We start from the raw sequence: 144,179 nt of genomic DNA on the forward strand, positions 1-144,179 counted from the left end.
AATACGTATGCCTATGCGAATGCATTGTATATTTAAAGCATGTATTCCATACGTGTGCCATGTCTGCATCAGATATTGTTATGTGGTAACAGGGGCAATATTGTGGTTGTCCTTATGCGGGCACTATGTGTGGTGCTAATGTAAAGAGTATGTAAGTGACCCCACTTTAATGTACAGAATTTTTGTCACACGTTTTATTGCTTTAAACTTATTGGTATTGTAAAATGCATGTAGAGTATTTTAACATGGTTTCAGGTTGTGTGTCTTGTTTGCACTTGAGTGCTGTGCCTGGCATGGACCACCATGTTTGGAGGTGCCACTGTCCGTTTCCTTACAAAGATTGTGGGGACTTTGGCAGTCACTTAGGGTTATACAGTCTTTATAAGTAAAAAGCTTGTTGATCGGGAGCCCTTCTCATGTCACTTTTAATGTAATGTCACAGTGTTAGTACTGGACAATATACCAGCCTCTAAAGAAAATATAATGCCTAAAAGCAGAGCAGTAGCGAGGTACGGCTGCAACATTTTGGGGGAGATTTATCAAAACCTGTCCAGAGGAAAAGTTGCCCAGTTGCCCATAGCAACCAGATTGCTTCTTTCCTTTTTAACAAGGTCTCTGCAAAAGGAAGGAAGCAATCAGATTGATTGCTATGGGCAACTCAGCAACTTTTCCTTTTCACAGGTTTTGATAAATATCCCCCTTAGTGCCCTCATAAAAGCCCAGGGAGAAGCAACAAAGTTATAATTGGGAATCTTTTTTTTTTTTTTTTGAGAATTCCATTTGTTTTTTCCTCTACTTGATCTGGTGAAACATATAGCATTAACTAAAATAATTCATTTTCATGTGATTAAGGTTAGTTTCAGAAAGCCAGAATATTTACCTATTAAATTAACATTATTTGCCCCATATAGTACCTGTTATTTGTGTTAGTGCGTAAAAAACTGGGTAATATTCCTCTAGGTTTGGGGATTTTATACACTCCATATACTGTACAAGCAAAGTAATAATTTACTGACATCTACTGGTGATTTGTAAAATAACAACATTTGTTGTAGCCTGTCTACCTTGTTTAGTTCACAATTGTTCTCCACAGCTCAATGAACATAATATGGGGTATACAAAATCATAGTTGTCAACTCTCCTGGAACAGCCAGGAGGCTCCCAGATAAAGGGGACCTAATGGACTTCTGGACAAGAAATAAAGAAAATGTCAAAAGTCAAAACCTATTCTCTTCCTTGGGACCAGATACTGTATTATCAGGCTCACTCACAGTGGTGGTGGTGGTAACATTTTCTCTGGCTTTTTCATACACCTGCTTAACACAGAACAATGTAAGTTGGAGATGTACATTTATGTAGTGACATATATGTGCATTTATAAAATTAGTATGCATATTCAGTAAAAAACAAAACAAAACAGGGGTATGAATTACATAGGCTTTGTCATTATGATTTCAGACATACTTTTTTTAAATTACAATAGTCCTCTTCATTGGTGAGATATACAACAGAGCCCAGAGGGTGTTTCTTCATGACTGTAAGGGTCATGGCAGGTGGTGGATCCTCTGGGCCTGTGTGGATGATGACGTGAGCCGTGCCAGGGAGCGGAGTCTAAAGTGCCACTGGTTTTCACCAGAGCCTGCCGCAAAGTGGCATTGTTTTTCTGTGGCAGGCGGCACCCAGGTCGCTACCCCTGGCACGAATCATCCACACAGGTAGCTGGGATGAAGCGTGGTACAAAGGATAAAGACAAGACGAGGTCAGGATAGCTGAAGGTAAGGACAGGTGGCACAGTAGCAGGGTCAGGTCACGGAACAAGGGTCAAGTACACGGATAGACAGGAACATAGGAAACACAGTCATTTTCTCTCAGGCACTAGGGCAATAAAGATCCGGCACAGGGCAGGGGGAGGTGCAGATACTTATAGACAGGGTGCAGGTGATGACACTAATTAGGGTGTACTGGCCCTTTAAATCACAGAGCTCTGGTGTGCGAGTGCCCTAGGGGGGGGCACGTGTGATGGGACTGAGAACACGGAAGACCAGGGAGGTGAGTGATGGGCTGGGACTCGCATTCGGGTGTGTCCCGCGATGTGAATCCCAACCCCGCCAACAGCGGGGACATGAGAGGAGAGCGCTCATGGCCAGCGAGTCTGGCCGGAGCGCTGACGTTATAATGACAAGAACGCAGGTAAGCCCAGCTATGTTCTCTTTATCTATCTAGTGGATGTCAGTCAAACAGGGTAGGTGGTTACTAGTGGACTGGGGTGTTGTGAAATAGAGGACATGGGCTGGACTTACCAGGGCTCTTGCAATGTTGGGGAACTCCCCCTGGGTAATTTAACATATTAACCAAAAGGCTTATATCTCAGCTCTGGAAAGGACTCAAAATGCACCCCGGGAATACCGTAGACTAGACCTATCTAGCCATGGGTTTAGTTACACCCCTGTTGTCCTACTGACAGGTCTACTTTAAAAATCAACTGTGTGTACAGTATGCTCAACTTGAAAAAGATCTGGACTAGAACATGAACTGTTACTGGAGGCATTAGTAAAATAAATTAACTATTAGGTTAACACACTAAACCAATGTCTTCTTATTGCAGAGCAAGAGCCCAGGTAAGTCCAGCCCATGTCCTCTTTGTTTAGTGGATGACAGTCAAACAAGGTAGGCAGATGCAAGAAGGTGCAAAGGTGACATGGTCTGGACTTACCTGGGCTCTGGCCATGCTGGGGAATGCCCCTTGGGCACTTGAACCTCATTTGCATATTTTGCGACTTTTACAGCCGTCTTTTTTCATTTTATTTCTTCTTTTTAATTATTGCAGTCTGGATAGCTTTCACTTTTGGTAAAACTGGTAACTGATTTATCAAATGAGACAATTAAAAATTGTGGCCTATTTTTGCACCATCACTTAACTTTTTGCGAAATCTCACTCCAGCCCCGACTGCATGTTGAAACGTGCTTAAAGGAAATATCCAGTGGTGAAAAACGTATCCCCTATCCTAAGGATAGGGGATAAGTTTCAGATCGCGGGGGGTCCGACCGCTGGGGCCGCCCGCGATCTCCTGTATGGGGCGACTGACACACCCCCTCAATACAACTCTATGGCAGAGGCAAAGCGCTGCCTTCGGCAATCTCCGGCTCTGCCATGGAGTTGTATTGAGGGGGCGTATCAGCCACATCTGCGTACGGTGGTCAACACGCGCTATCTGGCCAGAGAGCGGGGCACCGTTGATAGAGATCGCGGGGGGCCCCAGCGGTCGGGGCCCCAGCGGTCGGACCCCCAGCGATCTGAAACTTATCCCCTATCCTTAGGATAGGGGATACGTTTATCACCACTGGACTACCCCTTTAAAGGGGTAATCCACTGCCCCAGCATTCAGAACATTTAGTTCTGAACGCTGGGTGTGGGCTGCAGGGATCGTGACGTCATGCCACGCCCCCTCAATGTAAGTCTATAGGAGGGGGCATGGTGGCTGCCACGCCCCCTCCCATAGACTTACATTGAGGGGGCGTGGCATAACATCATGAGAAGTGTGACGCCCGTGACGTCACAACCCCCGCAGCCCACACCCAGCGTTCAGAACTAAATGTTCCAAATGCTGTCGCAGTGGAGTACCCCTTTAAACTTCAGCTATTTATGAAGAGCACTCTCCTTTTTGATACATTTGTAGAACACATGATGTACGCCCGGGGTGAAAAATTACCTGATGTGCACATAAAATGATATAATCCCTCCAGGCATAAGGTGGGCTAAGAATCCTACAACTAAAAGTCTAGTTTTCTTAAACAAGTCATATCTAAGGAAAAATATCTACAAATAAATGAACACATTTGTCATGACGGAGTCTTAAAGCTAAAGTTGGAAAGTGAAGAAAGTTTTCTAGGGTCACAAGTGGTGTCAATGAGTAGGTCCAGTCCACATGCTGGAGACGTCATTGCTCAAGCACCTGAGACAAATCTGGCAGTGGGACGGCTCTAAGCTGATTCCTTTTAGTGCCAGTTGTAGCTATTTCAAGGCTCTCTTCTTCTGCTGAGAGCACAGAGTACAACTAGATTAGAAGAACTTCCCTTTTACTTGTTACAACATGTGTTAGGTTGGAAATGGCTTTGCAAAGCTCCCATATGAAAATGCTTTATCCAACATAATGTTTGATGTTCTTTTCTTATAAAGGAGAAACATATTTTATCAGGGGAGTGATACTATAACCAGACTGATATTGTTTGCGATGCCTCACACACGTACAAGGAACCCCAGCCCTATCCCTGATGTTAACTGGGATGTTGGACTCAAGGAAATGAACGAAACATGGAAAGGAGCTGTCGCCTGTATCGGGGTCGCGATATTCTTCATTATGACTATTGGCATTATCTATTGGCAGGTGATGGACCAACCTAACAAAAACTGGATCCTGAAAGGAACAGTCAGTGGACTGATATGGGAAAGGAATACTCACACTCTCATACTGCAGACGTTGAGTGAAAACAAAACCTACGTGGAAATCGATGTTGGAAATTTTCCCGACATGGAACAAAATTTTGTTAAAAACTTATGCTGGCTTAATAAGACTGACTTTTGTTATACATGGGATTCTATAACCAACCTTAAGATTACACTAGACCGAAAATCCTCAGCTGGGACTGAGTGCTACAATATTACGTGGACCCCAATACATTGTGATGTTAAATTAAAGGTATGTTTATATGTATAAGAGAGAGAAAATATTTAGGTTTAAGGGAAAGAAAATATTTAGGTTTAAAATTTCTTTTAGGTTGGTGCAAATTGATGACTGAATGCCCCTAATATTTGAATATATGAGACTGTAGGAAGAAGGTACATGAGTGGTTTGTTTAGATAAGGCATCAATGAGTTCTAATGTAAATATTGTTAGAGCATTAAGGCTAAGTTTCCACTTGTTTTTGTTTTTTTCTGGCAGTTTTTGGATATCTGCCACTGCAGTTTTTGAGCCAAAGCCAGAAATGTAGTCAAAAGGAATAGGACATATAAAGGAAGGACTTATACTTCTCCTCACTTATGGATCCATTTCTGACTTTGGCTCAAAAACTGCCAGAAAAAAAACCAAGTGGAAACTTAGCCTAAATCTGACCTGACTATCCAATGTACATTTTGAGTAGATGTGACCCTAAAATGTGGGGGTTATGTTTAATATTGTATCTATAATAAAAAAAGAAAGAAGAGGGACCGTGCCTCATGTATTACCCAAGACACAGGGCACCAGCCTTACAGTTGGCCGCTCACCTTATAGTGGATAAATTCCGCTTATCACCCCTAGATAGGGGTGCAGTCAGAAGCTTGATCGGAATGAACTAATAAGCCTATTGGGTCACAGGGGTGGGGAACCCAATCCTGTTCAGTGAAGTAAATATAGAGAGCAAAATACGACTCATACGTCAGGCGCTGTTCCAATTTCCAAGGAAAAATAAAGTAGCCAAAGCAATATGGTGGTTAAAGTGCCAGCAGGCACTATATTTATTAGAGTAAGAACCAATGGCGTGTTTTGGAGGCAGAACCCTCCTTCCTCAGATTGGCATGATGCCAAAGTGAGGAAGGAGGGTTCTACCTCCGAAACACGACATTGGTTCTTACTCTAAAATATATATAGTGCCTGCTTGCACTTTAACCGCCTTATTGCTTTGGCTATGTTATTTTACCTTGGAAATTTGAACAGCGCCTGACGTATGGGTTATATTTTGCTCTCTATATTTACTATGTTTAATATTGTATCATTCAAAGCAAGAGAGATACTTAAAGTGGTACTCCGCCCCTAGACATCTTATCCCCTATCCAAATGTCTAGGGGCGGAGTACCCCTTTTTGCACTTTTTGCACTTTCTTTTTTTCCTCCTTACCTTGAAGAAAAAATCATAATTCTTTCAATTTTGCACCTAAAAATCCATATCATGGCTTATTTTTTGTGCCACCATTTCTATCACAAAATCATTGTGCGACAAATTTGAAGAAAAAACACAATTTTGTAGCTTTTGTGGGCTTCCGTTTCTACGCAGTAAATTTTTTGGTAAACATGACACATTGTCTTTATTCTGTAGGTCCATATGATTAAAATGATACCCTACTTATATAGGTTTGATTTTGTCGTACTTCTGGAAAAAATCATAACTACATGTAGGAAAATGTATACGTTTAAAATCCTCATCTTCTGACCCCTATAACTTTTTTATTTTTCCGCGTTTGGGGTGGTATGAGGGCTAATTTTTTGCGCCGTGATCTGTAGTACAATTTTTGTATTTATCTGACTTTTTGATCGTGACCAAAAAGTGACCAAAAATACGCTATTTTGGACTTTGGATTTTTTTTGCGAGTACGCTATTGACTGTGCAGGTTTAATTGATGATATAATTTTATAATTCGGACATTTCCACACACGGCAATATCACATATGTTTATATTCATTTTTATTTACACATTTTTTTTTAAATGGGAAAAGGGGGGTGATTCAAACTTTTATTAGGTAAGGGGTTAAATGATCCTTATTAACTTTTTTTCCCACTTTTTTATGCAGTGTTATAGTTCACATAGGGGGCTATAACACTGCACACACTGATCTTTTACATTGATCATTGTTATCCCATAGAATAACATTGATCAATGATTCTGCTGCTTGACTGCTCATGTCTGGATCTCAGGAACTGAGCAGTCATTCAGCGATCAGACATGCAAGAGCAAGGTAGGCACCCTCCTTGTGTGTTCCAGCTGTTCAGGACACCGCAGCGGTCCCGAACAGCCAACTGAGCTAGCCGGGAGTAGTTTAGTTTCACCTTAGAGGGGGTGATCAACTTTGAACGCCGTGTCTAAAGGGTTAATAGCGCACGGCACTGCGATCAGTGCCACACGCTATTAGCCACGGGTCCCAGCTGTTGTCAGGGGCCGGGCCCGACCCGTTATAGAAAGGGAGCCGACTCAGGGCGTACAGGTACGCCCTGAGTCCTTAAGTGGTTAAGCACAATCTACCTGCTGCACCCGGCATTCGTTTAGAGCGTCGGGTGCAGCATCGGAGGCTCGTGTCGTCACGGCCATGCCCCCTCAATGCAAGTCTACAGGAGGGAGCGTGATGGCCGTCACCTCCCCTCCCATAGGCTTGCATTGAGGGGGCGTGGTCATGACATCATGAGCAGGACATGACCGTGATGTCATGAGCCTCTGCCCTGCATCGCCAGTCGTCCGGCACAAAGCGAAGTTTGCTCTGTGCACCGGATGTCTGGGGTGCCGCAGCCGAGATTGCTGGGGTCCCCAGCGGTGGGACCCCTGCGATCAGACATCTTATCCCCTATCCTTTGGATAGGGAATGAGATGTCTAAGGGCGGAATACCCCTTTAAGTATCTATGTATACATGCCATGTCCATTGATGACATGGAACACTTTTTGTAAAGAGATAGTTACAGTCCATATATCAATACCTTGAGCTGTGTCACATGCACTTGCATACACAACAAAGTATCAATTGAAAAAAGTCACATATAAATCTTTCAACAATTATTAAAGCTTTACTATTACTGCATGATATTAATGCATCTGAATAGGAAAAAAAAAGTATATTATAAAGTGAGAAACAAAGAAACAGGAAGAAAAAAACCATAAGGCCCATTTAGTCTGTCCTTTTATTTCCTTTTTTACGAATAGATATGTTTATCAAAAGCAGGTGTCATTTCGGCTAGGTTCACACTGCAAAATTTCTGAGCAAAATTCTGCTTAGAAATTTCAATGCAGCAGAATCCCATTGTGGTCAATAGGATTCCACTGCAGATTTCAATATTTCAGCAGATCATTCTTTTAGGGCAATCCAGGCAGAGTACACTACTGCACTTTTTCTGGCCGCAGATTCCATACTGTGAACCTAGACTAACTGTTCATTTTCCAACCACATCTGCTGGAGGGTTGTTCCAGGTATCTACTACTTTCTCAGAAAAATTATGTTTTACAATATTGCTTCTGATCTTTCCCCCAAGGAACCTTTTTTTGCTCCTTCTTACATATTTAAAGAATTTGATCATGTCTCCCCCTTTCCATTCTTTCCTCCATGAAATGCAAATTAAGGTATTCCTGATGGAATGGTGGAATTTCTGTATTTCCGCTCAGATTCCTTTCCGCCAAACTGGCAGCAGATTTTTCACGGTTTTGCAGATTCTGTGCGGAATGTGCGAAACCAATTTGTGCTGAATTTATGCAGATATTCTTGCGCTCAACACACAGATTCTGGACAGAATTCAGAGTCCCATTGACTCAAATGGACTCTGCCGAGGAAATGGACTCTGCCGAGGAAATGGACTCTGCCGAGGAAATGGACTCTGCCGAGGAAATGGACTCTGCTGAGGAAATTTGCAGAATCCGGAATGTAGAATGCATTGTCAAGAAAAAGCAATGGCAATATTTTTCAATTAAGTCATTGTCAAGAGGAAACAATGGCAAAACTAATTTTGGGATGGCATGACAATTATGTTTTAATGTAAATTTGTGCTGGAGCTATATTAGGTGAACTGCAGCACCGAATACCCTTAAGAGGTTATACAGTCATACAGTCTCCATCATTTTTCAGAGTTTAATTTCTTAAATTTATATTAAAAGTTATACTTTAGAGGTAGGTTGGAAAAGGGGTGTTAGTGACTCTGGGCTTCAGCCTTGGAGTTTATTGTATTAGGAGTCTCCTTGAACTGCCAAAACAGCATCAACCTGTTGAGGCTCAAACTACACAAGACCTGGGCTGGTGCAAGGATTTTTGCCACCCTAGGCGAAAGCTAGTTTTGCCGCCCCTTGACCCCGCCCATTGGCTCCTCCCTTTGTCACCCCCACCTTACTAACGGGGTGAAACACTATAACAAACCTCATTCTCATGTCATTACCTTACTACGGGGGTGAAACACTGTAACAAATCTCCTTCTCATGTAATCTCCTTACTATTGGGTGGACACACTGTAACAAACCTCCTCCTCATGTAATTACCTTACTACGGTTATGATACATTGTAACAAAACTCCTCCTCATGTAATCTCCTTACTACTGGGGTGACACACTGTAACAAACCTCCTCCTTATTTAATCTACTTACTACGGGGGTGACACACTGTAACGATCCTCCTCCCCATGTAATCATCTTACTACTGAGATAACACACTGTAACAAACCTCTTCCTTATGTAATTACCTTACTACTGGGGTGACACACTGTAACAAACATCCTCCTCATGTAATTACCTTACTACTGGGGTGACACACTGTAACAAACCTCCTCCTCATATAATTACCTTTACTACTAGGGTGACACGGTTGTTTGGAGCGGGCAATATTTGAATCAATGTGCATTGCATTTGGTGGCTGTTGGGGGCGCAGTGTCAGTCTGGGGCACGAGTCACCACCCCCTGCATGGACCAGGTAACAAGGTGCCGGCTGGCTGACTGGACGCAGCTTCAGTTCTGCACTATTCTACATGCAGACAGACACAAACTGCTTTCTGCTTTGTGCAGAAGCGCTCAGTATGGGGGGCATTGCTGCTGCGTACCTGTGAGTGACAGTGTGAACGCACGGGGGGGGGGGGGGGAAGCTCTCCAGGCACATACTGAACAGAGCGCAGGGGGGTCCGCCCCCCATCAAAAGTGCACTATAGGCGGGTGCCTACTTAGCCTATAGGGTGAACCCAGGATAGGGAATAAGGGTCTGATTGTGGGGGTCCAATCACTGGGGCCAATGCCCCACCCCCGTCCCACGGCGATCTCCAGCCAAGCGCCCCGACTCTCCCCAGACACAGAGCGACTACCTCTCCGTGCACATATCAGTGTTGACTATTTCACAGAGCGGTGGCTGACACGCCTCCTCCATGCATCTCTATAGGAGTGCCGGAGATATTCAAGTACAGCGCTTGTGTATCTATGAGCCATGAGTGCATGAAAGGGGCATGTTGACCACCATTGCTACATACACAAGGAGAGCCATTGTTTTGAAAACAAATCTTTTGAACAACGAAGCACTATGCAGGAGATCGAGGTGGGCCCCAGCTGTTGGACCCCCTGTGATCAGACACCTATCCTGTGGATAGGGAATAACAAGTTGAGTACCAGAGTTCCCCTTTCAGGCCTATATGTCATGAGGCATGGCCTTCATTTAAGGGACTTGTCTTTGCATCACATCCCTGATTTGATTGAGAACTGGGGTTTTACATCTAGCACTCCAGCCAGACACGCTGGCATTGAGCACATCCCCCCTCTCACTTCCCCAGCCGACGGGGCTGGGATTAGCATCGCGGGACGTGCCCATTTGTGAGTCCCAGCCCGTCTCTCACCTCCGTACCCATCTCCTTCCTCTGTCTTCCCTCAGCACCGGCGCATGTGCCCCCGCCTCCTAGGGCGCACACATGCCAGAGCTCTCTGATTTAAAGGGCCAGCATGCTGTAATTATGGTTTGCACCTGCACTGTTTTTTTTTAAATAAATATCTGCACCTCCTATCACTCCCTGCCGGATCTTTGTTTCCCCAGTGCCTTAGAGAAAGCATTTGTTGTTTAGCCTTGCCGTGTTCCAGACCCTTGCATTCCGTGACCTGACCTTGCTCCTTGCCGCCTGCCTATTGACCTCCTGCTACATTCCTGTTTACGCACCTGTGCCACCAGCCGTGACCTCCTGCTCCCTATCCTTGCTCTCCTTGCCTATCACTCCTGTGCCTTGCATCACCTCAGCCGCCTGTGTGGTCGAGTTGTGCCAGGGGTAGCGACCTGGGTGCCTCCTGCTGCAGCAAGACCATCCCGCTTTGCAGCGAGCTCTGGTAAAAACCAGCAGCACCTTAGACTCTGCTCCCTGGCACGGCCCACATCATCTGCCACACAGGTCCAGCGGATCCACTACCTCCTGAGAATCCTGCCTACTGCTGTGAGTCTTTACAGTAAGATCCGGCCATGGACCCCGCTGAGGTACCTCTGGCTGAAGTTACGGATCTTCCCTCCATCGTAGTTCTACAGTCGCAGCAGTTAGCAGTCAGTCACAACAACTGAGCCAATTGTCTCCCATGAGGCAACAGCTTCTAGCCATGCAGCAACAGCAGCGGCAACGTGCTCCAGTCTTTTCCCCTGTTCCTGCTGCTCCTTCCAGATCCAAGCTTCGTCTACCCTTACCCACGAAGTATGATGATGATCCAAAGATGTGTAGAGGCTTTGTGACTCAGTGTTCCATGCATCTGGAGCTCATGGCGGATCAGTTCCTGACGGAACAAGCTAAGGTGGTGTTTGTGGTCAGTCTTTTCTCTGGCTTGGGCTATACCTCTCTGGGATTGAAATGATCCCGTTTCCTCTAACTTGTCGAACTTCCTTGCTGCATTCTGCAGTGTATTTGAAGAACCCACACGAGCCTCCTCTGCCAAGATGGCTTTTCTAAACCTCTGCCAAGGGAACTCCTCCGTTGGCGACTATGCTGTTCAATTCTGCACTCTTGCCTCAGAACTGGCTTGGAACGATGAGGCCTTGTGTGCTACAATCAAAAAAGGACTGTCTAGCACAATTAAGGATGCTAGATCCTCCGTCTAGCCTCTGTGAACTAATCCATTTAGCCACTCGAATTGATGTGCGTTTTGCCAAGAGGCAGGAAGAACTTTGCATGGAGAGAAACTGCCCGAAAAAACAGCGACTTACTCACTTGGCACCCGTGTTCCAACATCCACCTCTACAGTATTCTTTGCCTCTTGCCAAAGAGGCTATGCAAGTGGACCGTTCTTACTTAATGCAGCTGGAAAGATCCCAACAACGCAATGAGAATTTTTGCCTATATTGTGCAGTCCGGAGCCCTTTCCCAAAGACTGTGCTATACGTCCACAGCGTTTGAGAAACGCTCGCACCTAGGACAGGTGGGAGAGGCGTCCCTAGGTGTGAATACTACCTCTCCTCGATTGACCATCCCTGTTCAAGTCAATACTTCTGCCAAGTCTTCATTCTTTGTTTCTGCATTTTTGGACTCAAGTTCCGCTGGCGACTTCATTGACGCTTCCTTGGTCCATAAACATCAACTTCCTTTGACTCAGCTGGCTAAGCCCTTGTATATTTCTTCTGTTAATGGACAAAATCTGAACTGTAAGGTGCTATTCCGCACAGAGTCTCTCGTCATGCAAGTAGGAGTATTGCACAAGGAAAAAATTGGGTTCTATATACTACCACATTGTACTCCAGAGCTTCTTCTCGGTCTTCCATGGCTTAAACATCATTCTCCTCAACTTGACTGGAAAACAGGAGAAATCCCACACTGGGGACAGTTTTGCCTAAATAGCTGTCTTGTGCCAGTCCAGTCAAAAGCCGTCTCTTCTCTTCTTCCTATGCCTGGCCTGCCCCTCCCATATCAAGATTTTTCAGATGTATTCTGCAAAAAGCAGGCCGAGACACTACCACCATATCGTCCTTACGACTGCCCCATTGATTTACAGCCTGGAGCTATACCCCCTCTAGGAAGAATCTATCCTTTATCTGTTGCTGAGACATAAGGCATAGCAAAATATTGCCAAGAGAACCTCCAAAAGGGAATTATCCAAAAGTCCTCCTCTCCTGCCGGAGCAGGATTATTCTTTGTGGGGAAGAAGGATGGTTCTCTCCGTCCATGTATTGACTACAGGGGACGTAACAAGGTCACAATCAAAAATCATTATCCATTTCCTCTGATCTCTGAACTTTATGATCGCCTACGGGGAGCCAAGGTTAAGATGAATTTGCAGGGAGCATATATTCTTAGTCGTATCTGCGAAGGAGACAAATGGAAAGAGGCCTTCATTGCCAGTGATGGACATTTTGAGTATCTCGTGATGCCTTTTGGCCTCTGCAATGCTCCAGCTGTCTTTCAAGAATTTGTCAACGATATCTTCCGAGATCTTTTTTTACACCTGTATAGTTGTATATCTTGATGACATCTTTATCTTCTCATCCAACTTAGAGGAGCATCGATCACATGTTTTTCTGGTTCTTCAGCGCCTCCGGAAGAGTCATCTTTACGTCAAACTGGAGAAATGCCTATTCAAGAGGTCTAGACTCCTGTTTCTCGGTTACATTGTTTCTCATCAAGGCCTTTAGATGGACCCTGATAAACTGACTGCAGTATTAGATTGGCCTCGCCCTACTGGACTACGGGCTATTCAACACTTCTTGGGCTTTGCCAATTATTATCGTCAGTTCATCCCACATTTCTTGTCCTTGGTCACTCCGATAGTGGCTCTTACTAAGAAGAGCTCTAACCCTAAGTCATCGCCTCCTGAGGCCTAAGAGGCCTTCACTCCCTTTAAAGACAGATTTGCCTCTGCCCACGTGCTCACAAGACCTGATCCGGAGAAACCCTTTGCTTTGGAAGTAGATGCTTCATCTGTAGGAGCCGGTGCCGTTCTTACCCAGAAGAATTCCAAGGGCAAGACTGTGACCTTTGGTTTCTTTTCTAAGACTTTCTCGCCTGCTGAAAGGAACTACTCCTTTGGTGATCGAGAACTCTTTGCTATTAAACTTGCCTTGGAGGAGTGGCAACATTTGTTAGAAGGTTCTCCTCATCCGGTCAGCATCTACTCAGACCATAAGAATCTTCTATACCTCCAGTCTGCTCAGCGATTGAATCCCCGCCAAGCAAGGTGGTCTCTTTTCTTTTCCAGAATTAATTCCTTCATTCATTTTCGTCCCGCTAACAAAAACGTCAGAGCCAATGCTCTTTCCAGATCCTCCGATGTCATTGGAATGGATTCCACACCTAGGCACATTATTCCTCCAGAACGATTGATCTCAGCAGTTCCTGCCGATCTTCAGAAAGTTCCCTCTGGGAAATCCTTTGTGCCTGTCAAACTGAGATGTAAAGTCCTGAATTGGGGTCATTCTTCTTTGCTGGCTGGTCACCCTGCAATACGAAAGACCCTTCAACTTATTTCCCTGCATTACTGGTGGCCGCATATTGAATGCAATGTGACCGATTTTGTCCGTTCATGTGTCACCTGTGCCCGTGACAAAACTACTCTGCAGAGGCCTTCGGGACTCTTACAGCCTTTTCCCATTCCGGAGACTCCTGGTCCCACATAACTATGGACTTTATTTCTGATCTGCCTCCTTCTCGTAATAACATGGTCATCTGGGTGGTGGTTGATCGATTTTCCAAGATGGCTCATTTCATTCCGCTCCCAGGTCTTCCATCTGCCCCACAGCTGGCAAAGCACTTTCTTCAACATATTTTTCGTCTTTGTGTGCCAACTGTTGATGATCTCGTCCGAGACTTCTTGTCCATTTGGCAACAAACTCGGCATTCTTTGTCTCTTGCCTCCTCACACATGAAAGCCCAGGCAGATAAGAAAAGACCTCCTTTGTCCTTCTCTTCCGGTGATAAAGTTGGGTTATCCTCCAGATACATTCATTTCAAGATTCCCAGCTACAAGCTGAGTCCTTGTTTCCTGGGTCCGTTCGAGGTCTTACAAAGAATCAGTCCAGTCTCATATAAACTCTGTTTGCCCTCTTCTCTACGTATTCCCAATTATTTTCATGTCTCTCTCCTTAAACCTCTGGTAGTCAACCATTACTCACAAAAGAACACTGTTCCCATGCCCGTCTCTGGTTCTTTGGATGTTTACCAGGTCAAAGAAATTTTAGCCTCTAAAACAGTTTTGAGGAAGAAAATTTTTCTTGGTGGGCTGGAGGGGATTTGGTCCTGAGGAGAGATCCTGGGAGCCAGAGGAAAACATCCTGGACCGTAATCTCCTCAAGCATTTTTTGAGCCTCAAAAAGAGGGGGAGACCAAAGGGGTGGGGTACTGTGTTACAGTTATCACTCCGGCCAGACACGCTGGCCATGAGCACATACCCCTCTCACTTCCCTAGCCAACGGGGCTGGGATTCACATCGTGGGACGTGCCCGTATGTGAATCCCAGCCCATCTCTCACCTCCGTGCCCGTCTCCTTCCTCTGTCTTCACTCAGTGCTGGCGCATGTGCCCCCACCTCCCAGGGCGTGCGCGCTGGAGCTCTCTGATGAAGGGACAGCGTGCCTGTAATTATGGTTTGCACCTGCACTGTTTTTTTTTTATAAATATCTGCACCTCCCATCACTCCCTGTTGGATCTTTGTTGCCCCAGTGCCTTACAGCATTTGTTATTAAGCCTTGCCATGTTCCAGACCCTTGCATTCCGTGACCTTGCTCCTTGCCGCCTGCCTATTGACCCCCAGCTATATTCCCGTTTACGCATCTGTGCCAACAGCCCTGACCTTCTGCTATCCCGACCATGTCTTGCCTATCCCTCCTGTGCCTCGCATCACCTCAGCCGCCTGTGTGGTCGAGTTATGCCAGGGGTAGCGACCTGTGTGCCATGGCGGGCTCTGGTGAAAACCAGTGGCACCTTCGACTCCGCTCCTCGGCACGGCCCACGTCATCTGCCACACAGGTCCAGCGGATCCACTACCTCCTGAGAATCCTGCCTACTGCCGTGAGTCTTTACATGGGGTATCTGAAGCCTAAGTCAACACCTTGATCTAATTGCTTTGTTCTTCAAACCATTCCTAAGCACTTTTTGCAGTGTGACAGGGGAATAATGTGTCAAAGGAGTAGCTATAGGGGGTGCAAAGGTAGCAGATGAACCAGAGCCCTGGTGCCTAAGGGGCCCCAAAGCACATGTGCCCCATAAGAGACCAGATTTTGCATCAGGGCCCAGAAGCTAAAAGTTATGCTTCTGCACACAGAGGTACTTGGTCTGTTTAGGTAGGTGGTACATGTCAAAGTAGTGACTCAAGTAAGTCTCCAGCAGGACCATGCTCAGGGTATAATATTCCAGAGAAGGCAGTGTGTGTTCCTTTCTCTGGCTTTCCTAGGTTAGTTACACATGAGCTAACAAAAAGAAAACATATTTTATCAGACCATCACTCATTGCTTCATTGTCCAGCTCTGATTCCCACTTGCTCATCATAAGCACTTTCACCAGCCCACAGAGGTCAGCATGGGTACTCTGACTAGTTCATGGCTACACTGTTTCATACACAGCAAACTGTGATGGCCTGTGTGTATTGACACCTTCCTATTAAAACCATCAATAACATTTTTAAGTTTGTGGTACATTAGAACGTCTGTGTGATAAGACTAGATGGGCTAGCCATCACTTCCTGCATGTATCAATGAGCCTAGGACATCTATGACCCTATGACAGTGATGGCATTAGTGTAAGGCTCCATGGTGGTATACAGCAGCAAGGGGTCTGGGACAGTGAGGGGTTCATTTCAAAATCCCTGGTGGTCTAGAGAAGTGAAAGGCTTAATTTAAGGATCTGTCATGGTCTAGGGCAGTAGAGGGTTTAATATAAGTATATCTGGTGGTCAGGAGCAGTGAAGTGGGTGAATTCCAGTATGCCTGCTGGTCTAAGGCAGTAAAGAGGTTAATCTAAGTAGTCTATAAAGCGTTAATATGGGCTTTTTAACTGCAGCAATTGTAATATATGATATTATGGATGGAATTTTTGCACCTACTGGCACCAGACTTCCCCCCTCTATATCCTTCTTAAAAGATTTACAATGTACTTATTCCAATTACAGGACCTTGAAAGAGTCCTGTAATTGGATTTATGTCACTACACTACAAGTTATGGAGGCCAACTTATGGTGACATGGGAAATTTCATTTGCCTATTAGATTTGTATTCAAGTGGTCATAAATGTCTTGGCTTAAGACTCCTAAGGATACCAATGGCCTTGATTTACTAAGATTGTTAGGTTTTTTATTAGTGTGAAATGTTGTCTTAGACTTGCATGATTGCTCTCTCTATAACTATAAGGACACCATCTTTTTTCTGTGTGAGGCCTTTGATGTATTGTAGATCCTAAGGTTACTGTTCTGTACTCTTTACTGCCACCAACCAAATGGACCACCAGCACTGCGGCAAATAGAGATTTAACAGCCAGCTAGCTATTTTTTTTTACCAGCTGCCAGAATATGTATTTATATATTATTAATTTATGTATGTATTTTTATTTATTTATCTTGTTAAAGCTTAGGCTTTAGGCTTGTATTTTAGAAAATGATATGTACCGAAATACTGTAATAATGTAAATAGACTTGCTGTAAATGAATTACCAAATTTACATGTCTGGAGCCTGTGGGCACAGGTTGACTGACGCCTTAGACTTAGCACATCAAGTAAACTACATCTTAAGTGGCTGTAAAAAAAAGTCTGACCACTCTTAAAATAAAGCAGGACATCTAGCACCCACTGCATCCTTCTCTGAGTGTCACATTCTCCCATCTACACTGCTGGGAGTGCATAACTAACATATAAATACCTAGTGTATAATGTGTATACATATATAGATATATATATATATACATACACACACAGTGGGGCAAAAAAGTATTTAGTCTGCCACGTATTGTGCAAGTTCTCCCACTTAAAAAGATGAGAGAGGGCTGTAATTTTCATTATAGGTATACCTCAACTATGAGAGACATAATGAGAAAAAAAATCCATTAAATCACATTGTCTGATTTTTAAAGAATTTATTTGCAAATGATGGTGTAAAATAAGTACCGTATATACTCGAGTATAAGCCGAGTTTTTCAGCACGATTTTTCGTGCTGAAAACACCCCCCTCGGCTTATACTCGAGTTAACTCTCCACCCGCAGTGGTCTTCAACCTACGGACCTCCAGAGGTTTCAAAACTACAACTCCCAGCAAGCCCGGGCAACCATCGGCTGTCCAGGCTTGCTGGGAGTTGTAGTTTTGAAACCTCTGGAGGTCTGCAGGTTGAAGACCACTGCGGCCTTCGACATCATCCAGCCCCCTCTCACCCCCTTTAGTTCTGTACAGTACTTACCTCCACTCGGCGCTGGTCCGGTGCTGCAGGACTGTCCGGTGAGGAGGTCGTCCGGTGGGATAGTGGTTCCGGGCTGCTATCTTCACCGGGGAGGCCTCTTCTAAGCGCTTCGGGCCCGGCCCCAGAATAGTCACGTTGCCTTGACGACGACGCAGAGGTGCGTTCATTACCAACGTACTTCTGCGTCATCGTCAAGGCAACACCTCTATTCTGGGCCCGAAGCGCGGAGAAGAGGCGCCCCCGGTGAAGATAGCATCCCGGAACCACTATCCCACCGGACGACCTCCTCACCGGACAGTCCTGCAGCACCGGACCAGCGCCGAGCGGAGGCGAGTACTGTACAGAACTAAAGGGGGTGAGAGGGGGCTGGATGATGTCGAAGGCCGCAGTGGTCTTCAACCTGCGGACCGCCAGAGGTTACAAAACTACAACTCCCAGCAAGCCCGGACAGCCGATGGCTGCCCGGGCTTGCTGGGAGTTGTAGTTTTGAAACCTCTGGAGGTCCGCAGGTTGAAGACCACTGAGATCAGATGATGACAAGAGGATGATGAAGGGGGGGGTGTGGGACGATGACAAGAGGATGATGAAGGGGGGTGGGGATGATGACAAGGGGATGATGAAGGGGGGGTGTGGGATGATGACAAGGGGGTGATGAAGGGGGGTGGGGATGATGACAAGGGGATGATGAAGGGGGGTGGGGATGATGACAAGGGGATGATGAAGGGGGGGTGTGGAATGATGACAAGGGGATGATGACGTGATGATGATGAGGGTCTGGATGATGACAGGCGGTGATGATGATGAGGATGTTAATGACGGGGGTCTGGATGAAGACAGGGGGGGGGGGGGGATGATGTATTTCCCACCCTAGGTTTATACTCGAGTCAATAACTTTTCCTGGGATTTTGGAGTGAAATTAGGGGCCTCGGCTTATACTCGGGTCGGCTTATACTCGAGTATATACGGTATTTGGTCACCTATAAACAAGCAAGATTTCTGTCTCTTACAGACCTGTAACTTCTTCTTTAAGAGTCTCCTCTGTCCTCCACTCATTACCTGTATTAATGGCACCTGTGTGAACTTGTTATCAGTATAAAAGACACCTGTCCACTCAAACAGTCACACTCCTAACTCCACTCTGACCAAAACCAAAGAGCTGTCTGGGGACACCAGAAACAAAATTGTAGACCTGCCCCAGGCTGAGAAGACTGAATCTGCAATAGGCAAGTAGCTTGGTGTGAAGAAATCAACTGTGGGAGCAATTATTAGAAAATGGAATACCTACATGACCACTGATAATCTCCCTCAATCTGGTGCTCCATGCAAGATCTCACCCCGTGGTGTCAAAATAATCACAATAACGGTGAGCAAAAATCCCAGAACCACACGGGGGTACCTAGTGAATGACCTGCGGAGAGCTGGGACCAAAGTAACAAAGGCTACCATCAGTAACACACTACGCCACCAGGGACTCAAATCATGCAGTGTCATACGTGTCCCCCTGCTTAAGCCGGTACATGTTGGGGCCTGTCTGAAGTTTGATAGAGAGCATTTGGATGATCCAGAAGAGGATTGGGAGAATGTCATATGGTCAGATGAAACCAAAGTAGAACTTTTTGGTAAAAAACAACTCGTTGTGTTTGGAAGAGAAAGAATGCTGAGTTGCATCCAAAGAACACCGTACCTACTGTGAAGCATGAGGTTGGAAACATCATGCTTTGGGGCTGTTTTTCTGCTAAGGAACCAGGACAACTGATCCGTGTAAAGGAAAGAATGAATGGGGCCATGTATTGTGAGATTTTGAGTGAAAACCTCCTTCCATCAGCAAGGGCATTGAAGATGATCCCAAACACACCGCCCGGGCAACGAAGGAGTGGTGTTGTAAGAAGCATTTCAAGGCCCTGGAGTGGCATAGCCAGTCTCCGGATCTCAATCTCATAGAAAACCTTTGGATGGAGTTGAAAGTCTGTGTTGCCCAGCAACAGCCCCAAAACATCACAGAGGAGATCTAGAGGAGATCTAGAGGAGATCTGCATGGGGGAATGGCCCATAATACCAGCAACAGTGTGTGAAAACTTTCTGAAGACTTACAGAAAATGTTTCACCTCTGTCATTGTCATCAAAGGGTATATAAAAAGTATTGAGATGAACTTTTGTTATTGACCAAATACTCATTTGCCACCATAATTTGCAAATAAATTCTTTAAAAATAAGACAATGTGATTTTATGGATTTTTTTTTTACTCATTCTGTCTCTCATAGTTGAGGTATACCTATGATGAAAAGTACAGGCCTCTCATCTTGGGAGAACTTGCACAATTGGTGGCTGACTAAATACTTTTTTTTCCCCCACTGTATATATATATATATATATATATATATATATATATATATATATATATTAGTATTTCCCAACAAGGGTGTCTCCAGCCAAAGGCAGTCTGGGCATACTGGGAGTTATAGTTTTGCAACAGCTGGAGGCAACTTGGTTAAGAAAAACAGACACACAGACACACAGACACACACACATATACCGTATTTATCGGCGTATAACACGCACTTTTTAGGCTAAAATTTTTAGCCTAAAGTCTGTGTGCGTGTTATACGCCGATACACCCCCAGGAAAGGCAGGGGGAGAGAGGCCGTCGCTGCCCGCTTCTCTCCCCTTGCCTTTCCTGGGGTCTAGAGCGCTGCTGTCGGCCCTTTTCACCCCCTGGTTATCGGCGCCGCTGCCAGTTCTGTCCCCCTGACTATCGGTGCCGGCGCCGATAGCCAGGGGGAGAGAAGCGGCGCCGACAGCCAGGGGGAGAGAAGAGGCAGCGGCACCCATTGCCGGCGCCGCTGCCCCGTGGCCTCCCCCCATCCCCGGTGGCATAATTACCTGAGTCTGGTCCGCGCTGCTCCAGGCCTCCGTCGTGCATCCCCGGCGTCATTGCTATGCGCTGAACGACGCGGCGCATGACGTCAGAGCGCAGCGCCGTGCATAGCAACGACGCTGGGGACGCACGACGGAGGCCTGGAGCAGCGCGGACCCGACTCAGGTAATTATGCCACCGGGGATGGGGGGAGGCAACGGGGCAGCGGCGCCGGCAATGGGTGCCGCTGCCCCTTCTCTCCCCCTGGCTATCGGCGCCGGCACCGATAGTCAGGGAGACAGAACGGGCAGCGGCGCCGATAACCAGGGGGTGAAAAGGGCCGACAGCAGCGCTCTAGACCCCAGGAAAGGCAGGGGGAGAGAAGCGGGCAGCGACGGCCTCTCTCCCCCTGCCTTTCCTGGGGGTATATCGGGGTATACACGCACACACACGCACCCTCATTTTTTCATGGATATTTGGGTAAAAAACTTTTTTTACCCAAATATCCTTGGTAAAATGAGGGTGCGTGTTATAGGACGGTGCGTGGTATACCCCGATAAATACGGTATATATCATTTTTTTAATGTGTGTCTCTAGATAAATCATCGCATCTGCTGTATTCAGATTTTGGAAGCTGGCAGAACTCAATTTTAGATCATTACCTCTAAAAAAGGGGTAATTCCAAATATAATGGTCTACAGTTCACCCATCTCCCACATAATAAATGCTATGTCTCTGAAATAGTTTGTGGGAATTACAGAGCTTTGGTTTGTTAATGTGATTTTCACCACATCATGTGAATTGCTAAACCTTGCTAATCTTCTTTTAGGTATTATGACGAAAAAAAAGCAAAAAACTTTTAATGGCTATATAAGATTTGTATTGAGACTAATAGGTTACCTGACCAAAAGTTCACACGACTGGTTCCAAAACAGTATTTCTTTTTCTTTTTTATTGTCGTTCTGTCAGTGAGGACTATTGAGCTGCGGTAATATCCAGCCAGTCATCCCCTCTCGTGGTGAAGTACTTAGTGAACAGCTGACAGTCCTGTAATGAGTGGCAATGAATGGAGGCCAGGCACAAGTTTACTCTAAATGGTATTCACTGATATATAGCTATTGGTATTTGCTGTAAACCCCAATATAAAGCCTGAGTGTCTTATACATCTTCCGCAACATCTGAATATATTGGGTTAGTGATAGCTTGGTAGATAGCAAGTCTCTATTGTGTACCCTTTGCCAGCAAATCCTATGCCTATCCTGCCAAGCCATAGCATGAAAACCCCTGACAGGGGAAGAGGATTTCACTATTGATAATCTTGTGACAATGGCCCCTGTCAAGAGGTGAAATATATTAGTTAGCAAGTGAGCAGTCAGATAAAGTGGTTATCCAGGAATCAAAAAACAGAGAGAGAATTTATTTCAAAGACCTCTCCCTGTCTGTCCCAAGGTTTGGTGTGGTTCTGCATCTCAGTTCCATACAAGTGAATGGAGCTAAGTTGTAATACCACACACAACCTGGAGACAGACAGGGAGCGGTCTTTGAAAGAAAATAGGTCTGTTTTTCGATTCCTGGATTAACCCCTTTAATGATGTTTTGGAAGGAGGTAAGGCTGTGTTCACACACTGCAATTGAATTAAAGTGTACATGTCAGATCACAAACAAAAGTATATAAAAAAAAAAGTATTAAAATAAAGTAAAAAAAATGTACATCTAATTTTTATGCCTATAATTGTTATCACCTATGTTTATTATAAAGATCCTTCTTTTCATTAGCTCAGTGTTAGAAATCCTCTCAGGAGAAGGGGCGTATCCCTCCCTTGTGGTGGTGGGAGGTGATTGGTGTGTGGTGGGAAGGGGCGTGCCCCTCCCTTGTGGTGGTGGGAGGTGATTGGTGTGTGGTGGGAGGGGGCGTGTCCCTCCCTTGTGGTGGTGGTGGGAGGTGATTGCTGTGTGGTCAGAGGGGGCGTGTCCCTACCTTGTGGTGGTGGTGGGAGGTGATTGTTGTGTGGTGGGAGGGGGCGTGTCCCTCCCTTGTGGTGGTGGGAGGTCATTGGTGTGTGGTGGGAGGGGGCGTGTCCCTCCCTTGTGGTGGTGGGAGGTGATTGGTATGTGGTGGGAAGGGGCGTGTCTCTCCCTTGTGGTGGTGGGAGGTGATTGGTATGTGGTGGGAAGGGGCGTGTCTCTCCCTTGTGGTGGTGGTAGGTAATTGTTGTGTCTGCTCATGCAGCGTTGTCCATGATCTTGTTATCTCTTGTCATTAACTCACGGACAAGCCTGATGCTGCTGCAGAACTAGTTAGTGTTCCAGTAGGTATGGGGGCCCCTTGTGGTGGGATTTTCAGGAGCTGTTTTCTCTATTAAATATAAACAAAAATGTAAACAATCATATTACAAAAGGTCTTTAATTTTCATCAGTAACAACATAAAACGTTTTTGCAACTGCAAGGTGTGAACACAGTCTAAAATCAGCAGAGTAAGGATCGTAGTGAATTTGAAAAAGGACACATTTAAAGTAATTCAAGAAAGTCTGTAAACTGGCAACAGGCTTAGAAAGCAAAGGTTCATCCATCTGGCCATGTTCCACAGAACAGTTACTGTGCAATAATACAAAGGGCTGAAAAAATTAGTTACTGACTAGTTAATGGCTGTGTAGCCACAGACTGATGCCCCCTGTGCCTAGAATGGAAACAAAGCAATGGAAAAAGGCAGCCTGATAAATTTATATCACGTAGAATGCCAGGTGTGCAAGTGTGGAACAACAGAATTTATCAGTGGATAAATTCTGCACAGAAATTCCGGTGCAGCAGCATCCCATTGTTTTCAATGGGATTCTGTTGCACCGACACACTGCCGAATTTCTGTACTCTGCCAAATTTATTAACACGTTCATTATTTCGGACATTCACACAGACTACATTGCTGAGAAGGGAGAAGGGGCATATCTACACGGACTAATGTCGAAGGATTCCTGTGGAGCCTGCAGCTGCCAGAATTTCCACCCAGAATATCTACGAGTGTCAATGTAGCCTAATTCCTCCTCTTCTAATAGTCAGAACTCTTCTCTTTCCACATACAGAGACCAATGAGGCATTTTCTTTTGTACCCCTTTAAAAAAAAATTATTTGTAGTCTGAAACTGAAAATAATCAGCAATTCAGCAAATTTCGAGTGTTTTTTTTACATCATTAACTTTGCAGTAAAACTTATATGTTATCTTTAATCTGCAGATCAGTACGATTACAAAAATCCCCAATTTATATAATTTTTGTTATATTTTAGTATTGAAAAAAAAATCTAATAGAAATGCTTTGGATCACCATGTTCTGATTCCTATAACTTTTTTACTTTGTCATCTATGGAGCTGTAGGATGGCTCTCTTTTTGCACTGTGACTTGTACTTTTTATTGGTATCCATGGGACTTTGCTTTTTATTAAATGTTTTTGGGGATATGATGTGACCAAAAACGAGTTATTCTTGCATTTGTTTTCTAAGTTTTCTTTTCTAATCACACTAGTCATCATGCCGGATCAATAAAGGTATAGTTTCATAGAAAATAAAAGTAACTTTCAAACCATTTCACCCGCCAACAAATGCTATTCCTAAGTGCTTTGAGAAAATGAGAAACCATTACACCCATCTCTCCAGTAGCACTAAAATAAGGGTATACATTAAAATGACAATACATCATGGCAGCATATATATTATATACATGGTGGGAACAAGTGATTAATGCATTTCTGCCCCTTATGGCCTTACAGTCGTACTCTATTTAACTGAGTGGGAAAGATTAATACCAAAACCTCCCCCACCCATCGGAGAGGACATCACATCACAGTCTCTAAAAGCAGTGGTGGAATAAAAAGATATGCAAATAGACCCAGAAAAACAAAAAATACCAAGCACTTAAAGGAGTAGTCCAGTATAACAAAACGTATCCCCTATTAGCATATACAGAACGCTGTATCTCCGGGTCTCCCAAAGAGATGTATGGAGCGGGTGTGATAGCCATAGCTCTGTGCCCTAGTCAACACACTTCATTCATGTAGAAAGCCAGGGCGCTGGGCGGCAGATCGAAGGGGGTCCCAGTGAATAGGGCATATGTTTTACTGCATAACTTCTTTAATAATGAAGAATGTGATCAGCTATGGTATTTAAACTATACTGAAGTATTTAACATTAAAATCTATTGAGTTTCTTGATTTAAAGGAGCCTGACACCAATCTCATCCTTTTCGAGGTCTGTTAAACCTCTCAATGGCACAGAACTTAAAGGGGTACTCCAGTGGAAAACTATTTTTTTCAAATCAACTGGTGCCAGAAAGTTAAACAGATTTGTAAATTACTTATATTAAAAAATCTTAATCCTTCCAGTACTTATCAGCTGCTGTATACTAGAGAGGAAGTTGAGTAGTTCTTTTCAGTCTGACCACAGTGCTCTCTGCTGACACCTCTGTCCATGTCAGGAACTGTACAGAGCAGAAGAGGTTTACTATGGGGATTTTCTCCTACTCTGAACAGTTCCTGACAGACAGAGGTGTCAGCAGAGAGCACTGTGGTCAGATAGCTAATCAACTTATACTGGAACATACAGCAAATGATAAGTACTGGGAGGGTTATGATTTTTTTATAGTAATTTACATATCTGTTTAACTTTTTAGCATCAGTTAAAGGGGTACTCTGGTGCTTAGACATCTTATCCCCTATCCAAAGGATGGGGGATAAGATGCCTGATCGCGGGGGTCCCGCAGCTGGGGACCCCTGTGATCTTGCACGCCGCACCCCGTTTATAATCGGTCCGCGGAGCGTGTTCGCTCCAGGTCTGATTACTGTCGATCACGGGGCCGGAGCGTTGTGACGTCAAGGCTCCGCCCCGTGTGATGTCAAGCTCTGCTCCCTCAATGCAAGCCTATGGGAGGGGTTGCACTGAGACTTGCATTGAGGGGTGGAGCGTGACGACACATGGGGGCGGCGGCGTGACATCACACCCTGCCGGCCCTGTGGTCGCCGGTAATCAGACCGGAGCGAACTTGCTCTGGGACTGATTATAAACGGGGTGCGGCGTGCAAGATCACGGGGGTCCCCAGTGGCGGGACCCCCGCGATCAGGCATCTTAGGGGATAAGATGTCTAAGCGCTGGAGTACTCCTTTAATAAAAAAAAAATGTTTTCCAACAGAGTACCCCTTTAAAACAGGTCAAATCACCCTCATGCACATTTGAAATGCAGCTCAGCATTTTCATGGCAGAAGACTGTGGAACACTTCAGCCCATTTTAAGTTTGCCACATATTGAAAAAGTAATTCCATGCATCTCTATGGGAGAGCTGGAGATACACGAGTGCTGTATCTCTAGCTCTCCCATAGAGATGCATAGAGGGTGTGTGTCTAACACAGCTTTGTCTGGGCACTAAAGGGGCAATTTTACTATATTAGGAGTAACATAGTAACATAGTTCATAAGGTTGAAAAAAGACCAGAGTCCAAGTTCAACCTATAACCCTAATGAGTCCCTACTGAGTTGATCAAGAGGAAGGCAAAAAAAAACTCATACTAGGGGTAAACATTCCTTCCCAACTCCAGAGGTTACTGAATAGAGACACTAACAGGACTCTATGACTGTGCAGATGCAACTACAAGAGCACTATAACTGTGTGGAACACAAAAGGAGGCACTTCTATACTGCATAGATAAGGAGCTTATTAGAAAAACATGTAAGTAGCAAACTCTGCAGTGAAAGGTTGTAGTTAGAAAAATATATAATGGTGGTCCAGGCCTGACAGATAATTAATGGGAGGATGAACGACTGTGATCAGAGATGACGTCACCTGTAGTCAATGGATGTAACAGCACTGTAATCACTTATACCTTGTGCATAAAGCTGGTATCTGTTACTTTATAATCACTCTATGGGGGTATTATTGGTCTTAAAGGGGTTATCCAGGAAAAAAAAATTTTAATATCAACTGGCTCCAGAAAGTTAAATAGATTTGTAAATTACATCTATTAAAAATTCTTAAACCTTTCAGTACTTATGAGCTGCTGAAGTTGAGTTGTTCCTTTCTGATGACACCTGTCTCGGGAACTGTTCAGAGTAGAAACAAATCCCCATAAAAAACCTATTCTGCTCTGTGCAGTTCCTGAGACAAGCAGAGATGTCAGAAGAGAGCACTGTTGGCAGACAGAAAATAACAACTCAACTTCAGCAGCTGATAATTATCAGAAGGATTAAGATTTCTTAATAGAAGTAATTTACAAATCTGTTTAACTTTCTGGAGCCAGTTGATATATAAAAAATTTTTTTTTTCCTGGAATACCCCTTTAACTACCTATAGACATCATGCTCATTCCCCCTATACATGTAACAGTGGCTGCTCAATCAAAATTTGCAGGTGACAGAACACGATTCAAGTAAATTAAATGCTGTCACCCAATTTAGACTTCCTAGGTTCCTAGTACAGGAGGTCAGCAATCTGACCTAGGAATTGGGAGACTGTGTAAACAAATAATTCTCCAGAGGTACAGGAGATGGTGCATGTAAGCTACAGCAATGAAAGAGCTGCACACATGGTGACGAGGACATGTAGCTGTGGTGAAAGGAGAAGAGGACAGAAAAGTGCTCTCACTGCTAAAAAAGCAAATTGCTGACATTACTCATAAGCGTGCCTCCCATGGTGCTTACCCCTCCCCGAAATGTCCAGTCATTCACATTGACGAGTGCTTATTAGATTAGTTGCAATGTGAAAACACATAGATTTGGTTACCAGACTTACATAGTTACATAGTGTCACATCAGGAATTGCTGAACGCCTGCAGAATATGAATCTACCGCAACACATGATAAGCGTGACAGCTTATAAAGTACACATGCAGCAGAGTTGGGTTTGTTAAGGCGTCACAAATCAGTTTGTCAGGATGTGCCAAGCTATGTCAGGTTTTAAATAGGAAGGCAGATAAACTTACTGAATTATTTTTCAGCATTTACAGCAAACAAATAACTCGCGAGGACAGCTGGGACAGGATCCATCAAGATTCTGCCTTCCTAAACCCATCAGGATCTTGTAGGAGACAAAGTAGTTTATTCACAGGAGAGCATCCAGGTTGTGCAGAAAGTAATACAGGGTGGGCCGTTTATATGGATACACCTTAATAAAATGGGAATGGTTGGTGATATTAAAGGGGTATTCCAGGCCAAAACTTTTTTTTATATATCAACTGGCTCCAGAAAGTTAAACAGATTTGTAAATTACTTCTATTAAAAAATCTTAATCCTTCCAATAGTTATTAGCTTCTGAAGTTGAGTTGCTGTTTTCTGTCTAACTGCTTTCTGATGACTCACGTCCAGGGGTATTTTCCCATCATGCACAGCTCCCGGGACGTGACATCATCACTGAGCAGTTAGACAGAAAACTTCAGAAGCTATTAACTATTGGAAGGATTAAGATTTTTTAATAGAAGTAATTTACAAATCTGTTTAGCTTTCCGGAGCCAGTTGATCTATATATATATATATATATATATATATATATATATATATATATATATAAAGTTTTGGCCTGGAATACCCCTTTAACTTCCTCTTTGTGGTGCATTAGTATATGTGAGGGGGTAAACTTTTGAAGATGGGTGGTGACCATGGTAGCACATGCTTCCAGTATCCGTAGTTTCAGGTGCTGCACATCTCGTATCTTCACAGCATAGACAATTGCCTTCAGATGACCCCAAAGATAAAAGTCTAAGGGGGTCAGTTCGGGAGACCTTGGGGGCCATTCAACTGGCCCACGAAGACCAATCCACTTTCCAGGAAACTGTTCATCTAGGAATGCTCGGACCTGACACCCATAATGTGGTGGTGCACCATCTTGCTGGAAAAACTCAGGGAATGTGCCAGCTTCAGTGCATAAAGAGGGAAACACATCAAGTGGATTGGTCATCGTGGGCCAGTTGAATGGCCCCCAAGGTCTCTCGATCTGACCCCCTTAGACTTTTATCTTTGGGGTCATCTGAAGGCAATTGTCTATGCTGTGAAGATACGAGATGTGCAGCAAATGAAACTACGGATACTGGTAGCCTGTGCTAGCATTTCTCCTGCGTTGTTGCTATCAGAGTGTGAAGAGTGGGAGAAGAGGGTTGCATTGACAATCCAACACAATGGGCAGCACATTCAACACATTTTATAAGTGGTCAGAAACTTGTAAATAACTCTTGAAAGAATAAAGTTACGTTAAAACCAAGCACATCATTGTTTTTCTTGTGAAATTCCCAATAAGTTTGATGTGTCACATGACCCTCTTCCTATTAAAAAAACAAAAGTTGGATTCAAAATGGCCGACTTCAAAATGGCCACCATGGTCACCACCCATCTTGAAAAGTTTCCCTCCTCACATATACTAATGTGCCACAAACAGGAAGTTAATATCACCAACCATTCCCATTTTATTAAGGTGTATCCATATAAATGGCCCACCCTGTAGAATAAGTAATAGGATAAACACCCAGGGCATGACATACCTAATGTAATTTTCACCTCTGCACTCTAAAAAAAAAAAATTATAAATTGTGACACTCACCTAACGTCTCAAAACTTATTTTTTTTTACATATTTATAGAAGATCCTTGTAACACAGGGCAGGGGAATTCCAGGATCTTGATAAAATAAAAAAGGATTAATAGCTGATCAGAGAGTGCCACAAATTTTTTCTCTTCAACGTGGTTCATTTATTCTTGAGCGCCCCAACTGGAGTTTTTATATCCTCCTCATGACCATTTCATTGCAAGTACACTTCAGTGTGTAGCGCCAAACTCTTTCTCTGTGTGGGGATTGTATAAAGAATAGTATATGTAAGCATATATGTCAACATGGTACAACATTTGCCTTGCCTATGGGAACAACTGAAGGTAATAAAAAATTGTGAATTATATGACACGTGAAGTACCTAGAAATTATGCCAGGTGGCCAACATGCCAGGTGGCACAGATACATAGCAGCAATCTACAGGTATGCTTAGCTGGTGGTGTTGTAGAATCAACCAGCTCTTTTTGCTCCCTTCTCTTAGTGTTAGGGTCTATTCACACAGCAGAATTTTGCCTCAAATTAAAGCCCATAGACTTCTGTGGGATTCCGCACTCCCATTCACACTTCTGAATTTCCACTTGCGGAATTCCGCTAACGGAATTCCGCAAGCTGAAATTCAGAAGTGTGAATGGGAGTGCGAAATCCCATAGAAGTCTATGGCCTTTAATATGAGGCGGAATTCCACAAGCGAAAATTCTGCTGTGTGAATAGACCCTAAGGCTAGGTTCAGAATACGGAATTTCCGCCGGAATTTTTGCTTTGAAATTTCAGGCAGAAATTCCGCTTACTATAATGCATAGTGTAGTGAATGGTTTTCCGTTCACAAATTCACACTTCGGAATTTGTGAAGCGGAAAACCGGATGAAAAATCCGCTAGAAAATTTCCGCCTGAAGAAAGGGGTTGCTCTTTCTTCAGGCGGAAATCCTAGCGGAACACATAGCAGTCTATAGGAGACTGCAGTGTCCACGCGGTCCTAGCGCCGAATAATTCAGTCGGCGCAGGCGGAACTCAGAATCTCCGGGCGGAAATTTTCTGCCCGGAGATTCCGTAGTCTGAACCTAGCCTAAGATAGCAGCAGGAATTTGTACACAGCAGAAGAGAGTATAACATGGGGGAATAGAGAAAATCTGGCACTGGCTGTAGATAGGTAGTAAAGTGCACACAAGGTGTTCTGTAGGAAGAGGTAAATTTAATGTATTAAAGGGGAACTCTGGTGGAAATTTTTTTTCAAATCAACTGGTGCAAGAAAGTTAAACAGATTTTAAATCCCTTCTATTTAAAAATCTTAACCCTTCTAGTACTTATCAGCTGATGTATACTACAGAGGAATTTGTGAAGTTTTTTTCTGTCTGACCACAGTGCTCTATGCTGACACTTCTGTCCATGTCAGGAACTGTCCAGAGCAGGAGAGGTTTTCTATGGGGATATGATTCTAATCTGGACTGTTCCTGACACGGACAGATAATTCACAGATTTCTCTGTTTTATACAGCAGCTAATAAGTAGTGTTGCTCGCGAATATTCGCAATGCAAATTTTATTCGCGAATATCGCATATTCGCGAATTCACGAATATTCACGAATATAGCACTATATATTTTTTTTTTTTTCACAGTACACATCACAGTGATCATCCCTCTCTGCGTCCAGCTTGTGTGGCGTAAAGAAGGCTTCAATACTACTGTGTGAGAGTGCCGTGCGAAGTTTCGCATATGCGAAAATTTGCATATGCAAATTTTCGCGAATGCAAATTTAGGTATATGCAGTTTTGCATATGCTAATTTTCGCATATGCTAATTTTCGCATATGCGAAAATAAAACGCGAATATTACGCATATGCGAATTTAGTGAATATTCGTCTATATATTCGCGAATTCGAATATGGCATATGCCGCTCAACACTACTAATAAGTACTGGAAGGATTAATATTTTTTAATAGAAGTCATTTCAGGCACCAGTTGATTTGAAAACATTTGTTTTCTACTTATTTCCGCTGGAGTTCCCATTTAAAGTGACATGAGAAAGCACTACACTCCTTGAATACTCTTGGATGACAGACCTCAAATCCGGTATGTATTACTGTTTGGGGCCCACCTACAAGAGAAAGGTCAGAAACTAGGAGCAGGTTGGAAACTAAATATCAGGGGGGTCTGAAAAATGAACGAAGGAATGAAGATTACAGGCACTAACATTTGTAAAAATATTTTTTTCCATGTCAAAGGTATCCATAACCTTTATCGATCAAATAAAAAAAATACAATTTATCAAGTTTAGACCAAATCATTTCCCTTCTCTTTTTAGGATTGCTTTTCAATGACAAATATATCATGGTACGGAGGAGCGAGCCTTAGCGCTCAACACTGGCCTATAAACGGTGTAAATGTGGCTCTACAACCATTTGTGATCACCAACCTTAAATCCAATCATGGTGCCTATGGATCTGTATTAGAAAGATACTTCTTAGGATCAACTGGTAAGTTTGCATACCTTGCATTATATTTTTCGAGACCTTTTGCTGTAGCGTATGAGTGGACCCTGCAATACAAAGTAAAAGTTTTCAGGCTGAAAGTAAAGTTTCCAGGCTATAACCTACAGCCTGCCTCCAGTCCTTTTTTGTAATATATGCATAAAAGACTGGTGCCTAATGCCTATAACTTCAAAAAATGTCCAGATCAACAGTGACCGGCGGGAAGCCAGCAATAGACATTGGGCGTCTTATGTCTATATTTCTTCTGGAGTCTAAATTCATATGTCTATTCCTGTTTGCCCTCCAATGTTCCTCTGTTCTCACAGGTCAAGTCGGGGATTCTCCTCCATACATTTGTGGAATTACATATTTAAGATGTTTCCGTGCTGGTAAAGTGTTATACAGTTAATAAGGTTAATGAAAACATACTTGAAGCCCATAAAGTTATATAACAAAAAAAAAAAAAAAAAAAAAATATCCTTGGATCAGTTGCTGTTATTGAAGCCAGAAATGTATTATTTTTTTCCAGCGAAGGATCCAAACCCTTTGATATTAAATAATTGATGGTCGCTACTGTAAATAGTTAATAAATCTTTCTAGCGGATAGGAAGAAATAAGAAACCTTCAGTTTCATGCTCGACCAGAGAGTGGGAAGACTGAGATCTTCATAGAGCCACATAGTGGAGGTTCAGTAACACCTGGATGAGCAGTAGATTGTCGATTCTTTAGTCTCAGTAAAAACCTTTTATGGCCAACCTTACTCTATGTAAGGGCATCTATGCTACCATATGTACTGGGTCTTAGATAGTTGGCACACCAGAAATTTCAGTCTAAAGGTACATTTACACATACAAGATCTGCTGCATATTTTGTGCAGCTAATTTTGCTACCCATTAACTTCATGTTTTACCATGTTAAGTGTTATAAAATGTAATGTTGCTTTAAGAGTTATACCAGGTGATCCCAGGGGTGACCTATGGGCTCAGTGCTAGTCTCCCCTATATACGCCCTGGGTGGAGCTAGCCTCTCTCTCTTTGAGCTCTGCTCTTCTGCTAAGCTAAGATCCAGTACAGTCGTGCCTAGTGTGTGTGTCCAAAGTGTTGGAGACCTCAAAGTCAAGTCCTGCAGCCACCATCAAGTCAAGTAAACTAAAGTCACAGCTTTATGAGTCAAGTCAAGTCAGTCCCTGTCATCTGTGAAGTCAGCGTGGTCTGCATTCAATTGTCTAGTCGTACTACAAGTCCCAGCAAGTCCTTAAGGTCTCTGTGTCACTAGTCACCTCCTTACCATTGTACGTAACTTGGCGTCGGAGTCCTTATTGCCCCCGTGCCTAGCCCAGGATATAGTGGTATACCTAGGGGTCAAGTTCTGGAAAAAAAAAGTGTGGGAACTCACCCAAGATTTCTAATACACCCCCCCAGTTTGCGCAAAAAAGAAAAAGCAACGAAAATGTCCAAGCTAAAATTTGACATCCTGCACAGTTCCAGGATTCTTACAGGCCACAGGCATACAGCTGCCTACGGAGTATAAGAGTGACACAGTGTAACAAACCTTCTCCTTATGTAATCTCCTTACTACTGGGGTGACACACTGTAACAAACCTACTCCTCATGTAATCTCCTTACTACTGGGGTGACACACTGTAACAAACCCCCTCCTCATGTAATCACCTTACTACTGGTGTGACACACTGTAACAAACCTCCTCCTCATGTAATTACCTTACTACTGGGGTGACACACTGTAACAATCCTCCTTCTCATGTAATCTCGTTACTACTGGGGTGACACACTGTAACAAACCTCCTCCACATGCAATCTCCTTACTATTGGGGTGACACACTGTAACAAACCTCCTCCGCATGTAATCTCCTTACTACTGGGGTGACACACTGTAACAAACCTCCTCCTCAAGTAATCTCCTTACTACTGGGGTGACACACTGTAACAAACCCCCTCCTCATATAATTACCTTATTACTGGGGTGACACACTGTAACAAACCTCCTCATGTAATTACCTTACTGGGGTGACATGTGACATGTCTCCTCCAGCTTAGCCCCGCCTCCTCCACAGCAACACACAGGTCCCTCAGATCTTCCCTCTCCTCCACAGCTAAGCTCCGCCCCCAACATGTGATGGTGACATCATCACAGGTCCTACATCTCCAGCATCTAGCAGTCTGGGCCAGGGGAGGAGACGGAGGGAGGGTAAGAATAATTCAGAGGTCGGTCCTGCAGGACTAGTGTTACAGGGACGGCGTTCCTCCTCTGGAAAAAGCAAAGGAACGCTGTTCCTGTGCGTTCCTGCAGGACTGGAGCCTTGGGTATACCTTCGGGTGGTTATAGGCTAAACCACACCCTGGTCTCACAAGTACAAGGGGTTAATGCCATCTGCCCCTAGGGTAACAACATCTGCCACACACCCCGCCACCACACAAATATACATATAATGGTATTATCTACATTATATAAAAAGTTTTTGTTGACGACAGGTACACTTTAATCATCTTTGTCACCCCCCTCAGCACCCTCTCCAGTTCAGCCATGTCCTTCTTATATACAGGTTCCCAAAATTGAAAACAATACTCTATGTGTAGTTTGACTAATGTTTTATACAGAGGCAAGACAGGACAGATCCCGCATAAACACGTTAGCTCTGTGTTATTAGGTTATTTTCACTGAGATATTCCAGAATAGTGTCTCTCAGAAACCCTCAAAAATCTTACCCGCAACTATTCTTAAACTTACAGGCCTATAATTTCCAGGATCCTTTTTGACCCCTTTTTGAATATTAGTGCCACATTTGCTTTATAAGAAATAAGGGTCTGTCTAGCATTATACTTAAAGGGGTACTCCGGTGCTTAGACATCTTATCCCCTCCCATAGGTTTGCATTGAGGGGCGGAGCGTGACATCACACGGGGGGCGCAGGTGTGACGTCACACACCGTCGGCCCTGTGGTCGCCGGTAATCAGACTTTGGATAGGGGATAAGATGTCTAAGCACCGGAGTACCCCTTTAATTTCTGCAAAACTCAGAGATGGACTTGTGGGCAACCTGAATCCCAAAGAGCAGCTCCAAACAATTATCCCGGTAGCAAAAGTGTAAAGAAAATGGGCGAACACCTTACTGACTTCTTCAATCTCACTATTACTATCAGAAAAGAAGTAGATACTTGACATATAGTCTTTGGACAGGTTATTACCATCCGTGAAAATGATAGTAGAAAATATTGCAATCCCTCAACGGGATTTATCCGTGCCCCAAAGCAATTTTCTCCACCAACAACCCATGGCCACTGATTTCTTCTCAGTCCCAAAGTTTGAGGTCATCTTGGCCTTATGGATACCTTTACTGTGTACATAACAAAACCCTGATAAAATGGTGTCAATAAGAAAAGACAGGTTAAAACTGTAGTTTCCAAGTAAGAGACATACTTTTCTTTCCTTTTAGCGGTTTGACACTGTATACATTCCATTCTTTTCCAAAATTACTATTTAACTAAGTTTCCCTTATATCCTATAAAAATTCAGTAAATGTAACAAGTCATATACAGATTGTGATTATTCTGTAGTGTCACCTTTCTAAGACCTATTCCTGATTTATTTGTCTATTGATTTGTCTCTGTGTCAATTGTTAAATGATCAGATACCTGGACTACAATGTATCTAATTAAAATTAGGAAGGCGCTTTAGCTCATTTACTGTATAAAATATCGGTGGCTACAATAAGAACTTTCCTTTGGCTATTTTATCTTAGAAGTAGTCTCATGGGCCAATTCCCAGGCTCCTTCCTAAAATATTCATAGTTTTATCATGGAGCATTGCAAATTTGAAACAAAACTAAGCAATCATAAGTAATGACCAGCTATTGTCATCGCGGGATGGTTGTGTCTTGTACAGTATCATTAGTATATTCTATTTCTATAAAAGATGATGCAAGCAATCTACAGAAGACAGTCAGGTTTTATCATTTTTGATTTTGTAATGCCTCATATGTACTTGGCCAGTGGAACTTTTTTTGTGTCGAATGAGTCATGTGCAAGAATTTACTACAAAAAATATATAAACAGTTCAGGCCAAAAGTTTGGACACACCTTCTCATTCAGAGTTTTCTTTATTTTCATGACTATGAAAATTGTAGATTCACACTGAAGGCATCAAAACTATGAATTAACACATGTGGACTTATAGAGATAACAAAAAAGTGTGAAACAACTGAAAATATGTCATATTCTAGGTTCTTCAAAGTAGCCACCTTTTGCTTTGATTACTGCTTTGCACACTCTTGGCATTCTCTTGATGAGCTTCAAGAGGTAGTCACCTGAAATGGTCTTCCAACAGTCTTGAAGGAGTTCCCAGAGATGCCTTGCACTTGTTGGCCCTTTTGCCTTCATTGGGTTCAGGTCCGGTGACTGTGGAGGCCAGGTCATCTGGCGCAGCACCCCATCACTCTCCTTCTTGGTCAAATAGCCCTTTCACAGCTTGGAGGTGTGTTTGGGATCATTGTCCTGTTGAAAAATAAATGATGGTCCAACTAAACGCAAACCGGATGGATTAGCATGCTGCTGCAAGATGCTGTGGTAGCCATGCTGGTTCAGTATGCCTTCAATTTTGAATAAATCCCCAATAGTGTCACCAGCAAAGCACCTCCACACCATCACACCTCCTCCTCCATGCTTCACGGTGGGAACCAGGCATGTAGAGTCCATTCTTTCACCTTTTCTGCATTGCACAAAGACACGGTGTTTGGAACCAAAGATCTCAAATTTGGACTCATCAGACCAAAGCACAGATTTCCACTGGTCTTATGTCCATTCCTTGTGTTCTTTAGCCCAAACAAGTCTCTTCTGCTTGTTGCCTGTCCTTAGCAGTGGTTTCCTAGCAGTTATTCTACCTTGAAGGCCTAATTCACACAGTCTCCTCTTTACAGTTGTTCTAGAGATGTGTCTGCTGCTAGAACTCTGTGTGGCAAAATGTAGGAAAAAGTGCAAAATCTTAGGGAAAAATGTGTAAATACCGTAAGAAAATACCTGTCATGGAAAAAAACTAGACTCCACTCTTAGTAAATGAGGGCCAGTGTCTTTATATTACTAGTTTACCAAGTAAAGCTTAACAGACATGAGGTTGTACAGTATCGGTCAAAGTACAGCAGGACAAGTAGGCATTACTAATAAAAGTAAAACACACATTTTGCCTTAAAATGCTACAGATGTTATACCCTATGCAAAGAAACAAAGCTATTACAGCTATGTGAATAAAAGTGACAACTAGAGTGGAAAGAAAGGTACATTTTGGTGCACGTTGGGGTGCACAACATTAATAAATAGAGTAAAATGCATTTCACCAAAAATTACACAATACTTCAATAGTACATGAGGACCAATACATCATTAGACAATTCTGCAAGACAGCAATCATTTATAACAATATATTTTCATCATCAGACCAGGACTATATAATGAAGGGTATAAAGGATAATGGGGGCAATTTATAATTTGCCTATTTTGTACAGCCTTTATGCTTGTAAGTCATGTTCATTAAAGAGGTATTCCAGGATTTTTTTTTTTTATTTCACTATGCTGCAGGGGCTGTAACGTTAGTGTAGTTCATAATATAGTGTCTATATGGGATTTGTAGGCAAAAAAGAAAAACTCAAACCGGAAATACCGGTTCACAAAAGCCTAGCCACAGTGTTATGGTAATCTTACAACATAGTCATTTAGCCCCAACACAAGCGCAGATCCTTCCTAAGCATGTTCATTACTGTCTGCCAGGTATGTACTAAAATCACCTTTAGTGGATAACCCCTTTAAATGCATTAAAAAGTTGCATTATGGTAAGTACATGCCTTTGGTGCCAGAGCAACAAGAGCTTGAATTGCCCTATTGGTTGTAAGTGTGCTCTGAGTTGGTCACATTGCAAAAAAAAAAAGGGGGGGGGGGGGGGCTAACATCTAAATGATATTTACTGGTGAAAGAATACTTAATGTGAGTCACTGACTTCAGCAGTCCATGGGATCTGTAAATAAATAAATAAATAAATACATTTACATAAAATCCCATTCATAAACCCTGGATAAAATTCCCTTATATTTGTAATTGTCCAATGTTTTCTGTATTGGTATTTTTTTTTTTTTAAACAGGAGTTTCAGTGCTGATCAATCCAAATACTCCAATTTCCATGACAGTCGAGAAGAATAAAAACTTTTGTGTGGAGACACCAGCAAGCACCGAGAGGTTTCCATTGCAATATACCATATGCATTGGACAGACTATTCAGACTGTTCATCAAGAGATCGGAAACCAGCTGTATAACCACCAGAGGACACTTCCAAACCTCAGTATTGTCAGGTAACAGAAAAACATAATGGACAAGGGGGTCGAACATGTTACCATTTTCTTCAGCTGGGGCATGTTTAGCAAGTGTGGTTTGCCCATCTTCACCTAGCCTCTCTTATTGTGGGTATACTTTTGAATCAGGGACCTCGAGACAGTATTTCTTTTGTTTATACAATGCAAACTTTATGTCTTGGCCTTGTACTAAATAAAAAAACTACTACGTTTTCCCCTATCATTCTGCACTCAATACCCCATAATAATAAAATAAAGACAAATTCTTAGAATTATTTGCTCATTTAAAATAAATAAAGAAAGAAAGAAAGAATACTAAAATATTGCATGGACATGAGTATTCAGACCCTTTACTCAGTACTAAGTTGAGGCACATTTGGCAGTGATTACAGCTTCCGTTCTTCTTGGATATAATGCCACAAGGTTTGCTCCTGGATTTGGGGCTATTCTATCATTCTTCTCTGCAGAATCTCTCAAACTCTGTCAGGTTGGATGAGACCATCGATGGAAGCCATTTTTAGTTCTCTACAGAGATGTTTCATTGTGTTCAAGCCAGGACTCTGGCTAGGCCACTCAAGAACATTTATAGAGTTTCTAAGCCACTGCTACATTGTCTTGGCTGTGTGTTTAGCATCATTGTCCTATTGGAAGGTGAACCTTCAGCTCAGTCTAAGGTCCAGAGCCCTCTGGATCAGGTTTTCATTAAGAATATCTCTGTACTTTGCTCCATTTAGCTTTCCCTCAACCTTCAACAGTTTTCCCGAGCTGAGACACAGAGGAGGAGGTGGCAGCGGAGCATGGTGAGTGACGGGCTGGGACTGGCATGCGGGCGGGTTACCGCAATGCGAATCCCAGCCCCACCGGCAGGGGATTTAGGGGCCATGCGCTCATGGCCGGTACTTGTGGCCGGAGTGCAGTGTATGATAGTACCCCCCCTTTGGTCTCCCCCTCTTTTTTGAGGACAAGAACTTGTGGATAAGGTTACAGTCTACAATGTTGTCTTGCGGCTCCTAAGACCTTTCCTCTGGACCAAATCCTTCCCAATCCACAAGGAAAAAACATTTCCCTCTGACAAACTTGGAATCCAGAATTTCTGTGATGATATAGACATCGAAGGTACCAGAGATGGGAGTAGGAGTGATGTATTTTTTTGAGAAGTGGTTATGGATAACAGGTTTTAAGAGAGATACATGAAAATAATTCTTGATCTGGAGAGAAGAGGGCAGATGGAGAGAATAAGCCACAGGGTTTAAACATTTTTTGATCTGTCCAAAGGATGTAGTTAACCAGCAGGCTTGGAATGGGGGGGGGGGGGGGGGGGGGGGTCTTGTCCCGGGCACAAACTGAACAAGATCAGACAAAATCAACAACATTCCATTTTAGAGTGGGCCACCAATACTGTCGGGCGATAAGCTGTATGGACTTACGAATTCCAGCATGTCCAGCCAATAGAGAGGAATGACCCCATTTCAGGATTCGGAGTCTTAAGCTGGTCGGTACATAAGTCTTCCCTGGTGGCAAGTGCTGAAGACATGCTGGCGCTGCTGAGATGAGACAATCAGGGGAAATAATATGTTGAGAATGGGATTCCAGGCCTTGAACATCGAAGGATCTGGACAGAGGGTCAGCACGAAGATTCTTCTCTGCAGGACGGAAGTGGATTAAGAAGTTAAATCTGGAGAAAAACAGAGACCAACGAGCCTGTCGGGGGTTGAGACGATGGGCAGACTGGAGATACAGCAAGTTCTTGTGGTCGGAATAGACAATAAACGGGTGTACAGAGCCTTCCAAGAGGTGACTCCATTCTTCTAATGCCAACTTAATGGCCAAGAGCTTGCGATCTCCGATGGTATAATTTCTCTCTGCAGGGGAGAAGGTTTTGGAGAAATAGGTTAAAGTTCTCCCCTTTAGAAGACTTTTGCGTTAACACTGCACCTGCTTCAACTGAAGAAGCATTCACTTCTAAGATGAATGGCTTGCTAGGATCGGGTCTAGATAAAACAGGAGCCGAAGTGAAGGCAGACTTTAACTGTTGGACAGCTTCTTCAGCATCAGGAGTCCAAACTCTTGGATTAGAGCAGTCTTCTTGGTGAGGGAGACGATGGGGGCTACTAGAGTGGAATAGTGAGCAATAAATTGACGATAGTAATTGGCAAAGCCGAGGAAGCGCTGAATTGCTTTCAAGCTCGAAGGTTGAGGCCAGTCCAGTACTGCGGACAGTTTGTTGGAATCCATTTGTAGACCTTGACTGGTAATAATATACCCCAGAAATGGAAGGCTGTTTTTTTCGTAGAAATGATTTTCACAGAGACCTGTAACACTTGTCGGAGGATAGAGCGATGAGACTGGATATTGGGCGAGTAGATGAGTATGTCATCCAAATAAACAACAACACAGGAGTATAGGAGGTCACAAAAAAATATCATTGACAAACTCCTGGAAGACTGCTGGAGCATTGCAGAGTCCGAATGGCATCACTAGATACTCGAAATGACCGTCACGGGTATTAAATGCAGTCTTCCATTCATCCCCTTCTCGTATACGAATCAAATTATAGGCCCCACGAAGATCCAATTTAGAGAAGATTTTGGCACCTCGCAGACAATCAAACAATGCTGAGATTAAAGGAAGTGGTTAGTGGTTCTTTACTGTAATTTTATTCAGACCTTGGTAGTCGATGCAAGGTAGCAAAGACCCGTCATTTTTTTTCCACGAAGAAGAAACCGGCTCCAGCAGGGGAAGAGGACTTTTTGATAAATCCCTTCTGAAGGTTCTCCTGGATGTAATTAGACATGGCCAGAGTTTCTGGAACAGACAAAGGGTAGATTCTGCCTCTGGGAGGTGTGGTGCCGGGTAGCAAGTCAATTGGACAATCGTAGGGACAATGCGGTGGTAACACTTTGGCTTGCTTTTCACTGAAACTGAAGACATCAGCATAGTCCTGAAGAAAGGAAGGCAAACCGGGCAGTGGACGAGAAGATGGTTCCAATTTGAAGACATGTATGTTAATACAATGAATGCTGCAATGCGGACCCCAGCAAAGAACTTCTCCAGTTTTCCAACCCAGCTGCGGAGCATGGAGTTGCAACCAAGGTAGGCCAAGCAAGAGAGGAAGGACACGAAGGACAAGTTCTCCTCTGACCTACATAGTCAATGGTTCTGTGCAATATAGCCGGTACAGTCCAGTCTTTCACCATTGACCGTAGAGATGTACAGAGGCTTTAACAGGTGGGACACCGGCAGGCGATGCCTATGTACTAGGGAAGCATCAATAAAATTTCCCGCAGAGCCAGAGTCCAAAAAGGCAAGAACAGAGATTATCTCTTTGAAGGGTAGGAGGAGCTGGTCCGTCATATTTAAGCGTGGAGAGGTGATATTCACACCTAGGGAGGCCTCTCCCACAAACCCTAGGTGCGAACATTTCCCTGTGACTGGGGACGTAGAGGACGATCATTCAGGAAGTGATCCGCACTGGGGCAGTATAGGCATAGGTTCTCAGTTCGTCGGCGAGTCCTTTCCTGCGGGGTCAGGCTATATCGATCCACCTGCATAGCCTCCACTGCGGGAGGCAAGGGAGGAGGTTGCAGTGGTTGCTGGAAGACAGGTAATAGACGAGGAAAGCGCCGAGGTCGTGCAGACTCCCTTTCTTGGCGTAGTTCTTCACATCGCTCAGAGTAACGAATATCAATCTGGGATGCCAACTGTATAAGCTCATTAAGATTAGATGGCAATTACCGGACAGCGAGGACATCCTTAATTTGACTTGATAATTCTCTCTTGAAGGTGGCACAAAGAGCTTCATCATTCCATGCTAACTCCGATGCCAGGGTACAAAACCGAATGGCTAGGAAGCTCGAGCAGGAGGAAGCAAGAGGGAAGTGAGAGGCAGACGTTTGAACCATTGATGACTGCAGGAACGGGAGGTGCCACTGGAGCAGGAGGAGGCTGTGGTTGTAGCGGTTGTTGCTGAGCAGTTAACAACTGCTGCATCATGGCGGATAACTGGCTCAACTGCTGGGCCAACTGCTGTGACTGGAGCACCACAATGGAAGTGAGATCTGGGCTATCAGGCAGGGGAACCCCAACGGGATCCATGGCCGGATCTTGCTGTAACAAAGCAGGATGTGGGTCCTCTAACCTGTGTGGCTGATGACTCGGACCGTATCGCGGAGCGGAGTTTAAGGTGCCGCTGGTCTTCACCCGAGCCCGCCGCAAGGCAGGATGGGCTTGCTGCGGCAGGCGACTCCCAGGTCGCTACTCCCAACCCCGCTCGACCACACAGGTAGCTGGGCTAGGCGAGGTACAGAAGGATAAGGCAGTAGCGTAGTCAAACATAGCAGATGGTCAAGGCAGGCAGCAAAGGTGCGAAGTCAAATAACGTAGCGGAAGGTCTGGATACACGGGTAAGGCCAACAGGTTATAAGGGTCGCTTAATCTCAGGCTAGGGGCACTGAAGATCCGGCAGGGAAGTGTGGGAGGTGCAACAACTAATTATGGGCGTACTGGCTCTTAAAATTTCAGAGCTCCGGCGCGCGCCCTAGGAGACGGGGACGCGCGCCAGAGCTGAGACACAGAGGAGGCAGCAGCGGAGCATGGTGAGTGACGGGCTTGGACTCGCATGCGGGCATGTCCCGCGATGCCAATAACAGCCCCGCTTGCAGGGGATTCAGGGACCATGTGCTCACGGACGGTAATGCGGCCGGAGCGCAGTGTATGACAGGTATTGCCTCTAAGTTTCATCAAACAGAATGGAGCCAAGTTGTCGCACACAACCTGAGTATAAGTATTGAGCTTTGTTTGGAAGAAAGCAAGTCTGTTTTTTTTTTAAATCCAGGATAAACCTCTTAAGAAACACTGACCTAGACCATCAGGGATATTACAATTTACCCAGTCTGGGATATCCTAAACTGCCAGTGAACATGCTAATATGTCACCATTCTAGTGAATCAGGAGTATCTCCATTAAAGGACAAGTATCATGCAAAAAACTTATCTCCTATCCAAAGGATAGGGCATAAGTTTTAAATCACGGGGGGGGGGGGGGGGGGTCCGAGCGCTGAGGCCCCCCACTATCTCCTGTTTTGGAGCCCTGGCTCTCCTATACAGCTGCGTGTCACCACCCCCACCTGAAGTGCCGCATGCCCCCCTCTATATAGTTCTATGGGAAAGCCAAAGATTGCCAAATGGCTCTCCCATAGGCTTTAGTCGGGGGTAAAGACGGGCCGTTGTATAGGAGAGCCGGGGCTCTAAACAGGAGATCACGGGGGTCCACAGTGCTCGGACCCCCTGCAATCTAAAACCTATGTGTTTTTTTTACATGATACCTGTCCTTTAACTTCTTTACCATTCAAGACCACCATAAATATCTCTTTTAACTTCTTCACTTCTCTAGACCACCATAAATGTTAACACTAAAACCTTCACTACCTTGATTCTTTGAATCCATGTTTCATGCACCATAATAAATATTACTAGGACAGATCGATGATTTTAGAGATGTTTGTCTTTAGTTCTAATTTATGTTTATTACAATATAAAGTACTTCATCATTCTTTGACAGTACACAGTAATAATTATTATTATGTCACTAATACAGGATGCCAGTCTGGAAGCACTATGGGGTATCTGATTCTGCAGCAAAACTTGAAAGAGAAGTAAGATCTTTTCATAATAAATTGAAGAGGCATGGTTTAGGAGAATGCCTTATATCACTCAATGAACATTCCACAACCCTAATTTCTATGAGGGTAAGCTTACTTGTTGTGTATACTTTGCAATAAATAAAAACAACATGTTAATATTTTTTTTTAAACTTCACATAAAAAATGTATTTAGAATTTCTATTTAAAAAAGATTATTTGTAATTACTAAAAATATTATTTTTATCTTACTATTTTTTAAAGGACCACATACCAAACACAGACCAAGGTGGAGCGACTCAAAGACACCGCAGGGATCCAAATACTATTAAGAACCTCAATATTTCAATAACCTCATCTCTGTACCAAAATGTTAATTCAGAACAACTGCAGAAGTACTTGAATGAAGGACAAGACAACTACTGGCTCAGCCTCCGCTCAAGTTTAGATGGCTCTCTGGTGAATATACATTCTTTACATTTTTTTTAACATAAACTATACAGATATAAGATAATTACGAAACATTGTCTAGTTACATAGTAACATGGTTTGTAAATTTGAAAAAATTTCGTAGTTTGGAAGTTTGAAAAAAAGACAAAAGTCCATCAAGGTCAACCTAAAACCCTACTATGTTGATCCAGAAGAAGGATCCCCCCCCCCATGGGGTGATGCATAGGGTCCCATGAGAGAGGAGAAATTCCTTCCTGACTCCAAAATGGCATCAGAATAAATCTAGTATACATAACCTATAATGTTATTACTCTCTTGAAAAACATCTAGGCCCCCCTTGAACTTGTTTATTGACTCAGACATCACAACATCACGTGGCAGAGGGTTCCATTTTACATATAGTTTATAAGGTTGAGAAAAGACCAGAGTCCATCAAGTTCAACCTATATCCCTATTGAGTCCCTGCTAAAATGATCCAGAGGAAGGCAAAAAAAAAACTCATACTAGAGGTAAAAATTCCTTCCCGACTTCAAATTTGGCATCAGAATAAATCCCTTGATCAACATTCTGTCCCAAAAAATCTAGTATCCATAACCTGTAATGTTATTATTCTCCAAAAATGCATCCAGGCCTCTTTTTAACTCTCTTATAGAGTTCATCATGACCACCTCCTCTGGAAGAGAACCGCCATCTGTGCTGGTGTAGAAACCTTCTTTCCTCTAGATGTAGAGGATGCCCCCTTGTTATAGATACAGTCCTGGGTATAAATAGATCATGGGATAGATCTCTGTACAGCCCCCTGATATATTTATACATAGTTATTAGGTCTCCCCTAAGCCTTCTTTTTTCTAAACTAAATAACCCTAATTTTTATAATCTTTCTGGATACTGTAGTCCTCCCATTCCCCATATTACTCTGGTTGCCCGTCTTTGAACCCTCTCCAGGTCCACGATATCTTTCTTGTACACTGGTGCCCAGTACTGTACACAGTATTCTATGTGTGGTCTGACTAGTGATTTGTACAGCGGTAGAATTATTTCCTTGTCGTGGGCATCTATGCCCTATTGATGCACCCCATGATTTTATTTGCCTTGGCAGCAGCTGCCCGACACTGGTCACTACAGCTAAATTTACTGTTAACTAAAACTCCCAAGTCCTTTTCCACGTCAGTCGTCCCAAGTGTTCTCCCATTTAATGCATAATCCCAGCCCGGATTTTTCTTCCCCATGTGCATTACCTTACATTTATCAGTGTTGAACTTCATCTGCCACTTCCCAGCCCAAACCTCCAACCTATCCAGATCCATTTGTAACAGTGCACTGTCCTCTATAGTGTTTACAGCTTTACAGAGTATAGTATCATCTGCAAAGGAGGCTACTTTACTATACAACCTCTCTACAAGGTCATTATTGAATATATTAAATAGAATCGGACCCAAGACTGACCCCTGTGGTACCCCACTAGTAACAGTCACCCAATCAGAATAAGTACCATTAATAACCACCCTCTGTTTCCTATCACTGAGCCAGTTACTTACCCACTTACACAAATTCTCGCCCAGCCCAATCCTTCTCATTTTATGCACCAACCGTTTATGTGGCACTGTATCAAATGCTTTGGAAAAATCCAGATATATGACATCCAGCGATTGCCCCTGGTCCAGTCTGGAACTCACCTCCTCATATAAAATTGCATCTCTTAGAAAACCCTCAAACAATTTACATACAACTGAGGTTAAACTGACAATCCTGTAATTCCCGGGGTCACTTTTTGACCCCTTTTTAAATATTGGCACCACATTTGCCATGCACCAGTCCTAGGGAACTGTCCCTGAAACTAAAGAATCCTTGAATATTAGAACTAGGGTTCTGTCTATTACAAAATAGACAAACCTGGCGATTTGTCTATTTAGATTTTTTGTAGGTGGCACTGTACTTCTTCCTGGGTTAGACAGGTGACCTGTACTGGGGAGTTTACCTTATCTCGCTGTATTTCACCTGGCATTTCATTTTCCTTGGTGAATACAGTGGAAAAGAATGTGTTTTATGAACTTTTTCTAGAATTTCTTTCCCATCACTTTTTAACCCCTTCCCGCAGAATGATGTATATATATACAGCAGATGATGCAATACATTCGCACATTCCGCCGTATACATATGGCATTCATTAAAAATACGCTCCCCCAGCGCTGCGCGGGTTAATCAGTAGTGTTGCTCGCAAATATTCGCAATGTAAATTTTATTCGCGAATATCGCATATTCGTGAATCTTCGCGAATATAGCACTATATATTCGTAATTACGAATATTTGTTATTTTTTTTTTTTCACAGTACACATCACAGTGATCACCCCTCTCTGCTTCCAGCTTGTGTGGTGTAAGAAGGCTCTAATACTACTGTGTGAGACTGGTGTGCGAATTTTCGCATGATCGGAAATTTGCTTATGCTAATTTTCGCATATGCAAATTTTCGCATATACGAAAAAAAACCCGAATATTACGAATATGCGAATTTAGCGAATATATGATGAAAATTCGTCCATATATTCGAGAAATATCGCGAATCCGAATATGGCTTATGCCGCTCAACACTATAAAATAATCAGCTGGATTCCCGGTGTGTCCGGCGGGAGACTACTTCCTCCTGACACCCCGGGACCCCATCTGATTATCCCGCGCAGCGATCGGGTGTGCGGGATCAGCGGGCGTCCGGTTGGTCGGTGGGCATGCGTCGGGATCGCCTGTGAATGGAGGTCCCGGCGGGTGCGTGGAAGTCCCGGCGGTGGCAGCAGCGACGGAGCAGGTGATTTCTCGCCCTCTAGTAGTTGCAAAACTACAACTCCCAGCATGCCCTGACATGCTGGGCATGCTGAGAGTTGTAGTTTGGCAACATCTGGAGGACAACATTTTGGAGACCACTGTGTAATGGTCTCTAAACTGTGGTCCTCCAGATGTTGGAAAACTACAACTCCCAGCATTCCCAGACAACCAACAGGTTTTGCAACATCTTGAGGGCCACACTTTGGCGACCACTGGTCTGCTGCCTGCCTGCGGTCTGTGCCACCAGTGACTGTTCTGCGTTTTGTTCCCAGACCGTACCCCCTGATTGCTGATCAGGGATTTATTACTGATCAGCACTTTTTTGGGGTACAAGGATTTTTTTTTAGGGGGGCAGGGGGAGTTTGAGGTCCAGCCTCACAGCGCAAAACAGACGCTGGTGGCTCGGACCACAAACACCCACAAAAAAAGTGCAAAAAAAAAAAAACCCCTGCACCCAAAAAAAAGTGCTGATCGGTAACAATTCATTGATCAGCAAACAGCGCAGTCTGCCCATGATGTACGGTCTGGCCACACAGCACAGAACAGTCGCAGGTGGCATTGACCTGGTGGTAAAAAAGACCAAAACCTGCACCGCAAATAAAGCCTACAGTAAACATAAAAAGCTATGCACTACACCTAGACTACACATTGAAATAAAGTGAAAACACTATATTTACACATGTACACCCCCCCCCCATGAAATATAAATACCCCAAAGTTGTTTTGGTGTCAGAGGCATACGCCATGTGCTTGCCTCCGATACAGAGACCACCAATGAGGGAGAGGAGAAAGAGCCCACATTTCTTCCTCCTCCCCAGTGTCATCATCCAGTGATGATGAGCCCCCAGAAGGCGGCGCCACAGGACAATGCCATTATAGGTCCCTCGTACTACTGACCCTGTCCCCTATACAATTAGTTCCCTGTCTCCCATATAGGTGACCCTACCTCGACCCCAATTCGGGATGACTGAGCCCCTGATTTGTTGTTTGTTGGCTGCCCAGGAATCCAAATTGACCCCACAGTCCTCACTGAAATGGACTTTGTCAATTTGATGGCGGCTCAAACAAACTTTTGCGGCCCAGCACCCAGATGCTTTCTTGTGCACACAGCAGAATTTCTGCTGTAGATATTTCTGTGGTGAAAATCCCAATCCTGGAGATCGCAGTAAGCATAGAAATGTCCATTCTTTCTGTGGAGTCCACACAGAAATGCATTGGTGTTAATGAGACAGGGCACTTCCGAGCACTCATAGCGCCGGCATGTTCTGCCAGCACTCTGCTGTCGTTGGAATGTCTACACTTTTTCATGCGGACATTCCACCTTCTGAACATGGCTTCAGCCGCCCTTATGCAAATCACTAATTTAGGCCTCAAATGTGCATGGCGCTCCCTCACTCCAGAGCCCTCTAGAATTTTAAGGCAACAGTTTAGGGTCACATATGGGGTATTTCTGTACTTGGGAGAAATTGTATTACAAATTTAGGGGGGCCTTTTCTCCTTTTACCAATTGGGGCTACACCAGCATGTTTGTTTAAAAAATTTTTTTACACTAACATGCTGGGTTTTTCCTTAATTTTTCATTTTTACAAGAGGTAAAAGTATGGAAATACTCCATATGGGGGTGTAAATTGCTCTGAGGGTAGACAACATGGCTCAGGAGTGAGAGAGCCCCATGTACATTTGAGGCCCAAATTGAGGATTTGCACAGGGGTGGCTGATCATACCAGAAGTATTGACATGAATGCTAAAAAATAAAACACCCACATGTGACCCCATTTTGGAAACTACACCCCTCAAGGAATGTAACAAGGGGTACAGTGCGCATTTACCCCCACAGGTGTCTGGCAGATTTTTTGAACAGTGGTCCGTGAAAATGAAAAATGTAATATTTCATTTGCATAGCCCACTGTTCCAAAAATCTGTCAAATGCCAGTGGAGTGTAAATACCCACCCCAAAATGGGGTCACATGTGGGGGAGTACACTGTTCTAGCAGCCCAGGGCCTTGTAAGCGCACATGGCCCCGACTTGAATTCCAGCCAAATTCTCTCTCCAAAAGCCCAATGGCGCTCCTTCTCTTATGGTGCCCTGTTGTGCGTCCAAAGAGAACTTTACATCCACATATGGGGTATTTCCATAACATTTTAATAAAATGAAAAATTTGGGGTAACACCAGCATTTTAGTGACAAAAATCAAATCATTAATTTTCACATCCAACTTTAATGAAAATATGTCAAACACCTGTGGGGTGTAAAGGCTCACTATACCCCTTGTTACGTTCCTTGAGGGGTGTATTTTCCCAAATAGTATGCCATGTGAGGTGTTTTTTGCTGTTCTGCCACCATGGGGGCTTCCTAAATGCAACATGCCCCCTGAGAACCATTTCAGCAAATTCTCTCTTCAAAAGCCAAATTTTCCACCATCTTTTCTGAGCATTGTAGTTCGCTGGTAGAGCACTTTACGTCCACATATGAGGTATTTCCATACTCAGAACAGGTGGAGTTACAAATTTTGGGGGGCTTTTTCTCCTACTACCCCTTCTAAAAATGTAAAATTTGGGGTTACACTAGCATTTTAGTGAAAAAATCTAATTTTTCATTTTCACGCCCAACTTCAATGAAAATTCATCAATACCTGTGGGGCGTTAGGGCTCACTGTACCCCTTGTTACATTCTTTGTGTGATATAGTTTCCAAAGTAGTGTGCCATGTGTTTTTTTTTTTTTTTGCTGTTCTGGCACCATGGGGGCCTCCTAAATGCGACATTCCCCCCAAAAACCATTTCAGCTAAATTCTCTCTCGAAAATCCCAAAGTTGCTCCTTCCCTTCTGAGCCCTGTAGTGCACCCGCAGAACACTTTACATCCACACATGAGCTATTTCCTTACTCGAGAGAAATTGGGTTGCAAATTTTGGTGGGCTTTTTCTCCTTATACCCCTTGTAAAAATAAAAAAGATTGGGGCTACAAGAACATGTTACTGCAAATTGTGAGTTTTAGAGGGGTTGAATAGTAAAGTAGAAAATCTTTGCTCTGTAAAGCGGTAAACACAATAGAGGACATGGCACTGTTACAAATGGATCTGGATAGGTTGGAGGCTTGGGCTGAGAAGTGGCAGATGAGGTTCAACAATGATAAATGTAAGGTAATGCACATGGGGAGGAAAAATCCGGCCTGGGATTATGTATTAAATGGGAGCACACTAGGGACGACTGATGTGGAAAAGGACTTGGGAGTTTTAGTTAACAGTAAATTTAGCTGTAGTGACCAGTGTCGGGCAGCTGCTGCCAAGGCAAATAAAATCATGGGGTGCATCAATAGGGGCATAGATGCCCACGACAAGGACATTATTCTACCGCTGTACAAATCACTAGTCAGACCACATATAGAATACTGTGTACAGTACTGGGCACCAGTGTACAAGAAAGATATAGTGGAGCTGGAGAGGGTTCAAAGACGGGCAACCAGGGTAATACGGGGAATGGGAGGACTACAGTACCCAGAAAGATTATCAGAATTATTGTTATTTAGTTTAGAAAAAAGAAGGCTTAAGGGAGACCTAATAACTATGTATAAATATATCAGGGGACAGTACATAGATCTTTCCCATGACCTATTTATACTCAGTACTGTATCTATAACAAGGGGGCATCCTCTCCATTTAGAGGAAAGAAGGTTTCTACACCAGCACAGATGGGAGTTCTTTACTGTAAGAGCAGTGAGACTGTCGAATTCTCTCCCGGAGGAGGTGGTCATGGGGAACTCTGTAAAATAATTTAAAATGTCTAAAAATTATGTCCTTGTCACATGCCTCTATGCCTCTCTTGATACAACCCATGACTTTGTTAGCCTTGGCAGCAACTGCCTGGCATTGATCACTAAAGTAGAGCTTACTGTCCACCATTTTTGGAGAGTAAGAACATTGCTGGTTATGTATATTAGAATTATAGGGACAGAACGTTGATCCAGGGATTTATTCTGACTGCCATTTGGAGTCGGGAAGGAATTTTTTACCTCTAGTATGAGTTTTTTTTTGCCTTCCTCTGGATGAACTCAGTAGGGACTCATTGGGATATAGGTTGAACGTGATGAACTCTGGTCTTTTTTCAACCTTATGAACTATGTTACTATGTTCTCTTCCACTTTGCTGCTATTCCTGTGAAACACCTAAAGGGTTAACACACTTTCTGAATGTCATTTTGAATACTTTGAGGGGTGCAGTATCTATAATGTGGTCATTTATGGGGGATTTCTCACAGAAAGGCCCCTCAAATCCACTTCAAACTGAACCGGCCCCTGAAAAATTAAGATTTAGAATTTTTGGAGAGAATTGGGAATATTGCTGCTGAACTTTGAAGCCCTCTGATGTCCAAACTTGTTGGGTTGTGCCAATTCAGGACCAGCCTCTCTGAAACTTTTCCCTCTACCTCGTATTCTTACTGCTCTTACAGTTAAGAATCTCTGTCTGTGATGATGGTGAAGCCTTCTTTCCTCTAGACGTAGAGGATGCCCCCTTGTCATGGTTACCGGCCTAGGTATAAGATCACTAAAAGATCTCTATACAGTACTGTCCATTCATATATTTGTACATTGTGATCAAATTGACCCTAATACATATTTTCTCTAAACTAAGTAACCCCAAGCTTGGTAACCTTTCTTGGTTCTGTAATCCTCCCATTCCATTATTTATCTTTGTCACCCTCCTCTGCACCCCCTCCAGTTCAGACGTGTCCTTCTTATATACAGGTGCCCAAAATTGGACACAATACTCCACATGTGGTCTGACTAATAATTTATACAGAGGCAAAATTATTAGACATGTGCAATTCGTTTCATAACGAACACGGAACGAAACGAATTTTCCCATTTTCGGATGTTCATTACGAAAAGAATGCACGAAAAAAAAAAATCACAAAATCCCGAAAAAGCATACAAATACGAATATACATTTAACAAATGCATTCGTTAACTAACTCATAACGAATATGCATGTTAACGAACAACTAATGCATTCGTTATAAGTATACCGAATGTCGGGGCCATGCATCAACAGCTATCCGGCAGCGCATAATGCTTAAGCTGCTGCCGGATAGTAGTGTAAGCAGCCCGGGCAGGTTCACTCACCTTTCCGTGCTGCTCCAGGCCTTCCTCCGGTGGGTCCTGGGCTGGTCCGGGCCTTCATACGGGTCTTCCTCTGACGTCGTCATGACGCCGTCGCACACGCCGTCCCGTCATCCAATAGGAACGGCGTGCGGCAGCGACGTGATGACGTCGCTACGGAGGCCCAGTAAGGCCTTGCGGCAGACAACGGAGGACCGTAGAAGACCAGGAGAGCCCAGCAGAGCCCAGCGGAGTACAGAAGAGGACTAGGAGAGCCCAGCGGAGGCCCGGGGACACCATCGGGAGCAGTGGAGACAGGTGAGTAGGACTTTACTTTTTTACATTGCACGAATCCCTCAACATATGAATTACCATCGTATGTTGAGGGATCACTAGACATGTGCAGAACAAAAAATCTGAATTAACAAATGCAATCGTTGTTTTTAACAAATGGATCCGTTTTTTAAATGAATGCATCCAAAAACAAAAAAAAATTGCGCGGATGCATCCGAAAACCGAATATGACGAATGCACAGCATTCCGAATATTCACAGAACCGAAAAATGTTTCAAAACCAAAACGAACTAAAGGAAAAAAAAAGAAATTTTTGGTTCTGCACATGTCTAAAAATTATGTCCTTGTCACATGCCTCTATGACTCTCTTGATACAACCCATGACTTTGTTAGCCTTGGCAGCAGCTGCCTGGCACTGATCACTAAAGTAGAGCTTACTGTCCACCAGTACCCCAAAGTCCTTTTCTTTAGTACTTTTACTTATGTTTTGCACATAATTGTACATTTTGTTTTAACAGGACAAGCGCATAACTTTACATTAAGCCACATTCAATTTCATTTGCCATGTCTGTGCCCAATCCCCCAGCTTCCCCAGATCCCTCTGTAATATTATCTTATCCTCCTCTGTGATGATCACCTTACCCAGTTTAGTGTCATCTTCAAATATAGAAATTCTACTCTGTAATCGCAGCAGAATTTGCTAATTTTGTTGGACCAGCCGAATATCTAATGTGTATCAGCTTAGCATTCATGTGTATGGTGGGATTAAATCGACAGCTACCTATAATGAAACAGTTAAGATGGACAGGATTGGAAGACCTCTGTTCCAGACATGCATATAGGTACAAATCCCAAAGGCAGGACCTGCATCTTTCAGATGTGTATGTGATGTTTTGTGTATATGTTACATATGTTTGTTGTTATTATTATTATTATGATTATTATTAATAATATAGAGCCAATAAGTCATAATAAGCAGTTACTATATGTGGATGCTGACAACCTAGGAAGAGAAAACTCTTCCTGAAGCCGTTAACACAGATACAGATTATGTAATACAGATTGTTTGGCTACGGCTGTCAAAACTGACAGCAGCATTAAAACATTGTGGTCATGCAACATTGGTGGTATAGGGATTCGATGAGCTCCCTGCAATAAGATCTCAGAGATCTGAACTGTTGTCATAGCAGCTGAGGTCTCCTGAAGGCTTCAGTGCATGCTGTGACAGATTTGCTTCTACAGGCAGGTTGTACTAGAAAAAAAAAGTTACAGAAAAATCAATTCAATGCTTTGCAAAAGTAATGTATTGAATTGAATAAGTGAATAATTGCTTATAGTTGTCCCCTAGGGTGAGTTTCAAAAAGGGAAAAAAAAGGGAACAAAAAGTATTTAACCACTTAGGGACCAAGGGCATACAGGTACGCCCTGATGCCCTGGTACGCCTTGACGCCCTGGTACTTAAGGACCAAGGGCGTACCTGTACGCCGTGGGCATTCCGGTCCCCGCCGCTCACCGGGAGGGACGGGGAACCGGATCGGGATGCCTGCTGAAATCATTCATCAGGCACCCCGTGCAAACCCCTGAGGGGGTCCTGAGACCCCCCGAATCTGCGTGATTCTGGGTCATACAGGTCTCCGGTGACCCAGAAAATAAGGGGGATTGAGGCTTTCCAAGACACCTACGATCCCCCTGAAAGGATAGGAGTGCAGTGTCATCGGTGCCACCCCTCTTATCCCTGCTATTGGTCAGTCAGAAGCGAATGACCAATAGCAGATCGGGGGCAGGGGGATAAAGTTCGGTTCCCCCGCTCTGCTCACCCCTGGTAGTCCGGGCAGAACGGGGAAACTGTGCTGTGACCGGTGGTCACTTACCGGCGGCAGGCGGCGATGAGGTGCGGCACCCTGGTGCGTATGGAAGCCGGTGAGTTGTTGCCTAGCAACATCTGGAGGGCTACAGTTTGGAGATCACTATACAGTCTCTAAACTGGAGCCCTCCAGATGTTGCAAAACTACAACTCCCAGCATGCCCAGACAGCTGTTTGGGCATGCTGGGATTTGTAGTTTTTCAATATTTGGAGGGCTACCATTTGGAGATCACTGTGCAGTGGTCTCTAAACTGTGGCCCTCGAGATTTTGCAAAACTACAACTTCCAGCATGCCCACACAGCAGTTTGCTGTTTGGGCATGCTGGGATTAGTAGTTTTGCAACATCTGGTGGGCCACAGTTTGTAGATCCCTGTGCGGTGGTTTCTAAACTGTGGCCCTCTAAATCATGCAAAACTACAACTCCCAGCATGCACAAACAGCAAACGACTGTCTTGCCTTGCTGGGAGGAGTAGTTGTGTGCCTCCAGTTGTTGCATACCTACATCTCCCAGCATGCCCTTCTGCGATCAGTACATGCTGGGAGTTGTAGTTTTGCAACAGCTGGAGGCACACTGGTTGGAAAATGTTGAGTTTGGTAACAGAACCTCACTCAAGGTTTTCCAACCAGTGTGCCTCCAGCTGTTGCAAAAGTACAACTCCCAGCATGCACAGTCTGTCACTCAAGGTTTTCCAACCAGTGTGCCTCCAGCTGTTGCAAAAGTACAACTCCCAGCATGCACAGTCTGTCAGTGCATGCTGGGAGTTGTAGTTTTGCAACATCTGGAGGTTCCCCCCCCCCCCCCCTGTGAATGTACAGGGTACATTCACATGGGCGAGTTTACAGTGAGTTTCCTGCTACAAGTTTGAGCTGCGGCAAACTTTTCCTCCGCAGCGCAAACTCCTAGCGGGAAACTCACTGTAAACCCCCGCCAGTGCGAATGTCACGATGCCGGCTGGCAGGTAGTGGACCCTCTGTGCCAGAGAGGGATTGGCGTGGACCGTGCTAGTGGACCGGTTCTAAGCCACTACTGGTTTTCACCAGAGCCCGCCGCAAAGCGGGATGGTCTTGCTGCGGCGGTAGTGACCAGGTCGTATCCACTAGCAACGGCTCACCTCTCTGGCTGCTGAAGATAGGCGCGGTACAAGGGAGTAGGCAGAAGCAAGGTCGGACGTAGCAGAAGGTCGGGGCAGGCAGCAAGGATCGTAGTCAGGGGCAACGGCAGAAGGTCTGGAAACACTGGCAAGGAACACACAAGGAACGCTTTCACTGGCACTAAGGCAACAAGATCCGGCAAGGGAGTGCAAGGGAAGTGAGGTAATATAGGGAAGTGCACAGGTGAAAACCCTAATTGGAACCACTGCGCCAATCAGCGGCGCAGTGGCCCTTTAAATCGCAGAGACCCGGCGCGCGCGCGCCCTAGGGAGCGGGGCCGCGCGCGCCGGGACAGAACAGACGGGGAGCGGGTCAGGTAGGGGAGCCGGGGTGCGCATCGCGAGCGGGCGCTACCCGCATCGCGAATCGCATCCCGGCTGGCAGCAGGATCGCAGCGCCCCGGGTCAGAGGACGTGACCGGAGCGCTGCAGCGAAGGGGGTGAAGCGAGCGCTCCGGGGAGGAGCGGGGACCCGGAGCGCTCGGCGTAACAGTACCCCCCCCCTTGGGTCTCCCCCTCTTTTTGGAGCCTGAGAACCTGAGGAGCAGACTTTTGTCAAGGATGTTGTCCTCAGGTTCCCAGGATCTCTCTTCAGGACCACAACCCTCCCAGTCTACTAAAAAAAAATTCTTTCCTCTGACCTTTTTGGCAGCCAAAATTTCCTTGACCGAGAAGACGTCCGAGGAGCCGGAAACAGGAGTGAGAGGAACAGATTTGGGAGAAAAACGGTTGAGGATGAGTGGTTTGAGAAGAGAGACGTGAAAGGCATTAGGGATACGAAGAGAAGGAGGAAGAAGAAGTTTATAAGAGACAGGATTAATTTGACACAAAATTTTGAAAGGACCAAGATAGCGTGGTCCCAACTTGTAGCTAGGGACACGGAAGCGGACATATTTAGCGGAGAGCCATACCTTGTCTCCAGGGGAAAAAACGGGAGGAGCTCTTCTTTTCTTATCCGCGAACCTCTTCATGCGTGAAGAAGCCTGTAAGAGAGAATTTTGGGTCTCTCTCCATATAATGGAAAGGTCACGAGAAATTTCATCCACAGCGGGCAGACCAGAGGGCAAGGGGGTAGGGAGGGGGGGAAGAGGGTGACGGCCGTACACCACGAAAAATGGGGATTTGGAGGAAGATTCAGAGACCCTGAAGTTATACGAAAATTCGGCCCATGGAAGGAGATCTGCCCAGTCATCCTGGCGGGAGGAAACAAAATGTCGCAAATAATCACCCAGGATCTGGTTAATTCTTTCTACTTGTCCATTGGACTGGGGATGATATGCAGAGGAAAAATTTAATTTAATCTTGAGTTGTTTACAAAGAGCCCTCCAGAATTTAGACACGAATTGGACCCCTCTATCCGAGACAATCTGCGTAGGCAACCCGTGAAGACGAAAAATGTGTAGAAAAAATTGTTTAGCCAACTGAGGCGCAGAAGGAAGACCAGGAAGAGGGATGAAATGTGCCATTTTGGAGAATCGATCAACGACCACCCAAATAACGGTGTTGCCACGGGAAGGGGGTAAATCAGTAATAAAATCCATACCAATCAGGGACCAAGGCTGTTCGGGGACAGGCAGAGGATGAAGAAAACCAGCGGGCTTCTGGCGAGGAGTCTTATCCCGGGCACAGATAGTGCAGGCTCGCACAAAGTCCCCAACATCCGTCTCCAGAGTCGGCCACCAATAGAAGCGGGAGATGAGTTGCACAGATTTCTTGATGCCCGCATGACCTGCGAGATGGGAGGAGTGACCCCATTTGAGGATTCCGAGGCGTTGGCGTGGAGAAACAAAGGTCTTTCCTGGAGGAGTCTGCCTGATGGAGGCAGGAGAAGTGGAGATCAGGCAGTCAGGTGGAATGATGTGTTGCGGAGGGAGATCAACTTCTGAGGCATCCGAGGAACGAGAGAGAGCATCGGCCCTAATGTTCTTATCGGCAGGACGAAAGTGAATCTCAAAATTAAATCGGGCAAAGAACAGAGACCACCGGGCCTGGCGAGGATTCAGCCGTTGGGCCGACTGGAGGTAGGAGAGGTTCTTGTGGTCGGTGTAGATAATAACAGGAAATCTTGATCCCTCCAGCAGATGCCTCCATTCCTCAAGTGCTAATTTAATGGCTAGAAGCTCTCGATCCCCGATGGAGTAGTTCCTCTCCGCTGGAGAGAAGGTCCTAGAGAAAAAACCACAAGTGACAGCATGCCCGGAAGGATTTTTTTGTAGAAGGACAGCTCCAGCTCCTACTGAGGAGACATCAACCTCCAATAGGAAGGGTTTGGAAGGGTCAGGTCTGGAGAGCACGGGAGCCGAAGAAAAGGCAGACTTGAGTCGTTTAAAGGAGTCTTCTGCTTGAGGAGGCCAGGACTTGGGATCAGCATTTTTCTTGGTTAAAGCCACGATAGGAGCCACAATGGTAGAAAAATGTGGAATAAATTGCCTGTAATAATTGGCGAACCCCAAAAAGCGTTGGATAGCACGGAGTCCGGAGGGGCGTGGCCAATTTAAGACGGCAGAGAGTTTGTCTGGATCCATCTGTAGTCCCTGGCCAGAGACCAAATATCCTAGAAAAGGAAGAGATTGGCATTCAAACAGACATTTCTCAATTTTGGCATAGAGTTGGTTGTCACGAAGTCTCTGAAGAACCATACGGACATGCTGGCGGTGTTCTTCTAGATTGGCAGAAAAAATTAGGATATCGTCCAGATATACCACAACACAGGAGTATAATAGATCACGAAAAATTTCATTGACAAAGTCTTGGAAGACGGCAGGGGCATTGCACAGTCCAAAGGGCATGACCAGATACTCAAAGTGTCCATCTCTGGTGTTAAATGCCGTTTTCCACTCGTCCCCCTCTCTGATGCGGATGAGGTTATAGGCGCCTCTTAAGTCCAATTTAGTGAAGATGTGGGCACCTTGGAGGCGATCAAAGAGTTCAGAGATGAGGGGTAAGGGGTAGCGGTTCTTAACCGTGATTTTATTAAGACCGCGGTAGTCAATGCAAGGACGAAGGGAGCCATCTTTTTTGGACACAAAGAAAAATCCGGCTCCGGCAGGAGAGGAGGATTTACGGATAAAGCCCTTTTTTAGATTCTCCTGGACGTATTCGGACATGGCAAGAGTCTCTGGGGCAGAGAGAGGATAAATTCTGCCCCGGGGTGGAGTAGTACCCGGGAGGAGGTCGATAGGGCAATCATAAGGCCTGTGAGGAGGTAGAGTCTCAGCTTGTTTTTTGCAGAAAACATCCGCGAAGTCCATATAGGCCTTAGGGAGACCGGTTACTGGAGGAACCACAGAGTCACGGCAAGGGTTACTGGGAACCGGTTTTAGACAGTTCCTGGAACAAGAGGACCCCCAACTCTTGATCTCCCCAGTGGACCAATCCAGGGTTGGGGAATGAAGTTGAAGCCAGGGAAGTCCAAGGAGAATCTCCGAGGTGCAATTAGGGAGGACCAAAAGTTCAATCCTCTCATGATGAGATCCGATGCTCATAAGAAGGGGCTCCGTGCGGAAACGTATGGTACAGTCCAATCTTTCATTATTTACGCAATTGATGTAGAGGGGTCTGGCGAGACTGGTCACTGGGATGTTGAACCTGTTGACGAGAGAGGCCAAAATAAAATTTCCTGCAGAACCAGAGTCCAAGAAGGCCACTGTAGAGAAGGAGAAGGCAGAGGCAGACATCCGCACAGGCACAGTAAGACGTGGAGAGGCAGAGTAGACATCAAGGACTGTCTCACCTTTGTGCGGAGTCAGCGTACGTCTTTCCAGGCGGGGAGGACGGATAGGACAATCCCTCAGGAAGTGTTCGGTACTAGCACAGTACAGGCAGAGGTTCTCCATACGGCGTCGTGTCCTCTCTTGAGGTGTCAGGCGAGACCGGTCGACCTGCATAGCCTCCACGGCGGGAGGCACAGGAACAGCTTGCAGGGGACCAGAGGAGAGAGGAGCCGAGGAGACGAAACGCCTCGTGCGAACAGAGTCCATATCTTGGCGGAGTTCCTGACGCCTTTCAGAAAAACGCATGTCAATGCGAGTGGCTAGGTGAATAAGTTCATGTAGATTAGCAGGAATTTCTCGTGCGGCCAGAACATCTTTAATGTTGCTGGATAGGCCTTTTTTGAAGGTCGCGCAGAGGGCCTCATTATTCCAGGACAATTCTGAAGCAAGTGTACGGAATTGTACGGCATACTCGCCAACGGAAGAATTACCCTGGACCAGGTTCAACAGGGCAGTCTCAGCAGAAGAGGCTCGGGCAGGTTCCTCAAAGACACTTCGGATTTCCGAGAAGAAGGAGTGTACAGAGGCAGTGACGGGGTCATTGCGGTCCCAGAGCGGTGTGGCCCATGACAGGGCTTTTCCGGACAGAAGACTGACTACGAAAGCCACCTTAGACCTTTCAGTGGGAAACAGGTCCGACATCATCTCCAGATGCAGGGAACATTGGGAAAGGAAGCCACGGCAAAACTTAGAGTCCCCATCAAATTTATCCGGCAAGGATAAGCGTATCCCAGGAGCGGCCACTCGCTGCGGAGGAGGTGCAGGAGCTGGCGGAGGAGATGACTGCTGAAGCTGTGGTAGCAACTGTTGTAGCATAACGGTCAGTTGAGACAGCTGTTGGCCTTGTTGCGCAATCTGTTGTGACTGCTGGGCGACCACCGTGGTGAGGTCGGCGACAACTGGCAGAGGAACTTCAGCGGGATCCATGGCCGGATCTACTGTCACGATGCCGGCTGGCAGGTAGTGGACCCTCTGTGCCAGAGAGGGATTGGCGTGGACCGTGCTAGTGGACCGGTTCTAAGCCACTACTGGTTTTCACCAGAGCCCGCCGCAAAGCGGGATGGTCTTGCTGCGGCGGTAGTGACCAGGTCGTATCCACTAGCAACGGCTCACCTCTCTGGCTGCTGAAGATAGGCGCGGTACAAGGGAGTAGGCAGAAGCAAGGTCGGACGTAGCAGAAGGTCGGGGCAGGCAGCAAGGATCGTAGTCAGGGGCAACGGCAGAAGGTCTGGAAACACTGGCAAGGAACACACAAGGAACGCTTTCACTGGCACTAAGGCAACAAGATCCGGCAAGGGAGTGCAAGGGAAGTGAGGTAATATAGGGAAGTGCACAGGTGAAAACCCTAATTGGAACCACTGCGCCAATCAGCGGCGCAGTGGCCCTTTAAATCGCAGAGACCCGGCGCGCGCGCGCCCTAGGGAGCGGGGCCGCGCGCGCCGGGACAGAACAGACGGGGAGCGGGTCAGGTAGGGGAGCCGGGGTGCGCATCGCGAGCGGGCGCTACCCGCATCGCGAATCGCATCCCGGCTGGCAGCAGGATCGCAGCGCCCCGGGTCAGAGGACGTGACCGGAGCGCTGCAGCGAAGGGGGTGAAGCGAGCGCTCCGGGGAGGAGCGGGGACCCGGAGCGCTCGGCGTAACAGCGAATATACCCTAAAAACACTACACTAACACATAATAAAGGGTAAAACACACCCTCTTACACTGTCCCCCCCCCCCCCCCCCCAATAAAAAGGAAAAACTTATCTTACGGCAGTGTTTCCAAAATGGAGCCTCCAGCTGTTGCAAAACGACAATTCCCAGCATTTCCAGACAGCCTCTGACTGTCCAGGCATGCTGGGAGTTTAGCAACAGCTAAAGACACCCTGTTTGGGAATCACTGGTGTAGAATACCACTATGTCCACCTAAATGCAATCCCTAATTTACCGTATATACTCGAGTATAAGCCGACCCAAATATAAGCCGAGGCCCCTAATTTCCCCCCAAAATCCCAGGAAAAGTTATTGACGCGAGTATAAGCCTAGGGTGGAATATACCCCCGTCATTAACACCCTCATCATCATCACCCTGTCATCATCCCCCTTCATCATCACCGCCTGTCAGCATCCCCCCTTCATCATCACCGCCTGTCATCATCCCCTTATCATCATCCCACCCCCCCCTTTATCATCCCCTTGTCATCATCCCAAACCCCCCTTCATCATCCCCTTGTCATCATCCCACACCCCCCCTTCATCATCCCCTTGTCATCATCCCCTTATCATCATCCCACACCCCCCCTTCATCATCCCCCTGTCATCATCCCCTTGTCATCATCCCAGAACCCCCCCCTTCATCATCCCCTTGTCATCATCACCACATGTCATCATCACACCCCCCCCCTTCATCATCCCCTTGTCATCATCACCACATGTCTTCAGACCCCCCCCCCCTTCATCATCACCGCTTGTCAATGTCTGATACAGGGGTCTTCAACCTGCAGACCTCCAGATGTTTCAAAACTACAACTCCAAGCAAGCCCGGGCAGCCATCGGCTGTCCGGGCTTGCTGGGAGTTGTAGTTTTGAAACATCTGGAGGTCTGCAGGTTGAAGACAACTGCGGCCTTCGACATCCTCCAGCCCCCCCCACTCTGTCACCCCCTTTAGTTTTGTACTCACCTCCGCTCGGTGGGACGTTAGGGTGTGCTGGTCCGGGCCATCTGTGCTGCAGGACCGTCCGGTGGGATATTCGTTCCGGGCTGTCCATCTTCACCGGGGGGCCTCTTCTCCGCACTTCGGGCACGGAATAGAGGCGTTGCCTTGATGACGACGCAGAGGGACGTTGCTAATGAACGTCCCTGTGCGTCGTCGTCAAGGCAACGTGACTATTCCGGGGCCGGGCCCGAAGCGCGGAGAAGTGGCCCCCCGGCGAAGATGGACAGCCCGGAACGACTATCCCACCGGACGACCTCCCCACCGGACAGTCCTGCAACACCGGCCCAGCGCACCCTAACGTCCCGCCGAGCGGAGGTGAGTACAAAACTAAAGGGGGGTGGGGAGTCTGGATGATGTCGAAGGTTTTATACCTACAACTCCCAGCAAGCCCGGACAGCCGATGGCTGCCCGGGCTTGCTGGGAGTTGTAGTTTTGAAACATCTGGAGGTCCGCAGGTTGAAGACCACTGAGGGCGGAGGTGGGTGTTTTCAGCACGAAAAATCGTGCTGAAAAACTCGGCTTATACTCGAGTATATACGGTAGTCCTCAAATGCATATGGCGCTCTCTCAATTTGAAGCCCTGTCATATTTCAAGGCAACAGTTTAGTGCCACATATGGGGTATTTCCGTACTGGCACTAAACTGTAAAATGTTAAAAAGTTAAAAAATTTACACTAACATGCTGGTGTTGCCCCATACTTTTTATTTTCACAAGAGGTAAAAGAAAAAAGACCCCCAAAATTTGTAACACAATTTCTCCTGAGTACGGAAATACCCCATATGTGGGCGTAAAATGCTCTGCAGACGCACAACAGGGCTCAGGAGGGAGAGCCTTGTTGTACATTTGAGGGATGTACATTTGAGGCCTAAATTGGTGATTTGCACAGGGGTGGCTGATTTTATAGCAGTTCTGACATAAATGCAAAAAAATAAATACCCACGTGTGACCCCATTTTGAAAACTACACCCCTCACGGAATGTAACAGGGGGTATAGTGAGCCTTAACACCCCACAGGTGTTTGACAATTTTACATAAAAGTTGGATGGGAAAATGGAAAAAATAAATATTTTTACTAAAATGATGGTGTTACCCTAAATTTTTCATTTTTACAAGGTAAAATAGTTAAAAAGAAAAGCACCAAAAAAATTTAAACCCCATATGTGCATGTAAAGTGCTTGTCACGATGCCGGCTGGCAGGTAGTGGATCCTCTGTGCCAGAGAGGGATTGGCGTGGACCGTGCTAGAGGATCGGTTCTAAGTCACTACTGGTTTTCACCAGAGCCCGCCGCAAAGCGGGATGGTCTTGCTGCGGCGGTAGTGACCAGGTCGTATCCCCTAGCAACGGCTCAACCTCTCTGGCTGCTGAAGATAGGCGCGGTACAAGGGAGTAGACAGAAGCAAGGTCGGACGTAGCAGAAGGTCGGGGCAGGCAGCAAGGATCGTAGTCAGGGGCAACGGCAGGAGGTCTGGAACACAGGCTAGGAACACACAAGGAAACGCTTTCACTGGCACTAAGGCAACAAGATCCGGCGAGGGAGTGAAGGGGAAGTGAGGTGATATAGGGAAGTGCACAGGTGTAAAGACTAATTGGAACCACTGCGCCAATCAGCGGCGCAGTGGCCCTTTAAATCGCAAAGACCCGGCGCGCGCGCGCCCTAGGGAGCGGGGCCGCGCGCGCCGGGACAGAACTGACGGAGAGCGAGTCAGGTACGGGAGCCGGGGTGCGCATCGCGAGCGGGCGCTACCCGCATCGCGAATCGCATCCCGGCCAGAGGCGGTATCGCAGCGCCCCGGGTCCGTGGAACCGACCGGAGCGCTGCAGTGAGAGGAGTGTAGCGAGCGCTCCGGGGAGGAGCGGGGACCCGGAGCGCTCGGCGTAACAGTACCCCCCCCCTTGGGTCTCCCCCTCTTCTTGGAGCCTGAGAACCTGAGGATCAGACTTTTGTCCAGGATATTGTCCTCAGGTTCCCAGGACCTCTCTTCTGGACCACAACCCTCCCAATCCACTAAAAAGAAGGTTTTCCCTCTGACCTTTTTAGATGCCAAAATTTCTTTGACGGAGAAGACGTCCGAGGAGCCGGAGACAGGAGTGGGGGGAACAGATTTGGGAGAGAAACGGTTAATGATAAGTGGTTTAAGAAGAGAAACATGAAAGGCATTAGGAATACGAAGAGAAGGAGGAAGAAGAAGTTTGTAAGAGACAGGATTAATCTGGCGCAAAATCTTGAAAGGACCAAGATAGCGTGGTCCCAACTTATAGCTAGGGACACGGAAGCGGACATATTTGGCGGAGAGCCATACCTTGTCTCCAGGGGAAAAAATGGGAGGAGCTCTTCTTTTCTTATCCGCGAATCTCTTCATGCGTGAAGAAGCCTGTAAGAGAGAATTTTGGGTCTCTCTCCATATGATGGAAAGATCACGAGAAATTTCATCCACAGCGGGCAGACCAGAGGGCAAGGGGGTAGGGAGGGGGGGAAGAGGGTGACGGCCGTACACCACGAAAAACGGGGATTTGGAGGAAGATTCAGAGATTCTGAAATTATACGAGAATTCGGCCCAAGGTAGAAGATCTGCCCAGTCATCCTGGCGGGAGGAAACAAAATGTCGTAAATAGTCACCCAAGATCTGGTTAATTCTTTCTACTTGTCCATTGGATTGAGGATGGTATGCAGAAGAAAAATTTAATTTAATCTTGAGTTGTTTACAGAGAGCCCTCCAGAATTTAGACACAAATTGGACGCCTCTATCCGAGACGATCTGCGTAGGCAACCCGTGAAGACGAAAAATGTGTACAAAAAATTGTTTAGCCAACTGAGGCGCTGAAGGAAGACCAGGAAGAGGGATGAAATGTGCCATTTTGGAGAATCGATCAACGACCACCCAAATAACAGTGTTGCCATGGGATGGGGGTAAGTCAGTAATAAAATCCATACCAATCAGAGACCAAGGTTGTTCGGGGACAGGCAGAGGAAGAAGAAAACCAGCGGGCTTCTGGCGAGGAGTCTTATCCCGGGCACAGATAGTGCAGGCTCGCACAAAGTCCACCACATCAGTCTCTAGAGTCGGCCACCAATAGAAGCGAGAGATGAGTTGCACAGATTTCTTGATGCCCGCATGACCTGCGAGATGGGAGGAGTGACCCCATTTGAGGATTCCGAGGCGTTGGCGTGGAGAAACAAAGGTCTTTCCTGGAGGAGTTTGCCTGATGGAGGCTAGAGAAGTGGAAATCAGGCAGTCAGGAGGAATGATGTGTTGAGGAGAGAGTTCAATTTCAGAAGCATCTGAGGAACGAGAGAGAGCATCGGCCCTAATGTTCTTATCAGCAGGCCGAAAGTGAATTTCAAAATTAAATCGGGCAAAGAACAGAGACCACCTGGCCTGACGAGGATTCAGCCGTTGGGCAGACTGGAGGTAGGAGAGGTTCTTGTGATCGGTGTAAATAATAACTGGGAATCTTGATCCCTCCAGCAGATGCCTCCATTCCTCAAGTGCTAATTTAATGGCTAGAAGCTCTCGATCCCCAATGGAGTAGTTCCTCTCCGCCGGAGAGAAGGTCCTAGAAAAAAAACCACAAGTAACAGCATGCCCGGAAGAGTTTTTTTGCAGAAGGACAGCTCCAGCTCCCACTGAGGAGGCATCAACCTCCAATAGGAAGGGTTTAGATGGGTCAGGTCTGGAGAGCACGGGAGCCGAAGAGAAGGCAGACTTGAGTCGTTTAAAGGCGTCTTCCGCTTGAGGAGGCCAAGACTTGGGATCGGCATTTTTTTTGGTTAAAGCCACAATAGGAGCCACAATGGTAGAAAAATGTGGAATAAATTGCCTGTAATAATTGGCGAACCCCAAAAAACGTTGGATGGCACGGAGTCCGGAGGGGCGTGGCCAATCTAAGACGGCAGAGAGTTTATCTGGGTCCATTTGTAGTCCCTGGCCAGAGACCAAGTATCCTAGAAAAGGAAGAGATTGGCATTCAAACAGACATTTCTCAATTTTAGCATAGAGTTGATTGTCACGAAGTCTCTGAAGAACCATACGGACATGCTGGCGGTGTTCTTCTAGATTGGCCGAAAAAATTAGGATATCATCAAGATATACAACAACACAGGAGTATAACAGATCACGAAAAATTTCATTAACAAAGTCTTGGAAGACAGCAGGGGCGTTGCACAGGCCAAAGGGCATGACCAGATACTCAAAGTGTCCATCTCTGGTGTTAAATGCTGTTTTCCACTCATCCCCCTCTCTGATGCGGATGAGGTTATAGGCGCCTCTTAAGTCCAATTTAGTAAAGATGTGGGCACCTTGGAGGCGATCAAAGAGTTCAGAGATGAGGGGTAAGGGGTAGCGGTTCTTAACCGTGATTTTATTAAGTCCGCGGTAGTCAATGCAAGGACGTAGAGAGCCATCTTTTTTGGACACAAAGAAAAATCCGGCTCCGGCAGGAGAGGAGGATTTACGGATAAAGCCCTTTTTTAGATTCTCCTGGACGTATTCAGACATGGCAAGAGTCTCTGGGGCAGAGAGAAGATAAATTCTGCCCCGGGGTGGAGTAGTGCCCGGGAGGAGGTCGATAGGACAATCATAAGGCCTGTGAGGAGGTAGAGTCTCCGCTTGTTTTTTGCAGAAAACATCCGCGAAGTCCATATAGGCCTTAGGGAGACCGGTTACTGGAGAAAGCACAGAGTTACGGCAAGGGTTACTGGGAACCGGTTTTAGACAGTCCTTGGAACAAGAGGGCCCCCAACTCTTGATCTCCCCAGTGGACCAATCCAGGGTTGGGGAATGAAGTTGAAGCCAGGGAAGTCCAAGGAGAATTTCCGAGGTGCAATTGGGGAGGACCAAAAGTTCAATCCTCTCGTGATGAGATCCGATGCTCATTAGAAGGGGCTCCGTGCGGAAACGTATGGAACAGTCCAATCTTTCATTGTTTATACAATTGATGTAAAGGGGTCTGGTGAGACTGGTCACTGGGATGTTGAACCTGTTGACGAGAGAGGCCAAAATAAAATTTCCTGCAGATCCAGAGTCCAAGAAGGCCACAGAAGAGAAGGAGAAGGCAGAGGCAGACATCCGCACAGGCACAGTAAGACGTGGAGAAGCAGAGTAGACATCAAGGATTGTCTCACCTTTGTGCGGAGTCAGCGTACGTCTTTCCAGGCGGGGAGGGCGGATAGGACAATCCCTCAGGAAGTGTTCGGTACTAGCACAGTACAGGCAGAGGTTCTCCATGCGGCGTCGTGTCCTCTCTTGAGATGTCAGGCGAGACCGGTCGACCTGCATAGCCTCCACGGCGGGAGGCACAGGAACAGATTGCAGGGAACCAGAGGAGAGAGGAGCCGAGGAGAAGAAACGCCTCGTGCGAACAGAGTCCATATCTTGGCGGAGCTCCTGACGCCTTTCGGAAAAACGCATGTCAATGCGAGTGGCTAGGTGAATAAGTTCATGAAGATTAGCAGGCATTTCTCGTGCGGCCAGAACATCTTTAATGTTGCTGGATAGGCCTTTTTTAAAGGTCGCGCAGAGGGCCTCATTGTTCCAGGATAATTCAGAAGCAAGAGTACGGAATTGTACGGCATACTCGCCAACGGAAGAATTACCCTGGACCAGGTTCAACAGGGCAGTCTCAGCAGAAGAGGCTCGGGCAGGTTCCTCAAAGACACTTCGAATTTCCGAGAAGAAGGAGTGTACAGAGGCAGTGACGGGGTCATTGCGGTCCCAGAGTGGTGTGGCCCAAGCCAGGGCTTTTCCAGACAGCAGGCTGACTACGAAAGCCACCTTAGACCTTTCAGTGGGGAACTGGTCCGACATCATCTCCAAGTGTAATGAACATTGGGAAAGAAAGCCACGGCAAAACTTAGAGTCCCCATCAAATTTATCCGGCAAGGATAGGCGTAGTCCAGAAGCGGCCACTCGCTGCGGAGGCGGTGCAGGAGCTGGCGGAGGAGATGATTGCTGGAGCTGTGGTAGTAACTGTTGTAGCATAACAGTCAGTTGAGACAGCTGTTGGCCTTGTTGCGCTATCTGTTGTGACTGCTGGGCGACCACCGTGGTGAGGTCAGCGACAACTGGCAGAGGAACTTCAGCGGGATCCATGGCCGGATCTACTGTCACGATGCCGGCTGGCAGGTAGTGGATCCTCTGTGCCAGAGAGGGATTGGCGTGGACCGTGCTAGAGGATCGGTTCTAAGTCACTACTGGTTTTCACCAGAGCCCGCCGCAAAGCGGGATGGTCTTGCTGCGGCGGTAGTGACCAGGTCGTATCCCCTAGCAACGGCTCAACCTCTCTGGCTGCTGAAGATAGGCGCGGTACAAGGGAGTAGACAGAAGCAAGGTCGGACGTAGCAGAAGGTCGGGGCAGGCAGCAAGGATCGTAGTCAGGGGCAACGGCAGGAGGTCTGGAACACAGGCTAGGAACACACAAGGAAACGCTTTCACTGGCACTAAGGCAACAAGATCCGGCGAGGGAGTGAAGGGGAAGTGAGGTGATATAGGGAAGTGCACAGGTGTAAAGACTAATTGGAACCACTGCGCCAATCAGCGGCGCAGTGGCCCTTTAAATCGCAAAGACCCGGCGCGCGCGCGCCCTAGGGAGCGGGGCCGCGCGCGCCGGGACAGAACTGACGGAGAGCGAGTCAGGTACGGGAGCCGGGGTGCGCATCGCGAGCGGGCGCTACCCGCATCGCGAATCGCATCCCGGCCAGAGGCGGTATCGCAGCGCCCCGGGTCCGTGGAACCGACCGGAGCGCTGCAGTGAGAGGAGTGTAGCGAGCGCTCCGGGGAGGAGCGGGGACCCGGAGCGCTCGGCGTAACAGTGCTCTGTGGGTGCACTACAATGCTCAGAAGAGAAGGAACGACATTGGGCTTTTGGAGAGAAAATTTGTCCGTAATACAAAGCCCCCATGGTGTTTGACGACTTTTCTGTCGGATGTGTAAATGAAATTTTAGTTTTTTTCACAAAAATGCTGTTTTTTCCCCAAATTTTACATTTTTACAAGGGATAATAGGAGAAAATTCTCCCCAAAATGACATGTAAATACCCCATGTGTGGACGTCAAGTGCTCTGCTGGCGAACTACAATGCTCAGAAGAGAAGGAGCGCCATTGAGCTTTTGGAGAGAGAATTTGTTTGGAATGGAAGTGGGGGGTCATGTGCGTTTACAAAGCCCCCATGGTGCCAGAACAGCACCCCCCCCCCCCCGACATGTGACCACATTTTGGAAACTACATCATTCACGTAATGTAATAAGGGGTACAGTGAGCATTTACGCCCCACAGGTGTCTGACAGATTTTTTAAACAGTGGTCCGTGAAAATAAAAAAATAATTATTTTTCATTAGCACAGCCCAAACTTTACGTTCACATATGAGGTAATACTCAAGAGAAATTGGGTTACAAATTTTGGGGGGCTTTTTGTCCTATTATCCCTGGGAAAAACTGGGTCTACAAGAACATGCGAGTGTAAAAAATTAAGATTTAGAATTTTCTCCTTTCACCTAAATGGTTAACAAACTTTCTGAATGTCATTTTGAATATTTTGAGGGGTGCAGTTTCTATAATGGGGTAATTTATGGGGTATTTCTAATATGAAGGACCTTCAAATCCACTTCAAAACTGAACTGTTCCCTGAAAAATTCCCATTTTGAGAATTTCATGAAACTGGAATTAGAATTAGAAAATTGCTGCTGATGTCTTCCAAAAGTAAAAACATGTCAACTTTATGATGCCAACATAAGGTAGACATAATGTATATATGAATCAATATAAAATGTATTTGGAATGTCTATTTTCCTTACAAGGGGTAATGGGAGAAATTAATGCTTAAAGATAAAGTATATATGAAAAAATATATATGAAAAAATATATATGAAAAAATAGGACATAGGTATCATTTTTATTTTTCCTAATCTAAATACAGATAGCATATCAATTTTATTTTATTAATTGCGTTTTAATGTTTGTTATTTCACAAATATTTTTTTGCAGTGTTTTTATGGTAACACGTATGTCATTACAAAGTATAATTAATCCTGCAAAAAACAAGCCCTCATATGTCCCTGTAGATGACTAAATGTGTTATGATTCTAAGAAGGAGAGGAGATAAAAATGAAAACCCAAAATAAAAGGTGTTAAAGAGGACTGGTCGGGAAAACAGGGGTGTGAATAAGCAAGTAGCTAGATAGGGCTAAGCATCAGGATTCCAGGCACATCTTTATTTCAATAGTCCTTTTCGTTAGAGAGATCTCACAAGCCTTTTTGTTATTATGCAAATATGGCTTAAGTGCCCAGTGGAGAGTGCACATCAAGAGCCCAGAGTTAGACAGTCCATCTCCCTATTATCTGGGGACTGTCAGGGAAATAGGCATATGCAAGTGTGCTATAGGGCAGTGAAAAAAAGGACATGGGCTGAAATTACCTGGGCTCCTGCCATGCTATTGGAGACCCATTTGAGCTTCATTTGTATATTAACAAACAGGCTTATATCTTGTCAATAGAGGGGACTATTCAAATAATAAAAAAAAGTATGCCCAGAATCATGATGCCTATCTCGTCAGCCATGGGCTTATTTACTCTTCTGTTTTTCTGCTGACAGGTCAGCTTTGAGCATCAACCTTAGTCTTCTCCCAACAATCATGGCCTACAAATGTCAAGCAACATGTGAACAACCCAATCTGCTAGATGGACAACATACGATCATTTCTTGTTTCACTCCCCTTAGACACCAATCCTGACAAAATGGAAGGGCCAGTTTTCTGTGAGACTGAATATATCCAATGAAGCCGCTATACACTGGTACTTTGCAAATGTGAATCATTTAGTAAAGAGGCTGGGAGCTGAATATGTCATCTTTGAAGGAGCAGAAGGGAATACATTTCTAGAGCATTCAATACAAGCTCCCAAAGGATTGGAGGGGGACTCTTACACTGAACATCTAGCAGCAGAAGCAGTGGCAAAGCTTGGGAATACCGCAGTTATCACTGCAAGTACACGGTAAGACAACTACTGTAAGGGCAGGGTCACACAGGGCACATCCGCAGCATTTTTCGCACTGCGGATGTGCCAATGGCAGACACAGAGGGACTGCAGAGCAAGCTCCCGGCTGCAGCCGGGAGCTTGCTCTGCAGTCCCTCTGTGACTGCCGTCGGCGCATCCGCAGCATGTAATACACTGCAGATTAGCCCCGTGTGACCCTGCCCTAAATTCTGATTATATTGTGCTTTTTTTCAGCAACTCTATTGAACCTCATTTAGTTTATCATGGATTACAATTGGCTTATTAAATGATATGGTATATTTTCATCTTGTACTTTACAATCATCCCTCAAGGATTGTCTTCAATAATGCCTACTGGCATCCATTCTAAAGTCCTTTTTCATATGTTCTAAGCAAATAAACACGTACAAGTAAATGCAGGTTTAGAATAGAGAACACAGGGGGTAGAATATATGTTCATTCTGAAGACAAGACATACAAAGAAATTGTGCTGTTTATGGCAAGGTATTTTGCCAATAGAGAAAGTCAGGCTGCTACCTTTTGTTTTTTTGTGGTTTCCACAACGGCATACAAAGAGAAGGTCCACTTTTAGTCCCATTTGCAATTGAGATGCGTGGTACTTTTGTGGCTGTAAAATGTGGTACAGTCCTTAAGGGGGTACTCCACTGGAATTTTATTTTTTTTTTAAATCAACTGGTTCCAGAAAGTTAAACATATTTTTAAATTACTTCTATTTAAAAATATTAATCCTTTCAGTACTTATCAGCTGCCATATGCTCCACAGGAAGTTCTTTTCTTTTTTAATTTCCTTTCTGTCTGACCACAGTGCTCTCTGCTGACACCTCTGTCCATTTAAGGAACTGTCCAGAGTAGGAGAAAATCCCCATAGCAATCCTATCCTGCTCCAGACAGTTCCTAACATGGACAGAGGTGTTAGCAGAGAGCATTGTGGTCACACAGAAAGGAAATTCAAAACAAAAAGTACCAATCGCCAAGGCCTCTTAAAGGCTTCTCGAGGCTCTCCACAGTGCCTTTCTGAGTGTAATGCTTCAGACAGAGCACCCCTCCCACAGGTGCTGAGCTCTTTCGAGTAGTAGCCAAATATGTTTTTAAGGTTTTATCAAGCTAGGTTTCCTCATGGCTTGCTGTCAACAGGTTGCCCTACACTCGATGTTGCTGCTTTGCACAATTGATGTACAGGTTGACGGCTATTGACACATATTGCATTTTTGAGTTTCTATGTTTATCTTGCCTTTGATGCCACTGTTTACTTAGTGCCCACTGTTTACCATTGATTGTGTACGACATTTTACCTTACACTGACCTTTGTTTGGTTACATGAAACGTTAATAAAGATATACTTTGAAAAGAAAAAAAAAAGAAAAAAGATGTAAAGTAATGTCTGCAATAAGTGAAAACATTATTAAATAATCTGTTCAAACTGAAGATGGATCGTGCTAAATGTTATACCTTCAATTTGTTTTTTTTGTCATCAGATCAAATCATTTGCCACTCTTTGTTCAGATGCATCCACTTCGGTCAGATTGGAGCCACCATGGACTAAAAGGAATAGTCCCATCTGTCCTACACTACAGTTTGCTAGGATACAATTTTTTCATTCCAGATGCAATAGGTAAATGTTGTTTTTGCATGCATAAACTATTAACAAAAATAATTATGCTTGTTTACCTTTTTTTCATTCCTCAAAACTTTCTACACTATCTGCCCAAGCAATAATTAGTCGCCCTCTCTAACAGCTTTACCTTTAGTCTAATGCTTTGCACGACTTCAGCCTGACCCCAAAAGAACTTAAATTGTGGGACTTGCTTGAGATTGGCTGTCAGCTCCCTCTCCAGATCTTTATTATACACATGAACATTCAACACAGCCAAATATTCATGTGTTATCAATGGAGAGAGGAATGGTAGGTCCTTTGTTTATCTGAGAATAAAAGAATCAGGCAAGTAAAATCCAACATGCCTGACCCATCTCTTCCCCAATATTATCTGCTGGAGGGAGAGTCAGAAGGCCCAAATACACTGTAGAGACTTGTTCATTCCTGCCAAAGTCTGCAGATTCAGATGACTTTTAACTAAAACATATGGGTTCCTTAAAGGGGTACTCTGCCCCTAGACATCTTATCCCCTATCCAAAGGGTAGGGAATAATATGATCGCGGGGGTCCCGCCGCTGGTGACCCCCGTGATCTTGGCTCCGGCACCCCAGACATCCGTTGCATGGAGCGAACTTTGCCGTATGATTGGCAATGCGGGGTGGAGGGTCAGGATGTCATGGTTATGCCCCACTCGTGACATCACGGCCATGCCTCCTCAATGCAAGTCTATGGTAGAGGGCGTGACTGCTGTCATGTCCCCTGCCATAGACTTGCATTGAGGGGGCGTGACCATGATGTCACGAGCGGGTCGCGGCCGTGACGTCACAAGTCTCCGACACTGCATTCGATACAGCCTGCAGCAGGGAGATCATGTGGGTCCCCTGCGATCAGACATCTTAGATGTCTAGGGGTGAAGTACCCCTTTAAGTTAGGATATAAGGGTCCAGAGCAGTATTTCCAAACCAGAGTGCCTCCAAAACTACAACTCCAGCCAGAGGCTGTCCAGCTGGAGACACCCTAGTATGAAAACACTGGTCTAGACAAACATCTAAGATTATTGTTGATCACACTACAATATAGCTGTTTATAGTACCCTAACAAAACAAATTCAGCAATACACAAGATTGTTCTTAAAGTTTTCTTTGTGAGATGGTGGGGTTTTCCTCAAGTTCCTGGAAAATTTCTATATGTGATCGAAGCTTATGTGCCCCTAGTAAACTCACTATGCTATGTATCCTCATAGAGCTCAACCTCCCTTTCTAGACACCTGTTGTGGGTGGGGAGAGGCAATCAGGGTAAATTTAACTTTGAAACCACTTTAAACCTCTCACCAGTGATACAGAACAGACTGATCCGGCCTAACATTGCATAGAAATTCTTAGACAGCAGAATAACCCACTGTCAGGCCCAAGGCCTGATTAATAAAATCCTATATGTGTATTATAATTATAACTGTGTGATGTATTATCCAAGCCAGGGGTGAGAGGTCATTCAGACTGTGTTTTGTGTATTGCATTTTATTGGGGGGTCTGGCTGCTTGTTTACTTCTCCTTTGAAGTCAAAGGCTCTTTTGAAGTCATGCACTCTGGTCCCATCATATAATCAAACAGATAAGGGGCCAGGAAGAGAGATGCCCCACCTGGTGGGACCAGAGGGGTGGGGGGAATGGATTCTCCCTCCCAAGAAAGCAGATGATATTTAAAACAATTCTAGACTCAAAGTTGGGTGTTCAATGCTGGGCAACAAGCTGACAAGACCATCCTAAAAACAGCTGGAACTCACTCATGGACTGATATCATCATGCTGTTAGAACTTCATCTTTTGTTTTCTGAACTTGCCTGGCTAAACTCTTTTATATATTTTTGTAACTGTATGTCATTTCTTTCTATATTTTATATAGTCAGCACTGTGATACCTTTTATCAGATTAAATGTTTCATTAATCAGCTCTGGTCTTTGATCTCTAAATATATGAGCTCACCTTTCTGAAGGCAGCTCTGGTAAAACTCGTTTATCTAAGGGTTAATTTGGTGACTTGCTGGGACTTGTAGTGGATACCCAGAGGTCTGGCGACTTTAACCCTTGCACCATCACACTCTCTCTAATGTCTTGGCTGGACCGATAGGGTGTGATCGTGACACCCACCACAGACACTTATTTCAAGCTAATTTTGTTCCAGTGAGCTTATAAACAAGTGGAAAATAGAAACATATTATGCACTTCAGTATTTCAGTAGATGTAATTATACAAGTGTGAAAATGAGTAAAAGGAGCACAGCAGATGTTCATTCGGTTTTTATTACTATAGTTTAACACAGGAAAACAACTTAAAAAGAACACAATGATAACAAAGTCTGTCTGTGAGTCTGTAAGTGGTGATGACTCTACCCTTTCTCCTCTCAGGGTTCTTAGATTTACTCTCTGAAGCCTGCTTATCTTAGCTCAAGTGATGCAAAAAAGCAGTGTGAAATCTGTTTATCTTGACCCAAGTAGTAGAGATAAAGTCATCTGCCAATGTAATGCTGGATTTTCATTGTTCTTTCTTTGAGTAATTGAAGAAATCAATGTATACTATGTATGAACAATAATTGTAATTTCTACTTCTCGTCTTCTGTTACAGGGGGTACTCTAGCCGATGAATTCATAACAGAAGAAGAACTTTTTATCAGATGGCTGCAGATTGTCACATTTCTACCTGTTATGTCATTCAATACTCCCCCGTGGGTTTGCTGTGATAACTGGGTACATTTTTTAGAGATTACTGAAAACAGAATTTACAAGGAATATTTTCCATATTCTCAGTATATAGACCTTGTGTATAGATTTTATATTTTTATAAAAGATCACTCCCCTTATTTCTCTATTCACAGATTATCGGTATCATAAATAGCACCTATGCAGACATAGAAAGAAATAAAAAGCCCCATGTTTACCATCAGATAATTTATGAGAGCTCTTCAGTTTAAAGGTTATTTGGTTTCTATGAGTATCTTTCACTGGAGTGCCAATTTCTCTAATGGATCACACTTTGGACTTTATTTTAAGTCCAAAAAGCAGCATCTTCTTCAGATTAGGGAAAACAAAATAAATCCTGCATGATTGAGCACTACTGAGCTCTACAGTATATTCCTTACTTGTTCCTTGTAAATATATGAGCACTGGATTTTCTCTAGACACACAAACCCCTAAAACATTGATTTACCCTAGGATTCTAGTCAAGGAATACCTTTGATCAATGACCTTCTTTTATCTAACACACTAAGTAGAGATGAGCAAATTTTTGAAAAATTCGATTCGGCCGATTCGACAAATTTTCCAAAAACAATTGGTTTGGTCCAAATTTATTCACTACGCATCTGTATTAAAAACAGCTATTTCTGGCCTACAGAAAGCTTTAATAGGGGTGTTGAACACTTTGCCTTGCTGTAACACGCATAGGGTGTGTGCTGGGTTAGTGAAATAATACTGTTATTCAGTGTGACTGTTACGCCGATCGCTCCGGGTCCCTGCTCCTCCCCGGAGCGCTCACGGCGTTCTCCTCTCTGCAGCGCCCCGGTCAGACCCACTGACCGGGAGCGCTGCACTGAAATTCACGATGGGGATGCGATTCGCATAGCGGGACGCGCCCGCTCGCGAATCGCATCCCAAGCCACTTACCCATTCCGGTCCCCGGCTGTCACGTTCTGGCGCGCGCGCCAGCTCTCTAAGATTTAAAGGGCCAGTGCACCAATGAGTGGTGCCTGGCCCAATCAGTCTAATTAGCCTCCACCTGCTCCCTGTCTATTTAACCTCACTTCCCCTTCACTTCCTTGCCAGATCTTGTTGCATTGTGCCAGAGAAAGCATTTAGTGTTGTCCAAAGCCTGTGTTCCAGATCTTCTGCTGTTGCCCCTGACTACGACCCTTGCTGCCTGCCCTGACCTTCTGCTACGTCCGACCTTGCTCTTGCCTTGTCCTTTTGTACCGCGCCTATCTCAGCAGTCAGAGAGGTTGAGCCGTTGCCGGTGGATATGACCTGGTTGCTACCGCCACTGCAAGACCATCCTGCTCTGCGGCCGGCTCTGGTGAATACCAGTAGCAACTTAGAACCGGTCCGCCGGCACGGTCCACGCCAATCCCTCTCTGACACAGAGGATCCACCTCCAGCTTGCCGAATCATAACAGTCACATGCAGATCAGAGGCATTGCTGTTACGCCGAGCGCTCCGGGTTCCCGCTCCTCCCCGGAGCGCTCGCTTCACCTCCTCCGCTGCAGCGCCCCGGTCACGTCCTCTGACCCGGGGCGCTGCGATCCTGCTGCTAGCCGGGATGCGATTCGCGATGCGGGTAGCGCCCGCTCGCGATGCGCACCCCGGCTCTCCTACCTGACTCGCTCCCCGTCTGTTCTGTCCCGGCGCGCGCGGCCCCGCTCCCTAGGGCGCGCGCGCGCCGGGTCTCTGCGATTTAAAGGGCCACTGCGCCGCTGATTGGCGCAGTGGTTCCAATTAGAGTTATCACCTGTGCACTCCCTATATTACCTCACTTCCCTTGCACTCCCTTGCCGGATCTTGTTGCCTTAGTGCCAGTGAAAGCGTTCCTTGTGTGTCCCTTGCCAGTCTTTCCAGACCTTCTGCCGTTGCCCCTGACTACGATCCTTGCTGCCTGCCCCGACCTTCTGCTACGTCCGACCTTGCTTCTGCCTACTCCCTTGTACCGCGCCTATCTTCAGCAGCCAGAGAGGTGAGCCGTTGCTAGTGGATACGACCTGGTCACTACCGCCGCAGCAAGACCATCCCGCCTTGCGGCGGGCTCTGGTGAAAACCAGTAGTGGCTTAGAACCGGTCCACTAGCACGGTTCACGCCAATCCCTCTCTGGCACAGAGGGTCCACTACCTGCCAGCCGGCATCGTGACAGTAGATCCGGCCATGGATCCCGCTGAAGTTCCTCTGCCAGTTGTCGCTGACCTCACCACGGTGGTCGCCCAGCAGTCACAACAGATTGCGCAACAAGGCCAACAGCTGTCTCAACTGACCGTTATGCTACAACAGTTGCTACCACAGCTTCAGCAGTCATCTCCTCCGCCAGCTCCTGCACCTCCTCCGCAGCGAGTGGCCGCTCCTGGGATACGCTTATCCTTGCCGGATAAGTTTGATGGGGACTCTAAGTTTTGCCGTGGCTTCCTTTCCCAATGTTCCCTGCATCTGGAGATGATGTCGGACCTGTTTCCCACTGAAAGGTCTAAGGTGGCTTTCGTAGTCAGTCTTCTGTCCGGAAAAGCCCTGTCATGGGCCACACCGCTCTGGGACCGCAATGACCCCGTCACTGCCTCAGTACACTCCTTCTTCTCGGAAATCCGAAGTGTCTTTGAGGAACCTGCCCGAGCCTCTTCTGCTGAGACTGCCCTGTTGAACCTGGTCCAGGGTAATTCTTCCGTTGGCGAGTATGCCGTACAATTCCGTACACTTGCTTCAGAATTGTCCTGGAATAATGAGGCCCTCTGCGCGACCTTCAAAAAAGGCCTATCCAGCAACATTAAAGATGTTCTGGCCGCACGAGAAATTCCTGCTAATCTACATGAACTTATTCACCTAGCCACTCGCATTGACATGCGTTTTTCTGAAAGGCGTCAGGAACTCCGCCAAGATATGGACTCTGTTCGCACGAGGCGTTTCGTCTCCTCGGCTCCTCTCTCCTCTGGTCCCCTGCAATCTGTTCCTGTGCCTCCCGCCGTGGAGGCTATGCAGGTCGACCGGTCTCGCCTGACACCTCAAGAGAGGACACGACGCCGTATGGAGAACCTCTGCCTGTACTGTGCTAGTACCGAACACTTCCTGAGGGATTGTCCTATCCGTCCTCCCCGCCTGGAAAGACGTACGCTGACTCCGCACAAAGGTGAGACAGTCCTTGATGTCTACTCTGCTTCTCCACGTCTTACTGTGCCTGTGCGGATGTCTGCTTCTGCCTTCTCCTTCTCTACAGTGGCCTTCTTGGACTCTGGTTCTGCAGGAAATTTTATTTTGGCCTCTCTCGTCAACAGGTTCAACATCCCAGTGACCAGTCTCGCCAGACCCCTCTACATCAATTGTGTAAATAATGAAAGATTGGACTGTACCATACGTTTCCGCACGGAGCCCCTTCTTATGAGCATCGGATCTCATCATGAGAGGATTGAACTTTTGGTCCTCCCCAATTGCACCTCGGAGATTCTCCTTGGACTTCCCTGGCTTCAACTTCATTCCCCAACCCTGGATTGGTCCACTGGGGAGATCAAGAGTTGGGGGTCCTCTTGTTCCAAGAACTGTCTAAAACCGGTTCCCAGTAACCCTTGCCGTAACTCTGTGGTTCCTCCAGTAACCGGTCTCCCCAAGGCCTATATGGACTTCGCGGATGTTTTCTGCAAAAAACAAGCTGAGACTCTACCTCCTCACAGGCCTTATGATTGCCCTATCGACCTCCTCCCGGGTACTACTCCACCCCGGGGCAGAATTTATCCTCTCTCTGCCCCAGAGACTCTTGCCATGTCCGAATACGTCCAGGAGAATCTAAAAAGGGGCTTTATCCGTAAATCCTCCTCTCCTGCCGGAGCCGGATTTTTCTTTGTCTCCAAAAAAGATGGCTCCCTACGTCCTTGCATTGACTACCGCGGTCTTAATAAAATCACGGTTAAGAACCGCTACCCCTTACCCCTCATCTCTGAACTCTTTGATCGCCTCCAAGGTGCCCACATCTTCACTAAATTGGACTTAAGAGGCGCCTATAACCTCATCCGCATCAGAGAGGGGGACGAGTGGAAAACGGCATTTAACACCAGAGATGGACACTTTGAGTATCTGGTCATGCCCTTTGGACTGTGCAATGCCCCTGCCGTCTTCCAAGACTTTGTCAATGAAATTTTTCGTGATCTATTATACTCCTGTGTTGTGGTATATCTGGACGATATCCTAATTTTTTCTGCCAATCTAGAGGAACACCGCCGGCATGTCCGTATGGTTCTTCAGAGACTTCGTGACAACCAACTCTATGCCAAAATTGAGAAATGTCTGTTTGAATGCCAATCTCTTCCTTTTCTAGGATATTTGGTCTCTGGCCAGGGACTACAGATGGATCCAGACAAACTCTCTGCCGTCTTAAATTGGCCACGCCCCTCCGGACTCCGTGCTATCCAACGCTTTTTGGGGTTCGCCAATTATTACAGGCAATTTATTCCACATTTTTCTACCATTGTGGCTCCTATCGTGGCTTTAACCAAGAAAAATGCTGATCCCAAGTCCTGGCCTCCTCAAGCAGAAGACTCCTTTAAACAACTCAAGTCTGCCTTTTCTTCGGCTCCCGTGCTCTCCAGACCTGACCCTTCCAAACCCTTCCTATTGGAGGTTGATGCCTCCTCAGTAGGAGCTGGAGCTGTTCTTCTACAAAAAAAATCCTTCCGGGCATGCTGTCACTTGTGGTTTTTTCTCTAGGACCTTCTCTCCAGCGGAGAGGAACTACTCCATCGGGGATCGAGAACTTCTAGCCATTAAATTAGCACTTGAGGAATGGAGGCATCTGCTGGAGGGATCAAGATTTCCTGTTATTATCTACACCGACCACAAGAACCTCTCCTACCTCCAGTCGGCCCAACGGCTGAATCCTCGCCAGGCCCGGTGGTCTCTGTTCTTTGCCCGATTTAATTTTGAGATTCACTTTCGTCCTGCCGATAAGAACATTAGAGCCGATGCTCTCTCTCGTTCCTCGGATGCCTCAGAAGTTGATCTCCCTCCGCAACACATCATTCCACCTGACTGCCTGATCTCCACTTCTCCTGCCTCCATCAGACAGACTCCTCCAGGAAAGACCTTTGTTTCTCCACGCCAACGCCTCGGAATCCTCAAATGGGGTCACTCCTCCCATCTCGCAGGTCATGCGGGCATCAAGAAATCTGTGCAACTCATCTCCCGCTTCTATTGGTGGCCAACTCTGGAGACGGATGTTGGGGACTTTGTGCGAGCCTGCACTATCTGTGCCCGGGATAAGACTCCTCGCCAGAAGCCCGCTGGTTTTCTTCATCCTCTGCCTGTCCCCGAACAGCCTTGGTCTCTGATTGGTATGGATTTTATTACTGATTTACCCCCTTCCCGTGGCAACACTGTTATTTGGGTGGTCGTTGATCGATTCTCCAAAATGGCACATTTCATTCCTCTTCCTGGTCTTCCTTCTGCGCCTCAGTTGGCTAAACAATTTTTTGTACACATTTTTCGTCTTCACGGGTTGCCTACGCAGATTGTCTCGGATAGAGGGGTCCAATTCGTGTCTAAATTCTGGAGAGCTCTCTGTAAACAACTCAAGATTAAATTAAATTTTTCCTCTGCATATCATCCCCAGTCCAATGGACAAGTAGAAAGAATTAACCAGATCCTGGGTGATTATTTGCGACATTTTGTTTCCTCCCGCCAGGATGACTGGGCAGATCTCCTTCCATGGGCCGAATTCTCGTATAACTTCAGGGTCTCTGAATCTTCCTCCAAATCCCCATTTTTCGTGGTGTACGGCCGTCACCCTCTTCCCCCCCTCCCTACCCCCTTGCCCTCTGGTCTGCCCGCTGTGGATGAAATTTCTCGTGACCTTTCCATTATATGGAGAGAGACCCAAAATTCTCTCTTACAGGCTTCTTCACGCATGAAGAGGTTCGCGGATAAGAAAAGAAGAGCTCCCCCCGTTTTTTCCCCTGGAGACAAGGTATGGCTCTCCGCTAAATATGTCCGCTTCCGTGTCCCTAGCTACAAGTTGGGACCACGCTATCTTGGTCCTTTCAAAATTCTGTGTCAAATTAATCCTGTCTCTTATAAACTTCTTCTTCCTCCTTCTCTTCGTATCCCTAATGCCTTTCACGTCTCTCTTCTCAAACCACTCATCCTCAACCGTTTTTCTCCCAAATCTGTTCCTCCCACTCCTGTTTCCGGCTCCTCGGACGTCTTCTCGGTCAAGGAGATTTTGGCTGCCAAAAAGGTCAGAGGAAAAAATTTTTTTTTAGTAGACTGGGAGGGTTGTGGTCCTGAAGAGAGATCCTGGGAACCTGAGGACAACATCCTTGACAAAAGTCTGCTCCTCAGGTTCTCAGGCTCCAAGAAGAGGGGGAGACCCAAGGGGGGGGGTACTGTTACGCCGAGCGCTCCGGGTTCCCGCTCCTCCCCGGAGCGCTCGCTTCACCTCCTCCGCTGCAGCGCCCCGGTCACGTCCTCTGACCCGGGGCGCTGCGATCCTGCTGCTAGCCGGGATGCGATTCGCGATGCGGGTAGCGCCCGCTCGCGATGCGCACCCCGGCTCTCCTACCTGACTCGCTCCCCGTCTGTTCTGTCCCGGCGCGCGCGGCCCCGCTCCCTAGGGCGCGCGCGCGCCGGGTCTCTGCGATTTAAAGGGCCACTGCGCCGCTGATTGGCGCAGTGGTTCCAATTAGAGTTATCACCTGTGCACTCCCTATATTACCTCACTTCCCTTGCACTCCCTTGCCGGATCTTGTTGCCTTAGTGCCAGTGAAAGCGTTCCTTGTGTGTCCCTTGCCAGTCTTTCCAGACCTTCTGCCGTTGCCCCTGACTACGATCCTTGCTGCCTGCCCCGACCTTCTGCTACGTCCGACCTTGCTTCTGCCTACTCCCTTGTACCGCGCCTATCTTCAGCAGCCAGAGAGGTGAGCCGTTGCTAGTGGATACGACCTGGTCACTACCGCCGCAGCAAGACCATCCCGCCTTGCGGCGGGCTCTGGTGAAAACCAGTAGTGGCTTAGAACCGGTCCACTAGCACGGTTCACGCCAATCCCTCTCTGGCACAGAGGGTCCACTACCTGCCAGCCGGCATCGTGACAATTGCTATTAGAATCGCTGTCACAGAGTGGCACAATGACAGAACCTGGAGGTGACATCTGTATAAGGAGACCATATAGTGGCTGAATGACACAGCATGGAGGTGGCAGCAGCAAGAGCAGACCATATATTGGCTGAATAACACAGTCTGGAGTTGGCGGCAGAATGAGGAGACAATATAGTGCCTGAATGACACAGCGTGGAGGTGGCAGCAGCAAGAACAGACCATAAAGTGGCTGAATGACACAGCCTGGAGTTGGCAGCAGCATTAGGAGACCATATAGTGGCTGAATGACACAGCCTGGAGTTGGCGGCAGCAAAAGAAGGCCATATAGTGGCTGAATGACACAGCCTGGAGTTGGCGGCAGCATGAGGAGACCATATAGAGGCTGAATGACACAGGCTGGAGTTGGCGGCAGAATGAGGAGACCATATAGTGGCTGAATGACACAGCCTGGAGTTGGCGGAAGCATGAGGAGACCATATAATGGCTGAATGACACAGCCTGGAGTTGGCGGCAGCATGAGTAGACCATATAGTGGCTAAATGACAACCTGGAGTTGGCGGCAGCATGAGGACACCATATAGTGGCTGAATGACACAGCCTAGAGTTGGCGGCAGCATGAGAAGACCATATAGTTGCAGAATGAGACAGCCTGAAGGTGGCAGCAGCATGAGGAGAACATATGGTGGCAGAATGAGACAGCCTGGAGCTGGCATCAGCATGAGGAGAACATATGTTGGCAGTATGAGACAGCCTGGAGGTGGCATCAGCAGCATCAGGAGTCCTGAAAGTGACCTGGTGACATAGTGGGGCGGTGGATGGCAATACCAGTAGCCGGTGACAAAGGTGGGTGAAAAAAGGAGAACTTGGCATCAGATGTGTGGCATCAGGCGCATGGCAGGATCAGAATAGTAGCTGAGGCAGGTAGGCAGAAGAAGACAGTCTCTTTTCTAAAAGTGTTACTCTGATGCATCAGGCATTGGTGGGTGGAATTTCCTTTCTGCCTGACCACAAGTGCTCTTTGCTGATACCTCTGTCCATGTCAGGAACTGTCCAGAGCAAGAGAGGTTTGCTATAGGGATTTGCTCCTACTCTGGACAGTTCCTAAAATGGACAGAGGTGTCAGCAGAGAGCACTTGTGGTCAGGCAGAAAGGAAATTAAAAAAGAAAATAACTTTGTGTTTATTATACAGCAGCTGATAAGTACTGGATTGGGATGTTTTTTTTAAATAGAAGTAATTTAAAAATCTGTTTAACTTTCTGGCACCAGTTGATTTAAAAGAAAATGTTTTCCAGTGGAGTACACCTTTAAGTTTTAGCTACTGCATATCCTCAATACTTACTTGTGGTCTGATGCAGAGGAATGTCTGTAACTGGGGATCAGCACCTTAAATATGTTTTGCACTATCCATATTTGTGAAATGTAGGTGTGGCACCATGGTCAATCTACTGGATAGAAATCCTGGCTGATCTATGCCTTATTCATCTTCACAAAGGTTAATCTCTCCACATTTTTCATGGACAGACCAGTTCTCCTTGGGGTTACTATGGTCCCCGCCGCACTAAAAATCCGCTCTGATGGCACACTACTGGCTGGGCAGGACAGATTTTCAGGGCAAACTCTGCTAGTTGGGGCCACAAATCAAGTTAGGCTGCCCAGAAGTCCAGCGGATCTTCAAGGTGTGTTGGCATGGTCATGTCAAGGTATTCCACCACCTGCTGGTTCAGGTCCTGCTCCAGGTCTACCTGCTGCTGATGAGTTGCTTCACTTATCAGTGACTGTAAACTCAGGCTGCTGCTGATGAAGCTGATACTGCTCCTGCCACCCCACCCCTCCTCAGCAGCCATGGCAGTGGAAGGTGAGCGCAGAGGGCCCCTCGAGTCAGACCTGTGAGAGGGTACATAGGATGTCTCTGTAGTAGGTCAGTTTGTCCTCCCTCTCAGTGGGTGTAAAAAAGGCCCCCATTTTGTGCCAGTAGCTAGGGTCCAATATGGTGGAGAGCCAGAAGTCATCCCGCTGCCGAATGGTGACAATTTGGCAGTCACAACGCAAGCAAGTGAGCATGCATCGTGCCATTTGTGCAAGTGACTCGGAGGGACTCCCTGCCTCCATCTCCACTGTATACTGCCACGGTGTGTCTGGGTCCTCTGTCTCGCCTTCCTCATAACCCTCTAGCTCCTCTAGCTGCTCCAGCTCCTCCTCTCCTGTCAGATGACTAGAAAAACTGCCCATCTTGCGAAACCTAAACTGTGCTCATCTGTGCCCCTCCCCCTCCTCCTCCTCTTCCAGTTCAGCCCCCACAGGGCTCATGTAGACGCCACATCTCCAGTGCCCTGACCAGCCATCGTTTCCGACACGTGTTGTAGTAAATGAAGCAGTGGAATGACGTCGTTCATCCCGTAATCCTGGCGACTGACTAATAATGTGGCTTCTTCAAAGGGCCTGAGCAAACGGCAGGTGTCACACATGAGCTGCCACTGGTTGACTTTGAAGTTACACAGGGGAGTCCCCCTATCCACTTGGATCATCAAGAAATCGGTGATGGCTTTTCTCTGTTCATATAGTCTGTTCAACATATGGAAGGTGGGATTCCAATGTGTGGAAACGTTACAAATCAGACTATGTTGGAGGATATCGTTCTCACGCTGCAGCTCAAGGAGGGTGTACTTTGCGGTGTACGAGTGGCTGAAGTGCATGCAAAGTTTCCTTCCCATTGTTAGGATGTCTTGCAGATGGGGGGAACATTTCAGAAACCGCTTGACAACCAAATTGAACAAGTGTGCCATGCAGGGCGCATGTCTCAGGCTTCCTTGTCTCAGCGCAGACAAGATGTTCTTCCCATTGTCGGTCACCATGGTTCCCATTTCCAGTTTTCATGGAGTAAGCCATGATTTGTTTTCTTGATGAAGGACTTTTAGCAGTTCCTCCCATGTGTTACTTCGTTCGCCAAGGCAAAACAAGAGAAGAACAGCGTGACACCGCCTTGCCCTGCACACATGGTATGCTGGAGGGGCACTGAGACTTGTCCGTGCAGTGGAGGCTGAGGACACGGTGGAGGATAAGGAGGCGGAGCCGCACACTGTCACAGGACCAACGGCCTGAGAGTGTGGAGGCGGAAGCGGCGTGACCTGTCCAAGTTGCTGTTGTGGCTGTGCAGGAACCACATTCACCCAGTGGGCCATAAACGACATGCATTATCCCTGACCGTAGTTACAGCTCCAAATATCGGCGCTGACGTGCACTTTGGTACACACCGACAGGCTCAAGGACTGGCCCACCTTCTGTTCCTCAAAATTGTGCAGGGCTGGTACTGCCTTCTTCGCAAAGAAATGACGGCTTGGGACTCTCCACCTCGGCTCGGCACAAGCCATCAATTCTCTGAAAGGTGCAGAGTCCCCCACTTGAAAAGGGAGGGACTGCAGCACCAGCAATTTGGACAGGAGCACATTCAGCTTCTGCACCATTGGATGAGTGTGCGCATCCTGTTGTCTCTTGGACATGGCTTTGCCGATGGATTGCTGGCGGAATGACTGACTTGAAGTAGGAGGAGCAGGATCATCTGGAGCGACAGAACGAGGGTATGACACCTAGCTCCCTTCGGCTGAAGTGGTGGAGCCTTGGCTTGCTGAAACAGGGAGCAGCGCGCCACTGGGTGATGCAGCAGGCTGGACCACCACATCGGAGCCACGGTTCTCCTAGGCCGTCTTATGGTGACGCTGAATATGTTGACGCAGGGCTGTTGTGCCAACATTGGGACCCTGGCCATGCTTCACCTTATGCCGACACATCTTGCATGTGGCCAGGTTAACATCCTCCGGATGCTTGATGAAAAACTGCCGCACCGCCGAGTAGCTGATTTTCCCACCAACGGTCCGCCTTGATTGACTGCTACTGCCGCTAACTCCAGGAACCCCTGTTCCACTACCTCAAGGGATGGTAGGCTGCCGCGAAGCAGGTGGTCTACCCTGGGCACGTTTGGTTCCAGACTTTCCACTTACGCCACCATGCTGACTGCCAACCATGCTACCACCTTGCTGGCTCAGCTCCTGCCGCACAGGCAACCTGCAACCCTCTTCTCCTGATGATGAAGAAGCCCCTTCTGCACCTGGCTCCCAATAGTGATTGGCTTCATCATCATCGAGTTGTGTCTGCACGTCACTGATGTCCTCCTCAGGTTCCTCAACAGTGTCTGCTTCAGGAGCCTGAACGTTTGCAACACAGCATAAGATACTTCTGTGGGGAAGGGAATAGCATAGGACAGAGGCAATGGGAGGACAGGGACTGCTCCTGGGCCATGCCAACTGAGGGTTGTGTCTGAGGAACCCACCGACTGTTGACTGGGGGTGTCAGATGTCACTTGTGAGGAAGTGGATGACCGTGTTAAACAATCGATGACGGCAGATGGGTTGCTGGTGGAGACACGACCGCTAGCTGATACCAGGAGCTCAGGCTTCTCGTTGCGACTCCTGCTGCCACTCACCCCAAGTCTTCTACAACGTCTGCCTGATGAATTTAGGCCTCTACCACTCCTCTGTGCATGTCCTAGCAATTCTTGGCCTGCAATACTTAGTGCCTATATGAGGGGAATACAATATGCTCAAGTACACTTAAAACAGTATTTTTCTACAACACCAGCAGGTGTGTACTTTTGGATGGCCTTTCACAGTATCTTGGCCCTTAAGACTTTAACATGAACAAAATGGTACACCACTTAGATGTATGTATGTGGTATGCACTTATGAGAGGAGGACAATGCGCTCAGGTATGCTTAAAACTGTATTTGTCTACAACACCAGCACGTGTGTACTTTTTCCATGGGAATTTACAGTATCTAGGCCCTTAAGACTTTAACAGGAACAAAATGGTACACCACTTAGATGTACGTATGTGGTATGCACTTATGAGGGGAGGACAATGCGCTCCAGTATTCTTAAAACAGTATTTGTCGACAACATCAGCAGGTGTGTACTTTTGCCTGGGCTTTTAAAGTATTTAGGCCCTTAAGACTTTAACTGGAACAAAATGGTACACCACTTAGATACTTTTAGTGCTCTCCTTAACTGGCTGGCTACTATTAGCTTTTCAGTTGTTGTACACACCAGTGCTGCAGCACACAGTCCCTGTGTACTACACCCAAAATTGCACTTTCTCTCTCAATCTCACTCCCTTCCCTATCAGTGCTTCTAGGCTGGATTTGGGCTTGAGGTGAATCGCTGCTGTAAAAAAGCTTTTCTATGCAACACACTGCTCTCTGTCCCTCTCTCTCTTTAATTGAATGCTGATGTGACTGGTCGCAAGATGGCTGTCGATTATATTGGGCTGTGACATCACAGGGGTGGCTGGCTGCTGATAGGCTGCATGTGATTCAGGGTCATCCCACCTACCTTTCTTCCCGCCTCCCCAGGATTCCTTGCCCATGTCCTCACACGTGGATCTGCCATTTTAGAGGCCCTGGAGCCTGGACCGCACAAAATTGAGTTTAATGAAGTGATTCGCGCAATTGAATTGCGGCGATATTCGCGTTCATTATGAATCAAATTTTTTCTGAAATTTGTAACAAATTCGGATTCATCAGATTTGATTCGCGCATCTGTAACACTAAAACTAGGTTCACAATGCACAATTTTCGAGCATAATTCCACTTTGAAATTAGGCTTAAAAATTCCAGTGCAGCAGAATCCCATTACTGTCTATGGGATTCTGCTGTACAGTCCACATTGTGGAAATTCAAAGGCAGAGTTTCCGCCACTGAAATTTCTCAGTCAACTTAGAAACTGCTGTTACATGAAAACATTGACATAAAACATGAGAGTAAAAAACGGGGGGCTTGGAGGTACTCAATCTACCAGTTTGTCCGAGAACTCTGTCTGGGTGATATCCTCATATACAAAGTTTTTTTTCTTCTTTTTCAAAACTCTCTATGAGAGTGCTTTGGAATTTCTTTAATATGAAATAAAGACTCTCCTCTTCACTGGCACATAAGCTTTAAAAAGATTTACATAAGAGTACATATTATTAGACAAAAGTAGATGATGTAGTCAGTATATTGCATCGTTTTTAGAGGAACAGTTCATTCATTGTTTGGTCATTTTTTAGGTAATGAACCTAACAAGACGATATATACAAAGACATCAAGATTGTGTTGCTCCTCTCTTATTAAAATATTCAGAAGACTGGCTGAACACAGGGATCCCTATCTTCAGACCTGTCTGGTGGCTCAGTCCTGAAGATCCAGTGGCTTTCACTGTAGACAATGAGTTTCTGATTGGAGATGAGGTGAGAGCAAAATACTAGCATCAATCCCGGCTGTCATTTTGACTGTCTAGTGGTAGATTTGCAAAGCAATAGAGTATAGTTATGGGAAAAAAGCAACAAATGTCCAAAAAGCTCAAAGGAGGGGGGGGGGGGAGGGGAGATATGTAGATGAAGGGAGGGAGATAACTTTTGAACCTTGTTTTTTTCACATTAATCCAGAAGAAGGCAAGAAACCCATATGTTATAAATCAATCTGCCTTTTAAAAACAAAAATCGCTAATCAGATGGAGATAAGAAATCAGATAAACATCTTGTCATGTGTTTACATAGACGTATTAGTGCCATACAATGTGGAGGTTACACAGACCTATGTTAATGAGCTCAACATTTAAGTAGATTATTCACCTCAAGAGAAGCCAAAAAAGATTGAAATTGAAAACGTAATGGGAGACGAGATGTTGCATATAACTGTGCTAGTAAATAAATCCCACAATGGGGAAAATCACTTCAAAAAAATTCAGCCAATAGGTAAAAGAATCTTCCGTTTCCATGTGTTTTCTTTTATGACCCATCTAGTTTTATAAATGAAGGTTGCTGGATGCTGTATCGGGGCAGTGTTTGAAATATTGCCCATTGTTCTCTGGTTGTTAACATTCCAAAGTTTATTGGTTAAAATCAGTCATGTTAAGCAATGATCCCCTTCAAACAGCTTTATGAATCATATTAGTATCTGTTGCTTTGATGTTGATTTTATTCAATGTGCTGAATGCTCAACACATTCACGTCAATAAATTATCGTCCAAAGTAATGGCAAGAGGTGCAAAAGATGGATTTTGAAGTTGGAGCCAATTAATAATTCTTTCCACTACAAAAATAGAAACCCAGGAAACATCTGCACTTGCCACACTATTGCATATGTACAGAGTAGGATTGTATACTCTACATGCTTCAATTCTATCCTTTTGTACAGCAATATATGTTTATTGCACCTGTTACTGCCTTTCTATGTCCCCAAAGTTGCAAAGTCAGACATTTAGTCAAGTGTTTTAGTTTATTTTTGATCATTGGACTTAGACTTAGTCATAACCTATGTAAAAAACTAAAAAGGATGAGAGAGCGCTCCAAAGTATATACAGGCACTTGATAAAGGTAATCAGACAAATGCCTACTCACAAGATCATGTTGTGCAAGCTAGAGGCACAACACTCGAATAGCTTCGTGACTGCAGATCCTGACTGGGTGTGCAGTAGAGGATGGTTCCTTCGTGGGCTGCTGCTGGCTTCCTCTGCTCACATCAATGAGCATGTAGTTGCAAGATAGAAGGCATGTTGCAAAACACGGTGGGTGAGGAAGGATTAAAGCGCTGTCCCGGATCCAAGGTAAGAGAGAGACATTTTATTTATTTTAAAGTTAAACATGTAACGCGTTTCAAGGGCGAGCTGCCCTCTTCATCAGACATGTCTGATGAAGAGGGCAGCTCGCCCTTGAAACGCGTTACATGTTTAACTTTAAAAGAAATAAAAAGTCTTTCTCTTACCTTGGATCCGGGACAGCGTTTTAATCCTTCCTCACCCACCGTGCTTTCCAACATAACCTTTGTAAGGCTCTGCTCATATTATACTTGTTCATATATGCAAGGTATAGGCTCGACATATGCCGCACGGATTCTCTGAAACTGACTGATTAATGCCAAGCCAGACTTCTCCCCAGAAGGGAAGAGGACCCATCTGCAGACAGCACTGTTTCGGAATATTCGGAGACAGTATGCATTGTCAGCTGTGAGGTCTTATCTGGACAGGGCTGTGTCTGTGGTACAGAATGTACCACAGGTGACTCCAGTCAAGGTGTAGAAACATCTAAGAGATGATCAAGAGAAATTTCAATTGTTCAATTTCAAGTGTTAAAGAAAAGAATATTAATATTTTTGTCTATGCTAAATTTTCATTTATCCTTGTAATAAATTAGCAAAAAATATCTAAAATTCTGTTTTCACATTCTCATGAGGTATTAAGTGTAGAATGATGGAGGGAAAACTAAATGTTTGGTATTTTATCACAAGGCCACAACATAAGAAAATGTGAGAAAAGTTAAAGGGTCTGATATTTTTTATTACAATTTTTTTTTCTAATCTCAAGCAACCACATTAAAAGTAAGAGCCATCTGATTTTATTCTATTAAAATGTGAAAAAAAAAATATCGTTAACCCCTTTACTCCTTAGCCTGTTTTGACCTTAAAGGGGTTGTGCGCTGCCCTGCATTTCGGAGCTCCGAAAAAAACAATTTGGAAAATTTGCCTTTATTTAGATTTTACATTTTCTGCTCATACGACAAATAGTCATGCCGCACCAAATTAATGATTAATTCACATCTACAATATGTCTACTTTATGTTCCCATCATTTGATAAGCATTCTTTTACTTTTTTAGAATGTTAGAAGGTTTATAAATTTAGCAACAATTTTTCTGATTTTCAAGAAAATTTCAATATCTGATTTTTCAGGGACCAGTTCAGTTCTGAAGTGAAATTGAGAGGCCTGTATGTTAGATACTCCCATAAATCACCCTGTTTTGAAAACTGCACCCCTTAAAGTAGTCAGAATAGCATTAACCCCTTAAGGACCGGAGGTTTTTCCGTTTTTGCATTTTCGTTTTTTGCTCCTTGCCTTTAAAAAATCATAACTCTTTCAAATTTACACCTAAAAATCCATATGATGGCTTATTTTTTGCGCCACCAATTCTATTTTGTAATGACGTCAGTCATTTTGCCCAAAAATCTATGGTGAAGCGGGAAAAAAAATCATTGTGCGACAAAATTGAAAAAAAAACGCTGTTTTGTAACTTTTGGGGGCTTCCGTTTCTACGTAGTACATTTTTCGGTAAAAATGACACCTGATATGTATTTTGTAGGTCCATACGATTAAAATGATCCCCTACTTATATAGGTTTGATTTTGTCGGACTTCTGGAAAAAATCATAACTACATGCAGGAAAATTAATACGTTTAAAATTGTCATCTTCTGACCCCTATAACTTTTTTATTTTTCCGTGTATGGGGCGGTATGAGCACTCATTTTTTGCGCCGTGATCTGAAGTTTTTAACGGTACCATTTTTGCATTGATAGGACTTATTGATCACTTTTTATTCATTTTTAAATGATATAAAAAGTGACCAAAAATGCACTATTTTGGACTTTGGAATTTTTTTGCGCGCACGCCATTGACCGAGCGGTTTAATTAATGATATATTTTTATAATTCGGACATTTCCGCACGCGGTGATACCACATATGTTTATTTTTATTTTTATTTACACTGTGTTTTTTTTTTTTTATTGGAAAAGGGGGGTGATTCAAACTTTTAATAGGGGAGGAGTTAAATGATCTTTATTCACTTTTTTTTTTCACTTTTTTTTTGCAGTGTTATAGGTCCCATAGGGACCTATAACACTGCACACACTGATCTTCTATGTTGATCACTGGTTTCTCATAAGAAACCAGTGATCAACGATTCTGCCGGATGACTGCTCATGCCTGGATCTCAGGCACTGAGCAGTCATTCGGCGATCGGACAGCGAGGAGGCAGGAAGGGGCCCTCCCGCTGTCCTTTCAGCTGTTTGGGATGCCGCGATTAGCCGCGGCTATCCCGAACAGCCCGACTGAGCTAGCCGGGAACTTTCACTTTCACTTTTAGCCGCGCGGCTCAGCTTTGAGCGCGCGGCTAAAGGGTTAATAGCGCGCGGCGCCGCGATCGGCGCTGCGCGCTATTAGAGGCGGGTCCCGGCTTCACTATGACGCCGGGCCCGCCATGATATGATGCGGGGTTACTGTGTAACCCCGCGTTATATCAGAAGAGCAGGACCAAGGACGTACCGGTACGTCCTTGGTCCTTAAGGGGTTAAAGAAGTTTATGAACCCTTTAGGCGTTTTATAGAAATAAAAGCAAAGTGGCTTCGGAATTTTAAAATGTCTTTTTTTTGCAGATTTTTCATTTTAATAAATTTTTTTTTCTGTAACACAGCAGGTGTTGACAAAGAAATGCAACTCAAAAGGTATTCCCCGAATTCTGAAATATTTAGAAATATCCCATATGGGGCCATTACGTGTCTCTCACACATGCCTCAGACATGAAAGAGTGCTGTGTGGATTTTGGAGCCTCCTTTTAGTTTAAGATATTTTGTTGGCATCATATAAAGTTGTCCTTTGGGTGCTAAAACTTTTTTGGGAGACAAGTTGACGATTTCATTGGTACCATTCTGGGATACATGTGATACTCTGATCGTTTTTTTATTTTATTTTTCATGAGGTGGTATACATAAAAAAAATCTATTCTGCAGTTGTTTTTCATAAAAAATTTTTAGGCCATTCGCCATGCGGTCGAAATGACATGTTAACTTTACTCTGCAGGTTGATACAATTATAGCGATACTAAATTTATACACTTTTTTTTATATTTTAGTTCATTTATAGCATAAAAACTATTTTTGTAAAAAAAAAAAAAAATCATGTTTGTAAGTCGCCTTATTCTGTGAGCCATAACTTTTTTATTTTTTCACTGACGCAATTGTGTGAGGACTCTTTTTTGCAGGACCTGTTGATGTTTTTGGGGGACTATTTTTGGGTGTGTTTTGGGGTGAATTATATATATATATATATATATATAAAAGACAGTGACCGCAGCGTCTATAGGGTTAACTCAGGATTGGAGCGCAGATTGCATTGACGAACCAAAAGCAGTGATCGCCAGCCCCTGCGATTGGTCCCTGGACAGCTTCAGCTCGGCTCAGCGGTGCAGCACTTTAAACTTGAAAAATATCAGGTGATGCAAGAAGTCATCCCTAATCACCACCTACATGTACCTGATATTGCGGGAAGACGTTAATGATCCTTTCAATGGAAATAACCCATTCTATGACTGCCCTTTATCTGTTTCCTATTCACAGAAAGATTTAAAGGGGTACTCCACCCCTAGACATCTTACGCCCTATCCAAAGGATTTCTGTGCAGCACCCTGAGTGCGGGCGGCGGCGGTCGTGATGTCACAGCCACGCCCCCTCAATGCAAGTCTAAGGGAGGGTCGTCACGACCCCCCCCGCTGCCCGCTCCAGTCGTTCAGAACTAAATTGATAATTTCTTTGACTATCCGAGATTCTTAAAAAAAACATCTATATTGGGGGGAGATTTATCAAAACCTGTTCAGAGGAAAAATTGCTGAGTTGCCCATAGCAACCAATCAGATCGCTTCTTTCATTTTTCAGAGGGCTTTTCAGAAAGGAAAGAAGCGATCTGATTGGTTGCTAAGGGCAACTCAGCAGCTTTCCCTTTGAACAGGTTTTGATAAATCTCCCCCATGATTTTTTTTGTCTTGTAAGTACAGCATATTGGGATGGAGCCCAGTACTACTCAGGTGTACTGTAACGTTTTCCAGTGCATTCTTCCCACCATAGGGATTTGTTGTGACTTTGTCTCTCTGTCCATTCTCAGATGCTTATTGCTCCGATCACCGAGAAAGGCAAAATCCAGCGAGATGTTTTCCTGCCTGGAAAAGATTATAAATGGATGGATCTGATCACATCCCAGGTGTTTGATGGAGGCACGGTACTACGGAACTATAACTGCAGCCTGCATGAAATTCCAGTTTTTGTTAAGAAAACATGATAGGTTAAAACAGTTATCACGAAATATGTATATCCCTTCTAAGAAGAATGAGTAGAAGTGTCTCTTGTTAAGAGATAAGTGCGTTCTAGTAGCACTCAAAGAAAATACTTGGAATGTGACTTCGAATAGTCTTATTATTTACAGTAGGAGTTAAAATGTATCAGTATATATATATATATATATATATATATATATATATATATATAGATAGATATATGAAATAAAATCTTTCTGTGCTACAATGCTGAAACAATTTAAACCATATAATATTTATTGCCAGTCTTAGCAAATCAACTACAACTACCTCTCAGTATTAACAGAAAAGATTCAATGCTGCTTCTGTCTTCCATGTCTGATTTATACCAAATTATTGATGTTTGGTTATAGTCGTATTAAAGTAACATACTTTACTTATATGGTTGTTTTGCTGGTTTATTTTTCTTTTTTTTAATGTATTTTTCTTTTATTTTTATTTTCTTCTTTTCATTGCCTTTTTCATTTCCTGTGCTACAAATAGTGGTTTTGACAAGATGGTAAGGATAGGTCTAATTTAAGGAAAAGTATAATATTCCTTAAATATAATATATTTAAGGAAAAGTATAATATACCGAATCTTATTATAGATTAGTGTTCCAAAAATTGACTCAATGACAAAAAAAAAATAATGAACCTAAATAGAAATGGCGATTGCTGAAAAACTCGGACTGCAGTTATGTCTCAGGTAGATATGTTAATGATTAAAGGTGTGATTTGGTTAGACAATGGGTCTTGCCAAAAGGCTTTTAGAGGCTACTTTTGGCTTCTCTGAGTAAGTTTACCTGGTGAGAGATCGTTGACATCTAGACAAGCCTCTGAAGCACTCAAAGACATTTTGCCTAGTTAACAGACTGTGAGAGGGGGTGCGTCATGGGACTGAGAATCAGGATGGTCATTTTGAGTAACTGCCTGAAATCTAGACCTTACTGACTAAGCTTTTAGGAGGTATTAGGAGCAGTGGTTACAAGGAGCACCCATGGTGAACAAACTCCAGATGACCCCGACACAATTTCCTTGTCCACCATCCAGACGCAGATGACACCTTCATTACACACCACTTGGACCATTTCCAGGTGCATAGCAGAAAGAAAGTTTCTGTCAATTGCCACTGTCACTGTTATTTCCATTTGCAGTGGTTTCATGAACGTGAAACCTGGACTGCTTCATAATGGAACCATACCATCTTTAACCCCTTAAGGATGCAGGACGTAAATGTACGTCCTGGTGAGGTGGTACTTAACGCACCAGGACGTACATTTACGTCCTGTGCATAACCGCAGGCATCGGAGCGATGCCCGTGTCATGCGCGGCTGATCCCGGCTGCGGATCGCAGCCAGGGACCCGCCGGCAATGGCCGACGCCCGCGATCTCGCGGGCGTCCGCCATTAACCCCTCAGGTGCCGGGATCAATACAGATCCCGGCATCTGCGGCAGTGCGCGATTTGAATGAATGATCGGATCGCCCGCAGCGCTGCTGCGGGATCCGATCATTCATAACGCCGCACGGAGGTCCCCTCTCCTTCCTCCGTCCGGCTCCCGGCATCTCCTGCTCTGGTCTGTGATCGAGCAGACCAGAGCAGAAGATCACCGAAAACACTGATCTGTTCTATGTCCTATACATAGAACAGATCAGTATTAGCAATCATGGTATTGCTATGAATAGTCCCCTATGGGGACTATTCAAGTGTAAAAAAAAATGTTAAAAAATGTAAAAGTAAAAAAAAAGTGAAAAATCCCCTCCCCCAATAAAAAAGTAAAACGTCAGTTTTTTCCTATTTTACCCCCAAAAAGCATAAAATGTTTTTTATAGACATATTTGGTATCGCCACGTGCGTAAATGTCCGAACTATTAAAATAAAATGTTAATGATCCCGTACGGTGAACGGCGTGAACATAAAAAAAAAAAAAAAAAAAAGTCCCAAATTCCTACTTTTTTAATACATTTTATTTAAAAAAATTATAAAAAATGTATTAAAAGTTTTTTATATGCAAATGTGGTATCAAAAAAAAGTAAAGATCATGGCGCAAAAAATGAGCCCCCATACCGCCGCTTATACGGAAAAATAAAAAAGTTAGAGGTCATCAAAATAAAGGGATTATAAACGTACTAATTTGGTTAAAAAGTTTGTGATTTTTTTAAGCGCAACAATAATATAAAAGTATGTAATAATGGGTATCATTTTAATCGTATTGACCCTCAGAATAAAGAACACATGTCATTTTTACCATAAATTGTACGGCGTGAAAACGAAGCCTTCCAAAATTAGCAAAATTGCATTTTTCGTTTTAATTTCCCCACAAAAATAGTGTTTTTTGGTTGCGCCATACATTTTATGATATAATGAGTAATGTCACTACAAAGGACAACTGGTCGCGCAAAAAAAAAGCCCTCATACTAGTCTGTGGATGAAAATATAAAAGAGTTATGATTTTTAGAAGGCGAGAAGGAAAAAATGAAAACGTTAAAATTTAATTGTCTGAGTCCTTAAGGCCAAAATGGGCTGAGTCCTTAAGGGGTTAATGACAAATTCAGGTTATCTTTAGGATCCAATGTCAGGTTCAAGTATAGAACCTCATGTTAAATGTGACTATCCTGCCTTTCATGTGCAGAGACACACTGCCCTAACTGCTGGTGTGGTGGTCTGTGGAGCCATGGCATGCAACAGTTGGTCTCGCCTAGTAGTGATATAGATGGACACCAACAGCTCAACAGTATATACAGGACATCCTGCAGCTTCATTTGTTGCCTCTTATGGTAGGGCTGGTGTTTTTTTAGCATGATAATATTTACCTACACACAATAATAGTTTCCCAGTAATATCTTGACTAGCTTGCAATACTTCCTTGGTCTGCCTGGTCGCCAGATTTATCATCAATTGATCATTTATGGAACTAGTTGGGATGCCAGCTAAGTAATTTATGAATGTGCAGGATCTACATATGCCTCAATAATGAACACAGTAAATGTCGTCAGAGAAAATTGCCACAATCGTTTCTTTTGGTCACCTGCTTAAACATCTTAAAAAATGATTGTCTTGGATTGCATTTTATTTTTTAAAGTATGAGTCAATCAGATTACAATCCGAGCCCTGACCGCCCAAACCCTCCCCCCCCCCCCCCGCGATCTCCTGAGCCGAAGATTGCCGAACGGCTCACCCATAACGCTATATGGAGGGGGCATGGCAGCCTCCGCTTTGGGCAGGGGTCATGACGTGCACCTTTGCCAGAGAGCCTGGGCTCCAAACAGGAGATCACGGGGGGATAGGTTTTGTTCTTGATACTTGTGCTTTAATTAATGACTTGAAAATCTTTTTAGCTAACAGTCACGTTGTATCACATAATTCCACCGTCACATATCAGAAAACATTGCTCTATTTGTCATTTATCATAAAATACATTCCTTTCCCACACCATATGCACGCCAGATTTGTCAGATTTTACAGATTAGCGGTCTGATTTTAATCAGTCCAAGTAGCAAGAAAACAATTCTTCCAGGTATTTGACTCCCCCTCTTTCCTATTAAAATCCCACTCAGGTCAAACAAGCAGATGCTCACTGTACTTTAAATGTTGAGTTCTATTCCTTACTGAACATTTTAACTGTTAGAACTAATTAGATTTTTACTTTTTTATATACAATTCTTATTCATTCATTTGCAGCCATATCCAAAAGTGTATTTCTTCTTTGGTCAAGGGAATAGCTGCCGGTGGGACAGAGGTTGTAGCTGCCAAATTTAATGTTCTTGTGCAATGACAACAAAATAAAGTTGCTTTGGCACAGCTTGGAATGTTACAGCTTTTAAAGCCAAAATAATGGTCATTTGGTAACTTCCCCTTTAAATGTTGCCTTTTAGCAGCTTTACTGAATTTAGTGATGTTGAGGTGCTATCAAGCATGTGTACATGTCATGACTATAGCAGATGTGAATGTTTACAGTTAAATGTGTTTTCAGATTAAAGTTACTGAAACTTTTAACTAAAATATTCACAGGTTGGCTTATTGTGGTGCAGTGTGAAAACTTTTCTTTATTCACACACGACACAGCGCCTGGAAGGATGTGGAAGGAAAACTTCTCGTGATGAGGTGGTAAAGCAGCACTAACTCTGACCAAGGAAGAGATTAGTGTATTGCAGAGAGAACCTTGTCCAGCCTTCTTCTCTCTGGCATAGACAATACACTTCATCTTGGAGATGAACAATCACTTGATTGTAGGCAGGATTTTACCTAGGTAGAAGACATGGCCTATGTGTGGGTATGCCTAACAATGGCAGGGCTAGAAAATGGTTTCAGTCCACCCATTCTCCTGAGAGTGGGAGGCGGAACTAGGGACTTCTACAATAATTGGTTGAAGGGATCATATGACAAAAGCATAATTCATCTAGATACATATAATGCAGTTTTTATTAAACCTTTACACTCTGTAAGACATTAGTGTAGCAACAAAGTAATACAATGCAGAACAATTGTTGATTTTGGGAGGTACTAGTCTTATGAGGACCCTCTTCACCACTGTCATGTGAGTGCATCTAAAAGAGGTTAACACAACTTCACAGCTTTATCTCACAATGGACCTTCATTGAGACTGTTAATTGAGCATGACACATACACCAAACAGTCTACAGAACCAGTAACACCAGGACTTATACCACCTTCCGAATATGGGTGGTAAGTTCCAACATCACACACACACACAACATACTCAATGTATCATCTGTGACTGAGATACTTAGGTGTTCTTCAAGGCAAAACTATTAAAGTTATAGGCTTTAGTATTCAAAGGCACAATGCTTAATAGTAAAAAAAAAAAAAAAAAAAAAAAAATAATAGACTTATGTAAAAGGTGCAGAAACATTTATAAAAATAAAAAGGAGAAAAAAATAGTTAGACATATGGGTAGGAAATGTACACAAATCAAATTGGATTGGGTTTCGAACTCGTGTCATAATTTTTTTTATCTTTAGACATGGGTTGAACCCGTGGGCCCACCATACACCGGTGGTTCACCACAAATTCATATTTTCTAATTTACACTGACTAGACTTACATAACGGAACAGTCACAACCTCAAGAACATCGAATCCCAAGAGTCAAGCGGAGTTGTACACAGATGTTATCTGCATCCTAAAAATAAGTCTGGGACATTTGTGAGACAGTTCAAGGTTAGTAAAGGAAATAGGTATTTGTGAGTAATAACCCATTTATTGTCTTGTTTCCAGTAACAGTAATATTACATCTCAAAAGTCTAGTTTTACCATGATGCTACTGAACACCAGGACCTCCCAACAAGCCCTGTTGTCATTGGAGTTGTCACAGTTGTTTAGATGTTTATGCCTGCCCATTCTTCTCCTTCTAACACATCAACATTAGGAACTGACTTTTTGAAGGCAAATATATTCCACCACTTGCCAGGGGCCACTGTCATGAGATCATTAATGTTGTTTACTTCCCCTCTGGGTTGTGTTTTTCTTATGGCTGATGGGTAGGCCCCTTTCTTATAGTTGTACTTTTCTGTTTAGCGCTGACAGACATTTTTCAGGAAGTTTGATTTTTAAATACGCTTTTACCATAAATTGCTGAAAATCAATATGTCTGCCAACTGAATAGAAAAATGCCAATATTTTTGTAAACAAACAGAACCAAATGATCAAATTCCAGCTACGTAATACATTACAGTTTATGAATTATGTGGAAATGCCTTAGTATAGGGATCCACAAAATATGCCACCATATAGAAACAAGGTTTGAGGAGAGTTGTGGATTTCTACTTACTGACTTTTCTAACACCCATGTCACGATTCGGCTTCCAGGTAGTGGATCCTCTGTGTCAGCGAGGGATTGGTGTGGACCGTGCTAGTGGACCGGTTCTAAGAGGCTACTGGTGTTCACCGGAGCCCGCCGCAAAGCGGGATGGTCTTGCTGCGGCAGTAGCAACCAGGTCGTATCCACTAGCAACGGCTCAACCTCGCTGACTGCTGAGAAGGCGTGGGACAGAAGGACTAGGCAGAGGCAAGGTCAGACGTAGCAGAAGGTCGGGGCAGGCGGCAAGGTTCGTAGTCAAGATGGATAGCAGAGGTTCAGGTAACACAGGCTTTGGACACACTAAACGCTTTCACTGGCACAAGGCAACAAGATCCGGCAGGGGAGTGCAGGGGCAGTGATCAGATATAGTCTGGGAGCAGGTGGGAGCCAATTAAGCTAATTGGGCCAGGCACCAATCATTGGTGCACTGGCCCTTTAAGTCTCAGAGAGCTGGCGCGCGCGCGCCCTAGAGAGCGGAGCCGCGCGCGCCAGCACATGACAGCAGGGGACCGGGACGGGTAAGTGACCTGGGATGCGATTCGCGAGCGGGCGCGTCCCACTGTGCGAATCGCATCCCCGACGGCCATGACAGTGCAGCGCTCCCGGTCAGCGGGACCGACCGGGGCGCTGCGGAGAGAGAGACGCCGTGAGCGCTCCGGGGAGGAGCGGGGACCCGGAGCGCTAGGCGTAACAGTACCCCCCCCCTTAGGTCTCCCCTTTTCTTTGTCCGGTAACTGCCTCCCCTGGGATGAGGACACCGGGAAAGAATGGAGGGTTTCCTCAACGGCAGGCAGCACAGCAGGAGTGGGAATGGGGAGGGAGGGCAGAGGGTGAAGCCTGGCACGGGGCAGTGTGACACCAGGACGGGGGCCATGAGGAGGCACTGAGGCTTGCCTGACGGGACTGGGAGGGGGGGAGAGGCACTTCCTATGGCAGGCAGAGTCCCAGTTCTTGATCTCCCCGGTGGTCCAATCAAGGGTGGGAGAATGAAGCCGGAGCCATGGCAGACCGAGGAGGACCTCAGAGGTACAGTTGGGAAGGACGAATAACTCAATCCTTTCGTGGTGGGGTCCAATAGACATCAGGAGGGGTTCTGTGCGGTAACGCACGGTGCAATCCAATCTGACTCCGTTGACCGCGGAAATGTAGAGCGGCTTGACGAGACGGGTCACCGGGATGCTGAATTTATTCACAAACGACTCCAAAATAAAATTCCCAGAGGCACCAGAGTCCAAGCAGGCCACGGCTGAGAGGGAGGAGTTGGCTGAAGGAGAAATCCGCACGGGCACCGTGAGACGTGGAGAAGCAGACTTAGAACCAAGAGACGCCACACCCACGTGAGCTGGGTGCGTGCGTGCGTTTCCCAGACGTGGAGGACGGATAGGGCAATCCACCAAGAAATGCTCGGTACTGGCACAGTAAAGACAGAGATTTTCTTCCCTACGGCGATTCCTCTCTTCCTGGGTCAGGCGAGACCGATCCACTTGCATGGCCTCCTCGGCGGGAGGCCCAGGCGTAGATTGCAACGGATACTGTGGGAGAGGTGCCCAGAGATCTAAGTCTTTTTCCTGGCGGTGCTCTTGGTGTCGCTCAGAAAAACGCATGTCAATGCGGGTAGCCAAATGGATGAGTTCTTGCAGGTTGGCAGGAATCTCTCGTGCGGCCAGCACATCCTTGATGCGACTGGATAGGCCTTTTTTAAAGGTCGCGCAGAGAGCCTCGTTATTCCATGATAACTCGGAAGCAAGAGTACGAAATTGGATGGCGTACTCGCCCACTGAAGAATTACCCTGGACCAGGTTCAACAGGGCAGTCTCGGCAGAAGAAGCTCGGGCTGGCTCCTCGAAGACACTCCGGACTTCAGCGAAGAAGGACTGGACTGTGGCTGTGGCAGGATCATTGCGGTCCCAGAGCGGTGTGGCCCAAGACAAGGCCTTTCCTGAAAGAAGGCTTACTACGAACGCCACCTTAGACCGTTCTGTAGGAAACAAGTCCGACAACATCTCCATATGCAGGGAACACTGAGACAAAAATCCACGGCAGAGTTTAGAGTCCCCATCAAATTTGTCCGGCAGGGACAAGCGGAGGCTAGGAGCGGCCACTCGCTGCGGAGGAGGTGCAGGAGCTGGCGGAGGAGATGGTTGCTACTGTAGCAGAGGCAGAAGTTGCTGTAACATGGCGGTCAACTGCGACAGCTGCTGTCCTTGTTGGGCAATCTGCTGCGATTGCTGAGCGACCACCGTGGGAAGGTCAGCGAGACTTGGCAGCGGCACCTCAGCGGGATCCATGGCCGGATCTACTGTCACGATTCGGCTTCCAGGTAGTGGATCCTCTGTGTCAGCGAGGGATTGGCGTGGACCGTGCTAGTGGACCGGTTCTAAGAGGCTACTGGTGTTCACCAGAGCCCGCCGCAAAGCGGGATTGTCTTGTTGCGGCAGTAGCAACCAGGTCGTATCCACTAGCAACGGCTCAACCTCGCTGACTGCTGAGAAGGCGTGGGACAGAAGGACTAGGCAGAGGCAAGGTCAGACGTAGCAGAAGGTCGGGGCAGGCGGCAAGGTTCGTAGTCAAGATGGATAGCAGAGGTTCAGGTAACACAGGCTTTGGACACACTAAACGCTTTCACTGGCACAAGGCAACAAGATCCGGCAGGGGAGTGCAGGGGCAGTGATCAGATATAGTCTGGGAGCAGGTGGGAGCCAATTAAGCTAATTGGGCCAGGCACCAATCATTGGTGCACTGGCCCTTTAAGTCTCAGAGAGCTGGTGCGCGCGCGCCCTAGAGAGCGGAGCCGCGCGCGCCAGCACATGACAGCAGGGGACCGGGACGGGTAAGTGACCTGGGATGCGATTCGCGAGCGGGCGCGTCCCGCTGTGCGAATCGCATCCCCGACGGCCATGACAGTGCAGCGCTCCCGGTCAGCGGGACCGACCGGGGCGCTGCGGAGAGAGAGACGCCGTGAGCGCTCCGGGGAGGAGCGGGGACCCGGAGCGCTAGGCGTAACAACCCATTATTGCCCATGTGCAAGTTTCTGGCATATATGATGCACTTGGTGGTTCTTCTACTGTTTTTACTGCACTCTCCACAAATTTCTATATGTGTGTGCCTCAATAAATGCCAGTCAACCTAAAGTCTAATATTGCCTTAGATAACATCTTGGGAGTCCGATATCTTATCTGCAGACACTTGCTAGCATTCAACATCTGTTATCAGCATGTTCTGGCACAACCTTAAATTGTTGCTGTCAGCATTAGTCTCTTGCATTATCTCAAGTTTTGAGGCTATTGGAGTAAATTTTTTACATAGTTAACCATTACTGACCTTAGAAATACTTGTACGTCAATACTAAAGCAATATTAATCCCATTTGGAGGCAATGAATATCTATTCAAATGTTAGGGGGTATAAATACAATGCAAATACAACATAGTTAGACCTTTTTCCGGTTGAGGATCTCAAAATCAACTACCAAACCTACTGCCAGCTTTTTCGAAGTCACTTTCTTAAAACAGTGGTAGAGTGGTGAATCTTTCAAGAAGACCATGATTTTTATGCAGCACAACGCTCCATTGCATGCACCGAAGTAATCCACTGCATGGCAAGCCAGTAAAGGCCTTGATGAAAAAATAATGATATGGCCCCATTCCTTACCTGACTTAAATCCTATTGAAAACCTATGGGCTTAGGGTGCATTTACATCGTAAATACGTACATACGTTTGGGGGATACAGCAGCCGAATCTGGTGGGAAAATCTGAAAATCGTCCGCTGCCGTATCCCAGCCGGGCCAGTGTCGACTCCTATTCATTTGAATGAGTCGGATGGAATGGGCTAGTGACTCTGGTTGGCTCATTTTTGGACCGTATAAGTTGTTCAATAATAGTCAAAAATACAACTTTCCTCAAAATTGTGCACACTGTGTTTTGGGACCATGAAAATGATGACAAGTTAACTTTGAATGAGGCCAGCCAAAAACCTTTTATTGTTGGACCATATGGCAGGGACCCATACTGCAACCAGGGCAAAGAGGTTTTAATTAGTGTTGAGCGGCATAGGCCATATTCGAATTCGCGAATATTTGCGAATATATGGACGAATATTCGTCATATATTCGCAAATATTCGCAATATTCGCGTTTTATTTTCGCATAAGCGGAAAATTCGCGAATGCGAAAATTAACATATGCAAAAATTAGCATATACAAAATTAGCATAAGCGAAAATTCGCACAGTAATATTAGAGCCTTCTTTACACCACACAAGCTGGAAGCAGAGAGGGATGATCACTGTGATGTGTACTGTGAAAAAAAAAAAAAAAGAATATTCGTAATTACGAATATATAGTGCTATATTCGCGAATATTCGCGAATTCGCGAATATGCGATATTCGCAAATAAAATTCGCATTGCGAATATTTGTGAGCAACACTAGTTTTAATATTAACATGGATCTGTTCTTTAACTCTGTGAGGATGCAGGACATACTTGTACACCCTAGCTGCCTGGTTCTTGGCTCACCATGGCCTATACATGTATGTCCTGAGTCTCATTCGGACTATGAAGTGAGCACAGGAGCTTTGCTTGCTTCATAGACCACAGGTTCCAGCTGCTGATCATGCACTGATGATGCCTGCCAATAACCCTTCAGATGCCGTGATTACTACTGTTCATGGCTTCTGAACTATTAGGGGGGCTTTAAGAGACTCAACATACCACCCACTGTGTAATAACTTGGGGTCTGATAAGTCAAGATAGTGGCCAGGAGCCTGGCTTGCCTGCTCCAGGGCCGGTTCAGGGATCTTCGTGTATAGTCTGCCTAAGTAGATCACAGATAGCATTGAAGAGTAATAGCAATTGTGGTGGCGGATGAGAGGACACTGTCTTGTGGTAGTGTAGGGTATTTAGGGTGTTGCTGTTCAGAATAGTTAAGGGTGCTGTTAACCCTTGTCACTCGTGATGCCAGGGTGAGGGTTAAATGCTGTGTTTCTTGATAGGCCTATTGCCACCCTGCCCAAGAGCAATAGGTGATTCAGAAATAAATTATTGTCTACAACCGCTGTTAACTGAAAACTTGCAGGAACTTTTACTGAGGAGTTTCTGTGCATGTAATAATAGTAACAGTCCAGATAACAGAGTCTCTTTACATACAGCTTGGCAGCGATTGACAGTCGGTTGGGATCAGATAAGCCCAATTTAGCTTCTGAATGATTGTATTGCAGAGATCCGCTGGATTTAGGGGAATAATTAGGTCCAGTGATCTTGCAATGTGCAGCGGGGAATTGCTTAGTAAGTCCGCTTTGCTATAGGCCTAGGCCTCAAGGCTTTGGCCTAGTAAATCGTCTCAGCGGAGGTCCTATCTCTTCCAGAGTCAGCAACCCAAGAGAGGGATCAAGATGGCACAGGTCCCTTATATGGGTAGGGGCCGGCCGTTTTGGATTGGTCCGTAACGACTGTCACTCACCGTTACAGTGCATTGTGGGTGCATACGTCACGGGAACCTCCAAAGGTCCTGTAGCAAAACCATAGAGTTTCAACCTGATCACGTGACCCGAAGGTCCTGCCACGCTCCGAACAGGTAGATAACAAAATATATACATCTATATTCCTATACTTATATTTATATTTAATAAAACTGCTATACAGTCATTAACTAAGTATGAGGTGACAAGGGGAAAACTACAAAAGAGAGACCCTGACGTCCTAGGGACTCTGACTATGGGGACCTCTATACAGGTAACGTATAAAATACGGTACTGGGACACCACAAATCCCCTTACTTAAAATAAGTCGACCTCGATGCCTGTCCCCTAAGGCAGAGGAACTAGGACTCGAACATGATTATACTTATAATTTTGCTATACATCCTGACAAAACCTAAGTAAACATTACACACATTCACATTCTCTAGATACTTTTACTAGTATCTTAACTAGACAATATTAAAGCTATCTAGATATTGAGGAAGCTATCTAGACATCGATGAAGCTATCTAGACATTGAGGAAGCTATCTAGACATTGAGGAAGCTATCTCACCTTTAGTTTCTAGCTCCTTTAACATTTACATATAGCTCTCTAAAACATTTCTGAGGCTAACTATACATTAGTACAGCTCTCTATAACCTTTAGTCTCAAGCTGTCTAAACATTTTGAAATCTCACCACATTTTTTTTTCTTTTTGCCACGATGTGTCACCTGTTAGTACACAGAAGGGTATATTGGCTTGCCCGAGGCTATCTACCAATAAGGACGGCTACTAGGGTCTATCGGCTACACGCTACTTACCCCTGAAACACGACAGTATAACCTACCTAGGTTACCTTTAGAAATACGTGAAATAAGAGCAACTACTGGCCAGGTAGAGCATCTCACACACGTAATAGAGAGAAGAAAATATGAGTGTACCTAACAGTGGCAGGAATTGGGTATCAATAGGATACAAGTGTTTCTTGAATGTGAGATATATTTTGTTTTGGTGTATGTACTGAAGTAGACTGAGGTAGTACATTTAAGTGAGTAATCTAGAGTACTGAAAATATATAGGTAGGGCGTTGAAGTGAGTTATCAAAGGTACTATGTGAGCAGGTACTGAATGTGAATCTTGGTACCTTAAGGGTAGTTTACCCTGTGTAGTCCTTTGAGACCGCCGCAACACCACCTCCGAGTCACCAGGAGCCTCTTCACTTGGTGATTCTGCAGGAAATTCAGTCCCCGAGGGACCAGCTGGAGGGCTGGAAACAGAAACAATATCTTCGGTTGGACTGGGAGGTTCTGTGAAATCAGATGGAGACGGTGCATCAAGACTTGAAGCAGCCACAGGAGTAGGACGGATGCCTGGTGTAGTAACCGATGGTGGTTGATAGGGAGCAACAGCTATTGGTAACTGGCTGGGTGAAACGGCTACTGGCACCTGATGGTGCGGAGCAACCAGTGGCGGCTGGCTGGGTGGAGCTGGAAACGGTATACCCCAATACATGGTAGGCTGATGAGAGGGGAACAGAGGAATGTCCATGGTGGGATGGATTCCTTCTCCCGGCACATATTCTCTCACTGGCCTTGTCGGAGGCGGAGTAGGTGGAGTAGAGGGAGTAAATGGAGGCGGCACAAGCATGTCTTCTTTCAGGCACACTTTTATTCTGTTTCTGTGGACCACCTGCGGCTCGAACCCTTCTTTCTGTATCTCATATACATCCGTTTCAGGGTAAGGGACTGCAGTAATGGTATAGGGTTCTGTTTCCCATAATGAGTCCAATTTATGGGTCCTAGGGAACTTTCGGAGCCACACCTTATCTCCAACTGTAAGGGCTGAGCCGAAGCATGTCGATTATAATCCTTCTGCTGACTCTCATGAACTTCACCCATTTTCTTCTCAACAATGTTTTTGGCCTCCTCTATTCTTCGTTGATGCTCCGACACCCAGCTTTGGGAGACCTGAGGGGAATTGTTGAACGGTGCCTGCAACCCGAAGGTCCGATCCTTGGGCAATTGACCGTTTCGGCCCATCATCAGGAAAAAGGGCGTATACCCTGTAGAACAGTGGACAGTGTTGTTGTAAATTTCTAGGAGTTCAGGCAACAACCGGGGCCACTCTTTGGAACAGAGGCAGTTCTAAGCATTTGGATGAACACTTGATTAATCCTCTCGCAGAGTCCATTCCCTTGGGGATGGTAGGCCGTTGTCCGGAGCTTCTTGCAGTCATGCAACTGGCAAAGTTCCTGGAACAACTGGGCTTCAAAGGTGGTACCCCGATCCATGAGGACCGATTCTGGACACCCCAGAGGTTGGATCCAATGACGATAGAAGAGCTGAGCAGCTGTTTTAGCGGTAAGGTCCTTGACAGGGACCACGACCACCCACTTGGAGTAATGATCCACCATGGTCAGAGCATGGCAGTAGCCAGATCGAGTGGGGACCAACTTCACATGGTCCAAGGCAACAATCTGGTTCGGCCTTTCTGTACAGATGGGATGTGAAGGGGCCCTTGCGTACCTTCGGGGATTCTTGATAACATTGCATACGGAGCATTCAGCGCACCATTTCTCGATGTCTCCCCGCATCCCTATCCAGTAAAATCTTCTTCTAACGGTGGCTTCAGTCTTATGGACCCCGAAATGCCCAGACTGGTCATGATAGGCATTCAGGACCATGGCTGCATCTCTTCTAGAGACCACAATCTGATGTATGCGATCTCCGAAAACTGGGTCCAGGGAATTTCGGTATACCAACCCCTTGTGCAGGAACAGGCGATTCCTCTGTCGCCACAGTTGTTTCAATTCAAATTCCCCTTGTGTCTTGTGCAGTCGAGTGGGCACTTTCTTATGGAGGCAATAGTCCAAGAGGTCCCCAATAACCCGGCTTTCGTCCTGAAGTGTCTTCCAGGTAGATAAATCTTCAGGGACTTTGAGAGATTCAGATTTGTCTCCCTTCTGGGCAGTTAGAGCACTCTGGCTCATGAACCTTCTGTAGAAAGGAGGCATCTCCACATGCTCCCACACATCTTCAGCAGGAGGTGCTTCCCCCGGGGCCATACGAGAAAGTACATCCGCATTAACCTTAGTTTTTCCACTGCCACTGCGGTACTTGATGTTGAAATCATAGTTGGCCAACCGGGAGGCCCAGCGTTGTTCAAGAGCTCCCAACTTAGCAGTGTTCAAATGGGCCAAGGGGTTGTTATCAGTGTAGACCGTAAAGGGAGTAGTGGCCAGATAGTCTTTAAACTTCTCAGTAATGGCCCAGACCAAGGCCAGGAGCTCCAATTTGAAGGAGCTGTAGTTGGCGTCATTCTTTTTGGCGCCCCCGAGATGCCGGCTGGCGTAGGCAATTACCCTCTCTTTGCCATCTTGTACCTGAGATAGGACTGCTCCCAGACCTTCGAAGCTTGCGTCTGTATATAAACAGAACGGCAAGCTGTAAACGGGATACGCCAGAATAGGGGGTTCCGTAAGGAGGTACTTCAGGGCTGGAAAAGCGTTTTCTTGGTCTTCAGCCCACTGTATTGGTAACCTCCCATTATAGTTCTCCCGGGCAGTGCCTCTCAGTAACTAAGTCAAGGTCCAGCAATTTGGGCAAAGTGGGGGATGAAGCGTCGGTAATAACCAGCAAATCCCAGGAAACTTCGGACATCTCGCACTGTCTTGGGTGTAGGCCACTCTCTTACAGCACTCACTTTATCCGGATCAGGCTGGACTCCTTGGGCACTGACGACATGTCCCAGGTAGTGGACTTGCGGCTTCAACAAATGGCACTTGGAGGGTTTAACCTTGAGTCCATGTTGGATAAGGACTTGAAAAACTTATTTCAGGTGGTCCAGGTGTTCCTGATACGTCCGGGAATAGACAATGACGTCATCTAAATACAACAGAACACTCTGGAAGTTGAGATGTCCTAAACATCACTCCATTAAGTGTTGAAAAGTAGCCGGGGCATTGCACAGTCCATAGGGCATGCTTTTGAACTCGAAGAATCCCATGGGAGTCACAAATGCTGTCTTCTCTCTATCCTCCTCCGCCATTGGTACCTGATAGTAACCACTTGCCAGGTCCAGTGTGGAAAAGTAGGCGGCAGACCACAGTGCAGTCAAGGATTCTTAAATACGGGGGAGAGGATAGGCTTTAGTGTTGCTCGCGAATATTCGCAATTCGAATATTATTCGCGAATATCGCATATTCGCGAATTCGCGAATTTCGCGAATATAGCGCTATATATTCGTAATTACGAATATTCGTTTATTTATTTTTTTCTTCACAGTACACATCACAGTGATCATCCCTCTCTGCTTCCAGCTTGTGTGGTGTAAAGAAGGCTGTAATACTACTGTGTGAGACTGATGTGCGAAAATTCGCATATGCGAAAAGTAGCATATGCTAATTTTCGCATATGCGAATTTTCACGTATGCTAATTTTTTATACGTTAATTTTCACATATGTTAATTTTCGCATACGCGAATATTCGCATATGCGAAAATAAAATGAGAATATAACGACTATGCGAATATATGACGAATATTCGTCCATATATTCGCGAATATTCGCGAATTCGAATATGGCCTATGCCGCTCAACACTAATAGGCATCCTTGTGAGTTATGCCGTTCAATTTCCGGTAATCTACACAAAAGCGGATAGTCCCATCTTTTTTCTTCACTAGGACCAAAGGTGCGGCCCAAGGACTCAGGCTTTCCTGGATAACATCAGCCTCTTTCATTTCCACGAGCATCTTCTTTATTTTTCTGATACATTCCAGGAGCCACAGGGCGATGCCTTTCCTTAATGGGTGGACTGTCCCCAGTGAGAATCCGATGTTTAATCATCGTGGTCCTGCCAAAGTCTGTGGGGAACTTGCTGAAAGCCTCTTGATATTTTTTAGCGACTTGGATGACTCCTTCCACCTGTTCCCTGGGGGTGTCTTCGTCCCCTATTTGCAGTTGGACCCACCAAGGCTCCGCTGGACTCTGATCAGGTCCTCGTTGGGCCACTTGTGACTTCGTGACCACATCTCTTGCGTCGAGATGGTGCAGTTTAGCCACAGGGGTATATTTGGGTAGCCGGACGGCAACTTCAGAGAGATTTATTAGACTTACCGGAACTTTCCCATTTCGTACAGTTACTAGGCTTCTAGCGGCTCGCACCAAGGGACAATCTTCCAGCACGATGGTCTCCAAGAGCACTTGGTAATCTTGATTTTTCACCCCAGGTCGGGCGCGACACCAAATAACTGTCTCCGTCTGTGGTTGCAGACGCGTATGTCCTGAATCCTGACTCAACAGATTTCTCCTTGGTGATTCACAAACTTTTGTTCTCCTTGGAGGATTTTGAGGTGGTGTTGAGCAGCTCGCCTGCCTGGAGGTGACATGTGAGGGAGAGATGCATGCAGTGCATAGACAATATCATCAAAACAGTGCCTCATGATATTCATTCCTAAGATGAAGTCAGCTGCCCCTTCATCTCTAACACTGGTAACAATCCGACCCTGCCTTTCTAACACATGCTCTCCTACCTTCACCGTGGGCTCCCAATAGCCATGTCTGGGTACTGGTTTCCCATTCCCTGCGATTACTCTAAATTCCGCTTCTCTAGGCTCACACAACTTTTCTGGACCCCAATACTTATAGAATACTCCCTGAGGAATGGTGGACACCTGAGACCCCGTATCTATCAGAGCTTGCAACCGGATACCCTCAACTATCACCTGTAGATAAGGGCAAGGAGCAACATACATAGACAGTCCTTTCTTGTCGCCGGTTGGTTCTGGACCTTCAGCAGCTACTCCTGGGGTGCGGTCCTCGACGCCCGTTTAAATCCCAGCATTGGCTCTTCCATTGTCCATTCTTGTTACAATAACTACAGACAGTAACTACAGGTGGTCTCACAGGAGGGGTATTAGGTGGATCAGCAGGGCGGGGGTCAGGTTTCTTAGGTGGAGGTGTCGAGGATCTAGAAGGATTGGGCCGCACAGCCATTTCTTTAAAGGCCTTGGCTAACTGTTCAATGTCCTGCTTAATGTCTTGTAGATCAGCTGTCCAAGGGCTAGAAGAAGGTGTTGGAAGGGCAGACTGAGAAGGGACAGGTGACTGGGGCGAGGGCCCCGGAGATTCTGTAGCGGAAACACTAGCCTTTTCTGTCTGAGGGCCTGATTCGATCACTTTAACAGATAGTCTCTTAAAAGTTGGGAAAGCCATGTCGGGGTTTTGCACAGCCAGGATCCTAAGTTGGGCTTTGTCCCATTTGTTCAGTGCCCCTTCTATAAAACGGTCCATCAATACTCGGTTGCCCTGACCGGGCGTAATGCCGTCCAGCTTCTGTACCGCCTCTAATGCACTTTGTAAAGCTACTACATATGCTCTGAGAGTCTCACCTGGTTTCTGATGTCGCTCATATAATCTGAGGCGTACCTCAGAGGGGGAATGAGATTCAAACACCTGAGAAAGTCCTTCGAAGATCTGCCCCACTGTGGCTTTGTCAGACGCTGGCCAGGTGCGAAGTTCCTCCAAGGCGGGTCCCTGGAGCTGTCCCAGAAGCAACTGTATCTGTTGATGGGGCGGTAGTGCATAAAATCCGAAGAGGCTGTAGAACTTCTCCTTAACCCCTTAAGGACCAGGCGTTTTTCATTTTTTGCACTTTTGTTTTTTTCCTCCTTACCTTTAAAAAATCATAACTCTTTCAATTGTGCACCTAAAAATCTGTATTATGGCGTATTTTTTGCGCCACCAATTCTACTTTGTAATGACATCAGTCATTGTACCCAAAAATCTACAGCGAAACGGAAAAAAAAAATCATTGTGCGACAAAATTGGAAAAAAATGCCATTTTGCAACTCTTGGGGGCTTCCGTTTCTACGTAGTAAATTTTTTCGTTAAAAATGACACATTTTCTTTATTCTCTAGGTCCATGCTGTTAAAATGATACCCTACTTGTATAGGTTTGATTTTGTATTGCTGAAAAAAATTCCTAAATACATGCAGGAAAATTTATATGTGTTACGCCGAGCGCTCCGGGTCCCTGCTCCTCCCCGGAGCGCTCGCGGCGTTCTCCTCTCTGCAGCGCCCCGGTCAGGCCCGCTGACCGGGAGCGCTGCACTGACATTGACGACGGGGATGCGATTCGCATAGCGGGACGCGCCCGCTCGCGAATCGCATCCCAAGCCACTTACCCGTCCCGGTCCCCGGCTGTCACGTTCTGGCACGCGCGGCTCCGCTCTCTAGGGCGCGCGCGCCAGCTCTCTAAGATTTAAAGGCCAGTGCACCAATGATTGGTGCCTGGCCCAATCAGTCTAACTAGCTTCCACCTGCTCCCTGTCTATATAACCTCACTTCCCCTTCCTTGCCGGATCTTGTTGCCTTGTGCCAGAGAAAGCGTTTAGTGTTGTCCAAAGCCTGTGTTCCAGACCTTCTGCTATCTCCATTGACTACGAACCTTGCCGCCTGCCCCGACCTTCTGCTACGTCTGACCTTGCCTCTGCCTAGTCCTTCTGTCCCACGCCTTCTCAGCAGTCAGCGAGGTTGAGCCGTTGCCAGTGGATACGACCTGGTTGCTACCGCCGCAGCAAGACCATCCCGCTTTGCGGCGGGCTCTGGTGAATACCAGTAGCAACCTAGAACCGGTCCACCGACACGGTCCACGCCTATCCCCCGCTGACACAGAGGATCCACCTCCAGCTTGCCGAATCATAACAATACGTTTAAAATTGTCATTTTCTGAGCCATATAACTTTTTTATTTTTCCATGTTCAGGGGGCTATGAGGGCTCATTTTTTTGCCCTGTGATCTGAAGTACAATTTTTGCATTGATTGGACTTTTTATTCATCTTTTCATAATATAAAAAGTGACCAAAAATACGATATTTTAGACTTTGGAATTTTTTTGCACGTATGCCATTGAACGTGCGATTTAAAAAGCAGTATATTTTTATAATTCGGACATTTCTGCACACGGCGATACCACATATGTTTATTTTTATTTACACTGTTTTTTTTTTTATTCTTGGAAATGCCAGGTGATTCAAACTTTTATTAGGGGAAGGGATCATTGAAAGGCTTAATGATTTTTTTTACACTTTTCTTATGCCATATTATAGCCCCCAGGGAGGGCTATAACATTGCATGTACTGATCTTTACCACTGATTGATGCATCTCCATAGGAATGCATCAATCAGTGTTTTCGGCGATTGAATGCTCAAGCCTGGATCTCAGGCTTGAAGCATTAATTCGGCAATCGGACTGCAGGAAGGAAGGTAAGAGACCTTCCTCCTGAAGTACAGCTGTTCGGGATGCCGCGATTATACTGCGGCGATCCCGAACAGCTCCCTGAGCTAACCGGCACATTTTACTTTCACTTTTAGCCACGTGGCTCAGCTTTGAGCGCGCGGCTAAAGGGTTAATAGGACGCGGCACCGCGATCAGTTAGCGGCAGGTCCCAGCTTCACTATGGCGCCGGGGCCGCCGTGATATGATGCGGGGTTACCGTGTAACCCCGCGTTATATCACGGGAGCGGGACTAGGGGCGTAAGTTTACGTCCTTGGTCCTTAACATGTTAAAGTCTCTCAATGTGAAAGGGTCACCATTGTAGGTGGGAAGCACAGGATTCCCCAGGAAGACAGGTGCAGCAACAGGGGCTCCCAATACATAGGGAGAGGCTGGAGGTGGACCTGCTGGATCATGCTCTGCCTGTGACGAAGGTCTTGCTGGAATCACAGGGAGAGCACGGCTTTGTGAGGTAGAGAGTGTTGGCGAAGGCGGCAGTACCCTTCTGACTAGAGGTGGAGCATCGCCCCCCTGCTGCTCAGGTGGGGTCTGTGGCGCTGCAGGATCTAAGACAGGCTCCCTCTGAACACCTGACTAGTGATGTAATGTCTCGGGCCACACTGCAACCTGGGAAAACCTGAGACAATAGTAATTTTGTATGCTGTTAAAAATAAACATCGGTGCAAAACTCACAGAAGAATTGCGAGATCACCATGAAACACAGGTACAGACACTATGTTATAAACCACACTAACTTTACCGCCCCTGTAGCATAGTCAAATAAAAAGAAATCCCATAATATCAGTTAATAGATGTGAATGAGCCCCTCCCTCAATAAAAAATTTTATGAACCACAGCGTAAATGTAAAACAAAAATACCAAATTCCAAAATTGCTATTTTTTTGTCACATCACATCCCACCAAAAAATAAATAAAAAGTGATCAAAAAGTCATTTATATGCAAAAGTTGTATCAGTAAAAACTATGTATAGATAAGAAAACCATAGTAGCCAGCACTCACCATTTAGAGGACTTTATTGTAGATATCGGTGCATATAAACAACTTCGGTGGACAGGGTGTTAGGAGCAGAGGTATCATGACAGCACTGTTTTGCGCAGCTCGAGCGCTTCCACAAGCCGATACGGTCAGTAAAAACTACAGTTCATGGCGCAAAAATGAGCCTTATACAACTGCGTATACAGAAAAATAAGTAAGTTATGATAGAGGGCAATTTTAAACATACTTATTAAGTTTAAAACGTCAGACTTTTTTTTAAAAGCAGTACAATAATAAAAAAAAAAACATGGGTATCATTTTAATCATATTTAGACCACAAAATATAAAATGTCAGTTTTGCCACCAAGTGCACTGCGTAAAAATGAAACCCCTCACAAAAAAATTTTGATTTTTCCGCCAGAAATTTTTTTTTCCCCGTTGTTCCATACATTTTATAGTAAAATGAAAGGTGTTATTACAAAGTACAATTGGTTGCACAAAACAAAAGCCCTCATATGGATTTGTAGATGGAAAAATTATGGCTCTCAAAAAGTTAAGTGGGAAAAAACAAACTCAAAAGTAACAGTTGGCTGTGTTCTTAATTAGGTTAAATAAAACTTAAAAGCAGGGGGCACAGTGACCCTGGTTTATCAAAATGTATGGGAGAAAAACTGGCAAGATTTTGGCCACCAATAACAGCTCAGCTTTTACAGTGGGGAAAAAAAGTATTTAGTCAGCCACCAATTGTTCTCCCACTTAAAAAGACGAGAGACCTGTAATTTTCATCATAGGTATACCTCAACTATGAGAGACATAATGAGAAAAAAAATCCATAAAATCACATTATCTGATTTTTTTAAGAATTTTTTGCAAATTATAGTGGAAAATCACTATTTGGTCACCTACAAACAAGCAAGATTTCTGGCTCTCACAGACCTGTAACAACTTCTTTACGAGTCTCCTCTGTCCTCCACTTGTTACCTGTATTAATGGCACCTGTATGAACTTGTTATCGGTATAAAAAAAACCTGTCCACAACCTCAAACATTCACACTCCAAACTCCACTATGGCCAAGACCAAAGAGCTGTCGAAGGACACCAGAAACATAATTGTAGACCTGCACCAGGCTGGGACATATCGCCCAGCGAATGAGGGGGCCTGCCACCTTTGAAAGGGCGGCGAGCCCCCTCACACGACACGCACCTGAGCAGCGGCGCTGCGCCGCCCCTGCCCACTCTTCTAAAGCAGCCGTGGTGCATAATAGCACAGCGGGCACTTCAGACAGTTTGCCTGCTGGCCGATCCGGGTCTGACGAGGAATGTCGCACAAGTGACATACCTCCGCAGACCCGCGCAGAAGAACATCAGTGACATCACTCGTCAGGCCACTGCTGTTGAGGAGAAGCGCTGCGCAGGTCAGGTAAGTGTGTCTATGTGTCTGTGTGTGTGTGTGTCTGTGTGAGTGTCTGTGTGTGTGTCTGTGTGTCTGTGTGTTGGGGGGGCTATGCTACCTAATATGGGGAAACTATGCTACCTAATGTGGGGAAAATATGCTACCTAATGTGGGGAAACTATGCTACCTAATTGGGGGGGGGACTGAATGAGCTGCAGCATATGGGGGCGGGGGCAGGCACACTCTTTGCACAGGGGCCCACTGCTGTTTGTGTCCGCCTCTGCTTCTGGTTAGGAAAAAAAAATTACTTGAAAACTTACATCCTCCCCCAGGTTCTATATGTCTTACAAACAGTCCCTATGGCAGTCCCAAACCCTTTCTTCACGTCCTTTCGCAGTTTACCTGTTTTTTTGTGGTCTGGAAGTAGGCCCCGACTGCCACATATGCTCCTGATATTAAAGCCCTTCCAGGGAGGTATGGGTCTTCCCAACCTTCCCAAATACTACCAGGCGATCCACCTTTTGAGATGGCTTCACCTGACTTGTCCTCCACCTAGGCTCCTGTTTAGGGATGTGGAGAGATCCCTCCTAGATGACAAGACCTATGGGGCACTCTGGTCCTTTCTTGCAGACTGCATACTACTGAAAACCTTCAACCTTCTAACTTGTGGGACCATTAAAGTATACAGAAGTACCTAATTTCCTTGGGCAGCAGCCACCGGATCTCAAGGATAGCCCTCCCCCTATACTTTAATTTGGTAAAGCAATTCCCAGACACATGGAGACAGTTCCGGGCCCTCACCCTAGAAGATCTTTATCTGGATAGGACAACTGACCCACAGACACTACTTCCCACCCTCTCACCCTCTCACTTTATATTTTCCTACCCAGCTACACTCGAAGCAGGTGGTTAGGAAACCGAGGTCCAGCCTACCCTCTGTCCTCCCTCTTTCTTGTCTCGATAAATACTACATGCTTCCTCTGCTCTCAGATGGTACCATCTCGTACCTATACAGGAAATCCTTGCAAACTCCACATCTCAATGCAGGCATGCTGTCCCACATCTGGTTCACATGCCTTAAAATCAAACCCTTTTGGGATGAGGTCGATCATTGAATCTATCACCAAAAATAAAATACCTCTTACTACACCACTCATACTACTCTGGCCTCCAAACCCTTCTTTTCGCCCCAGAAAGCGGACGGCTATGCTGACAGCTGCCAAACTTTTGATACCAGCTAATTGGCGATCCACAACCCCTCCTACAATTTCTTCATGGATAAACAATATGGATAGCATATGTAGGATGGAGGAGTTGGCAAGTTAGGAGCTGAGGAGACATGCCACTTTTCAAAAAATATGGACCCCTATGGAAATCATATCGCTTAGCTAACTTTGTTCCTAACACGTCAGCACCCCACCTCCCTGATAGAAGTTAATAGCACAGACCCTGTTTTGAGCTGGAAATATGTAGCTACAACAACAAGAATTTTGCCCCATGAGAAGGAGAGGGTAAATAAACTACTAAATAACAGTGTGCCCATAAGGCACCAATTCCCTCTTATTGCCTGCTCTTATAAAACTTAACTTTTAACCGGTTTGCTTATAATTTACCCAGGAAATTAATAATTAAAACCACAACTAGTTCCACCATCTTATACTACTATCCAACCCTATATTGTATTGCTGTTCTTGTTAAACTAGTTTAGGGAAGATGTACAGCACTAACCAGTGTTGACTGATAGCAATTCGTATTTATTTCACTATAAGGCAATTGCACCTGCAGGTAGCAGAGTGACGCTCCACATGTCCGTTTGGGGCTTTTATGCCCTCTGAGTCTGACGTCATAATCAGTTGCATAGTGTAGCTGTCAGACCAGCGGGAGATTACTTAATATTGCTGCCTGCACATTTCAGGGAACATGAAGCAGAGTGTTGGGATCTTAGGGTTCCCTTACACTGCCAGTTGCTGATTTTAACATTGTAAATGTCACATTGTCTCTAACAGTGTAAATTCAGTCAGTTCTTTAGGCATCATGTTACAGAGCGGGAAGAGGTGAGCAAATTGGAATAGTTTTGGAGCAAATGTTTTAGGATAACTTGTCATTTATTCATGAAAATTTCTGCTCTTTCTGGACTATGTAGTCATGTGGGCAGTCCTACTAAATAATTGGCATCTCTCTGTGTATAAGTGTGCATATAGAGAAAGTTGTCAGTCATTGAGTAGGACCGCCCACTTGACTACTAAGAATAAGGTAAGATTTATATGAGTAATTGATATATTGTTTTGCCTGAAAAGTTCCAGGATAACTTGTCAATCTGCTTGGCTTCGTTTGTATGGTCCCAACAAATTTTTGCATTTTCAATGTGACTTATTCCCTTTAATACAGAGAAACCAGTTCAGGGAACGTACTTTTTCCAGATTCTCTTAACCGGGAAAACAGGCTGAATCCAACCCTAACTTGTGTGTAGTGTATGAATCTTAGTGTTTTCTGTGTATAGAATATAGCACATTACAGTCAAAAATGAAAAGCTGTTCACTTTTGTGTGACCTTCTGTTATATCTGCACAGCGAACCGAAAAAATTACCTTGGAATTTTGTAAAAAGTAGAAACAGATGGAACAATAAAGGAGAATAATTGGAGAAAAAACATGTTTTCCATGGTGTTATGTGAAAACTTCCATGTGCTTTACGTCAGGAACTCAAGTGTCAGCTTGTGATTTCACACATTTTAAGTAAATTATCACTCTTGCACAAATGGATCAAAATAGAAATACATACATTAAGGTTTTATGTATGTAGTGACGTATTAAGTTAATCTAAGACCTCGCATGTATTGTACCATAGATACCATTACACCCTCTGTAGGTAAGCATGTAGAGATTTATTGGTATATTTCAGGTGCTTAGTTCTACAATAAGGATACATATATGGAAGAAGTATAAATCATGGCATTTACCCCAACAGCTCAGGAAATCTTCAAGGCTATATTTAGCCCATTGCAGGACAGGTAAATTCAGACATGCAGGAGGGTCTCAGGGGTGTCACAGTGTCATGACTGACAGGATGGACAGGGAGAGTGAGCCCTAAGCTGTCCCTAGAAACACGCTCCCTGCCTGCTTGCCCATCCGCTCTAAACGGTGGAACGACAACCACAGCACCGGTCACTACCTGCGCTAAAGTGCATGGGCGTAAAGGTACACAATAAATACTGTACATTGTCAGGGGGAGGCTAGAAACATAAGGAGAAAACAACCAAACAATCAGATAAACCAGACAGGATATAAACATACAAACAGGGCAGGATATAGCATACTAATATACAGTTCAGAAACAAGAATCAAGATAAATGGCACATATGAATAAATGAGCAAGACCTAATATGGAATGAGTAAATAGCAGAAACCAGGAGATGCAGGGGATGAACAGATTAACTGAATGTAAAACACTTAACAGGTCAGGAAACAGAACACTGTTCACACTGGAAACAGAGCACTTAACACAAACAGATAAAGTTCAGAGGACACAGATCAGTGAGAAAGCACAAACGACACTATAGACAAATGGTAATGCACAGAGGACACTCTAGATTAGAAATCTAGAAATCTTATAGACTATGATCAATACATGTACTAAAAACACAAAAGATCAGAAATCAAGAACTCTCTAAACTCCCCACTCCAAACATGGAGAGACATCAATACTAACTCCAAATAGGCTTCTAGCCAGCGGGCACACTCCACCGTGTGATCAGGATACTGGCCTAGAAGGAAACAAAAATAAAATACATGGAACACTGAACTCCAACAGTCTAAGAAAAAATACAGGTCAGAATACCAAACAGTAATAATACAAAACCAAACTCCATAACATGGAGGAATACGGGTCAGGACTCAAAACAGGAATACTACATACAGAGCACTGTACAAGCAAGACTCACAGTGTGAACACAGACTAAGATAACAAGGTTAAAGCTGAACTGACATACATAATCCTAAAAACCGACAGATGTTCTAAAAAACAAAGAATACTAAAATCTATCATAAACAGAACTATTAATCATGGTCAAAACTCAGACATTAAACATAGCAAAGTTAAAACAATAACCAGCACAGAGTTCAGGAGAGCTTGGGTTTAAATAGCCACACCCAAACTGTCATTGGCTAAGAGGTTTAACTATTCCCTAGCCAGAGAGAAAAGCAAAGAAACTGCCACACCACAACCCAGTGTCTGAACAGACACCAAAACAGAAAGATAGAAAAACACAAAAATGGACATTACAGTACCCCCCTTTAAAGAGGGGCCACCGGACCCTCTAAAAAAACACAAAAACAGACATTATACACAGTCTTAAAGTCAGTTTTCCTTTCAGTAGAGCAGAAGGTCATTGTGCACTGAGCTTGGCAATGTTCAGAAGCCCCATAGAGAATCAAGGGAGTGTTGGCCATGCATGCGTGCTGCAGCTCTGTTCCTTCAGGGGGGCATATGACTTCCATTCTTAGCATCAGTGGGCAGGGGCATTGCTAGAATCTAAAAAGATCTGGGGCAAGGACCCCATCTCAAAACTTTAAAAATGCTGACATAGATACATCCCCTTTTCTTAATGTATGAGCGGTATGCCCCGTTAGTTTACCATACAGTGGTAATGTCCTCACTTAGAATGTCCCAACTGTGCCCCCACTTACTAATAATGCCCCCTATTCCCCTATTTAGTAATCATTTCCCCACTGTGCCTGCATGCAGTAATAATCCCCCCCCACATCCCTCGTAACATAGCAATAATTCCCCCTGTTCCCCATGAACTAATTATGTCCTCCTGTAATAGTAATGCCACTCTGTACTCCCATTCGGTAATAACACTCATCTGCTGTAACAGTGCTCCTTTGTGTCCCCTGTAATTATAAATCCCCATCTAGTAATGCCCCTATTGTGCCACAATGTGCCCCCTTTGTAACAATGTAGTAACAATGCCCCTGTGTAATAATAATCCCCCCTTTGCCCCATGTACTAATCATGTCCGCCATGTCCTTATACATTATATGAATACATCGTTATTAATGCATAGTTGGTCATTGGGTCTGGTTCACACCACAGAATCTTATGCCGGAATTTCCGTCAAATATCACATGGGCAGCGCTAGTACTATGCGGACTGCATTGCTGTACCCACACATGACAATGCATTTTTGAGCGGATCCATAAAAAGAATTTTTATGTACACATATTCTTTTGGTAGATCTGCTCAGAGTCCCAGTGATCAGATCTCTTCAATCAGCTAGCTTTTTCCCTATCCTTTGCATAGTGGATAACTTTTGATGATGAGAATACCCCTTTAAGGTCTTTTATCAAGTTTCCCTGTTATCTTTGCCTTTGAGAAGAAAAGGACAACAAGGAAGAGTAACACAGGTTAGACCGTCCACAGTGGACTGCATGCTATGGTTAGCAACAATGTCAACATGGTACCAGTGGTGGAAGGAGAAAATGCTACCACTACAAATCAAATTGGGCTTTATGAAGCTGTTATATGAGGGGTTAATGGTAACCCTACAGTTCGTGATGCCAGGCTGAGGGCTAGTATGCTGAGGTAATTCTCCGTCCTATCACCGCCCTTCCCAGTAACAATAGGTGCATGTAAAAAATGACTGAAGGTCCACAAGGTACTTGAACTTGAACTTGGATAACTTTACTGAACGGCTTGCGGTACATCCAATGCACAATAACAGTCTCAAGAATACAGTCTCTATATAGTGCAATGACTGACGGTTACTGCGGACCTTGACTTTAGATAAGGTCCGGTGATCTTGCAGAGTGCTTAGGGATTGATACACTCTTAATTTAGAATCGTTCAGCCGTTGCCACAAAGCTCGGGCCTAACTCACTGCGGGAGATAGCTGTATAGGTCCTTCCTCATCAGGAGCGCAGGAGCAAAGAGAGAGAACAATGGCTGCCGCTTCCTTATATGGGCATGGCCGTTTTCACTGGTCCAATTAACTGTCACTCGCCGTTACAACGAGTGATGGGAGATCTACATCATAAGGGCCTTAAAAGGTCCTGAAGCACAAAACCATAGAGTTCACCTGATCACGTGACCCGCAGGTCCTGCTACGCTATGGACAGGTAATTAACTATTTATTTACATTTATACAATCCTATAGGTATAAATCCCAAATGGTTACTGGATAATTACTATCTGGATGAGAGGTGACTAGGGGTGAACTAAACAATAAGGACCCCGATGTCCTAGGGACTCTGGCTAAGGGTACCTATATACACAGGTACCGGATAGGATACGGTACCGGGACCCCACAAAGCTCTCACATCTATTGCAACCTCTATGTACCCTCAAGACTTTTTCTGTAAGCTGTCTGTGGTAAAATTCTAAGTACCACAGATTAAATGGGTACTCTGCCCCTAGACATCTTATTGTGGGGGTTACGTCGCTGGGGACCCCGGATCCGGCACCCCAGACATCCGGTGAACTTTGCTCTGTGCCGAATGATTGACGATGCAGGAAGGAGAATTGTGATATTATGGTTATGCCCCGCTCGTGATGTCACGCCCATGCCCCCTCAATGCAAGTCTATGGAAGGGGGTGTGATGGCCGTTGTGATGAGCGGGGTGCGGCCAGACGTCACGAGCCTTCGGCGCTGCACCCGACACTCTAAACGAAAGCCGGGTGCAGGAGGGAGATCAGCTTCTGGGGACCCCCATGATCAGAAATCGTATCCCCTATCCTTTGTATAGGGGATAAGATGTCTATGAGCAGAGTACCCCTTTAAGGCTATATTCACACAGCAGCGATTCCGCATAGATTCGTGAATTTTGGAGCCGCAATAATTTGGCTGGAATTTCACGTCTTTTATTCATTTGCAAAATCTATGCTGAATTTTTACGGAATTTGTGCGGAATTCATGTGAAATTTCCACATGAATCCACAGTGCCTATAAAAAGAGGGCCTGTATTCAATGCAAAAATTTAATGTTACACAAAATTTGCACAAAATCCGCATTTAGCGCAACAAAAAAACAAAAAAAAACATTGACTTCAATGGGCTTCCGCATCAGAATTCTGCAAAAATATAAGACATGACTTACCGTATATACTCGAGTATAAGCCGACCCGAGTATAAGCCGAGACCCCTAATTTCAACCCAAAATCCCAGGAAAAGTTATTGACTCGAGTAGAAGCCTAGGGTGGGAAATACCTCATCCCCCCCTGTCATCATCCAGACCCGTCATTAACATCCTCATCATCATCCCCTTGTCATCATCCCACACATCCCCCCTTCATCATCCCCTTATCATCCCACACATCCCCCCTTCATCATCCCCTTGTCATCATCCCACACATCCCCCCTTCATCATCCCCTTGTCATCATCCCACACATCCCCCCTTCATCATCCCCTTATCATCCCACACATCCCCCCTTCATCATCCCCTTATCATCCCACACATCCCCCCTTCATCATCCCCTTGTCATCATCCAACACATCCCCCCTTCATCATCCCCTTATCATCCCACACATCCCCCCTTCATCATCCCCTTGTAATCATCCCACACCCCCCCCCTTCATCATCCCCACCCCCCTTCATCATCCCCACACCCCCCTTCATCATCCTCTTCTCATCATTCGCCCTCAGTGGTCTTCAACCTGCGGACCTCCAGAGGTTTCAAAACTACAACTCCCAGCAAGCCCGGGCAGCCATCGGCTGTCCGGGCTTGCTGGGAGTTGTAGTTTTGAAACCTCCGGAGGTCCGCAGGTTGAAGACCACTGCGGCCTTCAACATCATCCAGCCCCCTCTCACCCCCTTTAGTTCTGAGTACTCACCTCCGCTCGGCGCTGGTCCGGTCCTGCAGGGCTGTCCGGTGAGGAGGTGGTCCGGTGAGGAGGTGGTCCGGGCTGCTATCTTCACCGGGGGCGCCTCTTCTCCGCGCTTCCGGCCCGGAATAGAGGCGTTGCCTTGACAATGACGCAGAAGTACGTTGGCAATGAACGCACCTCTGCGTCGTTGTCACGGCAACGTGACTATTCTGAGGCCGGGCCCGAAGCGCTTAGAAGAGGCCTCCCCGGTGAAGATAGCAGCCCGGAACCACTATCCCACCGGACCACCTCCTCACCGAACAGTCCTGCAGGACCGGACCAGCGCCGAGCGGAGGTGAGTACTCAGAACTAAAGGGGGTGAGAGGGGGCTGGATGATGTTGAAGGCCGCAGTGGTCTTCAACCTGCGGACCTCCGGAGGTTTCAAAACTACAACTCCCAGCAAGCCCGGACAGCCGATGGCTGCCCGGGCTTGCTGGGAGTTGTAGTTTTGAAACCTCTGGAGGTCCGCAGGTTGAAGACCACTGCGGGTGGGGGAGTTCACTCGAGTATAAGCCGAGGGGGGTGTTTTCAGCACGAAAAATCGTGCTGAAAAACTCGGCTTATACTCGAGTATATACGGTATATTTTTGCGGAATGTAGAATTGGGAATTTTAGTTGCGGAACATCTGCAGCAAAAATTATGCTGTGTGAATGGAATTACAGAATGTCATTGAAGTAAATTGTCTTTAAAAGCATGTAGAATTTCCATGCGGATTTCAATACAGAGATCCATGTGGACATTCTGCCATGTGAACATAGCCTAAGCAGATCCTGGTAGCCAAAGAATTCCCTAAAAAGTGTGCTCAAAAAATGGCTTTCAACAGCTTTGTTGCCATGGTTTTGGTCTCCCTAACATTTCAAGTTGACTGCTTAAAAGGGGTACTCCACTGCCTCAGCGCCCAGAACAATTTGTTCCAAACACTGGGTGCGGGCTGTCGTGCTCGTGACATATGGCCATGCCCCTCATGACATCACGCTACACCCCCTCAATGCAAGTCTATGGGAGTCTAAGGCAGCCGCAACGCCCCCTCCCATACCCTTACATTGAGGGGGCGTGGTGTGATGTCACAAAGGGTGTGGCTGTGACATCACGAGCCCACACACAGCATTTGGAACAAAATATTCTGGATTACCCCTTTAAGTAGTAGGTTTTGCTATCCCCCCAGAAACATGTTTTATACCAATGATGCCAGCTAGCCACATGACAGCAGAACTGGATTTTACCTGTAGCAGTTGCCTTTCCCAGGTCCAAACAGTATCTTTTAGTACTCAGATACTTCCAGGGCTTACAGTAAGAACTCAATTGTGTAACAACCAGCCATTTGATATAAAAAAAACTATATTAAAGTGAAGTTATAGGGAAAATGTGTGCAACCTCATGGTGCCTCTTTGCATCACTACCCCCTAGATGTAGCGATCTGCAGTTTTTTAAAATCACAGATATAAATCCCTATGTCTCCATCAAGGGCACATGAAGTTACAGTGTGGTCACACACCAGCCATGGAGCTGTAAAACGGTAGGGTGCACGAGATCTTAATCTGAAAGGCCTATACAGTTCAGCTGAGGTTTCAAATTTTCCTTTACTTCCCCCTGTTCAGCAGATTCAGCCGTAGCACTATTGTCATAGGATTAGACATACAAACATTTAGTAACATGGAGAGCCCTTGGCTGTGCCAACTTGATGTTTTACTATCACATAAGTAAAGTTCCTTAGAGCTAGTTAAATGTTCTGTAACACCATCTGCACCAGGAAATGTGCTAAATATTTATTATGCTAACACATACGTGCTCTGAAATATCACCATGTCCAAAAACAGAGCAACCACCCATTGATATGTCTCAGGTCAAGTTTCTTCTCCTGGCAAAGTCTGACCAGTGCATTTAATCATTTTATTTCCCTACATGAAGGTAAAGGAATCAAAGTGCGCGGTCATATATGGTCTTAGCCAATCATACACCGATATATTCATATTGGACACAGTCCTAATAGAAAAAGAAACCCAGCACTGAAGTCTAACCGTCCACGGCACTCAGGTATAAATGCTGTTCGGACCCTCTCGGTGCTCACATATAATGAATCGGTAACAAGTCCATGCAAAAGATGAAAAAGATGGAGCACTCACCAGGTCTTGCGGGGTGAATCAAGCTTCTTTATTCATGTGAATATGCTTGACAACATGAGTACACGTTAAGGAGAGCAGGTAGGCAGGCGGGGAGAGAGATAGGGCGACGGTCCGTATTCGCGCTCGTAGCCCTTCGTCAGGACTTATGTTCATATTGGACACATGAGCCTTCACTTCCATCACAGTGATTTTTGGAGGGCCATACCTAAAGTTAGTTATGTGAGGGCTTTGTTTTTTTGCAGGGCGTGTGCATTTCTTATGGTATCATTTAACGTATCAAATAAATATGTTGGTAAAGTATTATTTTTGAGTTTAGTTTTTACACAGTTCGCCAAGTTGTATAAAGTATAAATGACATGTTAACATTATTGCGAGGATCAGTATGATTATACCAATATCAAGTGTATGTTGGGGAGATTTATTCTCTTACATTGAGCCCATAACAAGCAATCAGTGTAGCTTTCACGTCTCATATTTCTCTGTTAAAATTAAAGTTTAGCTGTGATTGGTTGCTGTGGACAACAAAGAAAATATTTTATGTTGTTATAGTATACTTCTTTAAAAAAAAAAAAATCAAAGCAATTTTTGTTTTGATTTGCTTTGTGTTCTGAAAACCCAGAATGTTTTTAATTTTTCCATTGGTGGACCTGTCTGATGGTATGTTTTCTGTGCAGGGAATTGTAATTTTATTGGCTACATAAATATATCCTTAGGTAGGGAGGTAGATCGATCCCCCCGTAGGTAAATATGTTGGTAGCCAGAAACCAGGAACATAAGTAGCCAGGAAGGTAGGTAGGTAGCCAGGTAGGAAGTTGGTAGTCAGCCCCCTTCTCAATGCCCCCCCCCCCCCCTCGCATGTCAGGATGAAAAAAAACAACTCATGCTTACCTTTGTCCAATGCATTGTTCATTAGAATGGCCGGACCATATCTTTCATCATCCACAGTGCAGGCGATGATAAGTGACGTCATAGTGCCTGCAATGCATGGGGGCAGAGGTCACAGTCTCCTGTCAGTGTATGCCACAGGCCCTGCGGCTTACACCAACAGGCAGCAGCCGATAACTGAATGTGCATACAGCTGAAAGCAGCATTCCTTCCCCTGGGTAAGTGTCCTGGATCCCCATTAGTGAGCAAGCACGTGTGCCACTGGTGTAGACATAACCTTATGGTGTATTTACATATTCAAGTTTTTAATTACAATTATTGGATACAAAGCCAGGAACAGATCATAAATGGAGGACTCAATATTTTAGGAGCATTCACATAACACATAGCATAACACATGAGTAGAGATATGTGTGGATTCCCAGAATGTGACCTGTACTAGAGAAATGAAGTTGCATTAAAGGGGTACTCCGCCCCTAGTCATCTTATCCCCTAAGCAAAGGATAGGGGATAAGATGCCTGATTGCGGGGGTCCTGCTGCTAGGGACCCCTGCGATCTTCCTACTGCACCCAGAGATCGTTTGCGCGTCGCGTGCAGCGCCGAAGGCTTGTGACGCCATGGCCACGCCCCGCTCATGACGTCACGGCTGCGGCCCCCTCAATGCAAGTCTATGGGAGGGGCGTGTCCGTGACATCACTAGCCTCTTCCCCGCATTGCCAGTCATCCAGCACAGAGCGTAGTTCGCCCTGTACACTGGATGTCTGGGGTGCCGCTTCCTTTGGATAGGGGATGAGATGTCTAGGGGCGGAGTACTCCTTTAAGGTTTAGTTTTTTTTATTTAGGTTTTTAAAATAATTTAGTACATTTTGTGTAATACGGTTTGCAATTTACCATACAGTAAAAGCCCCGAACTTAAGAAAAGTTTCTAGCAAGTTTGTTCTTTACTTTGTGTAATGTGACAGGGAAGAATATTAATAAAGACATATGTTCCTCACTGTTTGGGAAACCCTGCTAAGAGATGTCATTTAATGCAGCAGGAAACAAAATTGTTTCTTGTTTTAAGACCTATAAATAAACTCAGCCACTCTGGGGTATGGGAACATGATCAGGCGCCGAGCTGCAAGCAATACACTTCTCTAAATCACTTTGGTCTCAAATCCAGAAGTCAACATTTAGAAGTTGAGGGGGTTTTCAGGTGGGCTTTGCAGATCCTCAGTGTAATGTGATAAATAATTTGGACATAAATTCCAAGGGCCAAAAATAAACATTCCTCATCTGGTCTGATAGATTGTTTACAACTTAGAAATGCCTCTGCCGGCTACCGAATCCGAGTGGAAGTAAGTCATGTCTTTAAAATACCAGGTGCATGGCAGGAACCCAATGGTAATTATACAACAGCTTGTTTTAAGAGTGTGGCCCCTGAATGGAATGGGAAATCCATTAGAGGGTTTGCTTGTAGCTAAATTTAGTCTTTTCCTGTCATATTTCATTGTGGCTCACTGTTAAATTGTAATCTAGGAAGCAAGTTTGTCTATTGTCACTGGTATATGTCTCTCTTCAAATTGAAAGCACTATTTACATTTCCTTATTTAAAGTGTTACTGTCATGAAAAAAATACTTTTGAAATGTCATGGAGACATATAAAAAGCTTTGATCAGTCCAGGTCTGGGTGCCCGCTGATCAGTAAAACAGGCGGAGAGAAGCTGTCAGCTGAACACATCTCTCACTGTCTCTCCTTGCTGGAGTAGATGAGCTCACTTTCTAGAGAATCCATCTCCTGCAGTGATGAAAGAGAAGGAGAGAGAAGTGCTCAGCTGGGTGCTTCTCCACACTTGTTCTAGCAATCTGGTTAAAACTTTTCCCTTTTCTCTGACATGTCACTTTTTTTTTTAACTGTAACATTTAAAAAAATTATTTTATGGACAGATGTAATTACAAGAGGGAACAATAAGAGTTGAGTGAACTTTCAAAAAGTTTGGTTTGCCGGAGTCACCGAACTTTTCAGAAGTCATAAGTTCGGTTGGGCTTGGTTTGACTCAAACACAAATAAAGCCCCTAAACACATTTATAACACTGCTTACCAGCTCTAAGACCCTGCCTAACACTATTAGGAGTGTATTCAAATAGTTTCTAAGTGTTTTTAACCCCTTAAGGACCCAGGGTTTTTCCGTTTTTGCATTTTCATTTTTTCCTCCTTACTTTAAAAAAAATCATACCTCTTTCAATTTTGCACCTAAAAATCCATATGATGGCTTATTTTTTGCGCCACCAATTCTACTTTGTAATGACATCAGTAATTGTACCCAAAAATCTACGGTGAAATGGAAAAAAATAATAACTGTGAGACAAAATTGAAAAATAAACGCCATTTTGTAACTTTTGGGGGCTTCCGTTTCTACACAGTACATTTTTCGGTAAAAATGACACCTTCTCTTTATTCTGTAGGTCCATAAGGTTAAAATAATACCCTACTTATATAGTTTTGATTTTGTTGTACTTCTGGAAAAAATCATAACTACATGCAGGAAAATGTATACGTTTAAAATTGTCATATTCTGACCCCTATAACTTTTTTATTTTTCTGCATATGGGGCGGTATGAGGGCTCATTTTTTGCACCATGATCTGAAGTTTATAGCGGTACCATTTTTGCATTGATAGGACTTATTGATCGCTTCTTATTTATTTTTTCATGATATAAAAAGTGACCAAAAATGCACTATTTTGGAGTTTGTAATTTTTTTGCGCGTACGCCATTGACCGTGCGGTTTAATTAATGATATATTTTTATAATTCGGACATTTTTCGCACGCGGCGATAATACATATGTTTATTTTTATTTTTATTTACACTGTTTTTTTATGGGAAAAGGAGGGAGATTCAAACTTTTAATAGGGGAGGTGTTAAATGATCTTTATTCACTTAATTTTTTCACTTTTTTTTGCAGTATGATAGCTCCCATAGGGACCAATAACACTGCACACACTGATCTTTTACATTGATCAGTGATTTCTCATAAGAAACCACTGATCGATGATTCTGCCGCTTGACTGCTCATGCCTGGATCTCAGGCACTGAGCAGTCATTCGGCGATCGGACAGCGAGGAGGCAGGTGGGGATCCTCGAGCTGTCTTGTAAGCTGTTTGGGATGCTGCGATTTTGCCACGGCTATACCGAACAGCTCCCTGAGCTAACTGGCATGGTTTCACTTTCACTTTAGACGCAGCGTTCAACTTTCAACACCGCGTCTAAAGGGTTAATAGCGCACGGCACCGCGATCAATGCCGCGCGCTATTAGCCACGGGTCCCGGCCATTATGGCGGCATGCGGTAACCCATTGTAATTATTACAGCTCTCCCATTTTTTGGGCTTATTCACAGCAAAATAAAGCTGCATGAAGTTTCCATGGTTGTCGATAGAGGACTGCCTTTTCTGTGAGTAGTGTAGCAACAGGTTCTTAGTCTAGCAAGTGTTCCAATAATTATCCCTTTTTTGGGAGTTGTTACAGAATTGGTGTTCTAAAATAGTGAAGATTTAAGAAGAAATAGCTCTTGGATGAAAAGCTGAAAAAATTATCCCTTTTCTGGGGATGATGGGTTGTGCATTTGTATGCCTGACTGGAAGTAGGGTGATGGTGGATTGGTGTTACTAGTAATAGCCAGCTTATAGTATGTGGTGGCTGAGTGATGTTTAGAGATGAGCGACGAATGCGAATATAGCAGCGATTCTATTGCGCAAATCGCTTCATTAAACTCCATTTACTGGGGTGCAGGCTCCAGGGCACCTAAAATGGTGAATCCACATGTCAGTACATGGGGCAAGGAAAACTGGGAAGGTGGGAAGGCAAGACATGAGAAGAAGTAGGCGGGATGACCCTGAATCAACAGCCAGTCACCTCTGTGATGTCACAGCCCTATATAATCAGCAGACATAATTCCAGCTCCTCACTTCATTACAATACACTGCAGAAGGATCATAGGATGCAGAGCCTGTGTGAGTGTTACAGCAGAGAAAAGTGCAGTCCAGAGCATTTAACATCCTCCTAGTCACATCAGCTTTCTCTTGGACGGAGAGCATTGTTTTTTTTAACTCAAAAGGATTTTTACTGCAGCTGCAGGCATTAACTTTCTTCAGCATAGTATTACAGAGAGGGGCACATAGCTGTGTGTTGCCTCATACATTTCAACAAGCTGTCTCAACTTCATAAACCTTAGCAGAGGAGGCAGGAATAATTTTTCCACTCAATTCAGTGTCTTTGTTCCACAAAAAATCATCTTCTGGTTATACTAGTCTGTAGACGATATAATACCCAGCAGTCCATTCCTAATAGTCTTTGACAGAGTGCAATTTTGTGTTTAGTACACAGCTTTTTTTGGCTGCAGCACTGTTGTGTACTGCTGGTGATTTTTCTGCCCTCATAAGTGCATAATGTATACGTACATCTAAGTAGTGTACTATTTTGTACCTGTTAATCTGTCAAAGGCCTACATATTGTGAAAGGACAGAAAAAAGTAATCACCGGCTGGTGTTTTCCAAAAATACAGAGTTTTTAGGGGTACTGTAGCGCATTTTACTGCCCTCATAAGTGCATACCGCATACATACATCTAAGTAGTGTACTATTTTGTACCTGTTAATCTGTCAAGGGCCTGCATACTGTGAAAGTCCAGGCCAAAATAATCACCGGCTGGTGTTTTACAGAAATAAGTTTTTTTAAGCGTACTGTACCGCATTTTTCTGCCCTCATAAGCGCATACCGCATGCATACATACATCTAAGTAATGTACTATTTTGTACCTGTTTATCTGTCAAGGGCCTACATACTGTGAAAGGACAGACAAAAGTAATCCCCGGCTGGTGTTTTACAAAAATACAGAGTTTTTAGGCGTACTGTAGCGCATTTTTCTGCCCTCATAAGTGCATACTGTATACGTACATCTAAGTAGTGTACTATTTTCTACCTGTTAATCTGTCAAGGGCCTACATACTGTGAAAGGACAGAAAAAGTAATCACCAGCTGGTGTTTTACAAAATACAGATTTTTTAGGGGTACTGTAGCGCATTTTTCTGCCCTCATAAGTGCATACCGCATACGTACAGTACAGACCAAAAGTTTGGACACAGCTTCTCATGCAGAGTTTTCTTTATTTTCATGGCTGTGAAACTTGTAGATTCACACTGAAGGCATCAAAACTATGAATTAACACATGTGGAATTATATACATAACAAAACAGTGTGAAAATATGTCATATTCTAGGTTCTAGCCACCTTTTGTTTTGATTACTGCTTTGCACACTCTTGGCATTCTCTTAATGAGCTTCAAGAGGTAGTCACCTGAAATGGTCTTCCAACAGTCTTGAAGGAGTTCCCAGAGATGCTTAGCACTTGTGGGCCCTTTTTGCCTTCATTCTGCGGTCCAGCTCACCCCCAAATGATCTCGATTGGGTTCAGATCCGGTGACTGTGGAGGCCAGGTCATCTGGTGCAGCACCCCATCTCTCTCCTTCTTGGTCAAATAGCCCTTACACAGCCTGGAGGTGTGTTTTTTGTCATTGTCCTGTTGAAAAATAAATGATGGTCCAACTAAACGCAAACCGGATGGAATAGCATGCCGCTGCAAGATGCTGTGGAAGCCATGCTGGTTCAGTATGCCTTTAATTTTGAATAAATCCCCAACAGTGTCACCAGTAAAGCACCCACCCCCACACCATTACACCTCCTCCTCCACACCAGCACACCTGTGAAGTGAAAACCATTTCAGGTGACTACCTCTTGAATCTCAAGAAGAGAATGCCAAGAGTGTGCAAAGCAGTAATCAAGGCAAAAGGTGGCTACTTTGAAGAACCTAGAATATGACATATTTTCAGTTGTTTCACACTTTTTTGTTATGTATATAATTCCACATGTGTTAATTCAAAGTTTTAATGCCTTCAATGTGAATCTACAATTTTCATAGTCATGAAAATAAAGAAAACTCTGAATGAGAAGGTGTGTCCAAACTTTTGGTCAGTACTGTACATCTAAGTAGTGTACTATTTTGTACCTGTTAACCTGTCAAGGGCCTACATACTGTGAAAGTACAGGCCAAAGTAATCACCGGCTGGTATTTTACAGAATGTACCGCATTTTTCTGCCCTCATAAGTGCATACCGCATACACACATCTAAGTAGTGTACTATTCTGTACCTGATAATCTGTCAAGGGCCTACATACTGTGAAAGTCCAGGCAAAAGTACTCACCGGCTGCTGTTCTAAACAAATACTATTTTAAGCATAGTGAAGCGTATTGTACTCCCCTCATATATGGACTAAGTATGTCAGGCAGAGAAGTGCCAGGATGTGCACAGAGGAGTGGCTGAGGCCTAAATCATTCAGGCAGAGGTCGCAGCAGACTAGGGGCGAGTGGCAGCAGGAGTCGCAGCGAGAGGCCTGAGCTCCCGTTATAAGCTAGCGGTCGCTTCTCGACCAGCAACCCATCTGCCGCCATCGATTGGTTAACACGCTCATCCACTTCATCACCAGTGACATCTGACATCCCCAGTCAACAGTCGGTGGGTTCCTCAGACACAACCCTCAGTTGGCATGGCCCGGGAGCAGTCTCTGTCCTCCCATTGCCTCTGTCCTATGCTGTTCCCTCCCCTAAAGAAGTATCTTATGCTGTGGATTCAGCTCCACTATTCAGTGAGGACGATCTAATAGAGGACCGTCAGCAGCTACTGCCCAGTCAAGAAGTGGAGGAGACATCTGCGCTTCCCCGCTAGGCGGGCAAGTAGTGATGAGGAGAGTGACGTGGGAGCTGGTTTTGCCAGTGTTCAGGGTCCTGAAGCAGACACTGTTGAGGAGCCTGAGGAGGACATCAGTGACGTGCAGGCACTTGTTGATAATGATGAAGCCGATCGCATTGGGACTTCATGATCATCAGGAGAAGAGAGATGCAGGTTGCCCATGAGGCAGCAGCTGAGCCAGCAAGGTGGTAGCATGGTTGGCAGTCAGTATGGTGGCAGAAGTGGAAAGTCTGGAGCCAAACGTGCCCGGGGGAGACCACCTGCTTCGCGGCAGCCTACCATCCAGGGAGGTAGTGCAACAGGGGTTCCTGGAGACAGCGGCAATAGCAGTCAATTAGTGCAGACTGTTGGTGGGAAAATCAGCTACTCGGCGGTGTGGCAGTTTTTCATCAAGCATCCGGAAGAGGTTCACATAGCCACATGCAAGATATGTCGGCAGAAGGTGAAGCTTGTCCAGGGTCCCGATGTTGGCACCATGGCCCTGCGTCAACATATGCTTCGCCACCATAAAGCTGCCTGGGAGAACCGTGGCTCCGATGTAGTGGTCCAGCCTGCTGCATCACTAGCCAGCCAAGGCTCCACCACCTCAGCTGAAGGGAGCTGTGTGTCATACCCTCCTCCTGTCACTCCAGATGCTCCTGCTCCTCCTACTTTTAGTCAGCCATTCCGCCAACAATCCATAGGCAAAGCCATGTCGAAGAGACAACAGTATGCGCCCACTCATCCAACGGCGCAGAAGCTGAATGTGCTCCTGTCTAAATTGCTATTGCTGCAGTCCCTCCCTTTTCAAGTGGTGGACTCTGCACCATTGACTTGTGCCGAGAACTGATGGCTTGTGCCGAGCCGAGGTGGAGAGTGCCAAGCCGTCATTTCTTTGCAAATAAGGCAGTACCAGCCCTGTACAATTTTGTGGAAGAGAAGGTGGTCCAGTCCTTGAGCCTGATGGTGTGTACCAAAGTGCACGGCAGTGCCGACGTATGGAGCTCTAACTACGGTCAGGGACAATACATGTTCTTTACGGCTCACTGTGTGAATGTGGTTCCTTCACAGCCACAACACCAACTTGGACAATTCACGGGGCTTCCTCCTCCACGCTCTCAGGCCATTGGTCCTGTGACAATGTGTGACTCTGCCTCCTCATTCTCCACTATGTCTTCAGCCTCCACTACCCAGACAAGTCTCAATGGCCCTTTAGCATACCATGTGTGCAGGGCACGGCGGTGTCATGCAGTTTTTCACATGGTTTGCCATGGCAAAAAGAGTCACACAGGGTAGGAATTGCTAAAAGTTATTCATGGAGAAATACAAGCACGGCTTACTCCACGAAAACTGGAAATGGGAACCATGGTGACTGACAACAGGAAGAACATCTTTCATGCACTGCGACGGAGAAGGCTGAGCCATGTGCCCTGCATGGAACACGTGATCAATCTGGTTGTGAAGCAGTTCCTGAAGTCTTCCCCCATTTGCAAGACATCCTAACAATGGGAAACTTTGCATGCACTTCAGCCACTCGTACACTGCAAAGCACACCCTCCTTGAGCTGCAGCATCAGAACGGTATCCCCCAACATAGTCTGATTTGTGACATTGCCACACATTGGAATTCCACCCTCCATATGTTGGACCGACTCGACTGTATGAATAGAGAAAAGCCATGACTGATTTCTTCGTGATCCAAGTGGATAGGGATACTCCACTGTGTAACTTCAATGTGAACCAGTGGCAGTTCATACGTGACACCTGCCGTTTGCTCAGGCCCTTTGAGGAAGCCACATTATTAGCAAGTGAGGATTACGGGATGAACGACGTCATTCCACTGCTTCACTTCTTACAACATGTGTTGGAAATGATGGTTGGTCAAGGCACTGGAGATGTGGTGCCTACATCTCACAGCCACATGAGCCCTGTGAGGGCTGAACTGGAGGAGGAGGGGCACAGTTGAGCACAGTTTAGGTTTCGCCAATTGGGCGTTTTCTCTAGTAATCTGACAGGAGAGGCGGAGCAGGAGCAGCCAGAGGAGATAGAGGGTTATGAGGAAGGCGAGACAGAGCACCCAGACACACCGTGGCAGTGAAGATGGAGGCCGGGAGTCCCTCCGAGTCACTTGCACAAATGGCACGATGCATGCTCACTTGCTTGCATAGTGACAGCTGAATTGTCACCATTCGGCAGCGGGATGACCTCTGGATCTCCACCTTATTGGACCCTCGCTACCGCCACAAAATATGGGCCTTTTTTACACCCACTGAGAGGGAGGACAAAATGATCTACTACAGAGGCATCCTATGTAGTCATTTGGTCGATGCCTATCGGCACCATTGTCCATCCTCTCGCAGGTCTGGATCGGGGGCCCCCCTGTACTCACTTTCCACTGCCCTGGCTGCTGGGGAGTGGTGAAGCAACTCATCATCAGCTGGTAGACCTGCAGCAGGGCCTGAAACAGCAGGTGGTGGCATACCTTGACATGCCCATGCCAACACACCTTGAAGATCCGCTGGACTTCTGGGCAGCCAAACTTGATTTATGGCCGCAACTAGCAGAGTTTGCCCTGGAAAAGCTGTCCTGCCCAGCCAGTAGTGTGCCATCAGAGCGGGTGTTTAGTGAGGCTGGGGCCATAGTCACTCTAAGGAGAACTCGTCTGTTCACTAAAAATGTGGAGAGACTGACCTTTGTGAAGATGAATCAGGCATGCATCAGCCAGGATTTCCAACCACTAATGCCTGATGCATGAGAGAAGATTGACCATGGTGCCACACCAACACTTCACAAATATGGATAGTGCCAAACAGATTTAAGGCACATTCCTCTGCATCAGACCGTTTTTCCCCCACCTTCGTCACCGAGTACTGGTATTGCCACCCACCACACCACTCTGTCACCGGGTCACTTTCAGGACTCCTGATGCTGCTGCTGCCACCTCCAGGCTGTCTCATTCAGCCACTATATGGTCTCTTCTCATGCTTCAGCCACCTCCACGCTGTGCCATTCATCCAATATATGGTTTACTGATGCTTCAGCCAGCTCCAGTCTGTGTCATTCAGCAACTACATGGTTTAGTGATGCTGCGGGGCCTAGGACATTACCTATATATGTTTCTGGTAGCACTAGGTACCATACATCTTCAATGGAAATCTCAAAATTCATCTTTTATTCTTAGAGATTGTGAGGCACTATTGTCTTCTCATCTGCACCCAACTCCAGGCTGTGCCATTCAAACACTATATGGTCTTCCCATGCTGCCACAAACTCCAGGCAGTCATTCAGCCACTATATGGTCTCCTCATACTGATGCCACCTCCAGGCTGTCTCATTCAGCCACTATATGGTCTCTTCTCATGCTTTAGCCAACTCCAGGCTGTGCCATTCAGCCACTATATGGTCTCCTCCAACTGATGCTACCTCCAGGCTCTGTCATTGTGCTGCCATTGTGACATGTTACTCCTTGTTAGATTTGGTCCTTTGTACCCCCATGCCAGGGCCCGGGACACTAAAACCTGGGAGTTAAAAGTTCAATAAAAAAAATCCTCAATTTCAATCTAAAGATCTTACATTTCTATTTAAAATTCTTAAATTTCAATGGTCTTCTCATGCTTCTGCCAACTCCAGGCTCTGCCATTTAGACACTATATGGTCTCCTCATGCATCAGCCACCTCCAGGCTGTGCCATTCAGCCACTATATGGTCTCTTCATGCTGCCACAAAATCCAGGCTGTGTCCTTTAGCCACTACATGGTCTCCTCCTACTGATGCCACCTCCAGTCTCTGTCATTGTGCTGCTATGTGACTCCTTGTTAAATTTGGTCCTTTGTACCTACATGCTGGGGCCCGGGACACTAAAACTTGGTAGTTGAAAGTTCAATTTAAAAATCCTTAATTTAAATTTTAAAATATTACATTTTAATTTAAAAATCATAAATTTCAATGGTCTCCTCATGCTTCTGCCAACTCCAGGCTGTGCCATTCAGACACTATATGGTCTCCTCATGCTTCAGCCAACTCCAGGCTGTGTCATTCAGCCAATATATGGTTTACTGATGCTGCTGGGCCTGGGTCTAGGAATAAAAATGTTGTTATGGTAACACTAGCTACTCTAAATCTTCAATTTCAATTTCAAAATTTGTCTTTTATTCTTAGGGATTGTGAAGCCCTGGTGTCTACTCATGCTGCTGCCAACTCCAGGCTGTGCCATTCAGACACTATATGGTCTCCTCATGCTTCAGCCAACTCCAGGCTGTGTCATTCAGACAATATATGGTTTACTGATGCTGCTGGGCCTGGGTCTGGGAATAATATTTTTTTTTATGGTAGCACTAGCTACAAAAAATCTTCAGTTTCAATTTCAGAATTCATCTTTTAAACTTAGGGATTGTGAAGCCCTAGTGTCTACTCATGCTGCTGCCAACTCCAGGCTGTGCCATTTAGGCACTATATGGTCTCCTCATGCTTCAGCCAACTCCAGGCTGTGTCGTTCAGCCAATATATGGTTTATTGATGCTGCTGGATCTGGGCCTAAAAAATGTTTATGGTAGCACTAGATACCCTAAATCTTCAATTTAAATTTCAAAATTTGTCTTTTATTCTTAGTGCTTTTGAAGCCCTAGTGTCTACTCATGCTGCTGCCAACTCCAGGCTGTGCCATTCAGACACTATATGGTCTCCACATGCTTCAGCCACCTCCACGCGGTGTCATTCAGCAAATATATGGTTTAATGATGCTGCTGGGCCTGAACCTACAAAAAATTTATGGTAGCACTAGCTACCATAAATCTTCAATTTAAAAATTCATCTTAAAATTTTAGGGATTGTGAAGCCCTAGTGTCTACTCATGCTGCTGCATGCTCCAGGCTGTGTCATTCAGCCACTATATGGTCTCCTCATGCTGCCAACACCTCCACACTGTGTCATTCAGCCACTATATGGTCTCCTCATGCTGCCAACACCTACACGCTGTGTCATTCAGCCCCTATATGGTCTCCTCATGCCTCAGCCTCATCCAATCTATGTCATTCAGCCACTATATGGTCTTCTCATGCTGCCAACACCTCCCCACTGTGTCATTCAGCCACTATATGGTCTCCTCATGCTTCAGCCAACTCCAGGCTGTGTCATTCAGCCAATATATGGTTCAATGATGCTGCTGGGCCTGGGCCTAGACCAACAAAAAATTTATGGTAGCACTAGCTACCATAAATCTTCAATTAAAATGTCATAATTCACCTTAAAATTTTAGGGATTGTGAAGCCCTAGTGTCTCTTCATGCTGCTGCATGCTCCAGGCTGTGTCATTCAGCCACTATATGGTCTCCTCATGCTGCCAACATCTCCACACTGTGTCATTCAGCCACTATATGGTCTCCTCATGCTGTCAACACCTACACTCTGTGTCATTCAGCCCCTATATGGTCTCCTCATGCTTTAGCCTCATCCAAGCTGTGTCATTCAGCCACTTTATGGTCTTCTCATGCTGCCAACACCTCCTCACTGTGTCATTCAGCCACTACATGGTCTCCTCATGCTGTCAACACCTCCACGCTGTGTCATTCAGCCACTATATGGTCTCCTCATACTGATGCCACTTCCAGGCTCTGTCATTGTACCTCTCTGCGGCAGTTATTCTAAAAGCGATGCCTGTAATCTGCATGTCATACTGAATACAAGTATTATTTCACTACCCAGCACACTCCATATGCGTGTTAGAACACAGCAAAGTGTTCTACACCCCTATTGAGGCTCTCTGTAGGCCATAAATAGCCATTTTTAATATAGATTCACTGTGAATAAATTCGCATCGAACTGAATTTTTTTGAAAAATTTGTTGAATCGTCCGTATCTAATTTTTCAAAAGTTTGCTCATTTCTAGTGATGTTAATAGCGGAGACTGGACCCCGTTTACCAGGTGTTTGTTGCTGGAAAGCCGTGGCAAGCTGGCTGCGTAGCTTTTCCTTACAAATCCAATTTAGCCTCCTTCTCATAAGGGTCATGAGGGTATAAGAGTGTGACTATCCAGTACTCTTCACTTCAAACCCACAATATGCTTGTTATTGTTCAAGCAGGAAAGCACACACCTAGCCATCGTTGCCAGCTTTTCTGAGGGCCCAGCTTGTTCCACCTCTATCCCATATTGCTAAGGTTGATGCTCCTTCTCATTAGTGTCAACTTAAATAAGGTTGTCGTCCCCTCTCTCTTCCATAGAGTCCATCTCCAAATTATCTTCCTCAGTCATCATTACCTCCTCATTCAACTCCTCCTTCTCAAGGAGAACATCCGTCCTGCTGCCATCAAGAATTAATGTCTCCTCCGTCCCACCTTCTACTATCATCGCCATCAGCATCTGCTCCAAAAGGAATATCAGAGGCATCACATCGTCAATGCCATTGTTTTCTTTGCTGACATATTTTGTATCCTCTTCAATCAGTGTCCCTGATTAGCTGCCAGTCCCTGAGCTATAAATCACACAGGCTCCAGAAATTGTCTTGCTGTTGCATGAGAAAGTCAGTCACCGCTTTGCGCTGTTGGTATAGGCGGTCCAACATGTGTAAAGTGGAGTGTCGCCGTGTTGGAATGTCACAAATAAGGCGGTGTTGGGGAAGACCATTTTGGCGCTGTAGGTGAAGCAAGTCATGTTTAAAAGTATACTAATGGCTAAACTGAATGCAAATTTTCCTGCACTTAGACACCACTGGCCTGACACCCGGACAAGTTGTCAAGAAATGTTTTACCGCAAGGTTTAGCACGTCTGCCAAACAGGGAGAGTGTGTCATGCCACCTAAATGCAGCACTTTCATGATGTTTGAGCCGTTATCGGTGACGTGAAACCTTTTGTTGCAGACAGGGCAGCAGCTCCTCTGCTGTGTGGCTTTGCTCGCCCAGGCTTAACAGGTGTAACACAGCATGGCAGGGCTTGATTTTGCAGCAATGAAGAGGGGTGGGGGAGGAGGAGGAGGAGAATAAGCTACACTCTTCCCCATGGGGTGCAAGATGTCCCAGGAGGAGGAGAATATGTGGGGGGTGTCAGCAGTTGAACCTGATCGGCACAACAGTGGAGGTGTGACTGCAGTTTCCTGTACTAACAGCAGTGTGAAAGACGCCTTAAAGGGGTACTTCGGTGGAAAATATATATATATATTTTTTTCAAATCAACTGGTGCCAGAAAGTTAAACAGATTTGTAAATTACTTCTATTTAAAAATCTTAATCCTTCCAGTACTTATCAGCTGCTGTATAATACAGATGAAGTTTTTTTCTTTTTGAATTTCTTTATTGTGTGATCACAGTGCTCTCTGCTAACACCACTGTCCATGTCAGGAACTGTCCAGAGTAGGAGCAAATCCCCATAGCAAACATATCCTGCTCTGGACTGTTTGATAAAAACTTCAGATCACAGCGCAAAAAATTAGCCCTCATACATCCCTGTATATGGAAAAATAAAAAAGTTATAGGGGTCAGAAGATGACAATTTTACACATACAAATTTTGGTGCATGTAGTTATAATTATTTATTCTTAATTATTAAAATAATAATTATAAAGTAAAATAAAACCTATATAAATTAGGTATCCTTGTAACCGTATGGACCTACAGAATAAAGATATCGGGGAGAGATTTATCATTGCTTTTAGAGCATTTTTTTTTTTATGTTTAGGCGCAGTTCAGGCACAAGCAGCATATTTTGAGACAGGCAGCTCTGTGAAAGTAAGTAAAAACACCTAACCTGCCAAATTCAGGACCCGGGAAAGTGTCTACTTCCCTCCCTCACAAGTGTCTAGAAAAAGTGTATGTGGTAGAGCTTTTCCCACCACAGCAGAACTGCGCAAAATTCATCATCCTGCTGTACCTTCTTGATAAATAAGATGCACGCTAGTCAAACCCACCACCCAAATAAACGTGGGAAAATAGCTCTACCGTAGACATTCTTTGATAAATCTGGGCCATTGTGTCATTTTTACTGAAAAGTGCACTGCAAAGAATTGGAAGCCCCCAAAAGTTTAAAAAAAAATAGTTTTTTTTCCTAATTTTGCCCCACAAATATTTTTTTCTGATTTCGTGGTGAAATGATTGATGTCATTATAAAGTACAATTGGTTGCGCAAAAAATAAGCCCTCATATGAGTCTGTAGGTGCAAAATTTCAAGCGTTATGATTTTTAGAAGGTGATGAGGGAAAAATGAAAATGCAAAAACGGAAAAACTCTGCATCCTTAAGGAGTTAAACACGCTTTTTGCGTGGCAGGGATGACAGCACAATGAGTACTGAAGGTGTTTGTGGAACAATATGAACTGCAGATATATGTAACTTCAACAATCATTCACAATACAGGCTAGATATGTGTAACTTCAACACGCTTTTTGAATGTCAGAGATGACAGCACAATGTGTACTGAAGGTGTTTACAGAACAATAGGAAATGCACTAGTACTGGATTTACACTACAGGCTAGATACAGATCACTGCACCTCACTGGCTACTGTAGCTGGTTGAGGAACACTATTCAATTCAGGTATACCCAGGTATAAGCCTTGAAAAAAGGCTTTGGATTTGTGGTACCAAAAGATGAGCCCTTCAGAGGCTGTGATTAGGATGTGCCCTTATATGCTGTTTTAGTGTATAGGAGCCCCTATAGGATTCTTGCATGGGGAATGAATCCTGTTCACACACACACACACACACACACACACACACACACACACACACACAAGGTCTCTCTTTATAATCTGTATCTCTATTTCTTCTGTCTCTCTCCCTCTTTCTCTCTCTCCCTGTCACTCTCCGTCCTGCAGTTTCGGTGCATGCAGTGGGTGACGTTACTGCCCTCTTATCTGTGTAAAGATGCCCTCCCCCTTGTGCTCTACTGGCCTTTATGCTGATTGACACAGTAAGGAGCAAATCAAATGATTTGTGTCATGACGAGCGCTCCTGTCTCTGCCTCTGGACCGGAGTGCTCGCCTCCTGCTGCAGCCATGCGCGCCCCGGTTCTTCACAGTGTCCCTGTGGTCTCCGTCAGGGATGTGGGTCGCGTCGCGTCTCGTCCCCGCACGCGATCCGCATCCCAGTCTCATTTACCTCTCCCCGCTCCTGTGTAAACTGGCCACGTGTCCCGGCGTGTGTGTCCCTGCTCTCTGGGGCGCGCAAGCTATGTTAAGTTTAAAGGACCAGTGCACCAATGATTGGTGCCTGGCCCAAATAGTTAATTAAGGGCCAAATTATAAAAGTAACATATAAGAAAGTGGAAGGGGGCACTCGTGAGGTATGTCTCAAGCCTTCTCATGTGCTGCGGTGAAACAGAATGACGTGTACTTCACTAATGGCAGTCCAGGTATCTTAATTATCCGACCACCTGCGGGGTGCACATCACAAAGCTGCAGTATCAAATAGAATACAAAGAAAAAAAGTAATATGCACTCACTGCTGGGTTACGGTCGTTCATCCTAGGAGTCCGGGGACACTGAGGAGATCGGCGTCTTCTAGGAACGCTCGGAGGCTACACCGGTAGTTTCGCGGGATCAACCCACTTCATCCGGCCTCTAGTTTGCGTCATCGCGTCTCCTTTATTTATACGTGTATGTTCTGTGGAGGTAACCGTGGATACCAGTAAACAAAGCTACGGGTAGTGTGGGGGACCAAACTTATAAAGTGCACTAAGGGTAATACTTGAATAAATATAAAAAATTCTTAAATTCAATGCTATTGTTAGGGCTTTATCAGTATTAGAATATTAAATTCTTAATAATATTTTTTATGAATCGTATAAAAAGGGTGATTGGTCGAGTCGGTTATTAAAACCTGCCGGTCCTTGCGCCTCACAGCGCAGGATCCATTTAGCCTCTCCTTGTAACAATAGGATATCTCTGTTTCCTCCTCTTTTAGGTACATTAACTACTTCTAGTCCGCCGAAGCGCAGGACATTAACATCATTATTATGGTAAGTAGCTAGGTGCTCAGCCAGACGGGGCACTCCGGTTCCTTTCCTAAGGGTATTTCTGTGTTCGCGTATTCTAATATATAGGGGTCTTTTAGTCTTCCCTATGTAATAGCAAGAAAAAGGGCAAAAATTTTTGTAAATTACATAAGAGGTTTTACATGTGATGAGTTGGTTAACCCTATGTGTGACACCTCCTAGATTACAACTGATAGCGCAATCATATTTACATAAACTACAATTCCCACATTTGTGGTTCCCTTTGGGAATAATTTCGTTGAACCAATTGTTCCTTTTCTTTTCTGTTTCTCTTTCAGATGTTATTTTCAACTGGTCGGCTATAGTACGGTCCTTACGGTAAGTGATGATAGGTCGCTGTTTTCTAGCTATTTTAAGGTCATTATCATTCTGCAAAATGTGCCAATGCTGTAGGATAGTGCTCTTAATTTTATCATTCATTTGTGAATTATTGAAGGAGAAAACGAACTTACGTTCTT

The 144,179-nt window shown here is 45.2% G+C and overlaps 1 protein-coding gene across 2 annotated transcripts; it reads left to right on the plus strand.

Annotated features, from left to right (window-relative positions):
* The first annotated feature begins 1,289 nt into the window (after positions 1–1,289).
* Positions 1,290–94,300, plus strand: LOC130276825 (SITS-binding protein-like). Of its 2 annotated transcripts, XM_056526721.1 has the most exons (11): positions 1,290–1,332; positions 4,178–4,697; positions 31,534–31,705; positions 37,842–38,049; positions 43,645–43,795; positions 43,952–44,146; positions 70,545–70,816; positions 72,315–72,451; positions 75,051–75,172; positions 88,346–88,525; positions 93,983–94,300. In XM_056526721.1, coding segments are annotated over exons 1-11 (2,133 nt in total). In that variant the 5' UTR covers positions 1,290–1,330; the 3' UTR covers positions 94,157–94,300. The 2 variants fall into 2 exon arrangements, with proteins under 2 accessions (XP_056382696.1, XP_056382697.1); XM_056526722.1 differs by lacking the exon at positions 1,290–1,332 and having other exon boundaries at positions 4,077–4,697.
* The last annotated feature ends 49,879 nt before the right edge of the window (positions 94,301–144,179 follow it).

This window comes from Hyla sarda, chromosome 6 (genome assembly GCF_029499605.1).
Source record: "Hyla sarda isolate aHylSar1 chromosome 6, aHylSar1.hap1, whole genome shotgun sequence".
NCBI lineage: Eukaryota > Metazoa > Chordata > Amphibia > Anura > Hylidae > Hyla > Hyla sarda.

Bases quoted from the DNA above. Each gene is read 5' to 3' on its own strand.
- LOC130276825 (XM_056526721.1), top strand. The intron at 38,050-43,644 runs GTAACAGAAAAA...TCACTAATACAG, and splicing joins CCAAACCTCAGTATTGTCAG to GATGCCAGTCTGGAAGCACT. The intron at 88,526-93,982 runs GTGAGAGCAAAA...GTCCATTCTCAG, and splicing joins AGTTTCTGATTGGAGATGAG to ATGCTTATTGCTCCGATCAC.